This window comes from Rattus rattus, chromosome 6 (genome assembly GCF_011064425.1).
Source record: "Rattus rattus isolate New Zealand chromosome 6, Rrattus_CSIRO_v1, whole genome shotgun sequence".
Classification (NCBI taxonomy): Eukaryota; Metazoa; Chordata; class Mammalia; order Rodentia; family Muridae; genus Rattus; species Rattus rattus.
In genome coordinates, this window is record NC_046159.1 from 14,233,001 (window position 1) to 14,374,947 (window position 141,947).

At 47.1% G+C, this 141,947-nt stretch overlaps 3 protein-coding genes, 1 non-coding gene and 1 pseudogene across 5 annotated transcripts in view; 3 read left to right on the forward strand and 2 right to left on the reverse strand.

Moving 5' to 3' along the window:
- The first annotated feature begins 43,868 nt into the window (after positions 1-43,868).
- Positions 43,869-72,592, forward strand: Hebp1 (heme binding protein 1). The gene is made up of 4 exons (XM_032905529.1): positions 43,869-44,054; positions 53,719-53,857; positions 55,760-55,940; positions 72,045-72,592. The coding sequence occupies exons 1-4, from the start codon at positions 43,977-43,979 to the stop codon at positions 72,217-72,219; spliced, it is 573 nt and encodes a 190-aa protein (XP_032761420.1). The 5' UTR covers positions 43,869-43,976; the 3' UTR covers positions 72,220-72,592.
- On the reverse strand, positions 60,042-60,169 carry LOC116904717. The gene has a single exon (XR_004388411.1). It is a non-coding gene; the product is annotated as a small nucleolar RNA SNORA17 (small nucleolar RNA).
- Positions 72,593-87,987: 15,395 nt separating the features above from the next.
- LOC116903739 lies at positions 87,988-88,394 on the forward strand (annotated as a pseudogene).
- Positions 88,395-91,455: 3,061 nt separating this feature from the next.
- Positions 91,456-103,959, forward strand: Gprc5d (G protein-coupled receptor class C group 5 member D). 2 transcript variants are annotated; one of them, XM_032907332.1, is made up of 4 exons: positions 91,456-91,556; positions 92,880-93,817; positions 102,108-102,175; positions 103,651-103,959. In XM_032907332.1, exons 2-4 carry the CDS (start codon positions 92,923-92,925, stop codon positions 103,684-103,686), a joined length of 999 nt encoding a protein of 332 aa, XP_032763223.1. In that variant the 5' UTR covers positions 91,456-91,556; positions 92,880-92,922; the 3' UTR covers positions 103,687-103,959. The 2 variants fall into 2 exon arrangements, with proteins under 2 accessions (XP_032763223.1, XP_032763224.1); XM_032907333.1 differs by lacking the exons at positions 91,456-91,556; positions 102,108-102,175 and having other exon boundaries at positions 92,923-93,817; positions 103,651-103,731.
- Positions 103,960-127,551: 23,592 nt separating this feature from the next.
- The window catches only part of Gprc5a (G protein-coupled receptor class C group 5 member A), a 19,031-nt gene continuing 4,635 nt past the window's right edge, over positions 127,552-141,947 (reverse strand). The window contains exons 2-4 of the mRNA XM_032905530.1: positions 133,043-133,984; positions 128,731-128,789; positions 127,552-128,514 (exon numbers count right to left, since the gene is read on the reverse strand). Of these exons, the coding sequence (XP_032761421.1) occupies positions 128,428-128,514; positions 128,731-128,789; positions 133,043-133,973 (1,077 nt within the window). The 5' untranslated portion in view covers positions 133,974-133,984 and the 3' untranslated portion in view covers positions 127,552-128,427. The remainder of the gene's footprint in view (positions 128,515-128,730; positions 128,790-133,042; positions 133,985-141,947) is intronic.

Sequence of the window (141,947 nt, forward strand, 5' to 3'; positions counted from 1 at the left end):
ATATATACACATACATAGATGTATTCATTAGTTCATTTACTCATTTGTAGATTTGTTTATTTGTTTACTTATTTGTATATTGCGATCACGTAGTGCAGACTGGCACTGAGGTGGCCGTGTAGTTGAAACTGGCCGGCTCTCTTGAAATGAAAATGATGCCATCTCCTTGTTGCTTAGAGCACACAGCTCCTGTGACTCTTTCCCCCATCCTAAGTGCAGGCTGAGGCGTGCTGAGGCTCTGACCTGGGTGTCCTGACCTCAGTTCTTTTCCAGGTTTCTACGTCCACTCTACCTGCTGCTCCTGGCTTGCAAGGTCCCGCAAACAGAAGCTGACTGGTTTCTCACTCGCAGGCACCAAGAGTTCCGCATTTTAGTGCAGAAATCCTGAAACCATTACCTTGACCCTGGAGCTTCTTGGTTATCTAGTCATGGCCCCCCACCATCTGCTGAATGCTGATAAACCCCTTCTGTTCCACAAGAGTTGTCTGAGAGCAAACGTAAAAGTGCAAAGCTTTTAGCACCGCAAGTGATGTTTCATCACTAACCTGGTGTCCTTCTGGTTGATGTCTTATTGTTGTTATTTGAGACAGAGTCATACTATGTAGACCAGGCTGGCCTGGAACTCCCAGAGGTCAGTCTGCCTGCCTCTACCTCCCTAGTTCTGAGATTATAGACGTGTACCACAGCCCCTGGCACATGGCAGTTCACAACCTTCTGTAACTCCACCAGTGCCCTCTCTGGCTTCCTTGGGCACCAGTCACACACATGGTACACAGATAAACATGCAGGCAAAACACTCAGACATAAAAATAAATGAAACTTTTTACATAAAAGGAGTGACTCACCATACATCACAATTAATATTAACAACAGTGATAATAATTTTAGGCTTAATGACTTAAGTGTTAGTTCTTCCTAAACATTTATCTACCGTGTGTGTGTGTGTGTGTGTGTGTGTGTGTGTGTGTGTGTGTGTGTGTGTGTGTGTGTCTGTGAGTCTGGTATATGCATACTTTTGAAAACCCATTCTCTCCTTCCACTGGGCGGGTGTTGGGAATTGAACTCAGGTAGTCAGTGTTGACCCCAAGCACCACTAAGCCATGTCACTGGCCCCTTAATGTGCTAACGCTTTCAATGTTCTATAATTATTTGAACTGTCCACTGTGTACTTATATATAATAAATAAATAAATCTAAAAATATAAATAAATAAAAAATAATTAAAAACACATTCAGAGATATGAAGACTGATGTCAGTGACCCCAGAGCATGAGAAGGATATAGAAGGACAGGAAATCGAGCACACGGAGCAGGGAGGTGACCCTGAATAGCCAGGTTACACGGGGTAGCGAAAGGAGAAGGGCCCGTGCACTTCCCGTAGTGAAAAGATAAAAGAATATCCCTGTTCGTGTAGTCCAAATGAAGTCAAATTGTGCACATTTCGCTTTGAAAACTTCGCAACTGGGCACGGCGACACACCTATAAAGTCGGTACTCAGGAGGCTGTGGCAGCTTGGAGATCCAGTTCAGTGCCAGCCTGGGTTGTGTAAAGAGATACTATCTCAGTTTTTTTTTAAAAAAGGGATCCAGGGAGATGGTTCAGTGGTGAAGTGCTTGTTGGACAAGTATGACAACCTGAGTTCAGATCTTCAGCACCCCCATAAAAGCTAGGCTTGATGGCATGTTCCTGTAGTCCCAGCGCTTGGCTGGGGGACAGAAGAATTCTGGGGTTCTCTGTCCAGTCAGACTAGCAGAAACATTGAGTTTCAGATTCAGTGAGAGTGCTGGCTGGTTTCTGTCAACTTGACAGAGCTCCAGTCATCTGGGAAGAGGAGCCTCAATTGAGAAAGTGTCACCATCGGGCTGGCCGGTGGGCAAGCCCCTGGGCATTTTCTTGAATGATGACTGCTGTGAGAGCCCATTGTGGGCGGTGCCACTCCTGGGCTAGATCTCTGGACTCCACCTGTGTAGTCACACATATGCCCACACACACATGCCAGATGTGCAAGATGCCAAGAATCCGTGGCTCCTGGCTTTTATCCACTTTGTTTGCCTTGTCCCTTCAGATGCCTCCCTCTTGTCACATTTTCCCCATTTGAGTGTGAGAATTACAGCTCAGAATCAGGTCTCTCAAACGTAACTGGCCTTCCTCCCGCCCCCAGTTTGTTTTAGCATTTCTTTTTGGAAGGAGGAGTCTTCTGGGGACAGAATCCGGGCTGGTTCTTAATTCACTGAGTTTGAGTAACATGGGTCAACCCTCCTGCCTCTGCTTCCTGACTCTCCTCTCAACCTAAAGGTGGGGGGACCCTCAAAGCAGTCACCAAAGATATCAGGATCCTTGCCTCTGCCACAGACAGCACCTGTGAGCTTCTCACTCGTTAGCAGTAGACTGAATATCTTGGATGCCAAAACACCCACTGAGGTCATTACAGAAAGTTCAGATTCCCCGGGACTCCCTGGCTTCCGAACCTGGCTTGCCTCCAAGGAAAGTCAAAGAAAGGTGACTGAGAGAGGTGACCTGGAACAGCCTGTCACGCCTGACGGCCGCGCCTCCTCTGAATAGAAAATGTTGTTCTAGAAATCACAACTGAAGCCGCATTGATCCCAAGCGGGCACACATCTCAATCGTTTACAGAAGGAACCTGTTGGGGGGTTGGTCTGGCGCTACTATGTATTCAAGCTAAATTCTGTAGCCCAGGACAAGCAAATTCCCAGTACACCAAAGGTGGTTACAGGCAATTATTGGAGGGGAGAGAGGTGGGTAGGTTTTCAGTTATCTGGCAGGTAGGGACCTGGAGGGGGGGAGGGCAGACAGAGAGAGACACAGACACAGAGACACAGAGAAGGGAGGAAGAGGGAGAGTGAAGGAGGAGGAAGATAGACAGATAGAACAGGAGAGATAGAATAGGAGGTCTTCATTAAATATGATGAACCAGAAGCACATGCCCGAGGGAAATGGACAAAGAGGGCAGGCTGGTGGAGCAAGACGACACGACAGCAAGTACTTGGGGAGCTCAGCTGGGAAGTAACCATTCTAGCCATTAGAGAATTAGACTAGGGGTAATCCCCCAGTAATTGCACAAAAGCTAAATAAATAAATCATAGCTTGAGTTTCATTCATTTGTAAGCTAGACGGGGAATAGGTATAATTCAATTCATTTTACAGGAACCCACATTTGTCACCTCTTGTTGTCTTGGTGACACACCTGACACATCGATTTAAATCTCTTGAGTTTCCTGCACTTAATCAAAGGAAGGTCAAACCATGTTCTCTAATATTTGTTATTCAGTGGACACCATAGACACTTGTGTTGGTCCTGACTAGCCTCCTAGTGTGTCCCTGCCTTCCTCTGGGATCTAGGACCACTGAGTCCACCAACAGCTTCCAGCCATTGCTGTCAGTACGCTGGGACTGCCAGACTCTGCCTGCTCTCAGGGGTTAGTGCTGTAAAAATGTAGAAGCCCTGTGGTACGGCGGAAAGTGGAGAACACTGGCTCCCTCTTCCTAGGTTACATTTAACAGGAAATTGCATGCGCTATTCTGTCTGTTCTTCAAGGTCAAACAGAGTATTTTCATTAGCCCTTTCCAATTTTAGTGGGTGAGTCAACCAGGGAAAGCAATTGCCAGAACAAATAACCTCCAGGTTGCAGCAACGTTAGAGAATACAAATCCATCGCTAGTTAAGTCACAAAGTAAGGGGGCAGGGCAGGCAACACTGGGCTCTGTTCTCCCCTGTCATTTGGGGACCTGGGCTCCTTCTGTTTAATGCTTCTCCATCTTAGGGCCTTGGGGCCTCTTTAGGGTCATTGCATCCCAGCTCCTGCTGCCATCCTGGAAGAAAAGAAAGTGTGTTTGACACATTGATACATTGTGTTATGTTAAGAACCTCTCGTGTTTGCAGAATACAGGCTTGAAAGAAGGTGGCAGCACACGTCTCTAGTCCCAGTGCCTGAGAGTCTGGACCAAGGGCGTTGTGAGCATGAGGCCAGCCTGGGCTACGAAGTGAGGTACTGACCACGTTAGAGCAGTGTGGTGAGTAACTCAAATAAACAAACTAAATAAATAGAAACTTGAGAATAGAGAAAGATCCCAGGCCTTGTCCCTGAGCTGAGGTTGTCCTCCTGGCTTAGGAGCTTGCCACTTACCACCCTGTCTAAAATAAAGCTGTCCCTAAGGGCTGGAGAAATGTTTCAGCGGTCAAGAGCACCGGCTGCTCTTCCAGAGGACTAGGGTTCAATTCCCAGCACCCACATGGCCGCTCACAACTGTAACTCCCGTTCCAGAGGATCCGACGCCCTCACAAAGACAGATACCTATGCATATGAAATAAAAATAAATAAATTATTTTTAAAAATTATTACCTTAAAAAAATAAACCTGTCCCTAGAAGCAACTTCTTCCTCTGGTGAAAGTTTTCTGAAGGCCAAGGATGAGCTGATATCCTGGGGCTAAAGAGAAAGATTCAGGCTGGAATCAGGAACGGGGAGGAGACCTGAAAACAGAAGGAAAGAAAAGACCATAACCAAACAGTGGGGAGATGGAGAGAACCCCCAAAAGCAGCCCAGCCAAGAACATTTAGAGGTTAAATGCAAATGTCAAGAAACTGGAGAAATCAATCTTGCATCAGGAACTTGGAAAAAGGCTTTGGCCTGTGGCTTATTCACTTCTTTTAGGGAACTGAGTCAGACCCAGAATGGCACAACTGGAGAGGACAAACAGGTTCCTGTTTTCAGAGTGTCCTTTAATAAAGTACAAAGACTCATCAGCTCAGATTTATACACACCTAGATTTATCCAGACTCTCAAGTGCTTTCTAGTCCCTGAGATTTAAACAAAGGCTTCTTAAGTCCCTGGCTGGGACATCTGTATGAGAATAACAGCACAATTAAGGAAAGACCCACCCAATCCAACCGAGATCCACTCACACACGCGCACCTTACCATTCAGTGGGGCTTGTTCATCCGCCTGTGACACGCTTGAGGTTGGCGTGCAGGAGGTGACAGCTATCACTGGCGAACCCTTATCACCCATGAGAAAGCACACTGTGTAGGACCCATGTTAGTCTCGCAGCAGACCTCAACCACTTCATCAGCCTCAGAAAAACAATCAGGGAGCAGCCAAACTGGGACCTGAGTAGTTGTTTTCCTGATGATTTACGAGCAGGGAGATAGAGGTCATGACCCTCATCATTACTCCAAAAACAAAAACCCGTTAGGCCCATCTGTTCTCCCTGGTCTTTGCTTCTGGTCTCATCACTGTGTCTCCTCCAGCAGGACACATGTGGGTCCGTTCTGCCCTTGGGTTTTCTTTCCTGCCATCTTTCCTGCTATGAACGTTGACATGGGCTGGACTCACCTCCATCTCCTAGGCAACTCACCGTGGATGCGGTCACTCCATGCTGCAGAATACCCATACAATGTTCTTGACATTGTTCTTCCAGTATTAATCTATTTCACTGTCACAACAGCCCTACTGTGTAGGAGGTGCCCAACCTTTCAGTGAGGAACTAGAGGCTGACATTGTGTTATGTTAGGCTGCTCACCTGAAGATAGACTGATCCTGTGAAATAGAGATCGAATGGAGATTGTTCTGCTCTTTCTTTTTACCAGCAGCATCTTGCTGGAATGCTATGTAAACCAGGCTGCCCTTGAACTCACAGAGATCCACCTGCCTCTGCCTCCTGAGTGCTGGAATTAAAGATGTGTGCCACCATGACGCTATTCTGTCATTCCATCTCTGGCAAATGCATCACATAACAAATATGCTAACGTCTGTCCTGTGTCCTTGCCACCAGAGCTTAGAATCAACTTCAGAATCCGTAGCTCAGCTGTCCAGGGAAACACTATCTGTTCTGAGCCCTCTTCTGACCTCCCTGGACACACACATAGCATACACATAGACACCGAGACATGCATAAAGAATAATAATAATAAATATAAAAATATAAGGCTGGACATAGTGGCACGTGCCTGATCTCTGTGAGTTCAAGGTCAGCCTACTCTATACAAAGAGTTCTAAGACAGTCAGGGCTACATAGAGAGATCCTGTCTCAAAAATTAAATGGTGGTGCTGCGTGCCTTTAATTCCTGCACTTGGGAGGCAGAGGCAGGCAGATCTCTGAGTTCGAGACCTACTTGGGCTACAGAGTGAGTTGAGGGACAGTGGTGGCTACACAAAAAACCCCTATCTCTAGAAAACTAACAAATAAAAAAAAACTAACTAAACAAATAAAGAATTAATTAAATGGCCAGGGGTAACACATGCCCTTTTTCTCAGCACTTAGGAGGCAGAGGAAGGCAGAGATCTCTGAGTTCAAGAACACCTTAGTCTACATGGTGTGCTGGAGAACATCCTGGGCTATGTAGTAAGACCCTATCACAATTTTTTAAGTTATAGATGTATAGCATAAATAATATTTAAAGTCAAGTAAATAAACACCCAAAGTCTTCAATCCCAGCATACAAAGAAGGATAAGAATGCCTAATCTCATGGGGAAATGACTGATTGGAATACAGTCTCGGTAGAGTATATATAAAACTACTCTAGATGGACTGGTGCTGCGTGACTTTAATTTCCAGCACCTGGGAGACAGGGCCAGGAGGCTCTCTGTAAGCCCAAGGCCAGCCTGGTCTCTATAGCTAGTTCCAGGACGACCAGGACTAAGAGAGACCTTGTCTCAAACAACAACAACAAAAACCTTTCTCTGAAAAAAAAGTACGTTTATTAATTTATCTATTTTTATGACTTAACTTTGAACCATGAAGAGAGGTATAGAAACATGAGTGCACAGAAAACACAGCACTAACTGGGCGAGACCAAGGAGATGAGCCCAGCATGGCCGCTCTATTCAGTCCTTGGCCTCTGACTTGCAGCCTCCCTCATAGCCTCCCTTTGTGTGGAGCAGGATCACACTGGAAAAAGCTGCCTACCACAGTGTTACACAGAGAAGTTATTATCTCGGGCTCCCTATCCAGGAAGGTGAGGGAAGATTAGAGGGATATTTTTCCTATGGCCTGCCTTGGGCAAGAAGAAGTTTGACTTCTAGGATTCATGTTGGGAAAGAACAAAGACAGGAGGCAGGTTAGGGTGGGGAGAGCAGAGACAGCCTGGTTCTGAGGCTGCTTCTAAAGACCTCCAGCGTCTGTTCGTTCAAGTTCTCAGCAAGTCAAAGCACCACAGTCTGGAGATTCATTTTCTGACCTCCGACAGCATCAAAGCAGAACAAAGACGCGATCTCTTGGGGGTTGTTTTTGTTTGCTTGCTTTTAGATTTGTTTTTACACTATCTCACTATGGTAGCCCTGGCCGGCCTTAGCCTCCACTCCCACATCCCCGGAGCTTAAAGGCACAAACCACCGTACCTCGGGGATTTAACCCAGGGCTTTGTGCATCTAGATAAGCACTGTGACCAACTGAGCCACAACTCTAGCCTCAAGGCTACCTATTCTCAAATCATAACTTTAATAAAGGTTTGAGGGAGGAAATGGGTAATTAGTTTAAAATGGAATAAAAAATAACTTCTGGTGTGTGTGTGTGTGTGTGTGTGTGTGTGTGTGTGTTGAGTGTGTGTGTGTGTGTGTATGTGCACACATGCATGCACACACCCAGGCATGGGAATTACTAAAGTTTAAACCTAGGGTATTAGGTATGCCAAGCTTTACCACTGAGTTATATCCCCAATTGGCTTCCTTTATCTTAAACACAGTGTAATGCTTGAGCTGTCTACCTACGGAGCAAACCCCATGACTTCTCAGTGAGTCCCGGCTGGCAGGTTCAGACTGAAGCCTTCAAGGTGGAGCAGAAAGGCCTGTATTCTGGGCATTCCATTTCAGGCCATGCTTTGGGGTGTCCAACTTGAGATTTTCATGGTCCCTTCCAGTGCCTGAGAGCACTAGGTGTGTTGGCACCTTAGCAAACCGCAGCGAACTGTCCTTCCTCACAAAGCTTCTGGGTGACTCTTCCACTCCACCTCCACCCAACGGTCCACGCAGTGAATGTTCCACTTAAAATCAAACCGTTTGTGTGGAGGAAGCCTCACTGGAAAGTAATTCTCTGGTCTCTCATCCCCACACAGCCACCCTACCTCATTTCTACCCAGGTTCAGTGTTAGCCCTGGTGACTGGGATTTATGTACAGGTGTGGTTTTAAAAATACGGGAGCTTAAGAGTTGGATGGTAGCTCAGAAGTCTATGGATCTAATCCACAGGAAGTAGCAGTTGCTTCTGTATCCTGGCATTCCATCTCGTTGGGCTCCATTAGCTCTTGAGAGCTGACGCCATGTGGTTAGTGTCCACTGTCATAGTAGTAGTAGTTGTTTGTTTTCCCTTGCTGTGACAAAATATCGGACAGAAGAAACTTAAAGGGAGAGGCTGTTATGAAATTGTTGCTCTGGGGGTTGTTGCCTTTAAATATCTATTAGGAGTTTCTACCCCACTTCAATCATTTAATTCCCCCCCCCCAAAAAGACAAAGAAACCTTTAGATTTATAATAAGCTTGAAAGCACTAGAGCTGGACAGGTAGCAACCCTTAATGCTATTGTGTCTACTTGCCTGTAGTGGCCCCCGAGATAACACTTGCCATGTTCTGTGTGGGCCACTCCTACTCCATCAGGCCAGGCCTCAAGATCTACACTACCACATGCTGACTTCTACTTTCTCTCCTTCTTCTTCTCCTCCTCCTCCTCCTCCTCCTCCTCCTCCTCCTTCTTCTTCCTGGTGCCTCAGACCGCCCTCCAAACCCAAGAAGGTTTGATATGCCTCCCTGTCTTCTGCCTATCCCAGGCTGTAGGCACCTTTATTAGCCAATCAAGGATAACTTAGGAGCAAGATTTCACAACAAAATTTGGTGTGTGTGAGAATTCACTGGTCTTGGGGCAACCTGGTCTTGGGATACAGTGTTTAGCATTTACAAGAAGCTTTGTTTCACCCACAGTTTTTAAAGGGATACTGTCTTAGTCAGGGTTTCTATTCCTGTGCAAACATCATGACCAAGAAGCAAGTTGGGGAGGAAATGGTTTATTCAGCTTACTTCCACATTGCTGTTCATCACCAAAGGACATCAGGACTGGAACTCAAGCAGGTCAGGAAGCAGGAGCTGATGCAGAGGCCATGGAGGGATGTTACTTACTGGCTTGCTTCCCCTGGCTTGCTCAGCTTGCTCTCTTATAGAACCCAGGACCACCAGCCCAGGGATGGCACCACTCACAATGGGCTGGACCCTTCCTCCTTGATCTCTCATTGAGAAAATGCCTTACAGCTGGCTTTCATGGAGGCATTTCCTCAATGGAGTCTCCTTTCTCTGTGATAACTCCAGCTTGTGTCAAGTTGACACACAAAACCAGCCAGTACAGATACTAATCCATCATGGCCAAGAGGTTGGTGACAAGAGAATGGGGTAGCTGGTTATGGTGTACCCACAGTCAGGAAGCTAAGAGAGATGAAGGCTGGTTACCAGCTCACTTTCTCCTTCTTGCCTATGTCCACATCTGGGGCTCCAGTCTTACGGTAGTGTCACCACATCTAGGGTGGGTCTTTCCTCCTCAACTAAATGCCCCAGAGATACAGTCAAGGTCTGTCTCTTAGGCAACTATAAGACAGTCGAGTTGACCCTCAAGTCTAACCATCACACCCATTGTTGTACAACATTGTCCCCGTGCCACCCAGCGACGATGGCACTTTTTTGAAGGCATGGAAACAGGCCTAATCCCTAGCTCCCATGCCATTTCAGCCTGGAATTCTGACTCAAGATTCTTAATAAATTTTGCTTAAAGCTGTTTTCAAAATCTCAAAAATGCCGCCCCCCACATTCCACACACACACTTCCCTTCACCTCAAGTGCGCTCAATTTTCTCTTGTTGAACAATCTTTCCTTTGAGTCTTTCCTTGATTCTTCAGGAGTCAAGCCACACATCCCTGGAGATGTGGCTAGTGATGTAATGAGTGCAGAAGGATTTCCTCCCACCCCTGGGCTGTAAATAATGACTCTAGATATGGACTCTAAAGGTGGGCTGGGGAGATGACTCAACAAATTCAGATGCATGGTGATCAGGCCTGATGTTCAACCCACAGTCCTCTCCAACCTCCACAAGCACACCAGACACAGGCCAGTACCTGCTTCTGTGTACGCGCACAAACACAATATATTTTAAAAATAAATAGTATAAGGGAAATTCTGTATCTATAGTAGGGGCTTAAAGACCACAAACTACACCCCACACACATCTCATTTTTCTTTGCTTGAGGTGTGTATGTGTGTACACATGTAGCTCAGTCTGGCCCAGGATGACTTCCCAATAGTCCAGACTTTCCCTGACTGGAATTATAAGGATTTTTAAAAAGAGAACAGATCTGGAACCACTGGACGCCTCCCATCCCAGACACATCCTCCTTTCTCTTCCTCTGCCGCCTTCAAGGACACTGAGAGTTTGTTCCCTTTTGGAAGAGCAAAGACCCTTTGTGCTCTCCTAGACCAGCCCCCCAAAGAGGAAGCACCCCAGAAAAAGGTGCTGGGAGTTTGGCATGTATCTTAAGTAATCCCTTTCTAATTGCTGTTTTTCCCAAAACTGATTTATCTCTATTTTACGTGTATACGTGTTTGCCTGCTTGTGCGTCTATGTACCGTGTGTGTGTGTGTGTGTGTATGTGTGTATGTGTGTGTATGTGTGTATGTGTGTATATGTGTGTATATGTGTGTCTGTGTGTGTATGTGTGTGTATGTGTGTGTGTCTGTGTGTGTATGTGTGTGTATGTGTGTATGTGTATGTGTGTGTATATGTGTGTGTGTGTGTATGTGTGTGTGTATGTGTGTATGTGTGTGTATGTGTGTATGTGTGTGTATGTGTGTGTGTCTGTGTGTGTATGTGTGTGTGTGTGTGTGTGTGTGTGTGTGTGTGTGTGTGTGTGTGTGTGTGTGTGTGTGTGTGTGTGTGTGTGTGTGCACATGCCAGTAAACGACTCTGACACCCTGGAGCTGCAAACAGAAGGTTGTGCACTGCCATGGGGATGCTGGGAAACGGATCATCTCTCCAGCCATCAATTCTTCTTTCTTACTAATTATCCTTAATTTAACTCTGTCCACTTTATTTTTGATGTTCTGTTTTGCTTGTTTGCCTGACACAGGGTTCATTCTGTAGCCCAGACTGATACAGAACTCATTATACAGCCTAGGCTAGATCTCAAATTCTTATCAATCCTCCTGTCTCAGTCTCCCAAGTCCTTGAGTTACAGGTGTGAGTCACCCCTCTAGCTCCCATATCAGTCATTTGGGGGGGGGCAGTGGGGAGTTCACCACAGGGTTTTTTTCTGTAGCCCTGGCTGGCCTGGAACTCAAAGAGATCTGCCTGCCTCTTCCTCCTGAGTGCTGGGATTAAAGGCATGAGCCACCACCTCCAGGCCATCTTAATTGAACATATTGAATGTTTTTCTCTATCTCCTCATTGGAAGGGTCACGTATGGGAGTGTCTTTGCTTCTGTCACCAATGTCCCCTCTGTAAGTCCCTTACTGTATGTAGCTGTAGGTGGTTCTCTTTAGTGGACAGGTCAAAGTATAAACTAGAGACATTAAAAAGAAGGGGTGGGGGTTAGAGAAATGGCTCAGCAGTTCAGACCAGTGACTGTTCTTCCAGAGGACTGGGGTTCAATTCCCATCACCCACATGGCAGCTCACAACTGTCTGAAACTCTAGCTGCAAGGGATCTGACCCCTCACACAGGTATGCACGTGGGCAAAACACCGATGCACATAAAATAAAAATACATGAACTTTTAAAAAAGAAGGGGTATAGCAGGCATCAATGACTGATATCACTTACTTAGTTTATCTATTTGTTTTGAGTCGTGGTCTCACCAGGTAGCCCTGGCTGGTCTGGAACTCACTGTAGAGACCAAGTTGACCTCAGACTCAGAGAGACCCATTTGTCTCTGCTTCCCAAGTGCCAAGGTTAAAAGCGTATATTAGCATGCTCAGCTATTCTGATGATTGTGTTTTTTTTAATGAATAAAAAGTGCAGCTCATTTCAATTTTGTATGTGTGTACTTCTCAGTGAAGTAAAAAAAAAAAATAGTTAACCAGAAAAGCATTTGTACACATGCACACCGACATGTGGAAGAGTTCATTCCAGACTGTCAGTAGAACTAGACTGCCAAGACGGCAGCATGGCCACCCAAACGGAAATAGCCATTTATTTTGATGAATGATAAGAATACATTTTTTGGGGTTGGGGATTTAGCTCAGCGGTAGAGCACTTGCCTAGCGAGCTCAGGCCCCTGGGTTCAGTCCCCAGCTCCGAAAAAAAGAAAGAAAAAAAAAAGAATACTTTTTTTATGACAGAGTCTCATTGCGTAGCCCTGGCTGACCTAGAACTCACAGCAATCCACCTGCTTCTACCTCCCAAGTACTGAAATAAAAGGTGTGCTCTGCCATGTTCAGTCAGAATTAGCAAACCTTTTTTTTTTTTTTTTTTTTTAAGAGTTACAGCAGGACAGAGAAAGCATCTGAGTTTGGTGAGTCACATTTGTGAGCCCAGCATCAGGAGACAGAAGATTCAAGGCCAGCCTATGCTATCAGGGGTGGGTCTTTCTAAACAAACAAACAAACAAACAAACAAACAAACAAACAAAACAAAAATGTGTTAAAGACAGAGTTATTAGAGAGGAACTTTTTCTTTTAATTTTTTATTAGATATATTTCTTTACTTACATTTCAAATGTTATTCCTCTTCCCGGTTTCCTGTCCATAAGCCACTGTTCCCCCCCTCCCCCCTCCCCTATATGGGTATTCTCCCTATACATCCCCCTTACTGCTCCCCCCCATATTCCCCTGCACTGGGGGTCCAACCTTTGCAGGACCAAGGGCTTCCCATTCCACTGGTGTCCCAAGGCCATCCTCTGCTACCTATGCAGTTGGAGCCCTGGGTCAGTCCATGTATAGTCTTTCAGTAGTGGTTTAGTCCCTGGAAGCTCTATTTGGTTGGCATTGTTGTTTTATTTGGATGCAAGCTTCTTCAACTCTTGCAATCCTTCCTCTAATTCCCTGCAAGGGAGTCCTGTTCTCAGTTTGGTGGTTTGCTGCTAGCATTGACTTCTGTATTGGACATGCTCTGGATGTGTCTCTCAGGAGAGATCTATATCCAGACCCTTTCAGCATGCATTTTTTAGCTTCATCAATCTTATCTAGTTTTGGTTGCTGTATATATATGGGCCACTTGTGGGGCAGGCTCTGAATGGCCATTCCCTGAGTCGCTGCTCTAAACTTTGCTTCCATATCCCCTCCTATGGATATTTTTTCCCCTTTTAAGAAGGAGTGGGAGCATCCGCACTTTGGTCATTCTCCTACTTGAGCTTCCTGTGGTCTGTGGATTGTGTCTTGGGTAATGCGAGCTTTTTGGCTAATATCCACTTATCAATGAGTGCATACCAAGTGTGTTTTTCTGTGATTCAGTTACCTCACTCAGGATGATATTTTCTAGTTCCATCCATTTACCTATGAATTTCATGAAGTCATTGTTTTTGATAGCTGAGTAGTACTCCATTGTGTAGATGTACCACATTTTTTTAATCCATTCCTCTGTTGAAGGGCATCTGGGTTCTTCCCAGCTTCTGGCTATTATAAATAAGGCTGCTATGAACATAGTGGAGCACGTGTCTTTGTTATATGTTGGAGCATCTATTGGGTATATGCCCAAGAGAGGTATAGCTGGATCCTCAGGCAGTTCAATGTCCAATTTTCTGAGGAACCTCCAGACTGATTTCCAGAATGGTTGTACCAGTCTGCAATCCCACCAACAATGGAGGAGTGTTCCTCTTTCTCCACATCCTCGCCAGCATCTGCTGTCACCTGAGTTTTTTATCTTAGCCATTCTGACTGGTGTGAGGTGGAATCTCAGGGTTGTTTGATTTGCATTTCCCTTATGACTGAGGATGTTGAGCATTTCTTTAGGGGCTTTTTGGCCATTCGATAATCCTCAGCTGAGAATTCTTTGTTTAGCTCTGTACCCCATTTTTAATAGGGTTATTTGTCTTCCTGCGGTCTAACTTCTTGAGTTCTTTGTAAACGTTGGATATTAGCCCTCTATCAGATGTACGATTGGTAAAGATCTTTTCCCAATCTGTTGGTTGCCATTTTGTCCTAATGACAGTGTCTTTTGCCTTGAGAGAAACGTTTTTAAAAAGTATAGTCAATTTCTTTATTTCATGTGTATGAGTTCATTGTCGCTGTCTTCAGCCACACCAGAAGCGGGCATCAGATCCCATTACAGATGGTTGTGAGCCACCATGTGGTTGCTGGGAATTGAATTCAGGACCTCTGGGAGACGCTGGGGCTGGGCTCGGCTCATAATCAGTGCACAAACAGGAAAGCCTGGGTTTGGAGCCCACAGAAAAGCCAGGCACCGTGATATGCACTTCAAATCTCACCAGGGGCTAAGGTCAGGTGACCAAAACCTACCAGATTTAGAAGTTAATGAAAACAAGAGTAGCTAGCTAGTCTCAAGCTTTGACTCCTCCCACCTATCAAGCTCCCTGGCTATCAGCTTCCAAATTATATGTCCAGCCTGGGCTTCACCATTGGGTTCTAGGTTATTCTGAACTCCCTCCTCAGAATTTCCCCAGAACATTTCATAGACATCTGAAAACAAATGTGTCCATAGCTGGACTCCTGAAACGTCTTATCTGGGGAAACAATCTCACACAGTAGCCGGGCCTAGTACTCACTATGTAGCCCAGGCTATTTCCAAACTCACTTCAACCCTCCTGCCTTGGGATAATCCACAACACCCAGCCCAAGGAATGTTCTATTTTTTTCTTATTTTCTTTCCCCCTCCTCCTCATCCTCCTCTTCTTCCTCCTTCCCTCCTCCTCCTCTTCCTGCTCATCCTCCTTTCTTTTGAGATAGAGTTTCACTACATAACATAGGCTGGCCTACAACATACTATATAGAAAAGGCTAGCCTTAAACCCACAGCCATTTGCTAGCCTCTGTTCTCAAGTGTTAGGACCCAAAGCATCCATTACCACACTCAACAAAACATGTTCTTTCTGCAGCCTTCACAATTGCGGTGTGATGGATTGTTCCAGTCTCCTAGTTCCTTTCCAAATCTGTCAGCACACTCTATCACGACCCAGATGCATTCAGACAATGCTGAATTCAGAAAGGGTAGGAGGATGACCTCCAGGTCCCACCACAGAGTCAAATGGAAAAAGTCAAAGTGCAAATCACAATGCACAGTTGTCCAAGACGGGACCTCACTGCTGGGGAGAGACACCGAGACCACGGCAACTCTAACGAAGAGTGCATTCAATTGGGACTGGCTTACGGTTTCAGAGGTTTAGTCCATTACCATCGTGACAGGAAGCGTGGCAGCGTTCAGGCCAATGTGGTGCTGGTGAAGGATCTGAGAGTTCTACCTCTTGATGCACAGGCAGCAAGGAGAAATTGTGCCACACTGGGCATAGCTTGAGCAAAGGAGACTGCGAAGCCCACCCCCACAGTGACACACTTCCTCCAACAAGACCACACCTTCTTTTTTTCTCCATCTTTATTAACTTGGGTATTTCTTATTTACATTTCAAATGTTATTTCCTTTCCCCGTTTCCAGGCCAACATCCCCCTAACCCCTCCCCCTCCCCTTTTCTATGGGTGTTCCCCTCCCCATCCTGCCCCCATTATCGCCCTCCCCCACAAGAATCCTGTTCACTGGGGGGTCCAGCCTTGGCAGGACCAAGGGTTTCCCCTTCCACTGGTGCTCTTACTAGGCTATTCATTGCTACCTATGCAGTTGGAGCCCAGGGTCAGTCCATGTATAGTCTTTGGGTAGTGGCTTAGTTCCTGGAAGCTCTGGTTGGTTGGCATTGTTGTTCATATGGGGTCTCAAGCCCCTTCAAGGTCTTTCAGTCCTTTCCCAAAAGCAATCTACAGATTCAATGCAATCCCCATCAAAATTCCAATCCAATTCTTCATATAGCTAGACAGAACAATTTGCAAATTCATCTGGAATAACAAAAAACCCAGGATAGCTAAAACTATCCTCAACAATAAAAAGGACTTCCAGGGGAATCACTATCCCTGAACTCAAGCAGTATTACAGAGCAATAGTGATAAAAACTGCATGGTATTGGTACAGAGACAGGCAGATAGACCAGTGGAATAGAATTGAAGACCCAGAAATGAACCCACATACCTATGGTCACTTGATTTTTGACAAAAGAGCCAAAACCATCCAATGGAAAAAAGATAGCATTTTCAGCAAATGGTGCTGGTTCAACTGGAGGTCAGGATGTAGAAGAATGCAGATCAACCCATTCTTATCACCCTGTACAAAGCTTAAGTCCAAGTGGATCAAGGACCTCCACATCAAACCAGATACACTCAAACTAATAGAAGAAAAAGTGGGGAAGAATCTTGAACACATGGGCACTGGAGAAAATTTCCTGAACAAAACACCAATGGCTTATGCTCTAAGATCAAGAATTGACAAATGGGATCTCGTAAAACTGCAAAGCTTCTGTAAGGCAAAGGACACTGTTGTTAGGACAAAAACAGCAACCAACAAATTGGGAAAAGATCTTTACCAATCCTACAACAGATAGAGGGCTTATATCCAAAATATACAAAGAACTCACGAAGTTAGACTACAGGGAGACAAATAACCCTATTAAAATGGAGTTCAGAGCTAAACAAAGAATTCACAGCTGAGGAATGTCGAATGGCTGAGAAGCACCTAAAGAAATGTTCAACATCTTTAGTCATAAGGGAAATGCAAATCAAAACAACCCTGAGATTCCACCTCACACCAGTCAGAATGGCTAAGATAAAAAACTCTGGTGATAGCAGATGCTGGCAAGGATGTGGAGAAAGGGGAACACTCCTCCATTGTTGGTGGGATTGCAGACTGGTACAACCACTCTGGAAATCAGTCTGGGGGTTCCTCAGAAAATCGGACATTGCACTACCTGAGGACCCAGCTATTCCTCTCTTGGGCATATACCCAAAAATGCCCCAACATATAACAAAGACACATGCTCCACTATGTTCATAGCAGCCTTATTTATAATAGCCAGAAGCTGGAAAGAACCCAGATGCCCTTCAACAGAGGAATGGATTCAAAAAATGTGGTACATCTACACAATGGAGTACTACTCAGCTATCAAAAACAATGACTTTATGAAATTCATGGCAAATGGACGGAACTGGAAAATATCATCCTAAGTGAGGTAACCCAATCACAGAAAAACACACATTGTATGCACTCATTGATAAGTGCCTGGTAGCCTAAATGCTCGAATTACCCTAGCTGCACAGAACACATGAAACTCAAGAAGGATGACCAAAATGCGAATGCTTCACTCCTTCTTTAAAAAAGAAACAAGAATACCCTTGGGAGGGGACAGGGAAGCAAAGTTTAGAACAGAAACTGAAGGAATGCCCATTCAGAGCCTGCCCCACATGTGGCCCATACATATACAGCCACCAAACTAGATAAGATGGATGAAACAAAGAAGTGCAAGCTGACAGGAACCGGATGTAGATCTCTCCTGAGAGACACAGCCAGAATACAGCAAATACAGAGGCGAATGCTAGCAGCAAACCACTGAACTGAGAATGGGACCCCCGTTGAAGGAATCAGAGAAAGACCTCACCTTCTAATAGTAATAGTGCCACTCCCCAGGAACCAAGCATTCAAATACACAAGTCTGCAGGGACCGTTCCTATTCGAACCTCCACAATAATCATCTACCATTTAATAAGAAAGGCTAGGAACTTGAAACATCCATGCATAGTTCAAAAAGTTGATTAATGAATTGTAATGAAATGAAAGATTGCCCAACACTTTTCTTAAATTGCACACCAAAGCATGATGGTTGAGCATCATCGCAAGCTGACTGGATTTAGAAATCACCTGGGAGACACACCTCTTGGCGTGTCTGTGAGACAATTTCCGGACAATTTTAAATAAGATGGAAGATATACCCAGACTGTGACTGGCATCATCTCCATAGGACAGGTTCCCAAGAACCCAAAACAAAAGACAGAAAAAGAAGTGTGGAGAGTCCCAGTCACATGGCCCTGTCTGCAGGAATGCCACCATGCTGACTACATTCTCTTAAACCCTGAGCCAAAGAAATCCTTTCTTTAAGTTGCTTCTGATGTGCACTTTGTCACAGCAATAAGAAAAAAAAAAAAAAAAAAAAAAGCGAATGCAGAAGCATCCTCAGGAGAAAAGTTTTCTTTGGCCCTTGATGCTTCTTACCTACCAGTCTCTGCTGAGACAGCCCTGAAAAGTTCAAATTTCTCTTTCCCAAAGCAAGTCATAGAACCAGAATCCTCCCTGAAGTCAGCCAACCTCAAAATAGTTACATTCCCCCTGTCTTTCTGAATAAGAACTGACCATAAATAAACTCCCAGTCAGGGCATAGCTGTAGCTTCTGTTTGGCTTCCTGGGCTTGGCGATAGCCATCAAAGGAATTCAGATAGGACAGACACAGTGTGGTCAGTAGATTACTGCAAAGGAAAGAGGACCGCTCTCAGGGCAAGAGTGGCACTGGCTTTATGAAATTTATCAATTCTTAAGAACAGACGGCGTTTCCTGCTGTGCTTTTTCCTGTCCAAGTGATTGATGGGCTCGTTTGATTGATCTTTATGGAAGGAAGCACTGATACAGCATTGTCCGCTGACCAAAGCCTGTGACTGGATAACGATCTTGTAACATTTAGATAATTTTGTATTAGTGACCTTCCAGTCAGTTCAAAATATCCTGGGCCGCCCCTCCTCCCAGGACAGAGGCGTGGCTCGGGCCGCCCCTCCTCCCAGGACAGAGGCGTGGCTCAGGCCGACCCCCCCTCCCAGGACAGAGGCGTGACTTGGGCCGCCCCTCCTCCCAGGACAGAGGCGTGACTCAGAGCCGCCCCTCCTCCCAGGACAGAGGCGTGACTCAGAGCCGCCCCTCCTCCCAGGACAGAGGCGTGGCTCAGGCAGCCCCTCCTCCCAGGACAGAGGCGTGACTCAGAGTCCATCCTCTCCAGCAGCAGTGCTTTGGTAGGTTTTTGGTGGTTTCTCTTTTTTGAAACAAGTTTTCTCTTTGTAGCACCCCCGTGGCCAGTTGTCCTGGAACTCACTTGGTCGACCAGGCTGGCCTCAAACTCAGAGATGATTTGCCTCTGCCTCTCGAGTCTTATGTTGTTTGTTCTAGGTTTTACAAGCTGCCAATCATGAATGACCTCCAAGCCTGCTAATAATTAGGGACCAGTGAAATGGCTAAGAGGATAAAGGTGCTTTGCTGCCTCTGAAGACCTGAGTTTGATCCTAAGGTCCCAAATGATAACAAGAGAGAACTGATTCCTAAAAGCTGTCTGATCTCTACAAACTTGCCATGTTATATCCTATGTTCAGGCACACAAGCACACACAAGCACACAAGCACACACACACACACATGTGCTCACACACATACACACATGCACACACATACACACACACACACACTGACATAGACACATTCACACACCATCCCATGCACACACACACAGTTTTTTTTTAATTTTAAATAAGCTAGTTATGTAACACCATTTGTTTGATTTTAAGTTGTAAGACTCCCATTCCAGAAGTGACCCTGTCCCCCACAACCAGGAAGAAGAAATGCTGTTACTGAAGAGCCAAGAAGAATGTGACGCGCACATCCTTGCTGGGCACCTGCCCTCCATGCACTGCGTGAGCTCCTCACTCTGTGCTCAATCTCTGATCTACAAGTTTGCCCATGCCCCATCCAACCTAAGAGGAAAAATGGGTAAGTTACCTGGGTCTTTGGGTCTTAGGCCTAAAGGCTCCCATGTCAAATAAAATTACAGGTAATTAACTTTGTTATGATCTTTCTCATTAGTCTGTTACCTGTTTATTTTAACGGTAACAAATTTGAACATTCAGGGGGAAAAGTTGAAGTTCTATAGAGAAGGGAAGGGTAAGCATATGAGAACAAAACCAACATCATTTACTATGTTCTGTTTATACCACTGGACCTGTGAATACATGTAAGGCTTTTATAATTATAAGACAAAACCAAGCTGAGATGAGAAGACAGCAATCCCTCAAAGTTCAAAGCAAATGCCAAACATATCAAGGTGACAGCTTCACCACAAAGAGGAAATCAGTCTGAGGACTTCAAAACCCAGCAAAGCACTAGAGAGAGCGTCTATGCTCTTGCAGATGGCCAAGCTCAGTTCCCAGCAACCACACTGTGTGGCTTACAACTCTAGCTTAGGAGTGTCCTAAGCCCCTTCCACAGGTGCCTGCACTCACAGGTGCATGTGTGTGTGCACAGGCGCACACACACACACACACACACACACACACACACACACACACACAAATAATAAAAAAAAAAAAACATGGTTTGGAAAGACAGCTCAGAGGTTAAGAGCAAGTATTGTTCTTCCAGAGAACCTAAGTTTGATTTCTAAGACACATGTCATGGCTCACAACCTCCGGTAACTCAAGAGGAGCCAACACACACACACACACACACACACACACACACACACACACACACACACAGAGGGGGGGGGAGGGAGGGAGAGAGAAACTATTTAAAATATAAATTTTATCTTTTAAAAACTCAATGAGGGACTGGAGAGATGGCTCAGCTGTTTAGAGCACTGACTGCTCTTCCTGAGGTCCTGAGTTCAATTCCCAGCCCGCATGGTGGCTCACAACCATCTGTCATGAGATCTGATGCCCTCTTCTGGTGTGTCTGAAGAGAGGGACAGTGTAGTCACATATGTAAAATAAACAAATAAATCTATAACTCTTTTCTAAAAAAAAAAAAAACTCAATGATTTGCTTGTTCCTCTAATAAGATCTATTACTAGGCAAAATAGTATTTCAAAAATATCTTAGCCCGGTGTGATCGTTCAACCTGTAACCCTAGCTCTTTAAATGCTGAGATGGGCATGGGGGCAGGTTTCTATGTGCTCTAGGACAGCCTAGGTTACAGAGAAAAACCCCAACAAAAAGGAAACATCAAAGAATCTTGAATTATATCCGTGGACTGTATTGTTAACAATGGTCAACAATTATCAGTGTGCAAGGATAGAATAAAGTAAATACATCGTTGGAGTTGATGTTTTAAACTATTACGTATGCACACATACACAGACTTGAGCAGTAAGTACGTCAGTGAATAAAGAGACACAAATTGAAGAAGTTAGGTGAAAGAAAGGTTTGTCTGGTTTAGAAAGAGGAGTCCCAGGGAAGTATGGCAGTCCATACCTGTGATGCCATATTTGGGAGGTAGAGGCAGAAAGATCAGCAGTTCAGTGTGAGCCTTGGATGTGAAGCTCGGTCTCAAAAAGGAAAACAAGGAAGAAATAGGAGCGGTGACTCATGAAACGCCTTTTGGTTTGTATTAACCATCTCTCTGCAAGGATGCCTAGCATGACACCAACTAAGGAGCTACGAGGACCTCTAGGGACGACTTTCACTCTACCACATTTGCCTCTGGAGCCTCAGTGACTTCAGTTTCCTTGGTGAGCAGGAGGTCTGCTTGCCTAGTGGGGCTAGAAAACAAGGAAGACGCTAGAGCCTGAGATCAGGAAAAGCCGAGGAAGCAGTTTGAAGGGAGTCTTATGACAGAGATGGGGCATTCCACATAGGATTAGATGCAATAGACAGAGCCACTGTCATACAGTATACTAATGTTTTTTAACATTTATAATTATAGTTTTTAAAGACCCTCATCGATCGTCGTCTCAGAAGCTTGTATAAAATGACTGAGTCAGCCACACGTGCATCTAACCCCAGCATTCCTGATGCAGTCAGGAAGCACATGAGTTCCAGACCAGACTGGGCTACACTGCAAGATACTGTACAAAGAAGGGGAGACATGGAGAAGGGAGGGACAAAGAGACAGAGACAGACGGAGATAGAAGAGGGCTGGGGAAGGAAATCCCTTTTCTAAAAGCTGGAAATGTGAGCGTTAACATGCCTTGAGCAGTCTCTGACTAGGATTGTACAGGATTACGTTCACGATAAACCATCAGCAAACATCCCTTCCCTTGAAGCCAACAGTTCCTATGGGCATTCCATGGGACTTCCTGGGGATTCCTAACAGCTACCAGAAGCTTATGTGATGGCCATGAGGTAAGCTAGTAAGGTGTTTTTCTCAGATAACCCTGGGCATGGTGGTTCATACCCACCATCTCATCATCTGGGAGGCTGAGGCTAGCTCACTGCTGTGAGATCCAGGGCAGCCGGGGTAAAAGAGCAAGACTTAAAAAGAATCGAACAGAAAAGGTCTCATTTGTGATGACTAGAATGAAAAGTAGCAAGTGTGAAGACTATGACATTGGAGGTCTGCTTCCTAGATGTTAGATGTCTGGAAGAGAAAAAAAAGAACAATATAGACACATCTCTGAGTTTAAGACCAGTTTAAGAGCTTGTTCCAGGACAGCCAGAACTACCCAGAGATTCCCTGTCTTGAACTCCCTCAGCCCCTCAAGAAACAGGATGAGTAAGAACTGTGGAGACAGCTTAGAAGGAAAAGGGGGTTTTCTTCTCTCTTCCTCCAGCACCAACGAGATCCGGTGCCCCCTTCTGTTCTTCATGGGCATCTGCACAGGTAGCATACATGCACAATAATACAATAATAATGATAGGAAAAAGAAGAGGAGGAGGGGTAGAGGAGAAGGAGGAGGAGAAGGAAGAGGAGGAGGGAGAGAGAGAGAGAGAGAGAGAGAGAGAGAGAGAGAGAGAGAGAGAGAGAAAACAAATGAACTAGAAAGCAAATGGATAGGCTTAGGTTAAGCAGACAGCCTAAGGCACCGTGGGAATGTTACACTTTCCATGGTACATTTCTTTTTTTTTTAATATTTTTGAATATTTTTTCCATCTTTATTAACTTGAGTATTTCTTATTTACATTTCGATTGTTATTCCCTTTCCCGGTTTCAGGGCCAACATCCCCCAGCCCCTCCCCCTCCCCTTCTGTATGGGTGTTCCCCTCCCCATCCTCCCCCCATTATCTGCCTCCCCCCAACAATCATGTTCACTGGGGATTCAGTCTTGGCAGGACCAAGGGCTTCCCCTTCCACTGTGCTCTTACTAGGATATTCATTGCTACCTATGAGGTTGGAGCCCAGGGTCAGTCCATGTATAGTCTTTGGGTAGTGGCTTAGTTCCATGGTACATTTCAAATAGACTCCTATCCTTTCTAGCCACAGGGCAGAGTCTGCTGCAAAAGCAGTCCTGGGGTTTAATCACCAGCCTTTCAGAGTTTAAGATGTACCACAGGACAGCCCGACTGGTAGGAATGTACATCAAGGTCAAGAGCCTCCTGCTGTGGTAACAGTGAGATTCAGAGACCAAAGATGGGGACATTTAGGTGCATACACCTGGCAGCCTTGAACCATTAGGGCCCTCCACATCCTCCAAACTAACCAATGCTCCTCCCCCCCTCCTCCAGACTGACCAATGCTCCTCCCCCCATCCTCCAGACTGACCAATGCTCCTCCCTCCCCATCCTCTAGACTGACCAATGCTCCTCCCTCCCCATCCTCCAGACTGACCAATGCTCCTCCCCCCCTCCTCCAGACTGACCAATGCTCCTCCCTCCCCATCCTCCAGACTGACCAATGCTCCTCCCTCCTCCAGACTGACCAATGCTCCTCCCTCCCCATCCTCCAGACTGGCAACCACTCCTGTTGCCCTTGCAAACAGAGATCCACTTCTAGTTCATGGGAGAAACCAGAGTGGAAAGCACGGGGCAGGGCTTCACAAAGTGATGTTAGTCCTCTCCTCAAGATCTAGGCTACTCTTCCTAGCTAGCTCAAACTATGGTGGATTAGTCACTGTTCAAGCCTCTGTCCTATACATCTAACTTATCTCAAGCCCTAATCAATGTAATTGCCAGTCAATATTATCCAGACATTAAAAAGATTCAATTGTATCATTTCTGACAACACAAATGATCTTGGAAGACATTATGTTGTGTGCAATAGACCAGATATGGAGAGGCAAAATGTGCATGATCTGGTCAGATATGGACTCTTAAATAGTTGTCATGGAGAATAGAAGGGTGGTTGTTAGACATAGGGACTAAGAGGAGGGTCAGTGGGTTTAAAGTTACTGGTAAATAGGAAGGTAAATTTTGGAATACAAGACCACAGCTATAGTTAGAAAGTGGGAGAAATATGTTTTGGATTTTAGAGACAGAATCTTGAGATGAATCCCAACCCTAGGCAGACCTGGAACTCACTCTTGTAGGATGATGTCACTATGCAGATGAAGGCAGGTACAAGATAGAACGAGGCCTGTCATTGGATGAGAAGGAAGGATGGGCAGGAGAAAGGTTTTAGAGAGAGGTGGAGACTGGAGAGAGAGAAAAGCAGCAGAGAGAACATGGAGGTGGATGTTAAGATTCCTCTCTGCACATTTACAGGTTGTTATGAATATTCTTAAGGGGTGGATGTGTACAGGGCTTTGTATGTCTAGATGGGCAATTATATCTTATCTATTGGATTAGAGGTTATTGTGTTGTCTGTTCTTTCATGTGACAATTTAAATTTAAGAGAGTACGTATTGACTGGAGACACTGGGTCGCCACAGAATTGGGATGTATATTTCTGGCATGGTGGCAACCTGCCTTGGGAACTAGATGGGTAGAGAGATTGTTGCCAGGATCAGAGAGAAGCCATCGGCCGTGTGATATGGGATAGAGCAAAGCAGGTGAGAGGCTTTGCTGACTGAGATGAAGAGATCTACCAGATATCTTGGGGCACTGCTGTGCCAGACCTAGTGCGTGGTAAAAGACAGCTTTCATTTTTTATAATTTTACAGCAACAGGTGGCATCCAACGTGGGGCAAGAATCCACTAGCAATCCTAAGAGTTGAGAGGAAGTTTTGTTTTCTAAGTAAGAGGAGGCCAGTGCCATGTTGAGTCGCGTCATATCTCAAGTATGGGAACTTTAAACAAAGAAACGCAGAAGTAGCCTGGGCTGGCAGGCTGTAGGTCCCCTGCTATGATAAGTAGTAGCAACTCAGAGAGTTAGAGATTAAAAGCTGCTTTTTTAGAAAGTTGTTTAGAAAGTCTTTCAGGATATTCATATTCCTTCTAATGTGGGCTCCACGGGAATTTTGGGTTAAAATCCTAGTTAGACAAGCTGCTTCTTAATGCCAGGTATTATTAGAAGGTGATTAAGTTTGTTTTTAAGTAGAAGAGAGTACAGAGATTACCTGAATCACTGACTCCAAGTAGAGAATTGTGATATTTACAAGTTATTAAGGTTAAATAAAAATCTGAGGCAACAGGTAGAGAGCTTAACAGATCAATATATTTTGGGTATTAAGGTTAAATAAAAATCTGAAGTTCCGGGTAGAGAGCTTAACAGATCGATATATTTTGGGCTAAAGTCCTGGTTAGATAAATTGCTTACTTATTAATATTAGAATTGATAGAAGGTGTTTAATTTGTTTTATGAATTACCCCACTAAAGGCCATATGGCTTGTTGATGCCAGCTAGTGAGGGTTTGTGGTTATTTTTGATATTTACCACAACAGGAAGCTCAGATTCTCTTAACGTGGGCCCCATGGGAATTTTGGGTTAATTTTCTGATATGACAGATTAGAAAAGCCTATCAGGCTCATACACTATTGTTTAGATTACTTCCTTTTTAAAAATTGTTTAATCTTCATAATGAGTGTGACTTTGAGTTTAATGGTTATATTATTACACTGGGAGAGAGTGCAAGATACAATCTTTTATGGTTACAGACTAAGGATCACAGTATTTTGGGAGAAAGATTTTGTCTTTGTGTTTTTAAAAAGGGTGATTAGGCTCTGGAAACCTCAGAGAGTCATACTGATTAGATTTGATAGAGGGAGACCACCTGAAGAACTAAATTCAAGAGAATCAAACAAAAAGATATCTTGATACTAAAGGTATCTTGAGATTATATTTTCCAGAATATACCTGCTTGGATTCCTGATCTCAATGACTTTCCGCTGGGTCTGGTCAAGACAAGCACATTAGGCTGTTATAACATTGCTCCATTTTCCCTACCCCCCAAGTATGTCTCAACGCCCATGTACAGCTTGAAGAAGTTATGGAGGAGTCGTTGCCCCAATTCCCTGGACTTTGGGGGGGGGGTGCTGAAAGTGGTTATTCTAAAGTTGTTTTTATGAGGAATTTAAAATTGGTTGTAATTTAACAGGGAGGAACTAGCTAGATTGAGTTGTACAGTCATAATCTCATATGGTAACTAAGCTAAAATCATATCTTTACTTTAATATAGAATTTATTTGTTAAAAGAGTTTAAAAGTACAAGGTTTGGACCCATTCCTTCTATTGATGTCATTACAAACTTCTGAGTTGATTACACATGTGAGTTAAGGGCCAAATAGCAAATTCATGGCTCTAACTTTGTGAGAGTACTTTCAAGATAATATATTAAGATAGTTAAAGGACAACAGTCCAGATTACCTTATATAGATAGATGTTTTTCAAAAATGTCAAAAATTCACACAATATATGAGGTTTAAAGTTATTTATCTTTTGTTGAGACATATCTGCTCCTAACAGTTTCCCTTTGGTGGATTTAACAAAGAAATTGAGCATCCCTACCTCCAGGTGAGGTAGTACTTTGTGGCTAGGCAGCCACTAGGCAGAAACTGCCTATTTCATCTACAGACTAACACTGTCCAAAAAGGGACACACTATGCAGAATAGCCGTCGACTGATAATATTTGCCAAGCCAGAATTATCAGCCCTTCAAGATGTCTGCATTTCAAGAGTCTATCAGTTTGGCCAGAAGGCTGAAGACTTGCACTCACATGTTGCTAACAGAGGGCTGTGCTGGTGGAGATTTGTCTCTACAACCTCTCAGTTCTGGAAGCTGTGTTAGGTTTTCTATGTGTATAGATATTTGGTCACTCTCAGATCTCTGACAGGATTGAAGTCTCATAGCCTGTTAGTCTGTTTAACTTTGAAAATATATATTTAATTAGATAGTTACAAGCTAGCCAGAATATAACATAGCTTTTAAGCCTTCCTTAAGCTATAATGGATAACTAAATGTTCTGTTTAACTGATAAAATGTTGGACTGGGTGTTTTATGCTGTATATTTTATGCTTTTAATTACAAAATGATGATAGTTGTGCTCAGCTTATATTTAAGAGGAAAGTTTTTACTTTAATTAGACAAAAAGGGTGAAATGTAGGATGATGTCATTATGCAGGTGAAGGCAGGTACAAGGTAGAACGAGGCTTGTCATTGAGCAAGACGGAAGGATGGGCAAGAGAAAAGTTTTAGAGAGAGGAGGAGACTGGAGCAAAGAGAGAGAAGCAGCAGAGAGAACATGGAGGTGGATGTTAAGATTCCTCTCTGCACATTTACAGGTTGTTATGAATGTTCTTAAGGGGTGGATGTGTGTCTTACAGGGCTTTGTATGTCTAGGTGGGCGATTATATCTTATCAGTTGGATCAGAGGTTATTGTGTTGTGTGTCCTTTCATGTGGCGATTTAATTGAATTTAAGAGGGCGTGTGGTGGCTGGAGACACTGGGTCGCCACAGAATTGGGATGTGTATGTCTGGCATGGTGGCAACCTGCCTTGGGAACTAAATGGGTACAGAGATTGTTGCCAGGCTCAGAGAGAAGCCATCAGCAATGTAATATGGGATAGAGCAAAGCAGGTGAGAGACTTTGCTGACTGAGATGAAGAGATCTACTCGATATCTTGGGGCACTGCTGTGCCAGACCTAGTGCGGGATAAAAGACAGCTTTTATTTTTGTATAATTTTGCTGCAACATACTCTCCATGCTACCCCAAGTTCATGGCAATCCTCCTGTCTCTGCCTTGTAAGTACTAGAGATGAGCCACCATATCAGGCTTATTATACATTCCAAACCGATTAAAAGAAAGGATGTGCCATCTCCTCACAACCAATAAATGACAAAGGTCTGAGGAAACGGATGTGCTCCTTATCTCTTGTGATTATCACTGCTGTATTTATGTATGGGAAGAGTCCATTGCTGCTCTTCCCGAGGATCCACGTCAGGAGATTCACAACTGCCTGTTACCTCAGTGGCAGATGATCTAATACTCTCTTCTAACTTCTATGGACATCCACACACTTGTGGTGTACAAATGAAAACAGAATTTAACACACACAATAGAACAGTCCATTGTGTCCCCAAAATATGCGTGTTCATGACTCTTCTTGTCGCTGTGGCCAAATGAAGGGTTTGTTTTCACTCACGGTGGGCAGGCATGACTGCCAGAGCCAAGGTTCTGCTCACATCCACACTCAGGCAGCAGAGAAAGACAGATGCTGACTGACGTTCAGGGGGTTTCCTCCTCCTTCTCACTTCATTTACTCTAGATTCTCAGTCCTTGAGATGGCGCTGGCCACAGCCAGAGTGAGTCGTAGACCATTCTGGAAATTGCTCAGATGTGCCTAGACATATGTCTACTGGGTGATTCTAAATCCCACCAAACCGACAATGAAAATTAACTGCCACGATATGCATACTTATCGCATCAATTAAAAGTTATCTTAGGATTAGAAAGGTGGCTTAGCAGTTAATGGTTGCTCTTCCAGAATACCTGGGATTGGTTCCCAGCACCCACATGGTGGCTCACCACTATCCATAACTCCAGTTCCAGGGGATCTAACATCCTCTTTTGACCTCCAAGAGCACTCCTGAATGCACGTGATGCACATGCATGTGTGCAGGCAAAACTTACTCATACACATAAATAAATAAACCTAAAACTATTTTAAATATCTTTTTTTTAATTAACTTGAGTATTTCTTATTTACATCTCGAGTGTTATTCCCTTTCCGGTTTCGGGCAAACATCCCCTAATCCCTCCCCTCCCCTTCCTTATGGGTGTTCCCCCTCCCCATCCTCCCCCCCCCATTGCCGCCCTCCCCCGACAGTCTAGTTCACTGGGGGTTCAGTCTTAGCAGGACCCAGGGCTTCCCCCCTTCCACTGGTGCTCTTACTAGGATATTCATTGCTACCTATGAGGTCAGAGTCCAGGGTCAGTCCATGTATAGTCTTTAGGTAGTGGCTTAGTCCCTGGAAGCTCTGGTTGCTTGGCATTGTTGTACATATGGGGTCTCGAGCCCCTTCAAGCTCTTCCAGTTCTTTCTCTGATTCCTTCAACAGGGGTCTTTAAATATCTTTTAAAAACCTTAGACCTGGTTAATGTGGGTCAGAAGGAAGGAGTACGTGTGAAGAACTCAAGGACACTGGACTGAAGAGAGCCAGATATAAGATGAGCAGTTACTGATTTTCCTTGACTGAGCCTTAATGCCCTGATAAGGGCATCTGACACGAAGTTGAGATGGCCTGAGTACAGCGACAGTCTGCTGTATTCCAGAGTGGCAGGAACTGCCTAAGCAGTGCCAAGAAAGGAAAATGTAGCCAGGTATGTAGGCTTATGCCTCTAATCCCAATACTCAGGAACCAGAGGCAAGCGGCTCTGAGAGTTCCAGGCCATCTGGAGCTACACAGTGAGACCCTGTCTCAAAAGACAGGGAGGGAGGGAGAGGAGGGGGGAGGGAGGAAGGGAGGGAGGGAGGGAGGGAGGGAGAGGGCAGACAGGCAGGCTCCAGAAATTAAGACTGGACTACTATAGAGGTGCATAAGCCTATAATCCAACACTTAGGAGGCTAAGACAATGGGTCAAGGATTACAGGGAAACCCAGGCTACATAGTAGGATCCTGTCTTAAATTAAAAAACAAACAGACAAAAAACAGAGAGTCAGAGTGACTATAGTTAGTGTGATGCTGACCAAGCCTGAACAAGTCAAAGCTCGTTGGCCTACCGGGCCCTATGGTAATAACTAACAGATAATTGAGTCACCAGGAGCTTCACAGACAGCAACTCTTATCCTAGCTACTTGCTGTTAAGGGCTGTGAAATCCTCCGCCCCCAACGTACCTCAGCTCATGGAGCACTCCATACCCAGCTGAGGATGGCGTTTGGAGGTCGCGGAGCCATCAGAACGTGTGAGCCTTCGATGGCTGGAGCACGTCACTGGTAGTGGGCCTTGAAGGTTACACCTGCCTGTAGTTCTGGTCTGAGCTCTCTGCTTCCTGTCTACATCAAACTGTGAACAACCATCTTAGACACAGACTAAGCCACTCCCACCCCCACCATGAGGGACTGAAACCCCTTGAACTCTGCCCCCCTCAAATCAACTTCCCCTCCTTTTGGTTGTTTCTATTGGGCATTTCGGGCACAGCCACTGGGGAAGCAACCAGTAGGCTTCCTTAATACCATCAACAAAACTTGAAATCTAATCAGTGACAGCCAGGAAGCCACCAGGATGGGCAATTGCAATCCGACTTTCCAGATCAAGCCAGTTCCCAGACTCAGCTGACCAATAAAGCAGGAAGCCTCACCTTTGATAAGGATCAAGAATGTGTGTGTGTGTGTGTGTGTGTGTGTGTGTGTTTACACCATATATGTATACAAATGTGTACATCATATATACATATATGGTGTAATAACATGGCTATTCCTTCCCCAACAGGACCGGCTGTGCACCAAGAAAAGAGGAGTACCTAGCCCTCTTGTGGGTTATTGGACACCCATTGTGGGCTTGGATTGAGATACCAGACCACATGAAAAGCCATTGTACCTTCAAGTTATAAAATCCAGGAGCTACACAGACTCCCGGCCTACGGTCATCTCACAGCAACTTTATGTGCTACATTAACCCACCACTGTTTATCAAGCCCATGACCTGAGTGGTGAAGTAGGAAACGGAAGAACCTTCGGATCTGTCCCTTCACCCATTTTTGTTGAGAGACACTGTGGTAGGAAGGTCTAGAAGCCTTGAAATACCCTGCCTCCTCCTCTCAGATAGAGGAGAGATGCTCTCCCATCCACTGTTTCACTCCCCGCTGTGTCCAGCTACCTGTGGTCAGTCACTGCCCTCAAATGTTAAATGGAAAATTCGAAAAATGAACAATTCATAAATTTCAAACTATATGGCATTGGAGGTAGCGTGATGGAACCACATGTCCTGCTTCAGATACAAATGATCCCTGGACCCTATGCTCAATGGATCCCTGCTGTATGTGCTACCCTCCCAGTAGTAACTTAGTAACTGTCTCACCGAACCAGCTGCTGGGAAATTGTGATGCATGTGTCCAAATAACCTTTATTTTACTTAGTAGAATAAGCATAAGCATCAGAGCATAAGATGGTGGCAATTCAGGCAGGCCAACAATATGCTGTATTCTGTACAGTGCCTCTGTAAATAAAAACATAAAATTCTCCACTCAAGGAAAAGAAAATCATTTGCTGAATGTGCTCAAACCTACATTTGTATCGCTAATCTTGTTGTTTGTTGGGTAGGGGATGATGTGTATGGGGGGTTCATCATGCCCCAGGACATTGTGGAGATCTGAGGATAATTTCATGGAGATCTGAGGATAATTTTGTGGAGTTGGCTTCCAGGGATCAAACTCCGGTCACCAGGCTTGCACCACAAGCAGCATTACCCACTGACAATCTCTCTGACTCCTTTAGTGTTGCTCGTGTCTTTTTATGCCTAGTTTACAAATTAAACTCTATCACAGATGTACACGTGTCAGAAGACACGGGGCTTTTATAAGATTCCATGCTCCCTAGGGTTCCAGGGATTCACTGGGAGTTTTGGAACATATTCTTTGTGGATATGGAGTGTGGGGGAGCTACTATACCACACCTGGAAAGAATTAAAGTCACCTTCAAGAAGGGAAAGGATAGTAGGGCCATGGTTGTGTCCTCATCATAGTCTTCTTCCATTTGCCTATTTAACATTGAAAAAAAGCACGGTTAAAAAAAAAAACAAACAAAAGCAAACAAACTGTCTCTGGCTTTTGTGAAACTACGGTGAACATAAAGATGAAACAAGGCAGCAGTGCCCTGGGCTTGATGGGAACAGCTGTATGTGTGCACCCTTCCATGTATCTGTATGTGATGTGTGCATTTTAATGTGGACAACCGTGGGTGAATGTGGATGATACAGCACTCATTCACTCTCTCACCGCTGGGCTGTGCTAAGTAGCAGAATGTCGGGAATGTTGCATTAGGGAGCTGGGCCCTCACCCTGCCCAGACCCAAGCCAGATCAGGTGTATCTAGTGCTGAAGGACTACAAGGTCCCCCTTCAGGACCCCAGAGTGAGTCAGGGCACAGTGGCAGCATCCCTGAGTTGCAGTTTTAGCTTGAGAACATTGAAAGTCTGCTTAACCTACTTCAAATCTTACACAAAATCTGTGAGTATGTCAGGGGGTGGGGTGGGCTGGCCCTGATTTAGAACCACACATGGAAGGGAATCCTGGGAAACCGTCTATTTAGCTACTGTGTTGATTTTCTTGAACACAGCAGAAATTATCCTAGAGTTTAGCTTTTGAACTCCCTTGTGCAGATTTCGCAAACATTCTGGTTGTCGTTGCTGTGTGAGTCATCCCTCAAGTGAGTCTCATAAAGCTTCAGCCCTTTCTCTTATTCTCAGGGATCTTATGAATGAAGAATTCAGCCTAAGCACGGTGAAGACACCACTTCTCCCTATATTTCTAATTTTTTTACTATCCATCCATCCATTCACTGAAACGGAGTTTCACCTTGCAGCCATGTCTGGTCTGATACTATGTAGACCAAGATGGCCTCAAACTCACAGAGACCCCCTGCCTCACCTCCCTAGTGCTGGAATTAAAGGTGTATGCCACCATACCTGGCTGAGAAGAAAATTTCTCTGCTTGTCAATGTCACTGAAAAGATTTAATGGTTGAGGCTTTCCAAATGTTTGAAAGTCTTTTTTTTTTTTTTTTAAATTCTGAGACAGGGTCCCTACCTCCTACCTCCTAAGTACAGGGATTGTAGGCACAAACCATCACATCTGACTAAAGTAGGAAAGTTTGGGGTTTGTTATTGTTTCTCTCTCTCTCACTCTCTCTCTCTCTCTCTCTCTCTGATTTATGTATCCCAGGCTGGTACCTCCCAAGTGCTAAGATTATAAGTCCCAGCCATCATGCCAGGCAATTCTGTTTCTCTTTAAATTTTCTTTTAAATCATTTTATTTCATTATTATCCAAGTACCTTCGAAGAGGGAAGGTACAAGTTATCCTGTGAAAGATGAGCTTTGGGGAGCCCCTGCTGGGCTGGGCAGGGCTTTGGGGAGCCCCTGCTGGGCTGGGCTGGGCTTTGGAGACCCCCTGCTGGGCTAGACAACTCTTCATCTGCTTGTCTCAAAGTCTGAACTGCACTGGCTCACCTTTTCCCAGGGAAGGGAGTTTGGGGATTTGATCCACTATCTTGTACTACTAGGCAAATACTCTGTTACTGAGCTATGTTTCCAACCTCGCCTGGGATTAGCAAAACAGCATTTCCATATAGTCTCTCCATATGGTTTGAACTTCTTCAAATGTAGTAGCCTTAAGCCATGAGCCTTCTTCATGGAGTGTAACTGTGTCTGTTCACTCCAGATAGGGCACTGATCTAGTTTTCTATTGTTGCTGCTATCAAACACTCTGTCCAAAAGTACCTAAGGGGAATAAAGCGTATTCCTGACTTACTTATTCAGGTCACAATCCATCAAGGAAAGTCAGCAAGAACATGGAGGAATGCAGCTTGCTGGCTTCCATCTAGGCTCAAGCTTGGTTAACGGCTCATACAGACCACTTCCACCTGCCTAGGGAATGGTGCTGCCCACAGTGGGTTGTACTCTCCAACAATCAACATGCTAGATATTCCCCCATAGGCCAATTTGATCTGAATCCCACAATTGAGACTCCTTTCTCAAATAACCATATGCTCTGTCAAGTCGACAGTTAAAGTTATGCAGGAGAGCTGACATTCCTTCAAAAGAGGGAGGAAGTATTACTGATGGTCAAGGTCTGGGATGGGTGTTTCCAGGTTTTTTTGAGTTCTCACTGAAAGAATTGAAATAGAGGATCACGAAAAGTTGTAAAGGTAACAAGAAGACGTTATTGAAAACAGTGATAAAACAGGTCAGACACACTGTCAAGAGAGTTGGGGTCTCTGGTTATTTAAAGCTTCCTTTTATGAGGTCCAAAGAAGAAAGTTTGGTTGTTAGAGGCATAGTTTAGATGATTTGCTTTTTTTAAGATTCCTTTTTTATTTATGTGTATATTTATTTATTTCTGCGTGCCTGTGTGAGTTTATGTGCACCACATGAGTAGAAATCCATGGAGGTCACAGAGACCCTAGAACTGGAGTTACAGACAGTTGTAAACCATCTGATAGAGATGCTGGGGAACAAAGTTGGGTCCTCTGCAAGAGCAGTAAGCACTCTTGGCTACTGAGTCATCTCTCCAGGTGCAAAGACTTATTTTTAGTTATGTGTATGTGCAGAGCAGGCTGGAGCATTCGACCCCCTGGAGCCTGACTTACAGGCAGTTATGAATGCCCGATGTGGATGCTGGGAACTAAACAAGTCAGCCTAGGCTCTTAACTACCAAGCCATCTCTCTGGCTGATTTGCTATTTGAATTGATAGATTCAGTTGTATAATTATTTCCTCTAGCCTGGTAGTCATAACACTCACCCTTAATTAAAGCACTCAGAGGCAGAGGCAAATGCATCTCTGAATTCAAGACCAGCTTGCCCTCCAAGTAAGTTCCAGGACAGCCAGGGCTACACGGAGAAAGCCTGTCTTGATAGCCTCCCCCCAGTTTTCCTCTTCTGTGCATGTCCCTTCCCTAAACACTAAGTTTCACCAGATGCACACACAATTATAAGCATTTGATATATGGAGTATTCTCCCTAAAGGTTCACTTTGAAGACAAACTTTGATCGTTCTGTGCATGCACAGAAAGCCAGTTCAGGCTGGATAGGCCTTCCTACTCTCTTACCCGGCCTTAGCAGATGAGTGGAGCACGAATGAATGGAATCGAAGTTTTCTCACTGTAAAGGGGAAGATAACTGTAGTCCATTATTCAGAGTGAGATGTGTATGCACTAGGTGCAGGCTCCTAGGTTTCTAAGAACATTGTAAAGGGGTGTGAGCCTAGCCCAGACCTAGTGGAGCCCCAGCTTGCTAAGATTACCCACGCTTGTCACCAGACCCTTATCTGAGATTCCAACCACTGCCCTTTCCTGCACCTCAGCTACAGGGAGTAGCTGGATGCACATAGTGTGTGACTGTAAGGGGGGTGGGAGGTACCCTGCAGCTCTTCAGCGATGCATCTTTTATGAGTCATCTCCCATGCTGAGAGTAAGCTTTCCAGGGACACAGCTGCAGTGCAGCCATGCATACTCCTGAAAATAAGCTCAATAACTCCATCGTTTCCCATGCTAGACTCAATCCATCCCCTATCTGCGGTGAATGGATGTTTCTTTGTGTTTCCTGAGGAAAAGTCAAACGGCACACAGCACACACTACACATATCACATGTTACACACCACACATCATACAGCACACACACCACACATTATACATCACACACACACACACACACACACAAACACACACATACCACACATCATACAGCACACACACCACACATTATACATCACACACACACACACACAAACACACACACACCACACATTATACATCACACACACACACACAAACACACACACACCACACATCATACAGCACACACACCACACATTATACATCACACACACACACACACACACATACACACACACCACAGCACACACAACATACATCACATATCACACAGCACAAAACACATACCATACATACACAGCTCACAACAGGCATCCTTCAGTATATTTTTAATCTTTCTTTCTTTCTTTCTTTCTTTCTTTCTTTCTTTCTTGACATGCTTGTAGTCTTAGCACTAACCATGTACATCAGGCTGCCCCCAGTTTCACATCTGCCTTTGCTGCTCAAGTGCAAGGATTAAAGGTATGCACCACCAAATCTAGCTTACTTTGAAATGTGTGTTTTCATCCAGAAAACAGAAGATGGAAAAATAAAATTGAGTGGTAAAAGTGGAAGCTCAAAGTCACTCTCCAATACCTCACAGATTCATAAGTTTGAGGCCAGCCTAGACTATAGCAAATCCTGTCACAAAAAGCATTTAATTAATTAACTAACTATTTAATGCAAAACTTCAGTTGTCCTGTGGCCTCCACCCAGAGACTCTGATATTTTTAGCCTAGGAATCTGCATTAAATCCTCCCAAAAGATGCTAATGTCAGTGAATAGGTGGGATTTGGCACCTCCAGAGGGGGTCCTGAGTTCTTGTATCTCAGAAAAAAGAGTGGGCAGACACATGAATAGCAGTGAGCAAAGAGACTTCACTAAGAAAGGAAATAAACCTTGTTCTAGCATTCCAGTGGGGGGATTCGAATCATTGCTTCATTGTTTTAATTTAGAGAGAGAGACAGACACACACACACACACACACACACATACACACACACAGAGAAAGAGCGAGAGAGAGAGAGAGAGAGAGAGAGAGAGAGAGAGAGAGAGAGAGAGAGAGAATACAAACTCCAGACCAAAGCAAAGAAAGTTTATCACCTCAGTGGTCCTCGTACACTAAGGCTTGAGGCTTTTCTGTCATAAAGTGAAGGATTTGGGTCATTAGCATAGCATGGGTTTTAAACTTATATTTTACCGTGTGTGTGTGTGTGTGTGTGTGTGTGTGTGTGTGTGTGTGTAATAGAGGCACCAGTATACGTGCCACAGTGTCTGTCCCCTCTATTCCTTTTTGTCAAACTATAAACTAATGAATTTTGGTCTATCAATGTCTGCTTCCTGACTTCTTTGAAATTCAGGGAAACTGAGATGTTAGACTTTCTCAGTTAGGGTTTAACTGCTGTGAGCAGACACCATGACCCAGACAACTCTTATAAGGACAACATTTAATTGTGGCTGGCTTACAGGTTCAAAGATTCAGTCTATTATCATCAAGGTGGGAGCATGGCAGTGTCCAGGCAGGCATGGTGCAGGAGGAGCTAAGAGTTCAACATCTTTTTCCTAAGGCAACCAGGAGGAGACTGGCTTCCTCAGACAGCTAGGAGAAAGCTCTCTAAGCCCACCCCCACAGTGACACAACAAGGCCACACTTCCAAATAGTGCCGCTCCCTGGGCCAAACATATTCAAACCACCACATGGACTGATGAACCTAAGTACTCCATAAGAGTGCATCTGCACGGACCTCATCAGCTTTCCTGAGACAGGAGAGTAGGACAGAGGCCAGGAAGGGCTTATACAGAGGCTGCAAAATCACCATACAAGAAAAACCTGTTGGTAAGGAGGAAGGCTGAAACACACACACACACACACACACACACACACACACACACACACACACACACACACACATGGCCTTCACTGAGGCCAACAAGAACAGACTGGAGCCACACACCCCACAGTGTCTGGAGGGGGACTGTGTTCATTACAATACTAACCCCGTCCTGTGAAGATTTAAGACAATGAGAGGTGCAGAAAATGACCCTACATGTAGAACACATGTAACATAGTATACACAGGAAAACCCACATGATGCAAGGCCCCTCAGAAACTCATGCGATATAACATAGAAGTCAAAATCAAGTACTAAACAGCACAGTACTTGCTGTTTAGGCTCCTTAAAAAGAGTTCGTCCTGGGGTTGGGGATTTAGCTCAGTGGTAGAGCACTTGCCTAGCAAGTGCAAGGCCCTGGGTTCGGTCCCCAGCTCCAAAAAAAAAAAAAGAAAAGAAAAGAAAAGAAAAGAAAAGAAAAGAAAAGAAAAAAAAAACACACACACACACACACACACACACACACAAAGAGTTCACCCAACCTGCTTCCTGCTCCACAAAAGCACACCTTTCCGTAATAAACCCTCCCTGCTTCTGCCATTATCCATGTGGCTCTACCCAGCTTCCTGTTCCAGGACACAAGAAGCTGGAAGTCCCCTGGAGATGCCCATTGAATATTTGCTTATATCACACCCCTACTTCCTCATTTTTATGAATTGGCTTTTCTTTAAACCCACCTGTAGGAAACTGTAACAATGGGACAGAGTTCTCTAACTCAATCCTATTTAGGGAAAAGAGTGTATAAAATGGCACACCCCGAAAGGAAGTATGATATGATATGATATGATACATTGTATGTGACTGCACGTAAGAGTCAGAGTGAAACAATGAATGGGGGAACCTCACGGGGTCTGTCTGTTCACACCCTTCTTGGTCCTTTGTTGTAATAATTCTTTTCTTTTTTCTTTTTTTTTGGGGGGGAGGATGAATCAGAGACATGGTTGGAGACAAGCAATTCTCAATGGAAGAATAAAGGGGACAAGATCACAGAGGGCTGGCAGAGGGTTCAACAGGAAAGATGCTTGAAGCACAAACGAGGCCACCTGAATTCCATCCATGGTACGCACATAACGGAAGAGGGAGAGAACCGTCTCCACAAAGTTGTCCTCTGGTCTCCACATGTGCCCTGGGTCACACGTTTACACACCCTGCCACCCACACAACAATAAATAATTGTTTTTTTTTTTTTTTTAAAGTCAAGCTCAATCAACATCACCCTATAACTTAGCATTCTTTGCTCATTTTCTCTCCACAGAGGCTTAGCTTGGCTCTACTGTCCTCTGACTGCACGACCTAGATTGGTTTAGCATTTGGTTCCATTTGGTTTGTGGTAGGGTGCTGTGCTTTGCTGTGCTGTGCTGTGCTGAGATTAGCAGCGCAGTGCTGTGCTGTGCTGTGCTGTGCTGCGCTGAGCTGCGCTGAGCAGTACTGTGCTGAGCTGGGCTGTGCTGTGCTGTGCTGTGCTGTGCTGTGCTGTACTTTGCTTTGCTTTGCTTTGCTTTGCTTTGCTTTGCTTTGCCTTGTTTTTGAGAAAGAATCCCACCAGCTAACTCTGGCTCAGAACTCGTGATGTAAGTCGGTCTAGCCTTAGACTCACATCGATCTGTTTGCCTCTACCTCCTGAACTCTGGGATTAAAGGCATGTAGACATGTGACACCATTCCTGGGCTGGTTTGGGGTCGGGAAGTCCTCAATAAGTAGCTTTGGCTGACCTAGAACTTATAACAATCCTCCTGCCTCTGCCTCCTGAGTGTTAGGATTAGAGCAAGCCTAGCTTCCCTACGTGACGTTTTAGCAGGATCTGACCATGAAGGTCCAACTTCATCAGCAGAATTCTGATTTGTCCTGCTTCACACAGACATACTAATCCAGGCCTTACTTCACTCCGTCTCCAGATGTGCCGTCCAAGAAGCCTCCTGTTCTGAGCTGGTTCACATGCTCCAGATGGTCCCTCTCCTGCCCATCATGGATCATGGCTGACATCCCCATAGCAAAAGGGCAGCTTTACAGGAGAAGAGGCGTCACGAAATCACTTTGTCATAGTTTTGCATGACACAGGAGTTTTCAGGCGGAGGACCCAAAGACCCAAGAGACGTCATCCAACTTAATGCTCAAATTATACAAAGCAGGGTCAGCCCTGTAGATATAGAGCCGGACAAGCAAGTAGGAGCTGATGGAACAGACGGATTGGGGGACCCCAGGAGCCTGCCTTTTCAGACTCTTCTTGGTCCTTGGTTGTAGCAATTATTTTGGATGGAGGGGATGCAACAGGATTTTTATATATCCTGTTCTTTGTATAACTTGACTATCCTGGCACTCTCTGTAGTCCAGGCTGACCTTGAATTCACGGAGATCAAAGTGACTCTGCCTTCTGAATGCTGGGATTAAAGACACGCATCACCAGGGCCCGCTGAGGGACCCAGTCTTAGGTCTTGTGCAGAAAACCACAGCGCAGTGAGTTGCAGCAACTGCCACACATTTCCTATCCTTGGGCACTTAGCGTTTGCTCTTCCTCCTGTTCCTGAATGTTCCCTGAGCCTTGGGGAGGGGAGAGAGATAGCTGTCCCCCACAGAGCCAAGCCCTAGGCTTTCACCTTCAGAACATTGGCCAGTTACAGGCTTCTGCATCAACAGCAGCCTACAGCACTAAAAAGCTTATCCCAGGAAGGCTGGGCACAGCGCTAGTCAACAGGTACAGACATGAGTATTTAGAAGGCATGAAGATAAACTCTTACAGAATACCTGACATTTTCTGGGCCTCGTGGCTAGCTTTGAGGAGACAGAGTTCCAGTTTCTATGACTAGACTGGGGAAAGGCTTTCTGCTTTCTAAGGTTTGAGTCAGAAGAAGTATTAGAACCGATAGGACAGGAAAAGGTCAGAGGGGAACTTGACTGCTGGAGCTTTCTTTGCGGGCTACCATTTTCTTCACTCTCACCACATAAAACTCTCCCCCACCACTCCAGCTCCTGGTTTCCAGAACTCATGTCTCTCTCTCTAGGTAACATTCCTAAGCATCCGACGGGATACATTGTAACAATCTCTCTGATAACCGTAGACTTCTTTTTGTGATACTTTGCCCTCCAAATGCTTAGGTTAGTTTAAAGGGCAGCAAGCACGGCCCAGGAGCACCTTCATTATTTCAATCCTACTCTTCTACTTACTTTTCTGGATACAGACACAAAATGACAAACGAAAGCATGTTTTTAAAAAAAAAGGGGGGGGAAGGATTTGTTTTGACTCAGCATGAGGGTACATGGAGTCAGGGGCATGAAGCAGTTGGTCATATTGCATCCACTGTCCACAAGCAGACTTTGGCTCTGAGCCCTTTCTTCTCCCTTCCCCCACCCAAGGCATGGTGCCACTTAAGTTTAGAGCGTCTCTTCCTAACTCAGTTCATCCACTCTATCAACTGTAGAGACCTACCCAGAGGTTCTCTCCCATGGTTAGTCTTAATCCCATGAAGCTGTCACTCCACATTAGCTCTTAACCATAGCTTCCTTCCAGCTCCCAAACGTCCTCACGTTGTTCTTTTTTTTTTTTTTTCGAGCTGGGGACCGAACCCAGGGCCTTGCGCTTCCTAGGCAAGCGCTCTACCACTGAGCTAAATCCCCAACCCCCCTCACGTTATTCTTAACAGTTTAGTTTGTAAGAAGAGAAGACATAACTGTGAGGAGGAAAAAATATTTTTAGTTTTATTTATTTGTTTATCCTTTTGGATTTATTTGGTGTGTGTGTGTGTGTGTGTGTGTGTGTATGTATGTATGTATGTTCTCCTGTGTGTATATCTATATGTGTGCCCGGTGTCCCTGGCAGAGAAAAGAATGATGACTCTCCTAAAACTAGAGTTATGGATGAGTGTGACTTTGCATGTCGGTGCTGGAACCCAGCTCTCAGCAAGAGCAACTACTGAGCCATCTCTAGGCCAGTTAGTTAGTTAGTTAGTTAGTTAGTTAGTTAGTTAGCTAGCTAGCTAGTTAGTGAGTTCTTGAGACAGAGCTGCATTTCATAGTTTATGCTGATCCGAAACTTACTATAAGGCTTGACTATTCAGCAAATTTACTGCTTCAGTCTTCTAAGTGCTAGAATTTGAGGCATAAACTACCACCCTGAGATTTGAAAAAAATATTCTTAAAATCAACATAAGCCAGTCGTGGTGGCATATCCCTGTAATACCAACACTCAGAAGGCCGAAGCAGGAGAATGATAATTTGAGGCTAACCTGGGACACAGGGTGAGATTCTAGTTGAACAAACAAATGAAAGAAACAAAGCAACATGAAAATTTCCTACAAATTAAGTTACAATTTAACATACGCAGGTACATTTAACAGTCAATTGAATGTCATAGTTTTCCTTCTGTAATATTTTGTTTCTTCCTTGATGGTACAGAAAAACGGTGCCTCTTAATGGAAAGTGGCATTCTAGAGTCAAGAAAGTATGAAGGGATTGAATAGCTGCTTATATTAAGCCAATGAAGAAATCTGTAGTGGAGCTATGGAAAAGCCCCCTTCATAGGCTGTTAATAATGTGACCATCTCTTCCCACCAAACTTGAGGTCAGCGTTACGACCGTGGTTGATACTTTTGCCTAGCTCAGGCTCCACTTCCCTTTGTCAAGAAGGAGACACAGCAGCTACACACAATGGGCAATTCAGATCACAACGCAATTAGCAGCCAACTTAGGCCATTCCAGCCATCAGGTTCAAGGTACACGAACAAATGCCATACGAGAGGACATTAGAACAAAGAGGCACCTGTTCCAATGGTCACAGAGACACAGGGTTTGAAGTGGCATTTCAAAGACTCCAGATATGAAGGGATAAAAGAGGGCCCATTCCTGAGGGGTCAGGGGGTGAGGGGAGGATGTTATAGACCACAAGCTTTCATTGGTTTGAAAGACCTGTTTACTTTAATTCAGGTTTCCTCTTTTTCTCCCTCTGCCTTTGTCATTATATTGTTGTTATAATAATAATGTTATTATTAATTATATAATATGCATAATATTATATAAAATATTAACATATAGTATTATATTATTATTATGTTATTATTATTATTACTATCTTAGTTAATATGATAAAACACCATGAACAAAAGCAGCTCTGGGAGGAAAAGGTTGTTTGCTTGTTTACAATGCACCACACTTGGACACAGTGGACACACGTAAGTTCCATCACTTACAGCAGGAACCTGGAGATGGGAACTGAAGCAGGACCCATGGAGAAGTGCTATTTAGTGGCTTGCTCGTGTCTTCTTGCTCAACCTACTTTCTTAACAACGCAGGACCGGCAGCCAAGGGGCGACACCATCCACAGGGGGATGGGCCCTCCCTCGTTCATCAGTCATTAATGAAGACATTGCCTCACAGTCTTGCTGACAGGCAGTCTGATGCGGACGTGCTCTCAGTGGAGGTTCCTCTTCTCAAATAAGCTAGCTTGCGTCAAGTTGACCAGGATAGCACATAAAACAATGGCTTCAGTGTGGCATTTTATGTCTACCGTTTGCATGTCGCCGCACTTTGCTCCTATTCCTTATCTTCCTACCATCCCTTCCCACCTCTGTAAGACGGGTATGTGTACACACACATCCGTGATACTAGGGCTGTGTGATATGTGCAGATTACTAGTATCTAGTATCCTAATATCTGTGATACTAGGATATGTGACAGGTGTCTATCAGTGATACTGGAGTACAGATAATATTTATAAAGTGCTTGGCAAGAAACAGACACTCCAGAAAAAAAAAATGTGACAAAATCGGTTAGGTTATAAGGGGACTGAATGAGCCGTTGTTTGGCCAAGTAGTGTGAAACTTGTGATTAATAAATACACTGCTGGGACTGGAGGGATGGGACTGGAGGGATGGCTCAGCGGTTAAAGACGCACCCTGCCCTTACAGAGGATCCGAGTTCAGTTCCCAGCACCAACCTTTGGGACCTCCTGTGATACTAACTTCCAGCGAAATACAACTCACTTGTGCGCGCGCGCACACACACACACACACACACACACACACACACACACACACACACAAAACACAGAATTTATAGTGAAACCATTTTTAAATGCACTGCAGCGCTGGTTTTGGTGGTGCACACCTGTAATCCTCAGCTCGGAGGAAGCTGAGACAGGAAGACAGCAGGAGCTGTAAACAGTCACCCTGTTTAGACAGTGAATTCCAGGCCAGCCTGATCTATGCTGAGACGCTGCCCTCCAAACTAAAAGGACAAAGTTAAAAAAGAAAACAGTAAGAAACTGGTTCAGAGTGGCTTTTCCATCCCCTTAGAAGATGAAGCCAGGAGTGACAGTGATCACTCGCAAGCTCAGCACTCCAGAAGCTGAAGCAGAGGGATCCTCGGGCCAGCCTAGGCTGCATAGCAGGACCCTGTCACAAAATAACAGGCCTCTGAGCCAGGCTGTGAGGTAGGAAGAGAGTAAGGAAAGTATATGTGAAGTGAGTTGCTACAGGCTTGAACTGGCGCCTCACCCAGGAGTCTGGGCTCATGTGGGTGGAGTCTTGAGGACCCGGCCCAGGCCACGCCCGGTGTCGCCCAGTGGGCGGAGACCGCCCCAGCTCCGCCTCAGTTCCGCCCAAGTCGCCTGTCTACTCACGCGCTCACTGCCGCTCGCCCTGTGGACCTTGCTGCCACCGAGTGGTACGCTGGATCGTCCAGACCCCACGGCGTCACCATGCTGGGCATGATCAGGAACTCACTGTTCGGGAGCGTGGAGACGTGGCCTTGGCAGGTTCTAAGCACCGGGGGCAAGGTAGGCCGGCAGAGCTGTAGAGGACCTGAAGGAGGACTTCCCGGCTGTCCCCACCCTGGCCGGGGCTGGAGCTGGAGCCGTGGGGCTGTGGGTGGGACTGTGACCGAAACTGTATTCCGCCCGGGGCCGCCTTGTACTGCCGGGTACTTGCTCTGGGAAGGCGGGGAGAGCGGTCCGGCTCAACCAGACCACTGTCGCGGGAAAGGATCCATCTTGGCGAGTGGGGGACACCGCCTGTTGAGTGCATCCGTCATTTAAGCATTCCAAACTGTCTGAACTTTTTCCCCCTCTCGGGACAGAGACCCACTGTATCCCAGGCTAGCCTGGCGCTAGCTGTAAAACCCAAATTAACCTCGAATTCTGTCGCAATATTCCTCCTACCTCAGCCTTCCTGGAGCTGGGATTACAGGCGTGACCCACCACGCCTGGCTACATTCTGAACAATTCTGTTAGAGACTCACGGTTGCATAAACGACTGACCATCGTAGCAGGCAAAAACAAGACAACAAAACCCAAGAACAGAAGGAGTAGAAAGGGTGTGTGCAGCTGGCATAACTGCTAGGAAGCCGTGAGGGGCCCTCCAACCTGTCTTGGGCTGCGCAGCTCGGCTTGTGTGGGAGTTCCCAGTCAAGTGCGTGTGCAAAGGCTCAGAGCTGCACGGTCGCTTTGGATTTATACAATTGTTAGTGCTGGGTGCATGGAATGAGTGAGGGGACATAATCACCGTGCTCTCCCAAATTTGCAAGGGCACTGGAGTGGGCATCGGGACATCGGTCTGCTTTCATGAAAATTAGGCGTTTGGGTACTCAGGTATAATCTTAAAGGCACGTATTGTTATTCCTAAATTAGTATTTGATTATTGATTGATTGATATTGGGAATCAAACCTTGGGTACCAAGCCGAGCATTTTGTAACTGGTCTGCTCCCTCAGCCTGACATGTATTTTCTCTCAGGACAGTCTCTCTTTATAATGATTCTGGATAAAGGCCCGTGTTACCTAGGAGCCAAGTTCTGGAAGCTACTACCGTGTGAACCTCACTCAAAAGCCCACAGCTCAACTTTAGTCTAGACTCAGCCATCTAGAGGTCTGTCAAACCATCCATCCTGCCTTCACAAGAGTTTCCTCAGTTGTGCCTAGAGCGAGCAATTGAAACTCTGGTGACACGGGACACACATTCAAAGACAGATAACAAAAAGGAGCGAAACTGGCTGGTTAGATTGTATAGCCTGCTGGTAACTGGAGCATGTCAAAAGTTCAACTTCCCCAGGACGAGTGCTGCCAAACCTTTAAGGAACTCCAGATACCCAAGTTCTCTGTGAGAAATCCCCCAATTAAAGATTGCTTATTTTTTTAACAAATAACACTTCTTTTGTGTGCCAACTGTGTGGGCCACGTGACTTGAAATGAGGATTAAGAACCGATCAAACCAAATTGGCTATGGTGGCTCATATCTGCAATCCCAGAACTCAAGAGGTGGAGGCAGGAGGTTTGCCACAAGTTTGAGGCCGGACTGGGCTACATCATGAGTTCCGAGGTGGAGCTCTATAGCAACAGAGTGAGTGGATCTACCTCAGAGTTCTGCCCTTGAGGAGGTTAGGTTCCTGTAGCTAATGAGCAGATAAATACATACTGTGGGACTAGAGAGATGGGTCAGTGGCTAGGAGTGTGCACTGCTCTTGTAGAGGACATGAGTTCAGTTCCCAGCACCCACGTCAGGCAGCTCGTACTGAAGTGCTAGGTATCTGCTGAAAGACTTACAGTGTAGTTACCTCATCAAAACTTCAAAAGCGTTTATTAAGCCAAGTGTGGCCTTGCGTGTCTGCAATTCCAGCACTCAGAAGTGGAGGCAGGAGGATTGTTAAGTCAGTTACTTAACATCTCAGTTACCCTAACCCCCAGATTCTTCAACTGTAAAGGGAAACTAACACTGCCTCTGACAATTTATTAAATATTCAAAGACAAGTGTAAGCTTTGTTGTTTTTTTTTTCTTTACATACAGAGTTGGGCTGTTGCAATTTTAAGGGGATCCTCTATCTCTGAAAATTATCTGCTTTCTCCTCCTGGAAAGAGTCTGGGTCAGATACTGCCATCTACACCCCTGGCAGGTGGAAGGCACGCTGTGGGCCCCATGTCGGGCAGACTTCACACTACCATGTGCTCAAGACTGACTCCAGTCAAACCTTATCAGGCTCTTCACTGCTCAGGGAGGGAGGGACTAGGGAGCCCTCTGTACTTAGTCGGGTGGGTCTTGAGAACGCTTGGGACAGGCCCTGATAGGAATGGCTGATCTGGTTTGGTCCAACCTATGCAAATATATGTCCTGACCAACAGTCTGGGTTTGAGCCCTGTCTCCACCATCTTGTGACCTGGGTATGGCACTTAACCTCCCATTCCCCAGTACCTCTAAAAATGAAGACTGAAGCTTTAACCTCATGGGCTTGTTGGAGGCGCGTATGAATGACCGAGTTCACATGAAGTGTCTCAAGTAACAGCAATACAAAGAAAGTTCTCTCATGGGTTGGTAGTCTTGGCAGTTTCTTCTCACGAGAAAGCAGGCTTCTAAAAATCATCATGTGGACTAGAAGAAGCCTGAAGAAAATGACCATAAGAGAGCTTGAGCCCAGAGCAAGAGACATTCTCATAAGGCCTTTGGAGTTTGACCCTCACCCAGTTTGCACCGATTGTGAAATATTGGTGTTTGTGACCACAGGTCCAGATCCTCACCCAGGATCTGTTTGAGAGCCTTGGCTACTGGGAGGTGGGAGAGAGGAAGCTGCTGTTGTGCTCCATGGAACGAGAGAACTCTCTGGGGTGTTGAGAATCAGCAGTGTTCACACAGGTGGCTGGTTCCAGTTAGAGAACACATTCATATAGCGCTCTATACAGAACTGATGGTTTTCTAGACAGCATCCATTTTTCTTTCCTTTCTTCTCTCTCTCTTCCTGCCTTTCTGCTTTTGCTTTTTGTTTTTATGAAATGGGTCTCGTGTAGCTCAGATTGAAACCCTGATCCTCCCACCTCTACCCACTAGGTGCCGGGAGTGGCACACGCAACCACGCCTGACTTACATCCATATTCACTCATTCATTCGTTTCTTTTTCACTGGAGCTTTGACTTTGTGAGACGAGGTCTCGTGGAGCCCCAGGCTGAGCCTCCGAGTGCTGAGATTATAGACGTGTCCCACCACATCCAGTTAACGTTCATCCTCTACACTTAACTCTTCACAGTTGTCCCGTGGTTCGGATGGCAGGTGTGAGCACTGAGGCTGGGGACAAGTCGTACCCACGAGAGACCTGAGCGGGCTTTTCCCTGAGAGCCGTTATTAGCCAGGTTCTTATACCTGTAATAAGCAGTCACTATTGTGGTCCTTGTCAATAAATTAAATCTGCTTCACTCTGTGGGCCTTCTTTCCAAAAAGAAAGGGGGGGCGGGGAGAAAGTGTTTATAGAGCATCAACAACATGCCAGTCATGGTACTAGATACAGAGAGCAAGCTACCCCAGGAAATCTGTTTTAGATAGGCCCTCTCTGCGGGGGTGAATTCCAGATCAGAGGACCTGTCCCGTGAGTAGGACTCATCTAATGGCAGACAGGGGCAGAAATATCTTCCAGGCAGAGGAAGAAGCAGGAACGAGTGGGAACATCCTGGGCATTAAAGGAAACAGGAGCCTGAAATGGCTCAGACCTGTAATCTTAGCCCCCGTGAGTCTGAGGCAGGAGGATCACCATGAGTTTGAGGTTAGCCTGCAGGAGTACAGAGTGAGACCCTGTCCCAGGAGGGGAAGGAAAGAAATCTTGGTGTGACACAGATGTATGTGCTTTGGTTCAACTGGCATGCCCAGGAGAAGCTAGGTGACACTCAAATCATCTAGGTGACCTAAGGAGTCAGTGATGGGCTGAGAGACGACGGCTCAGCAGGTAAGAGCTCTTACTGCTTCTGCAGGGAACTCAAAGTTGATTCAAGACCTCCATGGCAGTTCACAACCTCCTATAACTAACTCCAGGTCTGGAAGCTCTGACACCTTCTGACCTCCAAGGGTACCTTCGCATATAGTGCACACACACACACACACACACACACACACACACACACACACACACAGAGGTGTAGGCATATAAGCACATAAAAGAAAATAAATTAGTACCATGAGAATTCAGCACTGAAGGTGATTAGACACTGGACCGCTGGACAAGGAGATCTATAAAGACGCTCTACGTGGACTTTCTCACCCACATCAACCCATTCCAGGCCTGTATACCCATTCCATTGGCATCCCCCTGCCAATGATATGTATTTATTCCTGTTTCTCGACCTCAGCTGCAAACTCTTCTGGCCAGCAGCCCCACGGGCCATTTGCTCACCCAACAGTGTCAGAGAAACAGACAGGCAAGGACCCCTTTCATTTATTTATATTTTATTTAGATAGAAGTATCTAGCCTTTGGAGTTTGAAGAGAGGCGAGGTTACTCAGGACCAAGAAGCTGGATGATAAGAGTTCAGCCTCAGGGTCGATGTTGACCTACAGACCCTTCCCTAACACCTCAGACATCCACACAAGCCTGTGATCGATCACCGAAATCAGTTGAATTAATTTAGGGTAGTGAAAACCAGCCAGGTCTCAGATCACCGTCACTGGGCTCAAGGCTATGAAAGCTAACTCCTACAATCCTGGGATTTCTGTTGATGTCTTTGCCTGCTCTCCTCTACTGCCACAGCCTTCCTGACAGTTCTGCTCCAACCACAGTGATCTGCTCACAATCCTCTCCACCACGGAATACTGTTCTTTAACAAAAAGTAATTGAGATTCTATTTAGTGTGTGTGTGTGTGTGTGTGTGTGTGTGTGTGTGTGTGTGTGTTACGCCTGGGTGCATGTCTGTGCACCATGAATGTGCATTGCTTGCAGACTGGAGTTAACAGGCCCTTGTAAGCTACCAGGTGGGTGCTGGAAACCCAATCTGGGTCCTCTGGAAGAGCACCCAAGCACTGAGCTGAGCAGAGCTAAGCTGAGCCATGCCTCTAGCCCCACCATACTGTTCTTGATGTCTCCGATAATCCCCTCTTCTAACCATCAGCATTTCGGTACATTTTAGAGTAACTTTGTAGCCAGAAGTAGTGTGCATTGTCTTTATTCCCAGCATTTCAGATACTGAGGCAGAGTTCCAACAGTTCAAAGGCAACCTGAGCTACATAGTGAGTTCCATTCCTGCCAGCCTGGGCTATTGAGAGATACCCTGCCTCAAAACAAAACAAAACAAAGGACAACTAAAAGAAAAAAGAACAAAAGAGAAAAAAGCTGAAGCTAAACAAATCATTTGTGATTTCATCCAGTACCTGGTGATTACTCCCATTTTATCCATCTGGAGTCTGGACTCTGCGGCATCTGCCAGAGGTTTGCAACAATGTTTTTTGTCAAAGAAGCAAACACTGAACGTCCAGGTGGATGATCTGGAAGCCCCTTTAAGTCCTGTGACCACCAGAACAGGAAAGCACACACGTAGACTCCCCTAAGCAGCCCTGTGCTGTGTCTCCCCACCGTCCTGGTGCACCGTACCCTCTCTGATGACTGCATCCTGTCCTCGACTTCCCTTTGCTAGATCCAGTCCTGATATCAGGAACGATGGCCTGAGCTGGGAAGATGGCACAGTCATCATCCTGTTGTTTGCCTTGCAAATGTGATGATCCATCCCTGAAGCCATGCAAAACAAATGAACAAACCAGGCTTGGTGGCACAGGCTTGAGATCCCAGACAAAGTCAGGAGGACCCTGGGGGTTCACCGCCACGCCTACCTATGCATGCTTATTGACTTCTAGAGGAATAAGAGAGACCCTGTCTCAACCAAGCGGCCTGTAGAGAGGACTCCGTGGTTGAAAGCAGTGGCTCTTCCTGGGGACCTGATTCAGTTCCTAGCATCCATGCATCCATATAACGGTCCACAGCACCCATAATTCCAGTTTAAGGGGATCTGATGTCCTAATCTGACCTCTGGGAGCCAGGGATGAACCTGGTGTACACACACACACACACACACACACACACACACACACGATGATGAAATAAAGAAAGCCCTTTAATATACATATATATGTGTATATATATGTTGCATGTATATGTATTGTACACATACATAATATTTATTATTCATATGGATATTCATACACATAAAGAATAAATCTTTAAAAGGTAGTTGGATTCCGATAAATAATATCCTGTTAAATTTTCCTCTTGTTTATACACAGACACACATACACACACACACGTCCATGACAGACAGAGAGAGAGAGAAAGAGAGAGAGAGAGAGAGAGAGAGAGAGAGAGAGAGAGAGAGAGAAAGGAGTCCTTTTGCACTATAGCACACGGCACAATGTTCAATACATAGCAGATCTTCAGTGCCTGTTGAAAGTCCAAAGAATCAGCTGTCTCTTTTCCAGTCAGTCTTTGCCATTAGCATCCCCATTTGTTACAGAAGTCAACTAAAAGAAATGAATTTCAGGGCTCCGTTTAGAGTTTGTTGCCAACACATAAATGCTCCACTTAACACGCACAGTGGCTAAAGAGGAGCGGAATGCTGGGTACATCCCACAATCCTGGAGTCCAACAAGATTACAGCAGAATTCTATTTCCCGTTTCGCCTTTTAGTAACTGGGTCTTCTTGGGTAATCCAGTCTGTCTGACTCTTCATTTCCTTTTGGGGAAATGCAGTTAAATGAACTTTAAAACCATTTGCAATTCTGAACCTCTGGTTCACAGTCGAGTTTCGAGAAGTTAAAAACATTACAAGTAGCAGAATCCCAGGGTGAGAGGGGTCACAAAGAAAGAAGTGTTGTGGAGCGGAACACCCAGATTTGCTATGAAAGGCAGTTTGGACATGTTAGTCTTTTTTTTTTTTTTTTTTTAAAGATTTATTTGTTTATATCAGGTGAGTACACTGTCACTGTCTTCAGACACACCAGAAGAGGGCATCAGATCCCATTACAGATGGTTGTGAGCCACCATGTGGTTGCTGGGAGTTGAACGAAGAGCAGTCAGTGCTCTTAACCGCTGAGCCATCTCTCCAGCCCTGGACCTGTCAGTCTTAAAGCGTCATAGAGGTCCTTAGTGTGATGGCCCAGAGTTAAATCTGTGTGACAACCCCTTGATTCTTAGTTTGATGCAATTCCCGTCTCAAAGAAAAGGGCTTCCCTTCTTTCTTTTATTATTTAACTATTTGACAATTTCATAATGTACATAATAAATTTTAGTCCTTTACATTTCCTGTTACCTCAGCCTTCGCCCCAAAGTGTCCCCTTGACTCCTGTGCGCCCCCAACTGACTGTGTGCGTATGTGTCTGTGTCTCTGTCTCCCCGTCTTTTTCTCTCTGTCTTTGTCTCTCTGTCTCTATCTCTCTCTGTGTGTCTGTGTGTCTTTGTCTCTGTCTATCTGTCTGTCTGTCTGTCTCTGTCTCTGTGTGCATATGTGTCTGTGTGTCTGTCTGTCTCTCCTCTCTCTCTGTCTCTGTCTTTCTGTGTGTGTGCCTGTGTGTGTGTGCCTGTGTGTCTGTCTGTGTGTCTGTCTGTCTCTGTATATATGTGTCTGTGTGTCTCTCTATCTGTCTCTCTCTCCTTTCTCTGTCTCTCTATCTCTCTCTGCCTTTCTGTGTCTGTGTCTGTGTGCCTGTGTGTCTCTCTGTCTGTCTCTGTGTACATGTGTATCTGTGTGTCTTTCTGTCTCTGTCTGTCTGTCTGTCTCCTCTCTGTGTCTCTCTCTGTCTTTCTGTGTGTGTGTGTGTTCCACTGAGTTTAAATAGGCTTTCCTGTGGTAGCATGGGAAGAGCACAGCTACACCCCTGAAGAAACCGATAACCTTCCCCCAGCCACCATGAACTGTCAGGGCATGAGAAATACTTACTTTTGAGACAGATCTCAGATAGCCCAGACTGTCCTTGAACTCCAATTTCTGTTCTTCCTGCCTCTCCTTCCCCATTGCTAAAGCTACAATAATGCACTACCACAGCCAGTTTATACAGTGCGGGGTATTGAACCCAGAGCTTTGTGAATATGAGGCAAGTGCCCCACCAGCGAGCTGCACCCTCAGCCCCTGAGTGGGAACTGACACATGAAATCGACCCCTGGAGTTTGCATTCAGTTCTCCTGGCTCTGGGTGTGGTGGTGCACATTTTAGTCCCAGCACCGGGAAGCAGAGGCTTGTGGGTCTCTGAGTTTGAGACCAGCCCAGTCTGGTCGCCACATAGCAAGTTTCAGGCCAGCCAGGGTTACATAGTGAGACCACTCCCTGCCCCTCCCAAAAAAGATAAAATTTCCCTGTCCTCTTTCTTACTACCCACCTTTGATATGTACTACAAAACAATAGGGATTGTTTTTTTGCATTCCAAATATGAAATTAGAGTATTAAACATACTTGTTCAAACTACAGAGACCACTCACAGCCCACAGCCCTCCCTAAATTCACATTTCCCCTCTTTGATCCCTGGGAGTCAAAGTTTCTCCCCAGTTGCTAATCTTCTGTGTAGAATGTTACAGGAAACCCTGCTTGATAATCTGGAGCCAGCCAGTTCCTCAGTCACGTGCCTCGTTTTCATAATCACCTAAGGAGAAATAGCCCTTAATCAAATAAACACCCGGTGAGCTTGATCCTATAAAACTGTGTGGTTTTGTTCTTGTCCACAAAGACTGTATTTTTCAACTCAAACTGTGTCCTGTCTCCAGACAGTAAAATCAACAGAGATTTACTCTTAGTGCATTGAGATAAAATTCTCTCAACCAGAAGAGGGGAGCCCTGAGGTGGAGCAGACTTGGGACCCATAACTCTACATCTCCCCCGAGCGCTGGTTTATGGGCAGATGCCCCCTCCCCCCATGTCCCCCTCCCCCCAAGTGTTGTCTTAGCTCCCTGGTCATCTTCCTGTTTTCTTCTTCTTTCCTTGCCTTTCCGCTGTGCTCCCAGCAACCTTATTTTCTAACCTTTCTAGGGATTTTCTTCATATCTGTTAACATATTTTTTAAAGCTTTATTTTTAAATTATGTGTTCATGTATAAGAATTGGGGTACCCTAGGATTCAGAGGCATTGGATCCCTTGGACCTGTAATTACAGAGTGTTCTGAGCTGCCCAACATGGGTGCTGGGAACTAAACTTGGGTCCTTTGCACGAGCACTGCATACTCATCTCTCCAACACCCAATACTTACTTTCTTCCTTCCTTCCTTCCTTCCTTCCTTTCTTTCTTTCTTTCTTTCTTTCTTTCTTTCTTTCTTTCTCTCTTTCTTTCTATTTAATCTCCAAAAGCTTTTCGATCTCTTGGGTGTTCCATTTTTATAGCGTTTCCAGTATCCTGGGGAGGTATAATAGCTTCTCTGTCTCCCTCAGAATATCAATTATAAGATTTGTTTGGTTCCTTGGTTGGCAGTGGTTTTGTGTTGAGACAGCATGTTATGTAGCCCAGGCTGGACTTCAACTTAGGTAGCTGAGGATAACCTTGAACTCCTGTTTTGTCTCCACTTCCCAAGTGCTACAGCTATAGCCATGCACTCTCCCTTCCTGTAAGACTTTTAAATTGCTTTTGATGGTCTAGATTTATAAAAAATCTTAGAGTCTATTTCTTACAGTGGGTTTCTCGATGTTGTGAGCTCCTTTGTTCTCACTCCCGGTGTCTCCTGCACCTCCTCCAGGAAGACGTCTCCTATGAGGAAAGAGCCTGCGAAGGGGGGAAGTTTGCTACTGTGGAAGTGACAGACAAGCCTGTGGATGAGGCTCTCCGGGAAGCAATGCCCAAGATCATGAAGTACGTGGGGGGCACCAATGACAAAGGTGAGCATTGCAGAGGGACAGGGCTCTGTGGCAACATCAGGGAGTTGCTCTGTGGCAACATCAGGGAGTTGCCACATCAGCTTCATTCCCTCTTCCAGTGTCACGTGACAGGAAGTTCCTGTTAGGAAGCTTTCCTGTTGCGGTCCCTCTGATGTCAGCCCAGCCTGCCTCTTGGGTTGAGATGTACATGTTCTCTGTTACTTACTTCTTCGTTCTTCTTTGCAAGTTCAGAGCCAGGTCTCGCTCTGGTTGTTTGTTTGTTTGTTTGTTTGTTTGTTTAACACTGCGGTGTTCACCGTGTCCTTGCATTGGGTGACCCACAGTAATCTGAATTCCATGCAAGGCATGGTTGTCATCTAACTAGGGACTGCTAGCACTGGGCTAGAAATCTGTCAGTCCTCAGACTGTGGGATGCAGGGTCCCAGTGAGTTGGGAGCTGGGGGCCTCAGACTCAGTTTTGGTGGTTGAAGATCTGTGAACTCTTAAACCATCCCTGGCTTTAGGACATGGCTGCCCATGGTGGCTGCCCTCTCTCCAGCCCCATTTTTAAAGTGGTTGGGCTGACGTTTCATGTAAAGTACACTGTGGGAGTGGAAGTTATAATTTTTTGAGACTGGGTCTTACATATCCCTGGCTGTCCTGGAACTCGCTATATAGACCAGGCTGGAGCCTCGAACTCTCCAAGATTCGCTTTCCTCTGTCTCCCGAGGACCCTTAAGCAGCTTTCTTAAGGGGACCTGTAGGATTCCTAAAAATTAGCCATGGGTTTAAAAAAAAAAATGAAACTAGAGATGTGGGGTTTAATTTTTGAGTATTTTCATGCTGGAACTTTGAAAGGTAATGAGGAATTATTTTTTAACCACGGTAATATTTTCTTGGAGCAAAGTAAGCAGGCTTTGGAAAGTAAGTTGACCTGTAAGAGGTTAAGAATAGTCTTATCTTTCTTAACTGTTAAAGCATTTCTTTGAGTGAAATATATATATATATAAAACATCATGACCCATTTCCTCCTCCTTTCTGGTTCACTCGTTGTCTCTTTAAAACGTCACGGTGCTGGGGTCAAACCCAGGGTCTTGGGTGTGCTAAGCAAGTGCTCTACCGCCGAGCTACGGCCCCAGCTCATGGAGTTTGAGTCAGGATCTTGCTGTGTAGCTCAGGCTGCTGGAGTTCACAATCCTTCCTCTTCCTCCCGAGAGCTGGCATTATATGCATAGGCCACTGCCACAGGGCATTTTCAAGGTCTTTCGGTATAAACCGAGTATCCCTACAATGGCATATTTTGTGTCTGCGGCTTGTTGCTCTGTAATTCCCCTCCTCGGTCAAGCATCCTCTTAAATTTAATTGCTCACAGCTATTCTGCAAGGCATTGTGCATCCCAATTCACTCAGACATACTCCCGTTTCCTACAGGGAATGTGGTATCACCCATACTCTTCCGTATTGTGGGCTTTTTCCCCTCAAAAATAAATGCAGGTCCTTGTGTATCTACATTCTTGCTGTGTGTCACCAAATAGTTTTCAGGTTTTGTTTTCTTCAAGCATGGGGGCTGGAGAGATGGCTCAGTGCCTAGGATCGATTACTGCTCTTGCAGAGGACCAGTGTTCAGTTCCCAGCACCCTCCTGGTGGCCCACAACCATCGGTAACCAACCCCAGCAGGGCATCCGCTGCCCTCCACAGATACATACATGAGCCAGGTGCACATAAGCACCTGAAGGCACACATACAAACATATAAAATGGATAAATGGTGCCACCATACCTCCAGGGACATTGCATGTCTAATTACATGTATTTACTGCCTGAAATAAATATTGCTCATTTTTAAAAAATTGCCACGCAAGAGAAATGAGATCCATGGCCCTCTAACTAACGCCTGCTTCCCTCTATGCTCTGGTGTCTTCAGGAGTCGGCATGGGCATGACAGTCCCTATCTCTTTCGCCGTGTTTCCCAACGAAGACGGCTCCCTGCAGAAGAAACTGAAAGTCTGGTTCCGGATTCCGAACCAATTTCAAGGCAGCCCACCGATGCCCAGTGACCAGAGCGTGAAGATCGAGGAGCGGGAGGGCATCACTGTCTATTCTACGTAAGGAGACGGTTCTTAGCATGTGCTGGTCTCAGCCATGCCTAGGATCTTCTTGGTGAATGTTGACATTGGCTTTTCACCATGGCTTAATTCAGTGAAGAAACGCTGAGTCGAGGCAGTAACTCACTTCAGTTTCTTCAGGTTGTAGAGCACATGCCTTTGTGGTTTGTCTGGATAAATGCCCTGGCCTGTAGCCATATTGATATGTAGAAAGAGTCACCTCGGCCTAAGCTCTAGATGAACGCCTGCATTAGCCACAGCAGGGTCTTAGAAAAATCACAGGCTGTGTGTGTGTGTGTGTGTGTGTGTGTGTGTGTGTGTGTATAATATACATGTCAGTACTAAATATGTCAATAATGTATATGTCAATATTGACAAGAGTGTGCGTGTTTGTATGTAAAATATATGTCAGTACTATATATGACAATAATGTATATAATATTGACAAGAGTGTGTGTGTATAATATATGTTAATACTATATATGTCAATAATGTATATGTCAATAATAATATTGACAATGTATGTGAATGATATATATATATGTCAGTACTATATATGTCAATAATATTGATGTGTGTGTGTGTGTGTGTGTGTGTGTGATAGTTTGGGGCCATGGACACATAGGGGTATGATAACTGGGGAATAGAGGATTTACACACCAGACTTCCTTTCATAAAGAAGGGTAGAGGGTGTTTGTCAGAGCTGAACAGCCAGCCGCCTGCTTGTTCCTGGCCTGTGGTCCTCTGAGCAAAGGACACACACCGGCCCTCCTGTCCTCTGTTTCCGTGTCAGGCCTTCTTCACACTCACATTCCTTCTCTACAGAGAGCGGTAGGTGGGAACTGTTGCCTGCTCTTGCCTGCTTGGCCATGCCTTGTTTTCTTGTGGTGGGAATTAAACCCAGCGCCCTGTGCATACCGAGCTTGTATTCTACTGCTGTTTGTGTACCAAGCGCTATCCATGGAACTCTATCCATGGAGCTCTGCGGGGCTCTGGCCCGGCCGGGGTAGCCAAAGAGTTACATTCTCCAAAAGGGACAGAGGAGTGGGATTGAGGCCCGGCTAGCTAAGCGGGCTGGCGTGGGCAGCTGGGAGCCGAGGCCCGGAAGTGACCTCAAGCAGCTTCCGGAGAGAACGCTCTTCCCCAAAAGGTGTTACAGCTCTTAAATGACAGAAGCTCTCAGACAATCCTTGATGAAGCAATTCTCACACCTTTATTCCTTCTGGAGATATATATATATATGGGATGGGGTCTGACAGCAAATGCTTTCTATCGGCTTGGTCTGAGATGTTAGGGATACCTCATCTGTCTGTGGAAGGGCTGGGGGCACCATGGTCTGGTGATCCCTGTTTCAGTTGGGAGCAGTGAAACGCCTCCTGTCCTCAGGTATGAGGTGCAGGGTTTTCTGACCCTGCTCAGCCTGACCAAGTTTCCTGGCACGGCCCACGGCCCCATGTTCTACCCATGTTCTCCCACCCACAGCCTGGTGCACGCTTTCCCCGCTTTGGTTCCTAGTCTGCCCTCAGAAGTCAAGTCTCTTCTGAATAGTTGGTGACTCCCCGTTTGTCAAAATCCCACGGTATAACAGGCACCTAACCGGGTCCACAGTAGTAACCACGGGTTAGGGGTTGGGTGCTGCTCAAGCCCAATTTCATGAAAATTAACTATATGAATGATCTTGCACCGCACGGTCTCTGTGCACTGAAAGCCCCCACCCCACCCAAATGTGGCTGGGAGGCTTCTCTATTTTAATTCCTCCTGGGGGGGAGGGGCGACACTTTGTTCCCCAGAGCTAGCTTAGAATCATTCCTTAGAAAGCTACTGTGGTGAGAGCTTGCCTGCTGTGGGCATTCTTTGGCTGGGTGAACAGAGCCGCCCGGAGGACAGAGAGGGTACTGCAACTGTACTGCTGACATGGACGCCCCCTCCCCCAAGTCCTGTTCTTTCTATGCCAGCCCTCATTCGGACTTCTCAGCCTCTGTGCAGAGGCTTCTGAATCAGCAGTAAGGCGGGTAGGTAGGTAACTGAGGACCCAGGAGGCAACGTTTAAGGAAGCACTTACTCCTACCGTCACCCAAGTGCAGGGTGAGCGCTGAGAGTAAGAGCCTCCTTAGATCGAACACTCTGGGTGTCTGCTGGTCTCTCTGTCAGTCCCCGGATCCATCTTGCCCACTCTCCTTCCTGCTCTCTGAGAGGTGGCGAGTGGTAAACTTCTGTTATATAATATGGTTCTCAGCTCGGCTGTGTAATAGCAAGATAACAGATAACGCTTCATAAATTAGTGAGCCCCTCTCTTTTGTAAAAAAATGTTTTATTGGTTCTTTGTGAATTTCACATCATGCACTCCAATGCCACTCATCTCCCCTGCCCCTCATACCTGTTGCCTCTTGCAACCTCCCCCACAACAGAGGAAAAGTCTCATTGTGGAAGCTGTCATGCGTCACAGTATGTCCTACGGTATTACCTTTTGTCCACAATTCTTTGCTTGGAAATGTTCATGCAATGAGTTGTTGGTCTGGCATGAGACCTCTGACTGCTCACTGGGGCTCCTCTTAGATATCTTGTTGTTGCCCTGTGTCATGGAGATCCTGTAGTTTTGGATGTGTAGGACCCTTCGTGATCCCCAGCAGTTCATCAATGGGGTAGATGTTGAGGTAGGCCAATTCAAAGCCCTGGATCTGGGCCTGAGAGGTATCTGAGCTTGTCAGCTCACCGGCTCTCCCACTCTCATACCTTGGGGCCTGCTGCCCAGCTGAGGCGCAGGGCCTGCTGTCCTCGGTATTGCAGCTGGTGAGGGACATGACCAGTTCTCCCCGTCTTGTGACCCCTTAGACAGTGAGGAGGAGGGTGTCTCTCCCTCATCTGCACTGCCGCCCACTAGACAATAGACAGGGCTGATTCTCCCACACTCCAGGGCCAGCTCACCCACAACTCCCACATAAAGAGCTAACTCTTCTGTGCTGCCCAGGCAAGGTGCAGAGCCTGTTCTCCCAGGTACTGTAGCAGGTACCGTGCCTCTGGCAAGGGCAAGGTGGGGGTCAGCTCTCTCACACTCACACTCTCAGGGCCAGCTTGCCCACATCCCCACCACCAGGGTCAGCTCTACTGTGCTGCCCGGGTGAGGTACAGGGCTTGCTCCCCCAAGTCCTGCAGCTGGTGGGGGCAGGGCCAACTCTCCTCCCTAGAGCCAGCTCTCCTGCATGCCATAGGTGGTGAGGGGGAAGGGGAGAGGAGGATGTCTCTCCCTCATCCGTGCCACTGCATGGGAGATGAGTGGTCCTGTTAGGTCTCCAAACACTTGTTTGTATCCTCAGGGTGGCTCCTAGGCAACCCCCGCAATGTGCAGGGGCTACTTTCTGGAGTATGCAGCTGTCTAGGGGTGGGGTCAGTTCTCCTGCTCTCATGGCCCAGGGCCAGCTCTCTAATGACGACAGGTGAGGGGTGGGGCCAGTTCTGCACAGCCCTCAGATATCAGCATGTCCCCAGGCCACAGCCTAGACCAGGGATGTCTGCCTGGCCTTTGGTGGTAACAGACCCCGCTGCTGCAAAACCACAGGCCCCGATGTGGACCCCAGCGGTGGCATAGGCCAGAACCCCACCGTGGTCCCACAAGGCATCATCAGCTACTCACATTGGGCTGCTCCTCTCCACCCTCCGGTCTCCAGCTCTCCTCTCGTCATTGTGTCCACATCCTCCTGTCTCTCTTTCTCTTCCACTTCTCCACCACTTACTTGCACCTCTTGGTGGTACCCAGGGTCTTTGAGTGTCTGGAGTTGTTTCGGGGGCACTGTATCCTGCTTGTGCACTATGGCACCACGCAGGGGTCATCTCGGGCGTGATATGCGCCCTCCCCCTCCCCCAGGCCTGTGTGGCATCTCGGGCTAGCTCCCTGTCTAGGCCCCACGGCTCTGATCTGGTGGTCATCTTGAGCTACCTCTTCACCCCACCCCCATGCGGGCATCTGTCTCGGGCTCACTTCTGCCAGGAGCCCTCAGTCCCAGGCAGGGTTCTTCTAGTCTCCTACTTGCTCTCCGTCCCAAGAGCCATCGGGGCTTTTGTAGTGCCAGACTGGTGGTCATCTCAGGCTTGCTTTTTTCAGGGCTTGTTAGGCTGCTAATCATTCAGATGTTCACAGGTCAGAGCACTGAGGGTAGACATAGCCTCTCTCCTCTCTGCCACCTACTGGTGCAAATGACAACAGCCACACCTCCAGGGCTTCTAGGGGCAGAGTTAATAAGCCTCTTTAAGAGTTAGTTTTCCCCATTGGTTAAGCATACCTTAATCACACATCTTGGGGTTCTTGTGAAAGGCCACCTATTAGTACTTTCTAAAGCACTATTTCCACATTTCTTAATGTGTGACCTGTCATTCTTTATCTTGTAATTATCTGAAGATTGACACAATTGAATCGGTTCACTCCTCATGCCAGCCCCACTTTTCTTTTATCCTTTGGTCCAGCCCTGCCCCAGTAGCCAGGTCTATTCTAAGTGTCTGGTGGGTGACTCCCCATTTGTTGAAATCACACTGTGCGACAGGTGCCCAGCCGTGTACAGAGGGGGACAGGCATCCTCAGTAGCATTAGCCACAGTTGCAGATGGGGCTACTCTCTAACCGTTTGCTCACCCAGACTCAGAATAGTGAGTGGCTGCCGCACTGGTGGCCTTTCTGTTGCTGTGGAGAAATACCACGACCAGAAGTGACTTGTGGAGGGAAGAGTTTATTTCGTCTTACGGTTGCAGAGGGAGAGTCCATCATGGTGGGTGACACAGGGCAGCAAGAGGCCAGAGCTAGAAGCTGAGCGATCACAACTTCAACAGAAAACACAACAGAGAGTGGAGCGCAGATGGGGCAAGACTTTAAACTCTTAGAGCCCACATCCAGTGACGCCCTCCTCCAGTGAAGCTGCATAATTTCCCCAAACAGCACCATCACTGGGGATCAAGGGTTCAAATACCGATGGGGTGCATTTTGTACCCAGACCACTGTTGCGGTAAAAAAATAGAAATGGTTCTGCAGCTACAGGTACCTGAGCGTTCCCACTCCACGCAGATCTGCGGGAGCCGCCCACTCCAGCTGTCTCTCTGCCAGCTGCTTTCTCACACTGTTCCCGGGTTGTTACCACGCCTGACACACATTCCGAGGGCCATTCTAGCATAGCACCACGCCATGCTGGTCCCAGGCATTCTATAGCCGCCCCCTCCAGGCTGTCTCTCTGCTGGCTGGGAACTTTGCTCACATCCCCTGTGGCCTGGTAAAATCAAAGTTCTAGAAACTTGTAATTTATCAATCAGATTTATATGTTAAATTCTCAATCCGCAATACATCCACACAATAAATTCACTGCCAATGAATTACGATAGAAACCTCGCGCCTAGACAATTGACCTAGACCACCTGGATGTGGATCGTCCTGCTCTGTCGTCTCCATCTTCATTCTGTCGCTCCTCCTCCTCTCTCCTTCCTAGACTCTCCCCACCTACCCTTCCTTCTCATCCAATGATAGGCTTCGCCTTATCCTGGCCCCGCCCTGCTGCATAACGACGTCATCGTACAGTCCACCACAGTACAATTCCTGCTGTCTCTAAAAATGTTTGTGTGCTTAAGGCAGGGTCTCATAATGTATTCCAAACTGACCTCACTCAAGTTCACCATCCCCCTGCCTATCCCCAAGGGCCGGGATTTGAGGCGTAGATAACCATGCTTGACTCCCCCATTATCTTACAGTTCCTTTTTAAGGTTTATGTGAGTTCATGCATCCTTTGCAAAGTCCACTGATTATTTTTTTTTAATTGTGTGTGCCTGATATGTGCGCATGAAGTGGGCATGCTTGTTCTGCACATGCGTGTGGAGGTCAGAGAACAACTTTTGGCAGTCAGTTTTCTACTTCATCGCAGGCTCTGGGGATGAAACTCGGGTCGTTAGGTTTATATAGCAAGCACTTTTACCTGCTGAGCCATCTCGTTGGCTTTGGTCAGTCCGTTTTTAAGCCTTTTCCGTCCGGAATTCCGCACACCGCAGAGCGCGTTCATTTGTTCTCGTGGTTGGTAGATCACTGGCCCCGTGGTTTCCCAAAGCCTCGACCTTACTCCTGGCGTTTGTGGGTCACGTTAACGTGTCCCCTTGGCCCTGTGCTGCCTGTAGACTGGTACTTGGTACTAGAGATGCAGTCAGGCTGAGGCTTTTGAGTTTGGAGCAAGACTCTTCCCTGGGTGTTTAGCCCGTTAGACTCCTGTGTCTCTAGGTGCTGAGGCCTGGTAGGGGCTCCTGGGTCTGCTAAGCTCTGCTCCTGTGGAGTTGGTTGGTAAGCTGAGGATGTTCCTGCTTATGTGCATTGTCGTTTATCAGCTGGCATACTTCAACACAAGTCTCCCCTCTTCTCTCATTTTTATGAAGGGGGGGAGAGAGAGAGAGAGAGAGAGAGAGAGAGAGAGAGAGAGAGAGAGAGAGAGAGAGAGCGCACAGGAGGCATGGCTTTCAGCTTCTCCTCCTTTCATAGTTTTTAGGATGATTGATTTCTTTCCTTGGCGTCTTCCAAAAGCCGTGATCTTCCTCTCTGGTTTGTTTTGCTTTGCTTTGTTTTTGTTTGGTTGGTTGCTTGGTTTTGGTGTTTTGATTTCTGTTTTTTTGTTTTTTTGGGTTTTTTTTGTTGTTGTTGTTGTTGTTTTGGGTTTTTTGCTTTGTTTTGTTTTTTTTACCATCAACAGAAACGCGACTTTAAACATGCTGGCTGCACCGCACGGATTCCCACTTGTCCTTTGGGTTTTTCTTGTTGTTTTTATCTTGTTTTGTTCCCCCGTTTTTCTTTCTTGGCCTTAAGAAAATCTATTTATGTAGCGTGGATATGAATACAGGTGTGGGCATGCGGTGAGGAGGGCGTGAAGGCCAGAGGACAGCTTGGGGGTTGGGCCTCGGTGCTCTCTTTGCTGGAGACACACTCTCTGTTGCTTGTCCGCTGAATGGCAAGCTAGCTGGGTGTGCAAGCCCCCTGGGATTGATTCTCCGGGCTCCACTTCCTGTCACCCCCAGGAGCACTGACGTGCAGATGCTTTTGCTATGTGTCTGGCTGATACTGTGGGTGCTCCAGGTTCAAACTCAGGAAGGCATGCACGCACTTTTACTTTTGCACTCAGCCGTTTCCCCCGCCCTTCCCTCCCTTTGTGAGACAGGATCTCAGGATCCTACCCTGGCCTCGAACTCTCCGTGTAGCCAGGGAGGACCTTGAACTTCTGGTCCCCATCCCCCCACCCTCCAAGTCCTGGGGTTACAGGTGAGCACTGCTGTGCCAGAATCTGAGGTTTTTATTCTCTCGGATGCTCAGATTGTCTCGTTTGGAGCCGGTAGGAGCCATGTTGGTTTCTCTTCACCCATTGACGCACCTCAGGCTCACTTTGACATCTTCCTTCCTTTTAAATGCATCTCAACATTTCCTGCTCTCGAGCCAGAGTTAACCACTCCTCTAAGACCTACCTGGTTCTTTACTGTTGAAAAGGACACCTAGACAAAGAAAGGGTAGATTAGGACCAGTGTGGTACAAGCATTAGCCACACAAACCTGCTAACCTAAGTTCAGTTCCCAGAACCCACCTAAAAACACAGATGCAGTGCCATGCTTCTGCGCTCTCAGCACCCCTATGATGAGATGGAGTAGAGACGGGAGAATCATCTGGAAGCCCTGGTCCAGCTAGCCTGGGGTATGCAGTGAAGTAGCATGAGCAAGAGACTCCTGCCTCAACAACATGGAAGGAGAGTCGTCTTCTGACCTTCACGTGTGCACCATGGCACATGCAAGCACGCGCACACACACATACACAACATACATGTGCACATTAATAAATAAATATTAACGGATCGATTAAGGGGCTAGAGAGACGGGTCAGTGGATAACATTGCTTGCCTTGTAAGCCGGAGGACCCGAGTTTGGATCCCCAGCATCTATGTGAAGAAGAAAAGGCCAGGTGCAGCAGTACACCTGGCTGACCCCAGCGCTCAGGAAGCAGAGACAGGAAGATGGGTGCTTACTGGCCAGCCAGTCTAGCAAAATCAGTGAGCTCCAGGTATATGAGAGAGACATCGCCAAAAGTAAGATGGAGAGAAATAAGGAAGATACCACCGTTAACCTCTGGTCTTCCCACATACGCGCATGCACACCAGTATATACACACATCCAGGAGCATACAAGGAACATATATACACACTACGCCTAATACTTAAAATGAATCCATGGAAGAAAGGGAGGGAGGGAGGGGGAGAGGGAACAGAGGAACAGTTCTAGAAATCTAAACACACAAAGGCAGCGCACATCTATAATCCTAGCACATGGGGGACTAGACTAGAAAGATTTTGAATTTGAGGCTAGCCTTGGGCACAGAGTGAAACCTTGACATGAACAAACCAAACCAAAATGTAAAGGAACCAAACGCTGCATTAATTTAACCTTGCTTCTCCGTGCGTGAATGTTTTATAAATGAGCAAACCATCCTGTTACCATAAGCTTATTCCCGGGTTGGCCACACGGTGTCACCACAAGTCAAATGTGCACTTAACAGCAGTTGGATCCTGTGTGTTACTCTGGCTTAACGGAAAACAAGGTTGGTAAGAGAAGGGAGCAGTATTTCAAGGAATACAGTGAGAATGTTTGATGACCAGATTCTCTTTCTACAGTCTTGTAAGGAGGCGCCCACCAAGAGATTGTACCCTCATTACAGGGTGCAGGACTGTTTAGAGAAATAAAATGCCTTAGGCAAAAAAGATAGTACTAGATAAATAGGTCTTGTTGTTGTTGTTGTTATTTTAAGTCTTAGTTTGAAACAGGGCCTTACCATGTAGCCCTCGATAGTCTGAAACTCACTGTGTAGACCAGGCTGATCTGGAATTTATAAGAGATCTGCTGGGATTAAAAGTATGCACCACTGTATAAGTATATATATACATATAAATACACACACACACACACACACACACACACACACATTTATGTGGTGTACATGTCGGGGTCAGAATTCGACTTTAAGGAAATGGTTCTTTCTCTCTTCCCATCATGTGAGGTCTGGGGATTTGAACTCAGGTGCTCTGGCTTGGCAGCAAGCACCTTTACCCCTATCTGGATTCGTTTGGGAATAGAATTTCCCTTACACTAAGACTCAAGGTGATCTTCCAGATTTCTGTCCTCCCTTCACCGAGGTGAGAACTCAGCCCCCACAACTGGATTCTCAGCAGAGTCTGACAGTAATAGGAGAGACTGGGTGATTTAAGTGAGACCATCGCCATTTTAATGACATGTTTGGGGAAGGAACAGTTGGAGCCAGCGGTGGTGACTCGTGCTGGTAACACCACCAAGGAGGCAGAGGCAGGAGGTCCGCCATGACTCTGAAGCCAGCTAGGGCTTCATATAGTAAGCCCATCGTAAGTTTATCAGTCCAGCCTAGGCTACAGAGTGAGACACTATCCCCAAAAAGAAAAAAAGGAAAGACTAGAAGGTGCACGGTCCAGGGGCGTGGCTCAGTGACCAAGGGCTTACTGCGCATGTACAGGGCTCTCAAGCAACCCAAACAATGAAGAATAGAGAGGGAGCCGGAAGCCAGGGGTTTGCCAGTTCACTCAGAGGCCCTGACGGTCAGATTGATGGCGTATGACTCATACAGTTTCCATGTCTGTAAGACAGAGATAACCATCCTAGTTTGTCATGAGGATAAGATAGGATCACATATGTAAATGCCCACGCATCGCCAGTTATGTCGTGGCTCCATCTGCCCATACAGTCTCAGTGTGTCTGACCTGACCGTTAACGCTGATGGCCAGGACACCACCGAGCAGAAGTTGTCTACCCTCTTGCAGCTCCGGCCTGGGCTCTGTGCTCAAGAATGTTCCATCCAGTCAGTACTTGCACTTGCTCAGTCCGCATCGGTGAAATTCCCTCCTCCCCGTGGAACGGAGATGGGCGGTTGCTACTCTTCTTGTGAGGGGCACAGCGGCTGCATACACAGCTGGTTAGTTTTCTCAGCTTGGCACAACCTAGAGTCACCTGGTGTCTTAGTTAGGGCTACTGTCGCTGAGATGAAACACCATGACTGAAACCAAGGTGGGGAGGAAAGGGTTTGTTTGTCTTAAACTTCTACATCGTAGTCCATCACTGAAGGAAGTCAGGACAGGAACTCAAACAAGGCAGGAACCTGGAGATAGGAACTGATGCACAGGTGAATGGGTGCTGCTTACTGGCTTACTCTCCATGGCTTGCCCAGCCTGCTTTCTTATAGAACCCAGGACCACCAGCCCAGGTAGCCTCACCCACAATGGGCAGGGTCTTCTCCTGTCAAGCACTAATTAATAAAAAACCCTACAGGCTTTCTCCTCTCCAATAGCCCTTGCTAGCGTCAAGTTGACCTAAAATTAGCCAGCACACCCGGGAAAAGGGGTCCTCAATTGAGAAATTACATCCATTGCACGGGCCTGGAGGTAGGTCTTCAGCATTTTCTTGATTAATGATTGATATGCAACAAACAGCACAGCCCACTGTGAGAGGTGCAGACCCTGGGCTGGTTGGTGCTGGGTGCTACAGGAAAGCACACTGAGCAAGCCATGGGGTTGGGGAGGTGGGAGGGAGTTCCTCTGTAGCAGTGGTTCTCAATCTGTGGGTCGCAACCCCTTTGGGGATTGAATGACCCTTTCACAGAGATCACAAATCAGATGCCCTGCATATCAGGTACTTACACTGTGATTCATAACAGTAGCAAAACTACAGTTCTGGAGTAGCAGTGAAGATTTTGTGGTGGAGGGTCACCACAGCGTGAGGGGCAGCATTAGAGGGTCCCGGCACTGGGAAGGTTGAGAGCCAGTGGCTTCTGCTTTAGTTCTCACCTCCTGGCTCAAATCCTGACTTCCTATAGTGAGGGACTGTGCCGTGGGAGTGTAGGCCAAGGAAACCCATCTGGTCTTCTAAGCTGCTCTCGGTCAGTGTTTTGTCACAGTAAGAGAAGGAGAAGACATTAGGACAACCGCTATCTCTGTAAACTGGTATCATCTATTGTTAAGGTTTTAGACAGCATTAGACGGTCAATCTCTGAGTCGTTTTTCCCCCTCCCTCACTGGCAGCACCACAGACTCACTGAAAGGTAACGTGTGTGCATGCTGGCCTCCTTGACTGACTGAAAGTTTGACTGTCCTAAGTGTCCTAGTCTTTCTAGTCTACCTCTTTTTTTTTTTCCTGGACTCGCGTGCGTGCGTGCGTGCGTGCGTGCGTGCGTGCGTGCGTATATACGCATACATCTTTTGCTTCCATGGTAACCGCGGTCGTTCTTCTGACCTTGGGTGAGATAAAATACAGTGCCCTGGAGGATGGCTTCTTTGAAGACGAGGAGTTACAAACTTATTAACAGGCTTGCGAAAACAGTTTAAGCACTTTATTTCCTTTTGGGAGCTCGAAGCACTTTACAAGCATTCCTTGGTGCTCACTCAGGCATGCCAGTGAATTTGCAGAGCTGTGGACACCGAGCTGTCATCCCGAGTGTGCCGAGTGGAGGCCGAGACTGGTAGGAGTGAGGTGATGGTCGGTGATGGAGGCTGAGTCAGCCAGGGCTGGGCCTCCTTCCTACAAGGGGCTGTAGTCCTGGGAGGACTTGGCTGTCTAGCTTGTTTGCCTTTCGTGATTAGGGTCAGAGTGAGTTGGTAAAATGAGCAGAGAAGACAGCACACGCCCGTATTTCTATGGCCCTCCCGGCCTTGTTTGTTTTCTGGTAGTTTCTATGGCGAAGCAATAGGGAGATTTTATTTTTATTACAAGATCATATACTGCCCAGGAATAAATGCAGGGTTTTTCAGGAGTGAACTTTATAAATTCTTGAGTGATGACATTCCCTTTGTCACTCTCTACTGGGTCTCCACTCCCAAGAGGCCTTTGATAGGTCTTCCTGAGGGACGTTGTAGGACCCCTGAGAGCAACCTTTCCTCTTTCTGAGGAACAGAATTGCTCCTCACTGACCAGAGCCAGTACCCCTTGAGTGCAAACACTTGTGTCTCCACAACCGGCTCCCTTGTTTTCTCAGTGAGTATCTCTGATTCCACTTCTTTGCCGGTCTAAGATTTTCGCAGTGTGTATTAGCTTCCTTGACACAATAACAAAATACTCAACAAAAAATAACTTAAGGTAGAAAAGGTTTCACCTTTGGCTCAGTGTGAGAAGGAATAACGCTCGTTGAGACAGAGAAGGCTGGAGGCAGGAGTGTGAGGCCACTGGTCACACTACGTCCACCGTCTGTCAAGCGGAGGGTAGAGGGTGTCGGGGGCACTGAAGCTCACCTTGCTTCGTTTCTTCCCTTTGTACTCAGCCCAGGCCCCCAGTCTGTGCGATGGTGCTGCCATGTTCATTCCTTCCCCAGTTAAACCTCCCGGAGAACATTCTTGCAGGCACACCCTGAGGTATGTGCCCTAGGTGATTCCAAATCCAGCCAAGCTGACAAAAATTACCTGTCGTATGGTACCAGACGGATATTCAGGTACTACGTGAGGTTGTTGAGATGGCCCAGCTGGTGATGGTGCTGGCTGATCTGAGTGTAAGCCCCGGGATCCACATGGAGAAAAGAAACAACCCATACAATCTGTACTCTGTCCCCACAGACAGCGGCACCATGCTGTGCACACATGCACACACCCACTGAATGAATGAGTGAATGAATGAATGATTGTAACAAAAACTTAAAAAGTAACTGTCACACGTTAGATATTTCATCTATCTGCTTGTCCCAGCATGGGTCTGTGTGGCAAAAATCCTAAGAAATTTGTGTCTGTACCAAATACAACAAACATTTTTCAAAACACTTGGGGGCAATTGGCGCATGTGTGTGTGTGTGTTTCTTCTGTGTGTGTGCATGTGTGTGTGTATGTTTCTGTGTGTGTGTATGTTTCTCTCTGTGTGTGTTTCTGTGTGTGTGTATGTATGTTTCTCTGTGTGTTTCTGTGTGTGTATGTGTGTTTGTGTGTGTGTTTGTGTGTGTATATGTTTCTGTGTGTGTATATGTGTGTGTTTCTGTTGTGTGTGTGTGTGTTTCTGTGTTGTGTGTATGTGTGTTTGTATGTGTGTGTGTGATTCTGTGTGTGTGTGTTTGTATGTGTGTGTATGTGTGTGTTTCTGTGTGTGTGTGTTTCTGTGTGTGTGTGTTTCTGCGTGTGTGTGTGTTTCTGTGTATATGTATGTGTGTCTCTGTGTGTATGTGTTTCTGCGTGTGTATGTATGTGTGTTTCTGTGTGTATGTGTGTTTCTTCGTGTGTATGTCTTTCTGTGTGTGTGTGTTTCTGTGTGTGTATGTTTCTGTGTGTGTGTGTGTGTGTGCATGAGCACACGTGTGTGTGTGCCATGGTGAGCATACGGATATCAGAGTACAGTTCACCAGAGTCTGTTCTCTCTCTGGCCATGTGGATCCTGCTCATCAGCCTGCTTAGCCATTCCATGGCCCCACAAACTTTTTCTTCATCATTATCCCCTCCCCCAAAAAATACATTTTAACAGCTACTTACACAGCGTTTACATTGCATGAGATATGGTCTGTAATTCAAAAATTATTTAAGGGCCTGAGAGGGGCCAGCACTCAGTGGGTGAAAGTGCTTACTGTGCAACCCTGAAGACCTGAGTTTTACCCCTGAGACCCACTGTGGAAGAGAAAACTGACGCCCAAAATTTGCTCTCTTGCTTCCATCTATGCTATAGCATACAGAGGTCTTCCCTCACAGATCATACAGAGAGAGAGAGACAGGGAAAGACAGAGACAGAGACAGAGAGACAAACTGAGAGAGACAAAGAGGCAGACAGAGAGAGAGAGAGAGACAAACTGAGAGAGACAAAGAGAGAGAGAGAGACAAACTGAGAGAGACAAAGAGACAGATAGAGACAGAGACAGACAGAAACAGAGAGAGAGACAAAGAGGCAGAGAGAGAGACAAAGAGGCAGAGAGAGACAGAGAGACAAACTGAGAGAGACAAAGAGACAGACAGAAACAGAGACAGGGAGACAGAGAGAGACAAAGAGGCAGACAGAGAGAGAGAGAGAGAGACAGAGACAGAGACAGAGACAGAAGAGAGAGAATAAGAAATAAAGTATCTGGGGTTGGGGATTTAGCTCAGTGGTAGAGCGCTTGCCTAGGAAGTGCAAGGCCCTGGGTTCGGTCCCCCCCCCAAAAAAAAAAAAGTATCTGAGAGGACCGCACGGAGTACATGAGACTTTTGCATTAGTGACTTGAGCAGCTACAGATCTTAGTACCTGCGCAGGACCTTGAATAATCACTTTACAGACGCCAAGGGACAGTGGTAATAGTGGTTCCTACTGTGCGACAAGCACTACACTGGGCAGCCGGCAGTCTTTTCTCCCTTAATTTCCCCAGCAGCCTCTCAAGCAGCCATTATCATCCTTGCTTAGCCAAGGACTCAAGCATTCAAGATACTAAAGGGTTTGACCTTGCCCGTGAGCTGGAAGGTGGGGCTAGGATTGTAGCTTACATTCAATTTGCCTCCACTTAACTACAATACTTCTGGACCTTTTCAAAATCAGTCCTTTGGTAGTGTTTAAGACTTTGTTTTCCATTTAATCAATTACATCTCTGTATGTGTCTGTGTGTGTCTGTGCCTTCGGAAACCAGCAGAGGGCGCTGGATCCCCTGAAGCTGGAGTCGTGGGCAGTTGTGAGCTGCCTGACGTGGGTGCTGGGAACCGAACTCAGGTCCTCTGTAGGATCTACAGGTGCTCTTAACCTCTGAGCCATCTCTCCAGCACACACAAAATCAGTAATTGAGAGATCGAGAATTATTCATTTCATGGAACAATCTCATATCACGGCATAATGAGCAGAGTCTGTGGGAAACCTTCTACCCTTGTTCCCATACCAGTATCCTCTGTACTTCACACAGGTGACTCCCAGACACAGACTTTACACTACTCCAATGTCTTGCAGGCCATCATTGCTAGAAAAGCCCTTGAAACTTATCCTCTGTCTGCTGATCCCATTTCCTCCTTGGTGAAGCTCACTGAAACAGAGCTCAGCCATCTTCTCTACCTTCTACTCTCCCTCTTCTCTTCTCCTTCTCAGTTTACTTGAAGAACCAAGCTGCATTCATTTGAAATTGGCTTCATCTCCCTCCCTGTTTTTGGCTGCTGTTTGGACATCAGAATGAGCAGTCCCTCACAGACGAAGTCCTGGGTGACCCTGTAATCAACAGGCTGAATGCTTGCTGAGCGTGACTAACCGCTCGTAAAAGAGCCAAGCATGATTCAAAGAACTCCACCAAAACTAATGTATCATTTGGCCCCATGTTGGCCTGGTCCAAAGTCAGAGTTTTGAGTCACAAAGCTCATTATCAATGCGGGTGTATTTGACTCTAATAAAGAGGTTAGTGTAGGCCGGATGTAGAGTGGTTTATTTTAGACTGGATGCAGAATGAGTTTTGCTGTGGACGCAGTTATATAAGAAAGGGGCTAATCTGGGAAGGAGCGGCTTCTCTACCTCCCATTTCTGACATCACGATAAATAACCCACCTTGTGAGGAATCTCTTTACTTCCTGGAAAAAGAAAGGTTTTATGATTTCACAGCGGAGGGGGGGGTGATTAGAAGAGGTTTCCTCGTCAGGTAAGCGTGTGAAGCTTGCACGGAGCCCCTCCCGAGACATCCCTGGGTGCCAGCCCTGGTCAGCTCTGATCTAATGAAGCCACCTGGTGTCCCTGTTAGGATGTGCTCAGTCATGACAGCTGTCCTGTTTCAGAAGACACACAGCTGCCACCCCCACCTTGACAGCTCCACCCAGCTCTCCGAGGTGTCTGTCCTTCCTGCTGATGTCAGGCAGAGTGGCAGCTGAGGCAGCAGAGGGAGCCAGAGAGCTCATAGTTGGCTTCTGAGCGCTGCTGCCTTTCATTCCCGAGTTACATGTTCTGTCTCGGTAGTGCATACAACACCCATAGCACGAGGAAGAAGGGCTACATATTACATATTTACAGATGGGCTGGAGTGGACCCCCTCCTCTCACCTCTCCGACGTGCTTGCCTTAGCCATGGCTATGTCTTCCCTCTAAAAGACTTGCCTTCTGTGCAAGGCCATGCCCTTTCTTACCAGCCCTTGCTCTTCTGTCTTTAGGCAGTTCGGTGGTTATGCCAAAGAAGCCGACTATGTTGCTCACGCCACCCAGCTACGTACCACCCTGGAGGGCACACCAGCCACCTACCAGGGTGACGTCTACTACTGCGCCGGGTATGACCCTCCCATGAAGCCCTATGGACGTCGTAATGAGGTCTGGCTAGTGAAGGCGTGAGTCACGGGCTGAACTGAGAACATCGTGGAAGAGCGCCACTGTGTCCCCTGACTTGGGATCAAGAAGGGGCAGTACTTCTTCAGTTCCAGCTTTCCTTCAAAATCCCTCGCTGCCGGTTTTCTGAAGTAAGCGAAGACTGGCAGCATTGTTCTCGAGTTAGAATGTTCTGCGTCAGATCAGGAAAAAAAAAATGCCAAGCAGCATTTCCTCAGCCATCTATCTGGGTCACTGAAAACTGATCTTTTTAAAATTATCAATTTTGTATTTTTGTTAGTGAGGAAATATGTGATTTATGCATGAGCTTTCGTCTGTGATTCTTTTAAGGACTTTGTCTAGAAAGAAACCAAAAATATAAATCTTTGACTTATGCAGTGGAGACAGTTCTAAGTTATTTCCCAGCTCTATAGTCCTTTAAGAAATACTTATTTTTACGTGTTTGCGTGTGCGTGTGCGTGCGTGTGTGTGTGTGTGTGTGTGTGTTTGCTCATGTGTGGGTAAGCTCCCTCAGAGTCCATAAGAAGACCCAAATTCACCATGGAGCTGGGGTTACAGGAGATTGGGAGCCGCCAGACTTGAGTGACTGAGAACTGAACCAGGTCCTCTGGAAAAGCAGCAACCACGCTTAACCACTGAGCCAATCCTCCAGCCCCAAGACTGACAGTCTTAACAGAGTGCCGTTGACGATGTTCACTGTATTTCGAGATCTGGAGTCTGCAGAATATTCTCCAAGCATCCCATGGAAAGAGGCGGAGCTCTGGACCTGGACGCCTGGCTGTCTCTGAGCTGAGGATTTACCAGAGCTTCCAGACAGCACATCTGCGAACAACAGCAGAGGATCGGGTTCGCAGCTGCGGTCGGTCCACAGGGGTTTGCAGACGTTACGAAAGCAGATGGAGAAGAAAGCTCACACTCCCCCCACACAACCAACCCCGAGGGCAGGAAATCTCACCAGGAGGATTTATTCAGACCGATGAGATCAGAAAAGGCGAGGCTCCAGTTTCCTTAACTGAATGAGAGACAGGAATTGAAAGAAAAGATGAAGAGTTTCGCCTACAGAGAAGGGGGCGGGAGCTGTGAGTGGGAAGTGGGGAAAGGAGCTAAACTGGAACGCGTTGCAGGTAGCAAGGCAGGGGACTTAAGGGGTCACGAGGTGCACCAGGATCAGCCCCATCAACAGCCTTAAATTAGACAACTATAAAGATCTCCCAGAGGAAACTCAGGAGACCGCCTGTCCGTGTTTGGGTTACTATGGGAACAGCAAGAGCTCACTCTGCATGATGCTTAGTGGGGGGGAAGAAAGGCTCTGGAGAAGGAGGAGGAGAAACAGTACCTGATGAAGTGTCGGTGGGGGACTTCCGGGGTCGCTTCTGAGTTACAGCCTCCGCTGCTTCTGAAGACCACCCTTGGCCGCCTGGTGCACTGCGCACGCGCGTGCTGTGAAACTCACTGACCATGGGGACTCTGAATGGAGGGGCCGTGTCATGACTCTCACACAGATGAGGAGGTGAGACTATGCCCAAACTTTCACAATGAACTCAAGTCTAAGAGAAGGGTAGTGCAGGTCATGCCAGGCACTTTGGGGTGTGTGTGTGTGTGTGTGTGTGTGTGTGTGTGTGTGTGTGTGTGTGTGTGTGTGTGTACACAAAGAGGCCTAAAGAAGGTGTTAGAATGACTGCCTTTTTATGTGGATGCTGGGATCCAAACCCAAGTCCCCATGATTGAGCAGCAAGCCCTCTTCACTGCTAAGCCATCTCTCCAGTCCCAGTTTGGATTTTGTCCTAAAAAAGAAAAATTAAAAATACTTGTGTAGCATTAATTGGCAACATGGCCCCATCGTGTTTTAAGAGGAAACGTCTGTCCACAGTGCAGAATATACAGGGGGGGGTGTGGCTGAGTCAGGAAGACCAGCCTCGATGTCTACCCCTTGCGTGGTACAACTGAAAGTCCATTTCTGACCTGTGAAGCCCTGTGTGATTCCTCCTCTTCTCCAGCTGCCCAGCCTTTCTAATCTCCTCCTCACCCCAGAACAGCCACAGAACGCCTTGTCACCTCTTCCAAAGGCTGGATCTCACCATCCCATTGACCCCTACCTTTTCAAAAGGGCCTGGAATGCCTGTCTCTAAATAACCCCGCCTCCTTCCCGGATACATCGTTTAGGAATACAGTGAGTAGTAGAAGGGATGAAGCTTTCTCTTCTTAAACGGCAAGAAATATACAAGTAGGTTGAATAGCAGATGCTATCGTCTCGGGGCTGCAAGGTAGCCACGGCAGATCCTGCTGTCAGGGCCTTGCTCAAGGCAGGGAAGGACCAAGGAGAGGAAGCGGCACCTGCAACATCCTTAGCCCCATTGTGTGAGAAAACAAAAGTGTTTTCCAGAGGTCCCCAAGCAGAGTGGCACCAACTGACTAGGTCAACAAAAGCTGCAAGTTGTGTTTGCAACTTGGAAAATGTATACAATTTGGAAAGTGTATACAACTTGGGAAGTGTGTACCTCTAACTGGGAAAGTCAGAGGCCCAGGAGAAAGGATCCAGAATGGCCTTAGCAGGACAATCAGCTGTGATTCCAACATGGAGTGGGGTGAGTGGGTATGCGTGCCTATTGGCAAGTGAGAGAAGGGAGGAGAGAGTGATTGAGATGGGTGAGGCCAGGTTGGCTAAGATGTGCAGATTTTCTCTCCTCCACCCCCAGTGCCTGCTGTTCCCTGTCTTTCCTCCCTCCCCTGCAAAAGCCAGAACTGGGGAGCACAGCCACCAGAGAGGCAAGGAGAATGGATTTCAGCCACCCGCTCACCCTACACACACTGAAGACCCAGGGACAACTAGATGACAGTGACAGAGTTCACTGGATATGAGGGACAAGAGCTGAGAAAGCAAAATAAATTCGCCCCTGTTCTATATTTAATAATGCAAGGTTGCTGGCATGCATGGTGGTACACGCTTTCACGTTGGAGGCAAGAGGAGTGAGAGTCCAGAGCCAGCCTTGGCTACATAGAGTTTGAGTCTAGCCTGTGCAACATGAGAATGGCTACATAGAGTTTGAGTCTAGCCTGTGCAACATGAGAACCTATATCAAGCTGGAGGAAGACAGACAAAACAGGCTGGGCATGGCGGCACACGGTTATAAGGCCAAGGCAGGAGATTGCCACAAGTTCAAGGCCCTGCCTGGATCGCGTGTTGAGTTCCAACCTGAGCTAAAAGTGAGATACTCTGGGGCAGGGAGACAAGATTGGTGGGCACGTAGAGAGCCGTGGTGAGATCCACGCTGGAGCCCTTGACCGACGGGGTTCAGGAAAGGTTGGGGATTCTGCCGCAGTCACCTTGCCCATTGGAGCAGGAAGCTATCCAGCTGCTTGGGGAAAGAGCTGGGCTGAGGCCTTCATTGAACCAGGCCACAGATCTCCGAAAAGGGCAAACCAGGTTCCAAGTTCAGCAGTGGGTCCTTGCAGATGCAAACTTCCCTACTTCCTCCTCTGCCAGTGTGGGCCTGTGGAGCTCAGAACAGACTGGACACCCCACACTCCTGGAGGCTGTGCTGATGCTCCTGCCCCAACACCTGTGAGGAGAGCCCGGCTGCTGTCATAGATCTGGCGCCCAGTGACAAGGAGAAGGGCCTGCAGACCCTGATACGGAACCATTATGAATCCCTTCTCCCCCTCCCAAAAAAAGGGCATTTGCTGTTGTTGCAACCTGGGAGACGGCACCGAGTGGCAACACTCTCCTCAAGAAGGGAACGCTCGACCTCCGATCCTCATAGAGACCACTCCAGGCTGAGAATTGTCTATGCCTGAACCCAGCCTGCAGGCCTTGCCTTGGCAAGAGCCAGACCTGGACACCAGCCTTGGGTTCAGGAAGTTGGCAGAGAGACTTTGCTGACCCTGACAGAGTCCTCCTTCCATGATTTGTGAAATAATTGATGGGAGATGGGGGCGGGGGGCGGGGAGCAGTCATTGTCAATTTTCGATCTAAAGGTTTTGTACTCATAAAAAAAAAGGTGAGATGCTGTCTCTCAAAAAGAAAATAAGGAAGGAAGGAAGCCAAAAGGGAGGGAGAAAGAGGAAAGGGAGACCACACGCACCGGCTCGCCCATTGCCAATCTACAAATGAAGACGCTCCCATCTGTCGCCCTGCCCACTCTCACCGGTGTCATTGCCAAAACAGAAGTTTATTTTTAAAAGCCTCCGGCCTCATCTCACCTCTCTCCTTGGGGGTGGGGGGTGGGGGTGGAGGCTGGATTAGAGCACGGGGCCCTGGAAAACAGTGAACAGGAGAGTTTGGGTGTCGATGACTGACCCTCTTGTAGGCTGAGTGCTGGGGGTCACAAGGGTCACGGCTTGAGGCCACAGCCTCCCTGAGCTGTTCACAGACACGCTCAGCCATTTCCCAGAACACCCCCTTCCTGGGCCCTTAGTATCCCCCATGTTGTGCAAGCTCTGTCCAGTAAGATTAGTTCTGGATGCCCTGTGGCCCATGACAGTGTCCTGGGGTCATAGGATGATTGCAGCTACAAACCCAGGGGAACCCCCGGTGAGTTAGTCATAGCTTGTTTAAGGAAGATCTCCCTAATTTACACTTGGCTTCCCACTCTTGAGTAATGTTCTTTGATCTTGGGCACAGTAATTACGGTTTCACGGCATGCCACGTTGACAGGTTTGTATCTGGTGGAATGCCATAGGTTTGGCCTTTGAGTTCATGTCCTATGCCGGCACTAGGCTTTTCCTGTTTTTGTTTCTATAGCAACATCGTTCTGTACCAACCAATGAGTACACATGGAGGGACCCATGGCTCCAGCTACATATGTAGCAGAGGATGGCATTGTCCAGCATCATTAGGATGAGAAGCCCTTGGCCCTGTGAAGGCTCATTTCCCCAGTGTAGGGGAATGCTAGGGCGGTGAGGTGGGAGTGGGTGGATGGGAGCGGGAGCATCCTCATAGAAGCAGGGGAGGAGAGAGGGGGAATGGGAGAGGGAGGAAAGGGGGTAACATTTGAAATGTAAAGACATAAAATATCCAAGAAAAATAAAATTGAAAAAAAAAAAAGGAAGAAGAAGAAGAATCTGGGAAAAGGCCCAAGTAGTAGCCACAAACACAGCCAAGCTAGCAAGGTAGAAATGACACAGTGTCCTGTGAGTGGGGCAAGAATTGGTGTTGGTTGTGATGAGTTTCACAGAACCCAACTGTAAGACTGTCTTGTCTCTGCAGTGAATAAGCTACACCTTCACGAAAAAAATCACCTCATGGAGCTGGAGAGATTGCTCAGTGGTTAAGAGCGCTTGCTGCTCTTGCAGAGAGGACCGGGGTTCCGATCCCAGCACCCACAGTAGGCAGCTCACAACCTCATGTAAATCTACCTCCATGGGAACTAAAGTCCTCGTCTGGCCTCTGTGGGCGTTCTCATATACATATACAGACAAGCATGGACACACAGAGACAAGTAGATCTTCTTTTCAAATTCAGCTTGTGACTAGACTCAGGCCCAGCGTGGTGTCTCTCCCTCTCTCCTGGGCCCCTTATTCTCCAAGAGTAGCAGGGTAGCCAGGGGTTCCTCTAACGTGCTCCCACAGGGCCTCCTGCCCAACTTGACTCACTCCGCTCTCGATGCTGGAATCTACTATCCGTCTCTACCTGCCCAAGGTCCAGCTTTTGCATCTTCCGTTTTCCCTGATTCCTCCAGTACTAGCTGCTTCCCCTAGGAATTCTAAACTTGATTGGTAGAGCAATGCATAGCATTTGTGAAGCCTTGGATTTTATCCCCATTGTTACACAGACTGGGCATGGCGGTCCACACCTGTAATCCAGCACTGAGGGGGTGGAGGCAGGGAAATCAGGAGTTCAAGGTTATCCTCAGCTACATAGAGAGTTTGAGTATAGCCTGGAATATCTATCACACACACATTCACACACACTCACACACACACACTCACACACACAAACTCATAGAGAGAGAGAGAGAGAGACAGAGACAGAGACAGAGACAGAGAGAGACAGAGAGAGACAGAGAGAGACAGAGAGAGGCAGAGGCAGAGGCAGAGGCAGAGGCAGAGAGACAGACAGGGAGAGAGAGAGAGTCTTGTGCACAGTACATAATTTTATTAATTATCAATTGGACTTTTTAAAAGAACTACTACCAGGTGATGCCAACAATCAGGAGGCTACCGGGCCAAGTTGGGCTACATATCAAGACCATGTTTCAAAAACACAAAACAAGGGGCTAGAGAGAGAGTTCAACCGTTAAAAGCATTTGTGGCTCTTGCAGAGGACCCGGGTTTGGTCCTCAGAACCTACATGGTGGTCCACAACTGTCAGTAACTCTAATTCTAGATGCCCTCTTCTTGACCTTTAAGGGTACCAGGCACATACGTGGTGCAAACATATACACACGGGCAAAACCTCCATACACATAAAATCAATGAATATCAGGGTTTTTTTTTTTTTAAGAAAAACAAAATGAGCTATTGGTAGCTAAAACTTATGGAGGGGCATTCGCTGTGTCCTCGATCCTTGCTCATTAAATAAGTGACCTGATTTTACGCAGCAGGAAAGCCACGGACACTGTTCTCTGCATTCCATTTACAGATCCACCGGGAGGTTCAATAAGATGCCCTAGGCTAGCCCTGTACGAGGATTTGTGCAGCACTGGAGAGGCAGGAAGATCTCATCTTCAGTCACAGAACAAGGTCGAGGCCAGCTGGATATGGCTGAGTCGTCATTCAGAAGCCTGATCTCGAACCAACGGAGGGTCTGTCAGCATGACTGCTGTCCACAGCGGGAGAGGGAGGAAAGACCAGGCAGTCAGACCACTGCTGGGAATCAATGCTGCTTCCGGGTGCTCGGGTTCAGAGTTGTCCGTCTACATCCAAGGCGCACCCCCTAGGGACACAGGGTTTATAAGGCGGACACTGACCCACAGAGTAAATTATACAGGAGGATTAGCCCGCCTTTCATCACACTCACCGGCGGGCACACGCCCTGCCTCATTCACCTGTTCTCGCCTATCCAGAGCTGTGCTGCCAAGTGGCTAGGAGTGTGAACCTGGCAGTCCGTCTGGCAGGAGGCAAACTCTGCCTCTGCCATCCATATGGTGTTGGGCACTCCAAACTGTTTGTTTGAGACAGGGTCTCCTGTAGCCAACATTTACCTGATTACTAGAATCGAAATGCTGGACATCAGCCTGGGAAGAGACAATTGGCTAGACACTCCCAGAAGGCATTCATCTCCCCCACGTCGTCGCTATAATCAGAAATCAGCTTTCCTTAAGGCTGCAAGGCTCCCTCACCTGGCAAAGTCCCCCCCGGGCTGCTCTACCTCATCCTCCCCGCGGCCCCCATCCTCTAGCCCCACCCCATCCCATCTCCTCTAAAAGCCTCTTGGGTAAAACGGAGAAACAGTGGGGAACACAGCAGACCTTCAGGACCAAATACCCATGGGGGGGTGGGGGGTGGTGAGGAACAGCCTGGACCCTCTACTGGATCACAAACTCGTGGTGCGGCTGTGGCTCCACCCACATGACTAACCAGGGGTGGGACCTTGTGGAACTGGCCAATCCCCTGTTGATATGCTTCTCCACTCTGCTGTACTTAAGTCCGTACAGGCTTTTGGTGTGGCTTTTATGTTTTGTTTTATTGGGTTGTTTGTTTGTGTTTTACTTAGGGTTTTTACTGCTATCAACAGACCCCATCACCAAGGCAACTCTTTTTTTTTTTTCCCCCGGGGCTGGGGACCGGGGCTGGGGACCGAACCCAGGACCTTGCGCTTCCTAGGCAAGCGCTCTACCACTGAGCCAAATCCCCAACCCCACCAAGGCAACTCTTATAAGGACAGCATTTAATTGGGGCTGGCTGACAGGTTCAGAGGGTCAGTCCATTATCAAGGCAGGAACATGGCAGCATCCAGGAAGGCATGGTGCAGGAGGAGCCGAGAGATTTGCATCTTCATCTGAAGGCAACTAAGTGAAGACTGGCTTCCAGGCAGCTAGAACAAGGGTCTTAAAGCCCACACCCCACAGTGACGCCACACCTACTCCAACAGGGCCACACCTAATAGTGCCACTCCCTGGGCCAAGCATATTCAAGCTCACGATTTATTTGTTTGTTTGTTTGTTTGGTTGGTTGGTTGGTTGGTTGGTTTGGTTTGGTTTTTTTAAGTTTGGTTCTATGGTTTGGCCTAAAATAGTCTGAATTTTTCCTCATCATTTATTTGTCTCACAAACTTTTATTCAGCCCTTCCAGTGCACCAAGCACAGCTCTCGGTGATCAGATACATCAACAAACAAAACAAACCCTGGCACAGGAGGTGCGGAGGAAACCTGCATGGGGCGCACTGGGTTATATTTTAGGAAGTACTAAGTGTTCCTAGCAAAATTAAAAAGTGGAGCAGAGGAAGAGAGGGTGTGGCTTTCCGGTTTGTGAAGAGGGTGGTACGTAAGTCTTACTCATGAGGTCAGCTGAGACCTCGTAGAAAAGAGTGCAGGATGGTAGCGAATCAGCTGGACAGATGGACAGATGGACAGGTGGAAATAAACTAAATACTGAGGAACCATCCGGTGCAAAGGCCTGGGAGTAAGATGAACCTTGGTGACTAAGGGCTGGGAGGGGCTCCACAGGGAGTAGAGGGGAACACAGGCCAGGGAAGATCATGTAAGGACCAAGAAGAGGTTCTATAGGGACTGAGGCTGCTGTAAAGCATTTGGGTGTTCTCTGATGGAAAACAGATCCATTCCAGGATTCCAGCACAGGGTGAAGTGATTTTAGTCAACCCGGGAACGCCTCTGCTGCTGAATCAGGGTCCACGATAACAGGACTAAGCCAGGAACTGCGAACACAGGACTGAGAGCCAGTGACCAGCTGGCGTCCTTTACAGCAAAACAAATGAGGAGTGTTTGTCACTTGAACCAGTTAAAGTGACAAGAGTATGCTTATAGTTTGAAGACTGACACAGCGGGATGTCCTGGTGAACTAGACATTTTATACGAAAGAAGAGAAAGACATCAGGAAGGCTGAGATTCTGTTAATTTAACATTATTTGTTTGTTTGTTTGTTTATTGAGAGAGACAGACAGACACACACAGAGAAGGGGAGGGAGAGGAAAAAGGAGAGGAGAGGGAAGATGGGAGGGGAGAGGGGAGGGGAGAGGGAGAGAGAGAGAGAGAGAGAGAGAGAGAGAGAGAGAGAGAGAGAGAGAGAGAAACATGCCATGGCTCACATGTGAAAAACTTGTGAGAGTTGCTTCTCTCCTTCCACCACATGAGTTCCACAGATCATTCAGTCGTCAGGAATAGCAGCAAGCACTTTTGCCTTCTGAGCCATCATCGTTCCAGCCCCAAAGGTTTCGTTTGTTTGTTTGTTTGTTGTTTTTGGTAGGGTCCCACTATGTTGTCCAGGTTGGTCTTGAACTCCTGGAGTCAAGCAATCCTCCTGTGTTAGCCTCTCCAGTAGCTAGAAGTATAGATGCCAACCGCCATGCTTGACTTGACTCTTAAGAGTTATTATGTCCGCAACTCTAAGTGTGGCTTTCCTGTCACCTGAGGCACAAGAGGCTCCTGGTGGAGCAGGCTTGGGGTGTTGGGACCCCATACTTTCTTCCATCCCCAGCAGGAGTCATCTACATGATGTTGATAAATCGTCCTATGATTTTTCAGTCACTGAGAAACTGGCCCTGGAACTGGGATCTCCCTCGCCTGCTTCAGTCTGAAATATATTTATGTCCCGTGTCCTCCAAAATCCTTGCCCTGGACCAAGCTGGCCCCTGATTACTGTAACAGGGGACAAAACACATGGAGACCTCTCAATAGTGAAAGCACCTCACCCTTGAGAACAATAGAAGGCAAATTGTTCATTTTTTATTATTAAATATTTTATTTACTTACATTCCAAATGCCACTCCCCCTCCTCATCCCCCTCTCAGAGTTCTTCCCCTGCCCCCCCACTTCCCTTAGCATCTGAGAGGTGTTACCTCACCACACACACACACACACACACACACACACACACACACACACACACACACACGGTATCCCCCTTCCCTGGGGCATCAAGTCTCTACAGGATTAGGCACATCCTCCCCCACTGAGGCAGACAAAACAGCCCTCTGTTACACATGTGCCATTGCCCTTGGACCAGCCCATGGATGCTCTTTGATTGGTGGTTTAGTCTCTGGGAGCTCCCAGGGGTCCAGATTAGTTGACAACGTTGGTCTTCCTATGGGGTTCAGTTCCTTCAATCCTTCCCCTAACTCTTCCATAGGGGTCTCTGACCTCCATCAATGATTGACTGTATCTGCATCTGTCTCAGTCAGCTGCTGGGTAGAGCCTCTCAGAGGACAGCCACGCTGTCCTTCTAACTGAGATTACTACCGTTTGTCCTGTATTATAAAAATGCCTACAGTGGGGGGCCAGATGGGGTTGGAAACCTCTGCTGTGTCCAGGTCTCTGGCCTGGCTCTCTTGGTGGCAATATGCTAGCAGGTTCCCCCAGGCATTTTGTCCTGAGTGCTGATGCCAGATTTGGTGATGCTCTCCTCTCCTTCTCCCTACTGTTCTCTGTTACGGAGAAGTCTCCCCGGAAGGAGCAGCACCCTTATCCATCCAGAAGTTTCGACAGAGAATTTCATCACTGTTTCACCCACAGATGCAAGCTAAGGGAGGAGGGGCTTAGGCCAGGTCACAGATTGGGAGCACGGTGTGCAAGCATGGCGGCAGGAACGTGAGGCAGTTGCCGCATGGAGCCTACAGGCAGGAAGCAAAGAAAGAGGAACTCCGGTGCACCACTCACTTTCTCCCTTCCTACTAAGCCCAGAACCTCACTCAGCCTGCGGGATGGTGCCAGCCACGTTCCAGGTGGGTTGTCTCTACTTGGTTAGCCCTCGATAGAAATGCCGTCAATGACATCAGAGGTGTGTCTCCCAGGTAATTTCAAATTCAGTCAAGTTGGTAGCAAAGATTCCCCCTTCGAGGTTTATCAAATTTATGAAGGTTTATTAAGTTTATTAAACAAATCTATCAAGCAATGATAAATTTGCCAGACAATGCACTTCTCGTCCTTAAGTGATTCACAGCTCTAACATAAAATGGGAGTTTAGCCACCATCTTTATAGGGCACAGAAATCCTGCCCTGATTGCAAACTTATTTCAGCGGGATACCTGAAAACAGGGTCAGATGTGACATTGTTCAGCCTTTAAAAGTGCACCCAAGGTTGAAAATCCAAAATTCCACCCTAGTAGATTGTTATGCTTGTCAGCCACAGGGATTTGCTAGTGATGGTTTTAATGCTGGGAATTTTTCATTGATATTAATCTAAACATACTTCATTGGAAAGATTCAGTGAAGTCACTTCCTGCCCTCCAAGTTTAATTCAATTATTCACTTGGAATTCTGAAAAGAAAATGGACATTCGATTCAGATGTTCTTATTTCTTCTGAAAAAAAAAATAATAACCACTGAGATCCTGAAAGAAAAATAAGTTACAACAATATAAACAATATATATAATTATTTCATTCACATTGACTCTCTGTCCCATTCTGTGTGTTGCAACAGTTAGGGAAGACACAGAAGCTATAATCTTAACATTTACGAGGACATCTCTAACACTTCAGAGCACACGCCCTTTCGGGAAACGCTGGTGCTGGTGGGTCCATCCGTTTCCATAGGGAAAAAAGCCTCTGGCTTTGGCAAAGCTGTTTTAGAACTCTGTAGACATGAAAGTTAGCACCACAGCCAAGCAGGGAGTTCCCTCGTATTGACGTGAACATGAACTCAGCTCAGAGACTCAACTGGACAGAGAGAGCAGGACCATAATTTCCCAGGAGGCTTTGCTTTGGTGACAGCAGGCTGGGCTCAGCTGGCACTGTTGACCAGAGAACCTAAATGTGGACCTCAGTGTGTGTAGCCGCTGTATCCTGGGAGAGAGCATTTGGTGACCGAGTAATCCAAGATGCTTTACAGATGCTGTAAATCTTCCGCCTCGCCTGGGGATTCAGGCTTATCACTCCCTACTGTATTTAGTGACTATGGGCAAATCCTTAAGGCTGACCTAGATTTAAGGGGACAACTGGAAGCCCCCTCTTAGCAAGCAGAATGTCAGATAACCGGAGCCATCTTGAAAACTGTCCTGTCTCCTGAAAGTCTTAAATGTGCTTGGAATATTAAAATATAGCATTGTTTATCTCTGTGATTTTATACAAATACCAGCTAAATATGCATTTTATGCATGTCCAAACACGTTTATCAAGTAAAATAATTTTGTTTTATGTGTCTTTGGGAGTTTTGTCCAATTGGTTGATTGGTTTGGTTTGGTTTGGTTTGGTTTGGTTTGGTTTGGTTTGGTTTGGTTTGGTTTGGTTTGGTTTTTCTCTTGTGAAAAGCCAAAATGAGACTGTATGGTGAGAGGATATGGCTAGGTCCAACATCCAAACAGATCTTTTGAGACAGGGAGGCTAGCCTGAAATTCATTGTGTTGCCCAGGCTAGCCTTGAACTCACACCAATTCTTCTGACTCCTAAATGCTGAGATTACATTGTGAGCCACTATGCCCTGCTGACATAGCTTGCGCACATATATGTGTGCATATGTGTGTGTATGTGCGTGTGCATGTGTGTGCATATGTGTGTATGTATGTGTGTGTGTGTGCGCGCACATGCATGTTTATGTGTACATGGTTCAGGATGCCACAGAGGCCAGGCCAGGGCGTTCTCCATGATTGAGAACTGCTTGCTGTGTGCTCTGGGAACTGAGATCGAGTCTACTGCAAGATCAGTGTGCACCCTTAACCACTGAGCCATCTCTCTAGCAAAAAAACATTCGCTCTTAATTCTGAGTTTATGTGGTGTGGGTGTCACCCTGATTCTTACTGTTTTTCTTGTGAAAAGCAGAAATCAGACCACGTGGTGAGAGGATATGGCCGGCTCCAACATCAGAACCAAAAGTTCCTGCACGTTTTGTGTGCTGGTGCCTCATCTGATTCCAATACATCAGTAAAATCTGTCTTAACATCAGAGCCTAACTATGAATTAACAGTGGCTCTCAGTCGTGTTTTAAAGTGCCTTACTTCTTGTTGATTTCTACAGTTCCTGTGTGTGTGTGTGTGTGTGTGTGTGTTTGTGTTACTTTAAATATACAGTCTCTAATGAGGTTTTTAAACTAGGAGATTATAAGTAACGTGAATGTAAGATGTGAATAAGACACATTTAAACAAAGCAATACGTTTAAAGATTGTTCTTGTTATTCACGTCTGGTCTAAGAGTCTGTGCAAAACTGCATCCTCTGTACTTGTTGGCCTTTGACCTCGGGCTCCACACCAGGCTAAGTGTATAGAGAACATTGCTTCATTCAAACCAAAGACAATGCAAACTTGATGACTGATTGCCTAATTCATCAGCAGATCTATCATTTTATCATCAAAAGCCCTGTGCACCACTTCATACATCAGAGATGAAGAAAAAACAAAAACACTACCAGCTGTGTAACCCCAGTATACAGCCTGGCAGATGATAGAAGACTTTTGCATTAATAGAAATTGACAGGGTAGAAATTAGTAATAAGTCTGGGGGTGCTTCCTTTGGAAATGTGGGATATTCACTGATGGGATATCATGCCATCACAGTGTGTTTTCTTATTTTGAAGATTTTACCCTTCCTTTTATATGAATCTTATTATACCTAATGTTATCTGTCGTTTTTGTTATGGCCGGCACAGTTCATAAGATTGCATTTAAATAATTTCTGCTACTAAGTCCTTTATCAACATCCCCTTTCAGAAGGTCACTTCGGTAAAATTAAATTTTTACGAGTCAACGTTTTACTCAGTAGGGTCGGCCTCTTCCTCCTGGGTGTAGCGGTTGGCCGTGAACACCGGCAGATTTTTCATATCATCTTCTCCCTGCTGATAACAAAGCGACCAGAGAGGGGGCTGTGCTGGAGACGGGGCTCGGCTTTTACAAGTGTTTGCTGCTCCTGCACAGGACTGGAGTTTGGTTCCTAGCACCCATGCCAGGCAGCTTCCAACTCCAGCTCCAGAGAATTCACCGCCCTCTCCTGGCTTCTGAGAACATGTGTGTGTGTGTGTACACACACAAATACATACATACATACATACATACATACATACATACATACATACATACATGCTTCTTTTAAAAAACAAACCTAACTCATTATGAAGATGTTGCTAAGGCAACTGAAAGACTGTAATCGTCAAAAGCCAGAGAGAGAACTTAAGAATAGCTGTCTCCTCCTTTTGGTAAGATTTTAAATATGTATCTAGAAAAACGTATGCTATGCTTATACTCATGCCTCCAAGGTCAGAAAAGGCTAAAGTTACAGGAAGTTGTGAACCATCTAACATGGGTGCTGGGAACTGAACCTGTGTCCAGGAAGAGCCACCAGTGACCGTGATGGCTAAGCCATCTCTCCATCCCCTAACTTTTCACAAAGAAACCTGACAGCCAGGTCTCATGACCTACACTTAAAATCCTAGCACTTTGGAGGCTGAGGCAGGAGGATCCAGAGTGAAGCCGGATCCCAGCTACAAAGCAAGACCCTGCTCTCAAAATAAAATAGAAATGAATAGCTTTTAAAATACTGCGGCATTCACGAATGAGACGCAGCTGGTTGTTAACAGTTTGTAAGTCCAGACTAGTTGCCATGGTCCTTCAAAACTTCAGTACACACAGTTATAACTGTGCAGTATGCACACACTGAGAGAATTTGGTATAGGCTTATAGATTATTATATGAGAAATATCAGAATGAGACGCCTAGGGACAACTGCATAATTTCAGTGTGAACTGCATAGAACCAGATGTCAGCATCCCTTTACGAGAGCACCAGAGCCACCCCTTTAGAAGTCATCACACTGAACTCTTGCAGACAGGGGACCCAACTGGTGCTCCTCTGTAGAACTGGGGAAGCTGGCTGATTCGAGGCACTAGCAGTAAACTGACGAGGTTCTCAAGAACCTGTCTGTGGAGGAGACTGTGGGAAACTAGATCATGCTTGAGTAATGACTTAAAGATACACACACATGCATCATGGTCCACCCCATTTCACTGGCCAAACACGAATCCAAAGACAAGGGCACTAAGAATTTCAAGATGGTGACCACAGAGCATCAAATAAATGCTAGGCATGGGGGGCTGGGGAGTAGGGGCTTTTCATCTATAACGTACCAGTTGTACCTTGTGGGTATCAACAAACTAAAGAACAAACAGTGCTTTCTTGGCCAATCTGTCCCTGTCACAGCCTATCCTTCTGCGACCAATCATAGACTCAGTAGGACTAGGAGCTCGTGGTTTATTCTCACACTCTGGTTCTTTTTTCTTTCCTCTAGTCATGATCCACAAGTCCTATCTAAAGACTTGAGTCTTAGCCAGGCAGCGGTGACACATGCTTTTAATCCCAGCACTCGGGAAGCAGAGGCAGGTAGATCTCTGGGTTTGATGCCAGCCTGGTCTACGGAGTGAGTTTCGGGAGCTACACAGAGAAACCCTATCTTGAAGAAAACAAAAACAACACCAAAAAAGACTACAGTGAGAAATAACTGGGAGTGCCCAAGTGAAAACCACAACTCTTATCTTCATGGCAATGAGAGAGAGTTTATTCAGGAGCCATTTTGAGTGCTTGTGACCCAGGAGCCCAGATTTAGGTTTCCCTAGATGTTCCAGTGTGGAAGCAGTTTCATGAAGTTTTTATAGTTTTATAGGACAAAGAAAGTCATAAATCGAGACAAGTTTAGAATTCATTGGTAGGGCTGCTTCCTCTTTTACCAAGACCCATCAACATGAGCTGCGTTTGAACCAAAACTGTGAAGAAGGTGGCCCGGGTCATCATCGAGAAGTACTACATGAGCCTGGGTAATGACGTGCACACCCACAAGCGTGTGTGCAGAGAGATCAGCATCATTCTCAGCAAAGAAAACTTCGGAGCAAGATAGCTGCTGTGTATGCATCTGATGAAGAGGATTCAGAGAGGTCCTGTGAGAGGCATCTCTGTCAAGCTGCAGGAGGAAGAGAGAGAGGGGAGAGATAATTGTGTTCCTGAGGTCTCAGCCCTAGATCAGGAGATCATTGAGGCAGACCCTGACACCAAGAAAATGCTGTAGCTTCTGGACTTTGCTGTCTGTCTAACCTCCAGGTCACTCAGCCAGCGGTTGGGATGAATTTCAAAACACCACGTGGAGCTGATTAACCCGTTATGCCATATTTTCAATAAACCTGAAGACAAGTTTTAAAAAGAAAATTCATCGGTAGGTATGGGGAAATCAATAGGAAAGCTTTCCTGTAGGCCCAAGATGCCACCTGAGCTTTCCGGTGGTGGACGTCAGTTGGTGGGAGTTAGCGGTCTGCTAAATTAATACATTCCAAAAGATATTATCTATAAGTTACTAGATGTTAGCTCTGACACACAGGTAGGCAAGGAATGGCCATTCCTTAGAGCTAGAACTAGCCCAAGATAGACCTCTGGACTTGCAACATTCCAATCTCTGCACAGTCCTGAAGTTCTAAATCAGTCAGCCAGAATCTGCCATACACCTCCTTTTCAGGAGCTTTAGTTCACACACCCTGGCTGTCTCCTCTGACAACCATGCCTCGTGTCCCTGCCTTCCTCTGTCTAGACCTCTGCTTCCTTATTCTTTAGCTCTTCTGTCACAGTGGTGGCTACCTCACCCTGAATGAGAGGTAAGACCAGGTGAGTACTCACAACCCCCCCCTCCAAGTCTCTTCCTGGAAAAGAGCTATTTCTGGCAGAAGGTGCTTGGCCTCTTGACTGTTGTATCTCCATTTTTAATGGACTGGCTGTAATCGATGTATTTTGGTTCTTCAAAGCCATATCTCAGCCATCTGCTCTGATGGTATTAACACACAGAAGCCAAAAGAAACAAAAGAGGCATGAGTAATCTGGATGGGTGTCGGCAAAATGGGCCCTCATATCCTCCAGGCCTGACAACAGACGGGCCCTCCTTCTATCACCATAGATTTTTTTTTTTAAACAACGATAATTAATACTTAGGCCAGGTCCTTTTATCTAAGGTGCTCAAAGGGCTTTGTGGTCATTAACCCATTAGTTTACCTGCCTCAAAGCTACCCCAAGGTCAGGAGGCCTCTCCATACAACAAAGAGAGAGGCCATGACTAACTGGCAGGAGGGTGGGGAGGTAGAGGTCACCTATGTAGTTCACCTGGAAAAATTCAATGGAGACATCTCCCGAGTCTGTGGCAGAATCTCATTCTCAGGAGCTGCTGAGTGGATTCTCAGGGATCCATCCGATCCTCTGCAGGGCCCCCTTTCCCTTCCTACAAGATTTAGCCTTACAGTTACAGGGCGGGCAACACTGCTGGTCCAAGCAAATGAATCTTCCTTGGAGACTCTTCTCTCAGCAGAGAAAATGGCATCTTTTGTATCAAGGAGACTTGTGAGACAGAAACATTCCAGCATGAACCTGTCGAGGGCTAGCTATGGGTCTGATGTCTTCATAGGCAGTTTTCATTGCAGAGTGTATGCTGGAAGCCACACCGTGAAAAAGAATCTTCTCAGAGACATTAGACCCGCCCACTTCATCAAACCATGCACCTGACAGGTGCTCCACATGGGACCAGATGCTATGGCGAAAACCCTGATACACAAGCAGCTTTGAACCTAATCAAGGAAGTGAGGTTCACGCAGATAAGGGAGGTTCATACTGATGGGTTCACAGATTTTTAATGGTTGGTTGGTTGGTTGGTTGGTTGGTTGGTTAGTTGGTTGGTTGGTTAGTTGGTTTGTTGGTTGGTTGGTTGATTGGTTGGTTGGTTGGTTGGTTCGTTGGTTGGTTGGTTGGTTCGTTGGTTGGTTGGTTGATTGGTTGGTTGGTTGGTTGGTTGGTTGGTTGATTGGTTGGTTGGTTGGTTGGTTAGTTGGTTGGTTGGTTGGTTAGTTGGTTGGTTGGTTGGTTGGTTTTCTTAAGACAAGGTTTTTCTGTGTAGCCCTCGCTGTCCTAGAACTCACGCTGTAGACCAAGCTAACAGTAAACACAGAGATCCTCCTGTCTCTGCCTCTCAAGTGCTAGGGATTAAAGGGATACACCATAGCTTGGCTCATGTTGACACATTTCTTATTCATTGTTAGTCATTTATTTTCATTTATTATTTACTCCCATAGTTTTTTGACAAATAAACTCATAAACTGGGACCCGAAGGTTAGGATTTCTTTCATTTTGAATAGAATGTATGTTTAGGTACTGTAGAGTTTGGTAGAAGAGAATCAGTGGGGGCTGGAATGAGCCAGACAGGCAAGAAGAGTCTAGGAGCCATGGTGAGCCAGACCTCAGAGGTAGAGAAAGAGCTTGGGGAAGAAACAAGGTGCGTGGAAATAAAGGTGAAGGGTCATTCAAAACAGGCACTGAGCAGGTGAGTCTTCTTTTTGAGGCTCTGAAAAAAGTCAATTTGTCTAAGCCTTGCAGTCTGGAGCCCTGGGTGCAATGGTTGGGTGGAAAGGGTAGAGTCAGGCCACAGGGCATCTCAACACCAAACCCGGTGGGGTCTTCAGGTTGAAAATGGGAAGAGTCACAGAGGAAACTGGAGGGGAAGGGGGTCGCTTTGTAGGCTTTGCCTATGTCAGCATAGGAAAGCATGAGTATGTTATCTCGGTGTCGACTGGTGGAATCGTAGGAATTCCCTCATTTCCGAACCTATTAATTCCCAGATGCAATGAGACCCACGGCAAGTGTGTTAATGGGGATGGAGGGGATAAAGATAACAGCCAAAGCCCTGGCAGATAGTAAGAATGGTTGGTCCAGGAAAGAGCCTACTCAGTCAGAGAGGGCGGCCAGGGCCTCAGGAGTGATTGTCCAAAGACAAGGAAAGAACAGAGAAAAAGGATTCCATCTGATTCCACAGTTTTATCCACCATCATCTACGTGAAGGCCAAGGAAGGTAAAATTGCACTTCTATACGCCTCGGAGAAAGCCCGGACACTTCGTTGAATGAAAGCTCCTCAGACTCTTAGGATTAAGATCAGAGTCTGGGGGAAGCCCCTGCAACAGACCTTAAGCACACTGGGATAGAGTGTAAGGAGATTTCCCTAAGGTCACACCTCTCTGGGGCCAAGGCACCTCTGGTCAGCAGTAAATAAAAAATAATTGTTCTCACCAAAGAAATCTGGGTTAAAAAGTTGCCATGAAACTGGACTAGGTGTGTCTTTCTGTCCTTCCGGTTCTTTTTATAGACACTTCTGGGACCTGAGTGAGGTCCTGCAGGTCCTTCCGCCCATTTGAGGAGAGATTAAAGCACCTGAAGTTGTCTCCTCCTTACTCATTTGCAGTCACAGCTTCCACACCAGCACAGCTCAGAGGCTTCCGGAGTAGACTCGGGAGGTAAGTCAGTCCAGGGCCCTTGGTGTTAGCCGAGACCCGGGATGACCACTCCTGCCCATGAATTTGGAATGGCTAAAGGAGACTAAGGCTAGGAGTATTCAAACGCAATGGGGTATTATATGTTTGTTTATTTTGCTGCTGTTGTTTTTTTGTTTGTTTGTTTGTTTGTTTTTTACCAGAATTGATATGGGGTTATTTTTCTAGGCTACCTCAGATAAGGAATTTTAGTGCTAAATATCTGTAAAAGTTACTAGAAGGTAGGAGGCATTTTGTATACTCTTTTGGTGAACAAATGACAGGTGTTTAATAATGGCCCTTTGCATTTGATTGACTTGAATTAAAATGAAAGAAGAGAGAGTCATGAAAATTACTGGGGAATATGGCTCGCCTGCCTGCTTTATTTTTTTAATTGGTTATTTATTTATTTATGTTTCAAATGTCAACCCCTACCCGGTTTCCCCTCTGAAAACCTCCTATCCCATCCCCCTCCCCCATAACCTCCTATCCCCTCCCCCTCCCCCATGACCTCCTATCCCATCCCCCTCCCCATGACTCCCCCATGATCTCCTATCCCATCCCACTCCCCCATGACCTCCTATCCCATCCCCCTCCTCCATGACCACCCATACCTCTATGAGGGTGCTCCCCCACCCACCACCCCATTCCTGCCTCACTGCTTTAGCAGCCCCTTACTCTGGGGTATCAAGCCTCCACAAGACCAAGGGTCTCCCTTCCCATTGATGCCAGATAAGGCCATCCTCTGCTATGTATGTAGCTGGAGCAAGGGGTCACCTGACTGCTTTAAACAGAGCATCCGTGTTTAAGATAATCCAGTCAAGAATGCATTGATTTTCTGGAGGCAGATACAGCTCGAATCCCACCCATCAGATAAGACTATTCTGTTCGCCTTCAAATGGCCTTTGGGAATTATGATATGAGAATAGACGAATTATCAAGAATTCCCAAGTGAAGACCATTCTGGTTTTGAACTGCAGAGTATGGAACTGAGTTAATTTTGAAGAGTTTAGGTCAGCCTTCTTGTTTCCTCCCTTGGTACCCTGTGATACCAAGTAATACACTTGGGGTTAATGGGCGATGGCATTCCTGCCTTTGTAGACTCTATTTGTAGCCAGCAGATCTTTATCCCACCCAGAAAGACTGGTGTTTAGGTAAGTGCGGATAGTCTAACTCTCCAATATCTGGGTGACTGTTCCCTAAAGCCATTCCCTGCACATGCTCAGGTGTCTTCATTTGGAGAATGCCAATCGGCATTCTCGTGGGTGGATACGAAGTCACTCGTTCTCTTCACCTTTTTCCTCACAGGAGACCAGACGTCCATTCTCGTGAGGTCTACCTATAAGTCACCATGTATGAGGACTGCGTGAAGTCCACAGAAGACTATTACCTCTTCTGTGACAATGAGGGGCCGTGGGCCATTGTTCTGGAGTCCCTGGCAGTGATTGGCATAGTGGTTACGATATTGCTACTCCTGGCCTTTCTTTTCCTCATGCGGAGGGTGCAGGACTGCAGCCAGTGGAACGTGCTTCCCACCCAGTTCCTCTTCCTGCTGGCCGTGCTTGGGCTCTTTGCGCTTACTTTTGCTTTCATCATCCAGCTCAACCAGCAAACTGCCCCTGTCCGCTACTTCCTCTTCGGGGTTCTCTTCGCTATCTGCTTCTCCTGCCTCCTGGCTCACGCCTCCAACCTGGTGAAGCTGGTCCGGGGTAGAGTCTCCTTCTGCTGGACAACAATTCTGTTCATCGCTATCGGGGTCAGCCTGCTGCAGACCATCATTGCGATAGAGTACGTGACCCTCATCATGACCAGAGGCTTGATGTTCGAGCACATGACGCCGTACCAGCTCAACGTGGACTTTGTCTGCCTCCTGATCTACGTCCTCTTCCTGATGGCCCTCACGTTCTTCGTCTCCAAGGCCACCTTCTGCGGCCCGTGTGAGAACTGGAAACAGCACGGAAGGCTCATCTTTGCCACCGTGCTTGTCTCCATCATCATCTGGGTGGTGTGGATCTCCATGCTAATGAGAGGCAACCCTCAGCTCCAGCGCCAGCCCCAATGGGATGATGCGGTCATCTGCATTGGCCTGGTCACCAACGCTTGGGTCTTCCTGCTGCTCTACATCATCCCCGAGATGAGCATCCTCTACAGATCATGTAGGCAGGAGTGTCCTCCTCAAGGCAACGTCTGCCAAGTCCCCGTCTACCAACGCAGCTTCAGGATGGAGAACCAGGAACCCACCAGAGGTACATGGCAGAGGGCCTGGGGCAGGGAGGGAACTAGATAGGTAGCAAGAACCTAGAGGGATCGCAAAGGCAAAGGCCAGATTTTGGGTGAGTCATGTCAAGTATAGAGACAAAGCCTTCTAGAACCAAAGGGAAACTATATCCTCCAAAACATAGGCTTTATTTGGAACGAACAGGACCAAAGAAATGGAAGGTTTTCGAGGAAAAGGTGTGACTGTTGCTGGAAGCTTGGCCAAAGACACCATCCACTCTAAAAGGAGTAACTAAGCTAGCAAGGTGGCACACAGAGGGAAGGATATAATAAGATCAGGTGTTCAAAGTCATTCTTGGTGACACAGAGTTTGAGACCAGCCTGAGCTACATGAGCGTCTCAAAAACATCAATAACGTAAACAACCAGAATAAAATGAGTTAACCAACCCAAGATTAGGCAAGGATCGGGTCATGCTAAGTTCAGACCTGTTGTTTATCAAAGCTCCAATGTAGTCCCTGGCAAAAGTGACTGACATTTTAAAAGTTTAAGTCTGAAAAGTTAACCTGTCCAGGTAAAATGTAAAACTCATTTGTGGGAACCATCGCTCTTGAGAGTCACGGAGCTCAACAACTTCCGGGTTTCTATTTTACAAACTATTCGCTATTTCACACACAAAAAAAATTAATAATCTTACAAGGTTCTGTTACAAAACAGCGACCAGGGGGTTGGGGATTTGGCTCAGTGGTAGAGTGCTTGCCTAGGAAACGCAAGGCCCTGGGTTCGGTCCCCAGCTCCGGAAAAAAAAAAAAAAAAAAAAAAAAAAAATTAAAAAAAAAAAAAAAAAACAGCGACCAGAAAGACCATTTAATCTGAATTCTAAGTAAGAGCTCAGATGCGTGATCATTAGTAGATGGGAAACAACTGCTTATGTGACATTCTCTTGATTATTTGAGGTCACATGTTTATCCATATATAAAACCGAGCCACCTGTCTCTGTTTTGTTAGGGGTTGACACTCTCCATGATACCAAAGATGCTTGGTCCCCATCAACCTGGGGGAAGTGGTGGCTAATTTCAGCTCTCTGGAACTGTGTCAAAGCTCTTTAATTGCTCTTAGGAAACATCTGACATCATTCAGAGCTCAGCGGCATAGCTTTACATCAGTTTGGGTGCCTTAATAGACAACTGATTTCCCCCACTTTCTCTCTGTTGTGTAACAAAGACGCTATTTTATCTATTATATGGGACACATAATGTTTGACGGGCTCAAAGGCGTTTATCGTAAGCTTTCCTTTCAAGTATGTGACTTTCTGAGCTGCTATCGACAGCTAATTACACATTCAAATTAAATCCTGTCCAGATAAATGCATCTATTAGTTCCTTTCAGTTCAGTTGATGGACAGTGGAAATTGACACCATACATCCTTCCTACAAAATTAGGCATCGCTGTGGCTGCTTCCGGTCAGGTCCTTGAGGTTTATGGGGGATTTGAGAGTCTGCCATTCCTTAAACTTCCTTCCATAGGTCCCGCTTGAAGATTGGATGAAAGGTGCTGGTTTCTTTATTGTTGCTGTTGTTGTTGTTGTTGTTGTTGTTGCTGTTGTTGTTGTTGTTGCTGTTGCTGTTGTCGCTGCTGCTATTGTTGCTGCTGCTGTTGTTGCTGTTGTAAAATCCCAAAAAACAAAATCCCTGAGACAGAAAAGTTCTTACAGTACCATATCATCCCAAAGCTCACTTAGAATAACCCTGATCCTAAGTCCCCCCAAATGTTAGGCATGTGTTTAAAGTTGTAGGGAGGGCGCCACTCTGTCTCCAACAAACACATTTCAAGCATTGCCAGGAGTGGAACAACAAACTCCTAAGCCCAGTACTTGGGAGGCTGAGAAGAGACAGCCAGTACAAAGACTGAGGCCAGCCCATGCTGTGAGATGAATTCCTGGCCACATGGAGGACATAGTAAGATGGTCTCAAGAACGAAGTGTTAGGAGGGAGAAGCCTCAGAGCTTGCAGAAGTATTTGATAATTAATTTGGTCAGAACTAAACTATTATCCAATCAAGATTAGAAAAATCCAATTCCTCAGATGGGTGATGGTGGTGAAGGTGGTGATGGTGGTGATGGTGGTGATGGGGATGGTGGTGATGGTGGTGATGGTGGTGAAGGTGGTGATGGTGGTGAAGGTGGTGATGGTGGTGGTGGTGATGGTGGTGATGGTGGTGGTGGTGATTGTGGTGATGGTGGTGATGGTGGTGATGGTGGTGATGGTGGTGATGGTGGTGGTCGTGGTGGTGGTGATGGTGGTGATGGTGGTGATGGTGATGCACACCTTTAATCCCAGCACTTGGGAGCCAGGAGGAAACCAGATCTCTGAGTTCAAGGACAGTCAAAATAATAATAATAATAATAATAATAATAATAATAATAATGATAACAGAAAGAGAGAGAGAGGAAGAAAGAGAAGGAAGGACGGAAGGAAGGAAAGAAGAAAAAAAGAGAAGAACTCCATTTTAAGCAGGAAATGGTCTGCTGATAGTAGTCATCACCGGAGTCATTTGTGGGGGAAGAAATGAAGAGTGTAGTTCCGTAAAATTGCAAATTGCCCTCCAAGAGAGGGTAAAGTCACCTGAACATTCAGGCCTGAGACTAGATCAGAACTTAAGTCACCTGGGAAAACGCGCTTATCAGAACACGAAGCGAGTAATTCAGGTGCACTAGAAGGCGTAGGGTGCTAGCAGGAGCCAGCACCTTGGGAAATGGCCAGCGTCATCCTGTGAAAGCAGCTAGAAGGCAGGCTCGCTGGCCGCGGACGGTGTTTATTGAAGTAACAATCACGGTCGAACTAAACAGATGTGTGGCGAGAGAGAGGAGCCACGACCTCGTTCTCAGCCTCGTCTGTCTCCGCCACTGACACGGGTCTGTGATCCACTAATGAGACATGTGGGGCACTTGGGGAGGCTCTGTGGAAAACCACAGGGATGATTAAAGGGTTTTAGCGTCAGACGTGTGTGGAAAGGTTAGGACAGTAAAACTGAGCTGGTAGTTTTAAGTTTTATGCGCCTTTCTCATAGCCGATCCAAGCTCTGTCTGTCTCAGCGCGATCCTAAAACATGGCATTTTGTTAGGTCCGTGAGGCACACGGTGGCCCCGTGACTCTTCTGACTCACGCTGTTTGCAACCGTGGCTTCATCGGCAGGGTTATTTGATTTGCCGCTGGGCTTATAAAGCCAGGATTAGGCAGCTGAGAGAAAAGGAAGTCGGGGGTGGTTAGCCAGAGAGTCTCACATGTGTGAAGACATCTCCGTGGGAGGCAGCTGTCCTGCCACTTCACATCTCCAACTAAAAACGGGCTACAGTGAACTTGAACCAAAGGATGAAGGATTGACTTTAAATGGAAAAATAAGAGATGGCAAAGGATTTGCTGATCATTCAGGGGGATTAAAGAGTCCATCCAGTTCCTGGAAGGCTTTGGAAAGATCATGCTTTAAAATCGCACTCGAGTAGCTTATGGGCCTAATTCTAGAACAGGACAATATCTGGATACAAATGCAATCAGTCGTGTGCTACAGGGCAGAGCGCGGGGAAGCTTTATCTATATTGTAAATGTGTTCCCAAGAGCTCTCCACTGGGCTGCATAAATAGCTCAGTTGGTGAAGTGCTTATTTCGTGGGCGGGAAGACCTGAATGTGATGACCTTGGAAAACAAAAACAAAAAACCAAACAACCAGATGTGACGTCACACAAAGCACGTGTCCTAGAATTGGGAGGACCACAGTTCAGATCCCCAGCAGCCACAGAAACGCCAGCCAGACACGGCGGCCTTCAAATGCCAGCCTTCAGCAGGCAGAGACAGACAAGAGATCCCTGGAGCAAGGTGGCTACATAGATTAGCCAAATTGGAAATTCTGGGTTAAAGAGAATCCTTACCTCGGTGCATAAGGTGCGGCGTGATCTAAGAGGTACTCACTGTCGGCCTCTCACCCCTGCATATGTGTGCATGCAAACACACCATAACATGTACAAATTACCATGGTCAAGGTTGACCTCAGGACTCCACACACATACACATGTGCATGAACACATACTTGAACACACACACACACACACACACACACACACACACACACACACACACACACACACGGCTATCTATTGATAGAGTTTTTAAGCCACTGGCTTAAATAAGACTCTTTTTATTTTTTCACTTGTTTTGATTTTTTTTTTGAGGCAGGGTCCCATATAGCTCAGGATAGCCTTGACCTCCTGACCCTCCTACCTCTGTCTCCCCCGTGATTGAACTCCACTCATATAGCCCATACTCAGCTTCACGTGGGCCACAAACATATCTACATATTCTCACAACATTTGATTAAAATTTCCCAAGCTCAACATACTGTTAGGCACTGGGAACACTATCGCAAAGATACCCAAGAATAGTGCTGAAGAACGTGTGTATATAAATGAAGTAATTAAAATGTAAAATATGAGTGAAGAAGCCATTTATAAATTATGTTTGCGCTTAATTAACTCATTTGTATGTATCTGGGATGACAGCGTCCTAACATACGCCTCTTTAATTTGATTGGTCGGTGGGCTACGTTGTTTTCTAGTTGAAGTTGGTGAACTTGGGAATAATTGTGCTCCTCGGTGATAGCTAATCCTCCCAGATCAACAGAGCAGTTGTTCACACTGAGGGCTTGCAGAGATCGTGAACACAGTAGAATGTCAGGCACAGCTCTCGTCTTCACACAGGGCTGCTCCCCCTGCAGCAATCACCAGCTTTGTCCATTGTAGACTCCATAGAATATCGCTCACCTCAAGCTTGCGGACAGCAAGACCCCCGTCTTCAAAGGAATCTGGGCAGTTTTCTCCCAGTGCTTGGAGGATACGCACAAGCCTAGAGTGATTATTTTCAAAGGTATTGGAACAAAGTTAAGCAATGACTGAACAGAGTAAAAATGACTCGAGGAATATTAAAGTAAGCAAGACACAAGAAAGACAGTCCTGCAAACATTAGACCCTTTGGGCTTCCCTAGAAATACCAACTTGTGTTGGTTATAGTCCTTTTATAACTCTGTATTTTGTTGTTTGTTGTTTTCAATTTTTTTTATTTATTTCTATAGTGTGCGTGCATTTGGACGTGTGCCTGTGTGGTGCGTGTGTGTGTGTGTGTGTGTGTGTGTGTGTGTGTGTGTGTGTGTGTATGTGTGTGTGTGTGTGTGTAACTTTCAGGAGGTGGTTTCTCTCCTTCCGCAGAGGAATCTGGGGACCGAATCCAGGTCGTGGCAGCAGTTGGGAACAGAAAAGAGCTTCCCAGAAGCTTGGGAGTCTAGCAGACAGGGGCAAATAGGGGAAAGCCAGTGAATGCGTTCTAACTTAGAGTTTGGTAAGAGAAAGAAATTCTGGCCTCCTGTTACACAGTAAGGTGTACTGTGTGTCGTCCAGTTTGTTTTTAATCTAGAATAAAAAATTAAATTTTTTTCACCATAAATAATTGATTCAGGGGGCTGGAGAGATGGCTCAGTGGTTAAGAACACTGACTGTTCTTCCAGAGGTCCTGAGTTCAATTCCCAGCAACCACATGGTGGCTCACAACCATCTGAAATGGGATCTGATGCCCTCTTTCTGGTGTGTCTGAAGACAGTATACTCATGCACATAAAATAAATAAATCTTAAAAAAAAAGAATTGGCTAAAGAAATATATATGTTTTCCTAGATTTGAACAATATAGATAGATAGATAGATAGATAGATAGATAGATAGATAGATAGATAGATAGATAGATAGATGTATTTTGGGATTTAACAAGCAAAATTGAACAAACAAATATATATAATTTGCTTGTATATAATGTATACATATAAATTATATGTATGCACATATATATACATATATATTATATATATATATATATATAAACATTACATGGTTCTCCTCAATGTACAACTTAAAATGCATTTAGGAACTGGTGAGATAAGTAAGTGGGTAAAAACACTTGCTGCTAAGCCTGACCACTTGAGCTCATTCCCGAGAACCTGCTTGATAAAAGGAGAGAAGCAACCCCACGTCCTCTGGCGTCCACCCTCGTGCTGCAGCACCTGCTCACATGGGCCTCCGCCCAACACAGGGAATAGTAATGAAAACATTCAACAAATGACAAAAGAGCCCGGATAAGGCTTAAGGGTAGAGTGCTTGCCTAGCATACAGAGGGAACAGATATTTAACACAGCACTGTTTCACAATAAAACAACAACAACAAAAACTATTCCACTCTTTAAATAGTTGTAGGCGGGAGCTGGAGAGATGGCTCAGCTCTTAAGAGCAAACATTGTTCTTGCAGAGGACTGAGCTTCGGTTCCCAGCACCCACATCAAATGACGCGAAAGCACCTGTGACTCAAACCAGAGGCTCGACGATGCTCTCCCCACCCCACCCCACCCCCGCCTCAGCACACGCCTGCATCTGTGTGCATGTGCACGCAAGTGCATAACATTAATTTTAAAAAATCTCCTTTTAAAAAGAGTTATAGACCAGGAAGAGACGAGAGAGAGAGAGAGAGAGAGAGAGAGAGAGAGAGAGAGAGAGAGAGGAGAGGGAGGGGGGGGGAGAGGGAGGGGGAGGGAGGGAGAGGGAGAGGGGGAGGGAGAGGGAGAGAGAACGAGAACTGTGGCCAATAACTAGAAATGAATAGATAGATTGGGCTCTTGTTGTTTTTGACCCAGTCTGGTGGGAATGTAAGGATGAAATTACTTACTAAGTGAATGAGTGTGAAGGAGTCACAAAGGTCAAACCAAGGACTCACCCAGTCTTCCTACATTGAAGTAAAGACGTGCATTCCCTACATTATAGGATCCAACCCCTCTAGAAAATGTCAGTAGGCAGAAGCTGTCAGGGTCAGTCGTAACTATGCCACCATCAATAACATACAAAGTATAACTCGCACACTCTTTCCTGTATGTCCCAACCTAAGAGCTTGGCACAGACATTGACCGTTTGCATCCTCAAGAAGCTACAGAACAGACCTGCTGTCACGAGCATCAAGATCTTCCTTTTCATTTCCATCAGGAAGCGACATGAAGGAAAGGTTGAAGACTTGACACACAGGGAGAGAGGACAGGGGTTAAACAAAGAAGAGGGGGGTGGGTAATACAGATGGGGGACCAAGCTGACCTCCTCTAGGGTCTAACCTCCCAGCACTGCACCCTAAAGTGTGGCCACTAATGACGCCGCTGCACCTGTGACCACCCAAACACGAACATGTATGAAACAGGTGCTTGGCCAGAGACACAGAGCAGTTCCTGCCTTCATAGAGGTCACTGCCTGTTGAGAAGTCTGTTGCTCAACAAATGACTGTGTATAGTTATTCTGTGACAATATAATATTCTCTAAGGCTCTCTCTCTCTCTCTCTCTCTCTCTCTCTCTGTGTGTGTGTGTGTGTGTGTGTGTGTGTCTGTGTCTGTGTCTGTCACGTACATCCCTTAGGTGCCCATTTTTGTGGTACTGGGAATCAAACTCATTGCCTTCCAATGTTAGGCAAACTCTGAAAATAATTTTTATTATTTATATTATCCAGTTTTAAGATTTGGATCCAATCAATCTGTGTGTGTAATATACACTGTTGTGAACCAAACACTCAAGAGGCTGAGGCATGAAGGTCAGCATAACTCTGAGGCCAGTCTAGATTACACAGGAAATTCTAAACCAACCTGGGCTACAGAGCAGGTCCCTTCTCAAAGATCAATAATGAAGATGAATCCAATCCTGTAGAGAAGTCAGCCTTCGGGCGCTGTTGAGAGTATAGCTTAGTGGTCACTGTTAATGCCAAGGTAGTGGCCATTCCATCCCAGGGCCGTGCCCTTTTTTCTGAAAAAATTAAAGATGGTTCTCCTACCTTTGCAGTTACTGCATGCCCATATGCTTCTCCTAAATATATAAGCTCTATCCTTATACAACCCTCCTCATAAGTGTTATAAAAAAAAGGGTTCTTTTAAATCAAAAATTTCAAGTGCTGGATACAGTGGTGCGCTCCTGCAATCTCAGTATTTGAGGGCTGGAAGGAGTATCAGGAGTTCAAAGTTAGCCTCAGCGATGTAGTGAGTTTGAAGACAGCCCAGGCCACAGGGCACCTTGTCTCAAAAATACCAGATGAGGGATTGAATGGATGGATGAGTGAACAAACCCATTGGGTTCTTTCTTTTAATAGCTGCGACAACCAAGTAGCTTTTAAAGCCACAAGAGCCTCTCTGCAAGCCACTGAGCCTCCTCACAGTCCCGGTGACTCTCCAGCACTAACACAGCCCTTCCCTCCTTTGGCTTTCAGCCCGAGACAGTGATGGAGCTCAGGAGGATGTAGCACTAACTGCACATGGTACTCCCATTCAGCTGCAGGTAAATGTGCTCCTCTCACTCACTTAGGAGAACACGGCAAGCACTCTCCCCTTTGTCTTCTGGCTCTATGTTCAATGACCATTCTGACCCAAGGGAGGACAGGCAGGGCAGGCCTGAGCCACACAAGGATGGCATAGGAGAGGCCCCTTTGAGCCTAGTTCAAACCCACTGAGTCTCCATCCCCTCTACCTCACTGTGTCTTCCTAGGAAAGACCAAGTCATACAGAAAGTCTGTATGATACTGAGGAAGCTGGTTAACCTTCGCACCAGTGTCAATGGAAGACTGCAAATACGAGTGAATGTTGAGTCTGTTTTCAGTGTCGGCGATCTAAATCCATCCCCTGCATCCTCGACTTCCCCTGTGAATCATTGTCTACCCCTAACAGCCCAGGCCATCCTCAGAACACGGCTGGGTCTCGTCACCATCTGGAAGCCCAGATGGATGAACCAATTTTAATCCTTTGAGGCAAAAGCAGAGGGAGTGCTCCTGAGTAGATTGGACGTCACACATCATGCTGGACACGTTGAGCTGTGATGGCTCAAACACAGTCAGATCCGGAAAGCCCAAAAATACCACATTGGGGAAAACCTCTTTCTTTGTGGGGATCAGAAATCTCAGAGTAAAAGTCGCTCTTCAGTTACTCGTTCACTGAACTTTATGAGACAACTGGTTAAGCTCTGCCCTCCCATCTATAACTGAGAATTTGTGTCACCCTGAATGGCACTTAGACCAGGACATAGCCACCTGTCATTTTCTGTAATTAACTCTGGCAGAGGAGAGTTGAGGGATAAGAAACTTTTGCACAATGAAAAAAAATTTTAGCCATTCCTGCAAACAGTTAAAAAGTTTCTTGGATGCATTTCAAATTCCAGGAATCAGTTATGGCTTTGCCCCTCCTTCCCCCTCCCCCAAAGTCTAATGACAATGACCAACAGTGGAACATGATATAAATAGGTTTGTGTGACAGTTCCCAGTATCGACTTTACACAGCCTAGAATCATCTGGGAAATGCACCTCAAGAAAGGATAGTTTGGCTCATGGCCATATCTGTAGAGGGGTGTATTAATTACTTAATGTAGTGTGCAAAGATCCAGCCCACTGTGGGCAGTGCCACTCCCTAGGCAGGAGGTCCTGGATCATATAAGAGGAGAACTAGAACTGAGCACAAGTTAACAAGCAATGAACATGCATTCATTTTTCTCTGCCTTTAACCTTGGGTATGATTCGACCAGTTGTTATAAGTTCCTGTCTCCTTGACCTCAACCTGGAATAAGCTAAAATAAACCTTTTGTCACCTGAGTTGGTTTTCGTGAGGATATTTATCACAGTTACAACAGGAATGAAACTAGAACAATTTGGTAGGTTTGTTTCTTTGTTTCTTTTTGTTTGTTTAGCTAACAAATAATTAAATGATAGTGAAATGACAATATTTGGCTCACAAAGTTGCTAACAACATCCCATCCTTCCTTTGCAGACTGTTGATCCCAGCCAGGAGTATCTCATCCCATGAGCTACACTAACCCCACAACAAGATGCAGGATTATAAAGCTACCTGGAACAGCATAGAGACAACCTTGAAGACCGTCCTGCTCAGCACAGCCCCGAAGGGCCCAGGAGAGCACTGGACGCGCTGTCAATGAAACATCCGTCCTGTCCCCTTCCTCTCTCCTGTCCCTTCCTCTCTCCTGTCCCTTCCTCTGTTTCCTTGCCCTTTTCACTCTTCTGGACCCAGCCTCTGAAGACTGTCATGTCCTGCACAATTACAATCTTGTTGTCACCCTACTTACTGTGTCTTCTGCATTTATTTAACTATATACTATATAACTACTTAGCTATATATGTCTGCATATTTATATATATATGTATGTCTGCATATATATGTAACATATATATATATATATTCATCCCAAGATATGATATTCTACTTGTCTGTATGTAAAGTATGTTGTACAGTGTCTGTGGAGGCCAGAAGATGTCAGATCCCTTGGACCTGGACATACAGACAGTTTGCAACCACCTGAGGTGCACAGAACTAAGCCCTGGTCCCCTGCCAAAGCAGCACGTGCTCTTAGCTACCGAGTCCCTCCAGCCATCACCCCTACCACTTCTTTGTAACAGGATTTCTTGTTTTCTGAGGTTTGCTTGTTTGTTTTGCTGGTATTTGCACATGCATGCGAGTGTGTGTGTGTGTGTGTGTGTGTGTGTGTGTGTGTGTGTGTGTGTGATATCTATGCCATGATGTGCTTGTAGAGGTCAGAGGGCAACCTCCGGTGTCACCTGTTGCTTCTATTTTCTTTGAGACAAAGTCCCTTTGGCTGTTTGCTGCTGTGTAGACCAAGCTATCTGGCCCTTTCTCCTGTATGTGCCTCTTGCCTCCCGGGAGAAGCACACTAGGGTTCCAGACACATGAGCTAGCGTGTCCAGCTTTTATGTGAGTTCTGGGCATTGGAATGCACATCCTGATGCTTACACATAAATACTTAACCACTGAGTCATCTTCCCAGCCCTGTTCACTTGGGTTTTGGGGCCAGGGTCTTGTGATGTAGATCAAGAAAACTTCAACTTCATGATGTTCTTCCTCTCTCTGCTGCCAGAGCATTTCCTCCAGTTTGGGAGGGACCTAGCATTGCACACTTATGGCCCACTTTCTTTTTTTTTTTTTTTCTTTTTTTCGGAGCTGGGGACCGAACCCAGGGCCTTGCGCTTGCTAGGCAAGCGCTCTACCACTGAGCTAAATCCCCAACCCCATTATGGCCCACTTTCTAGGCACAGACAGTCTGTCATCAGACATAGGGGTTACTTCCTATGAATAACTCTCTAGATAGCTACAAGAATATCTTAAATCCTTCACTTTTAGCTGTATCTTCGAAAGTGAGATCACTGGGCCATATGCAAATTTCATTCCTAAGTATTACATTATTAATTTTTTTTTCTTTTTTACATTATTAAATTTTAATATATTTATTCAGGGTGCCCAATGCGTGGCATGCTTGTGGGAGTCAGTTCTCCCTTTCCCCTCTGTGGGGCCCGAGATCAAACTCAGGTCATCTGGCTTGGCTCCAGGTCCCTTGACCCACTGAGTCATCTTGCTGGCTGCATCCTGGATTGTTTTGAAGAGGCGTTCTATTTGCTTTTTATCTCTACACCATTCTCCATCTGTCGGAAATGGAGAGAGTCTCTATGGCTGCACCTCCCTGACGGTGCTTGTTATTTTCTGGGCGGCTTTGTATTCACGGTGGCATCCTAGTGGGTGGCAAGCGTTTGGTCATCTTTCATAAAGAAACCTTTGAGAGCCTGAGGAGACAGTGCAGGGGAAGAGCACATGGCCAGCATGCACGAAGACCTGGAGACAATCCCTGGCGATGTCAAAACAATCTAAAAGGAAAAAGGAAGCCGGGACGGAGAGAGGAAGAGAAGAGAGGGAGGGAGGGGGAGAGAGGGAGGGAGAGAGGGGGGAAGATGGACAGATGGAGGGAGGGAGGGAGAGAGAGAGGGAGGGAAGGAGAGAGGGAGGAAAGGGGGAAGAGCAGGCAGAGGTGGGAGCGATGATTCAGCAGGTGAAGACATTTGCCACCAAGCCAGATGACTTCAATTCCCCCCAGGGACCCACACAGTGGAAGGAAAAAAAGGAACTGTACACACTTACTGGAGTGGGGCATTACAACCATTTACCCCACACACATGTACACACAAATAAATAAATGTACTTTCTATTAAAGGGAGCTGGGGTTGGAATTTGAACATAGGGAGTTCCAGCCAGGGCTACACAGTGGGACCCTGGCTCAAGGAAGAGAAGAAGGAAGGAAGGGAGACAGGGAAGGGGCAGGAAGGGGGATCCAATTCTGATGGACCTAGAATCATCTATAAAATATAGAATCCTCAGCGACAGCATATCCATGCCGGAGCACTCCATGGACCTCCCACAGTATTGCCACACTGGGGCAGCTAGAGCTAATGTGGCAGCAGACAGACCTGCGTTCGCGTGCCATTAACAGCTGATGCTCATAAAGCGCATCAAGCTTGGGCCATGAAAGGCAGTCTGCCACCTCGCCTTGGTGTCTTTGATGAGCGGGTGCCTTTTACTAATTGTCGTGCCTTTGTGTCTAACACCAGCTCCTCCCAGTGGTTTCATCTGCCCTCGGTTTCTTAGATGTTTCAGGCGCAACAGGACTGAAGTCAGAGATGTGTGACCCAGCCAGCTCGGTTAGTCCACAGGGTCTCAAGGGAGGAGGGCGAATGGATAAGAAAAAGACAATTAGACAATGAAGCTGGTTTATTTTTTTCCAGTCTGCTTTTATATCATTCTAGGTACAAACAGAGAATATGGTCAGTCCTAGGGCATAAACAGAGTAGGTAAGGAACAAACAATGTGTAGACAGGGAAGGTAAGAAATAAACAGAGCATAGACAAAGGCCCCATGATTCCTGTACTCAGTCTTACCAAGACCCATCAAGACACAAAGAACGCATTCCTCAGCTGTGTTCCTCAGAATGTTTGGTGCTAGGGAGCAAACCATGCTGTATGTTGGCTCTTAAAGGGGCTTTCTGGTTTGCACATGCGAGCTAACACACACACACACACACACACAGCCTACTTGGCTACTTCCAAGTCCTAGCAAAATGTCCAATTCCTGCCTGCCTGTGCCTACTTCGATGTTCTGACTCAATGTCTAATTCCTGCCAAATTTCTAGAAGTGGCCCCAAGAGCTCTCCACAGATGTGCACCCAAAGTATCTCCGGGGATCTAATGTAGTCCCTAACCTTGAAGAACAGAAAGCTGAAGTCAAGACATGGGATGACTACTCAGTAGTCAAGAGTAGCAGCCATCTTTCCTACCCCCTAGGCCGGTCCTTCCCCTTTAGAAGGACTCTCCGTGCCTCCCTATCTGGATGAGCACCGTAGGTGTGTCCCTGAGAGCCAGATGACTTCGGACCTGTGATGTGATGGCACAGTGAAAAGTAATGAAGGTCGTGTGTGTGTGTGTGTGTGTGTGTGTGTGTGTGTGTTCTCCCTCGAGTGCACAAACCAGAGAGCCCCTTTAAGGGCCAACATACAGCACAGTTTGCTCCCTAGCAACAAACATATTCTGAGCATCGTTGAGGAACTGGAAATAGTTGCAGGAGTCAAGCCAAGACACGGCAGACAGCACTGCTTCAGCAGGGCCTGCGTTCTTGTGGAATAAATGACACAGCAGAGGTAATTCCAGGGACATGGAGAAAAGGGCCTTACCCAGGATAATATGTCTCGCCAGTGGCCGAACAAAGTGTGCGTGTGTGTGTGTGTGTGTGTGTGTGTGTGTGTGTGTGTGTAAAATTATGGAGCATTTGGGATGGGGGCGTGCATGAGCTTACCTGCATGTTCCAGGACATGCATAGAAGTTAGAGGACAACTTTCAGGAGTCCATTCTCATTCTCTCCCCCAACCCCGATTATGTAGGGAGAGTAGTGGGGCTGGAGAGATGGCTCAGTGCTTAGGAGTGCACAGATGACCCGGATTAGGTTCCCAGTATCCGCCTCAGCTCACAAACACATGTAACTCCAGCTCCAAGGGGATCCCACCCCTCCGGCCTCTGTGGGTACCTTCATTCACACACATAAGCAAAACTAAGTTTCTTTAACTCCTTTTCTTGAAGCAGTTTAAAGCAGCCTAATGGGCCAGCACAATTTTCAGCTCTGGTTTCTCAGGAAGAGTCCTGTTTACCGCTTTTCTCAAAGATAGAGTATTAAAAATTAAGTTGTGCTTTATACGAGAGCCCTCAGCACTGACATAGTCAAAGGACATCTGAGTAGTTCTCTCAGGGGTGGCGGTGTAAAGCTGCTGGATCGCTCCAAACAGAACAGCATGCAACTGATGATGGGGTGGCTCTAAGGCTCATGGTGCTTGCTGCCAAGCTCACAACCCGAGTTCAACCCCCAGACCTCACATGGTAGAAGGAGAAAACCAACTCCCACTAAGTATTCTTTGACTTCAAATGTGCGCGGCGGGACACACGCAGGTGCACATGTGTGTGCAAAACAAATAAAGCACAGAGATATGTTTTAAACCAGCATTTGAATATCCTTCATGGAATTGACACCTTTAGTACCTTAAGTGTCTGCAGGCCCGTGTGACTGGATCACTAGGCACGCAAATGGGAATTGACTTTCTTTTCTCTACCTTATTTCCTTTTAAATGTTTTTGTTTATTCTTTGACAATTCTGTACACGTATATGACGTATCGCTAACACGGGCCATTCCCTTCTCTTCTTTCCACTCCGACTGTGTTTGTTCTTCTCCTGCTTTTATTTCTTTTCTTGTTCAATTCCCACTGAACTTTATTGGTGATGTTTGCCTGAGTGTGGGTGTAGAGTCAAGTACTGGAGCAAGAGCAACTTAGCAGTAGACACACCCATGGAGAAAAGTGACTGTCCTTTCTCCAGGAGCCATTAACTACCGATAGCTCCTCGCTAGGCATAAGGCCTCACCTCCCCATCCATGCTCGACTCTTGACCCTTTGTAGGTCCTGAACAGCTCCACACAACCGCTGAGAGTTCATGCATGAACAGCCATGTTATGTCCAGAAGTCAGGATTCCCTCGCGCCCCTCCCTTCCTCAGCTCTCGCGTTAATCTCCATCGATGTTCCCTGATGAGGTAACACGTTTCTCCCAAATTATCTCTTGACTCCAAAGACACTGAACTTTTTCCGGACCTTGCCGCCAAGTTAGTACTAGGCCATGAGGTCATCAAGACTATGTACTTAATCTGCTGCCCTACTATGTACTTAACCTGCTGCCCTACTGGGTACACAGCCTGTTTAAGTTTGACGTGCCTTAAGAAACACTCTAACCAACCTTACCCTGCCTTGGATTTCCCATGCAATCGACTTTAAAGACAAGAGCACAACTATAGCCTACAATAACTCATCGGTATTCTTCTACGCCACGGACCCAGAATAATGCATATGCCCCTCTATTGTGTCATCATGTGGTGACAGCAGCCAACAGATGGAAAGTAACCCTAGATAACAAATGCCCCTAAGTCCTGGAAGTGACGTGCAGACGTAGGTTGATATTGTCTGTTTGCAGTTCTGAGTGCTATTCTGGATCAATGCCGGTCAGCTCTTCCCCTGGAAAACTCTGGTAACATTTCTGTAAAGAATCCCTCTGGAGGCCCCAGGAAGTTTAGAGGTCTGGTGCGGTGGGTGGCGTGGGGACGTTCTTGTGGGGGGGGAGTATGGGGAGGGGGCATGGGGAAGGAGGTATAGGATGTGGAACCCTCAGGGGGTGGACTGGGAGAGGAATAAAATCTGGAGTGTAAACATTAATTAATTAATTAATTAATTAATTAAAAAGAATCCCTCATACCTCTCCTATACCGGGGTTTCTGAACCGTTTAATAAGTATAAAACAAAGCCCTCCATTAGGGAAAGGCACAGGTATAAGCACAGAGACAGATGTAGACAATAGTACAGCAGACAGACAGACGGACGGGCAAGCTCCAGACAGACCGGCAACCATGAGATCCCGACAGATGGAAGGCACAAGAAGAGAAGTGGAGAATTCAAACTCTCCCACTCTTCAGAGACCGAATTCATCCAAGACCATGTTTTCATTTCTTAATTAAACATCCACCCATGTTGGTAACTTCTCTGCGGTTTCCTTAGTGCGTTAAGCAATGTTCCCTGAGCCTGATGAGGACAGAACTTCACGAGAGTTCTGCCACTGGTTAGACCCACTCCTTAAAGGCCTTGCAAGTGCACTCTGCAAACCCCGGATGCCTCTAAAGATTGTGCAGTGCTTAGAACCTAAGCTATGTGGTTCATATCTGTAACCCCAGCCCTCGGTGAGGCGGAGACAGAAAACCAGAAGCTCAAGGGTAGCCTTAGCTACACAGTGAGTTCACGGTTAGCCTGGGCTACATGAGACACCATCTCAAAAAGCTCACAAAATAATTTAAGCCATTTTACTACCCCGTTAAAGTTCCAGTTGTTTTGGAGATTAGGGAAGTGAGCCATCAACAGTGGTGATAGCATCTGTATCCAAAGGCCATAAAATCTCGTGGTGACGTCTCTGCCTGTAGGTGTATAGGTTCTATGGAACCTTTGTTTCATTTTAGAGATAGAGTAGATCAAGCTATTAAAACCATCAGCATGATGGTAGCTCGACTGCCTCGAGCAGAGACTCACCAAGGAGTGGCAATAGAAGGTTCCAGATACAAAACAATAGGAAAAGCAGGTCTTGGGCTGGGGAGTTAGAGAGACAGCTCAGGAGGTAAGAGTGTTTGCTGCACAAGCATGGGTTCAGAGCCCAGAACCCAGATGACAAGCATGACACAAACAAAGGACCTCTAGATCCAAGGGAGCCAGCACTCTCTTCTGGCCGCTATGTATGGACAGGGGCACCCGCCCACACTCGTGCATACACTCACTAAGATGCACACACACACACACACACACACACACACACACACACAATAAAGCACATCTGTAAAACATCCCCCCAAAAAAAAACAAGACTACAAATCCCTCATCGGCCAGTTCGCACACTACTGCCAGGCTTCATAAACCCGTAAGAGGGACCCAGAGGGTTACAGGCACGCACAGGCTGGAAACCGGAGTCTGATTGGTTCTCTTACACAAGAGCCAAGCCACAAATGCCTGCTTTTATTGAAATTTGACATGTTGTTCATTATGGACTCTTTTTTCGGTGATTATAACTTTTAAAATACACCACCAAATATTTCTCTCAGTGCCTGGTTTTTTTGTGTCACAGGCCCTTGAGTCCTTGGCTGAGGCATGTGCTTTCTATCCCAGCACACTTGGCTTCCTCAGAAGAGTGTGGTCAGGGTGCCCAGGGACCTCTGGCTTTGAGCGTGTGACTTGGGAAACTTAGTGCTGTCTCTGGTCTGGCCCCATGCAGCCCAGTTACATCAGAATCCCAGGGAGTGGAGCCCAAAGTATGTTTGAAAATCTTTCCAGGTTATTCTGTTCTGCTAAACTATGAACCATTGCCTTACAGAGATATTTAGGGTCGGGCAGTGGTGCGCCCCTTTAACCCCAGCCCTCGGGAGGCAGAGACAGGCAGATCTGTGTGAGGTCGAGGCCAGCCTGGTCTACAGATCAAGTTCCAGGACAGTCAGGGCTACACAGAGAAACCCTGTCTCAAAAAACCAGGGAAGAGAGGGAGAGGGAAGGGAAGGGACTGGGGGAGGGAGAGAGATTGACTGGGAGAGATTGAGAGATAGATAGATAGATAGATAGATAGATAGATAGATAGATAGATAGATAGATAGATAGATAGAGGATCCTGTGTAAGGGATGAGAGACAGAAGACATCAGGGTCTTGGCTTGGTCATCAAACTCTATGGTGGCTCTTCTTTCTGAAGAGGAGGAGTTAGGTGTGGTAGTGGGGATAACTCCTGTAATTCCCTAAATGTAGAAGGCTGAGACAGGAGGATTGCTGTGTGTTCTAAGCCAGCCTGGGCTACATCACAAATTCTGGGATACCATAAAAACAACAACACAAAGGAAAGGGGACATAGCATCTGTGATTCTAACACCCTGAAAAATCTGAGGCAGGAGGATCGCTACAAGTTTAAGACCAGCATGAGCTACAAAGTAAGACGTCTTTAAAAAACAAATAAAAATATTAAAAGGAGGTGTGCTCAGGAGGATGAACGGGTTTGGAGATGGGAGGACAGCTAGTGGATTCAGCTTTGTCAGGTTCTGTCTGGGAAAGGCAGTGCAGCTAAGCAGGTGGACACATGACCGTGAGGTTCCCATCGATCCGGAGGGTCAGAACCGGTGTGCTGTACGTGTGCGGGTCAGAGGATTGCTTTCAAATGTCAGTTTTCCTTTCCACTGCAGGATCCAGGGATTGACTTGAGTCATCAGACTTGCATGCCAATCACTTCTATCCACTGAGCCATCTCTCTGACCCAGCATATTAATTTTTTTAATTGACATACACTACCAAGTGTGCAGGCGGAGGCAGGAGAGTCAGGGACTCGAGGTCATCTTCAGCTACCCAGAGAACTGGAACCCAGTGTAGGCCACATGAGATCCTGCCTCAAACAAAAGAAAACAACCAACCCAAACCAAGGAGCGACAAGAAGGTGCGTAGTAACCTGGTACTGATGCGTTACAGTGTGGCAGTTCTGTCTGTGCATACATACATGATGACCAGATGGGCATAGTGGCATCTCACAGCAGGCATTCAAAGACTCTGTGTTTACTCAAGTCCCCGTTGGTTTCTCAGACTGTTAAGAGCATACGTGGGGGGCGATATGGTCAGTGTCCGGTGGGTCCAGTGTCTGCAGCTTAGTTTCCACCCCAGGGAGTCATCTTTTTTCTTCAGATTTCAGATGTGGTCTTCTGGGGTTCTCCTTGGAAATAGCGCTTTCCCAAGTGCAATAAAAGCAAAGCCTTTGGAAACAAACCAGGGCGATTTGACCAGAGAACTGAAGAATTTCCGCTCCTCCCCCAAGCCCCAGGCTTGAGAATTGCTTTTATCATGTTGGACCTATGTCCTTGTTTACAAGAAAAAAGCAAAAACAAAAAACAGCTGGCTGATCAGCTGAAGCCATGGAAATCACTTGAGGGCTAATTAGCATTCGTAGCACCGAAGCAGACAGGAGGAACTCCTGAGTGCTCTGCTCTTGGAGTAATACCAACAAAGTTCAATCTGTCAGTCTGTGTGTGTGTGTGTGTGTGTGTGTGTGTGTGTGTGTGTGTGTGTGTGTGTGTGTGTGTGTGTGTGTGTGTGTGTGTGTGTAAACAAACTCTGCCCGGGCATGGTGATACATTCTTTAATCCCAGCACTCAGGAGGCAAAAGGCAGGTGGATGGATATCTGTGAGTTCAAGGCCAACCTGGTCACACAGAGAAACCTTTAATCCTTGAACTGGTGAAGCTGAGGCAGGAGGATTGCCGTGAGTTTTAGAACAGTCTGAATTTACATGGTTCATTCTAGACCAGTGTGAACTGCAGAGTGAGATCCTGCCTGCGACTTGAATGTGAAATGTTCCACACACGCTTGGTTCCTGTCTAGGGGCGACATTTTGGAAGAGTGCGTAACACTTAGGAGGTAAAGCCTCCTGGTGTATTACAGTTCAACTCACTGATAAATCAGCCTTCCTGCCTCCATCTTGGGCTTAACAGCCCTTGTATAGTAAAGACAACCTAGGTTCACTCCTTTTTAGGTTAAATCTGTTTCTCAGGGATGGGGCTATGCCCCCCACCAGAATCTTAACTACAAATGCTCCTGTACCGCCTGTTCCAGGAGCCGCCACCAGACCTTTGTTTCAAAAGGTTGCTATGAGCAGCTCGCTCTGGCCTGTTGTTGCTACCATCTCGCAACAATATCTTTGCTTCAGAAGATTGCTACAACCAACTGGGTATGCTTATGCTCTTCTTTTGTGAACCCCACTCCTGAACTATAAAAGCCTTATCTTCCCCGTGTCCCGTGGTGATCCCTTGAACCCTGTCTTTGGAGAGACAGACAGCCCCTGTACACAGATACAGCTTGCTTTAATTAATTTGGCCATGATTTGGGGGTCTTTCTGTAGTATGAACACCACCCACTTTCACAGACAAAACTCTGGGAATTGTAACTTAGTATTGTCCCAAAATTCTACTGAGTCAAACTTCATCCTAACATACTTTCTCTTGATGACTTTGCCAGGTCGCTGGTTTCAGAGCTCTTCCTGCTGCTGAACAGCTGGCACCCCCACCCTCACCCCCATGCCGCCCACTTCCCCCCCCAACCCCCATCTCCACTCCCACGGTCGGCCCTGGACAGTCTTAGGCCCCTCCTCCCTCAGCAAATGAGGTCAAACTAGATCCCTACTCTAGCATCCCAGCCTTCATGGGCCTGTGAAGATGATTAAACTCCTGCTACACAAATTCAGCCCACAGCCCTTTTGTATTTTGCTTCCTGACATAAATCATAGGGTTTCTTTTTATGCAATTAGTCACCCTCAAAGAAGCATGGAGTGGCCTTTTATCCTATTTTATTTTATGTGTGTTGTTTTAGTTTAGGTTTCTATCGCTGCGCTGAAACAGCACGGCCAAGACAGTTTGGGGAGGAAACTGGGGAGGAGGTCTATTTCAGCTTATATTTCCAGGTGACAGTCAATCCCCGAGGGAAATCAAGGCAGGAACTCAAACAGGGCAGGAACCTGGAGGCAGAAACTGATGCAGAGGCCACAGAGGGCTGCTGACTTGCTCATCATAGCTTCTTAGCCTGCTTTCTTCTAGAACCCAAGATTATCAGCCCAGGATGGCCCACCTACAACAGGCTGGGACCTCCCCCACCAAGCACTAATTAAGAAAATACCCTATACGCGTGCCTACAGGCTGATCTTATGGAGGAATTTTCTCAGTTTAAGTTCCCTTCTTTCAAATGACTTCAGTTTGTGTCAAGTTGACATAGAACTATCATATGTGTGTGTGTTTTGCCCCAGTGCATGCTTGCTTGTTACATGTGTGCCTGGTATCCATGAAAGGTATCAGATACCCTGGAACTGGAGTTGCAGATGGTTCTGAGCTGCATGTGGGTGCTGGAAATCAATCCTAAGTCCTCTGGAAGAGCAGCCAAATGCTCTTTACTGCTGAACCATCTCTACTGGCCCCATGAAACAGCACTCTGTACTTCGAAAATGGTATTTTCTAGGGACAGACTGATAGCTCAGAGGGTAAAGTTACTGGACCCCAAGCCTGACAGACAGAACTTGATCCTTGTAATCCACCTGGTGAAAGGGAGATCTGATTCCTGAAAGTTGTTCTCTGACCTGCACATGTGTACTATGGTGCATATAGTACACCATACACACACACACACACACACACACACACACACACACACACACACACACACACACACACACAGGAACATACACAAAATAAAAAGATAATAGAACCAGACAACCCCTTTATGAACAACTAGGGAAATCTGGAAAAACCCTCCAGCTGAATCTGCTGTTAGCTCCTTGAATTCAGTTGACTTTAATCATCAGGACTTGAACCACAGCAATCACGCAGCTGAGCAGTAGAATGTCGGTCTCCCACCAGCTATGCTGTATGTGATGCCTCTGACACATGAATCATGACGGTGACAGTCAGTTACCTTGGTTGCCTTTCAAGGACTCAAAACTACTTTTGTTGAAAACATTGGCTCTTCCCTTTGGGCTGAGAGAGTGTGGGCCAAGAATATCACCATATTGTTGCTTCTCCCCTCCCTATCCCCTCCCTTCCTCCTCCTCCTCCTCCTCCTCCTCCTCCTCCCTCCTCCTCCTCCTCCTCCCTGCTGCTGCTGCTGCTGCTTCTTCTTCTTCTTCTTCTTCTTCTTCTTCTTCTTCTTCTTCTTCTTCTTCTTCTTCTTCTTCTTCTTCTTCTTCTTCTTCTTCTTCTTCTTCTTCTTCCCTCCTCCTCCTCTTTCTTTTCCTCCTTCTTCAGACAGCATTTCAATGTGTAGCCTTGTCTGACCTGGAATTGGGGAGCTTAAACTCAAAGAAAGCTGCCCTCCTGTACCTTCCCAATGCTGGGATCCAAGGTCCGCACCTCCACAGTCACCTACACTGCCATGCTCGGAGCAGGCATTCTGTAAAGAGCTGTAAAGACTGGACACGTCCATGCAGGCTGCTTCACCTCTGACTTTCACCACACCTCAGGCCACTCATGACCACACACGAAAATAAATAAAGTAATCAAAATGTTTTAAATTATAAAGTGAATGACATTTGACATGGACATGCATGCATATGCAGACACATACACATGCGTACACACATGCATGCACACACATCAAATTATAGCCGTGAGGAATCTAATACTCATGAAATCCTCCTGCCTCTGCCTCTAGAATCCTGTGGTCACAGGCATGAGCCTCCATTCCTGGCTCGCCCTGCTTCTTTGTCGTGTAAACACGCCCAATTCTCTCCTGCACAGGTGGATCTGAGACCCATCTTCACACACACAGCCACTTTGTGAATAAGTTGGCCTCTTAAAAGATGACTTATTTTATATGTATGAGTGTGTGAATATATGTGCATCACATGTATGCCTGGTGTCCAAGGAGACAAGAAGAAGGTGTCAGATCCCCTGGAACCCGAGGTCCAGGTAGTTATGAGCCTCCATGTGGGTGCTGGGAAACAAACCTGGGTCCTCTGGGCTTTAACGGCTGAGCCATCCCTCTAATCCCCGAATAAACTTTCTCCTTTGAAAAACCCATTATTTGTTTTAATTGGCATAGGTGAAGATGGGTCTGGTTTGGTGGCATGGTATTTAGCTTCAAATATGAGAAACAGTGGGGCTGGAGAGATGGCTCAGTGGTTAAGAACACTGACTGCTCTTCCAGAGATCCTGAGTTCAATTCCCAGCAACCACATGGTGGCTCGCAAGCATCTGTAATTGGGTCTGATGCCCTCTTCTGGTGTGCATGAAGATAGCAACAGTGTACTCATATATAAAATAAGTAAATCTTGGAGAGAGAGAGAGAGAGAGAGAGAGAGAGAGAGAGAGAGAGAGAGAAATAATGCCAGGCATATAGCAGTGCATGCACATTGAAAACCTTGAAAACCCATGCACTCAGAGTGTTGAAACAAAAGGCCTTTGAGCTTCAGGCCAGTCTGGGCTGGGTAATGTTTGTGTCTTAGGTGATCTGGATCCTGTTAGTTTAATTAGATATTATCCATCCTAACAGGCCAGACCTGCAAACTCTAAGAGCTCTGAGACCTTTTTTTTTTTTTTCTCTTCCTTTTTCTTTTTTTTTTTCGGAGCTGGGGACCAAACCCAGGGCCTTGCGCTTCCTAAGCAAGTGCTCTACCACTGAGCTAAATCCCCAACCCCAACTCTGAGACCTTTTGAATCTCCCTAGTCTGTCATTACCAAACACAGAACCCCACGACAGCCCCACCATAGCATCGCTCAACTTGAACACCCCTGGCTAGCAAGAGAGAAGCTCAACTTCACAGGAAGCTGCTTTAGACTTAGCCTCCCGAACACGGTTAGCCACGGGGTACCTGCTCTGCAGAGATCGTCGGGAAGCAGCACACTGCTGTCAATCCCAGATCCGAGCTGGCCCACCTACCCTGACTGCCAGCCCCACTGCCTGGCAGCTTCGCCTTGGTGGACATAACTCAGTCTCCTGGTGTTTCAGGCCTGTGTGTGGGGGTGGGGGTGCCCAGAGCATTCCCGCATATTCATTTACACAACTACTGTGCATTAAGCAGAGCCTGTGTGAATAAGCACACAGCACACAGCAAGCGTTGTCTGTGAGGACGGCGGCGTGCCCACGGCATTCTCTCCTCTCCTCTCCGATCCACTGTTTCCCGCCCCATCTGCCATGCTGTGCACCCTGGAATTCTAAAAACAGCCCCCACATGCAAATGAGATGCAAATCAGTGGAGATGCAAATCAGTGGTGTAGGGTAATGGCCACGCCCCCAGTCAGAGGGACCAGCATATACCTTGGCCTAGACTTCCCAATGGTACCAGGAGTGCTCAGGTCACACAGTCTCCGCACTGGCTCAAAGACATCTAAAACCATTAGGGTTGGGGTTTTGTTTTTTTGTTTTTTTAACCAATGTTTTTCTAACATATGTTTATGTAACTATTGGAGACCATGAATACATTTACATATATTAAACTGACATCTAACTTTGTTGCAATGTGTCAGTGCTCTGATTTTATTTTTTTTTTTCCAGCATGTTGTCATGTTGGCAATGTGATACATGTTTTATTTTGGGCCGAGTGATTGATAAGACATTAGTCAAGCGCCTTCACAGACAATCCATGAGAGACCAGCCCCTCCCCCTTGCTTTCTCACATGGATGCTGTGTTGTGTGTGTGCACCTGAACCTGTGTGACACAGACACATGTGAGGGTCAGGGGACAGCTTGCTGGAGTCAGGTCTCTCCTTCCACCACGTGTGTTCTGGAGATTTAACTTGGGGCGTGAAGTTTAACAGCAAGCACCTTTACCTGCTGAGCCATCTCACTGGCCCTCAAATGTTTAACTGTTTCATTTTTCCCCCTGACAGGGTTTCTCTGTCCTGGCTGTCCTGGAGCTCACTCTGTAGGGCAGGCTGGCCTTGAACCCTAGTGCTGGGATTAAAGTCATGGGCACCACACCCAGCCACTATTAACTTTTAACTCTGCCTTATCCTCACCTTTATCTCTGTCTTACAGACATCATACTAAGATCAACATGTGCCTGTTCTATTCAGTTTCTTGTGAGAAAAAAAAAACCCTCTAGAATCATCCTTTCTTCTCCTGGAGTATTTTATTTATTTATCTATTTTGGCAATGGTCACCTTGGTAGAAGAAAAACCCAGGATTTCCATCCTATGTGGTTTCTTTTTTTATTTTCACTTTATTTCGTGTGAGGGTATTTGGGGGTATATGGTAGAAGGCATGTATAGGTATGTAGCATGTGTATGCGGTACCCAAGGAGACCAGAGAGATTATGGGATCCCCTGAAACTGGAATTAACAGATAATTGTGAGCCATTGTGTGAGTGTTGGGAAACCCAGGTCCTCTAGAAGATCAACCAATGCTCTTACCCTCTGAGCCATTTCTCCAGCCCCCTTCCTATGTGTTTTTATCTTGCTTCTTCATGGTCCATGATGCCAGTTGATGTTGTCAGTAACAAAGTCAGGCTGACAGGATAGAAGAAGATTATTCTGCCATTTTCCTCAGTCTTTGAGCTGCACATCAAATCTGGGGCCAATCGCTCCATGTTTGCTTAGTATGCCCATGAGACTGACCAGGCTCTCAGCTCTGCTCATCGGTGACCAGATTAACCAGTCTTCAGTCAGAAGCTGGACGATGGCTTCCAGTGTGTCCTGGTAAGGCCCCGCCACTGCTGATGCTCAGAAAGCACAAGCCCAGAGCATTCGTGGGAACCATGGCAACCCAGAAAGATGGCAGCACTCCACAGTCCTCCCTTCCTAGCAAGGGAAGGGTTGCATAGCTTTATGTAGGCGGGGGGATAGGGTCCTGCTCAAACACTGTCTCTGAGCTCACGCACAACCACCCTGAGTCACCAGAGTGGTGCTTTGACAAATCCGCAGAACCAGTACATCACCGTATGGAGGAGACCAGAGAGGGAAGCAGCTGGGAGCAAGGGGGGTTGGTTGCATGTGCGGTAATGGATCCCATTAAAGCGTTGTCTCCTCCCTGTCCCTGTCCCTGTCCCTGTCCCTGTCCCTCTCCCTCTCCCTCTCCCTCTCCCTCTCCCTTTCCCTCTCCTCCTCCTCTCTCTGGATATCCTGGAACTTACTCTGTAGAACAAGCTGATCTTGAACTCAGAGATCTGCTTGTCTCTGCCTCCCAAGTGCTGGGATTAAAGGAGTGAGCCACCACCACCTGGCATGTGTCGCTCTCCTAAGGGACACTTAAGACCCCATGGATGGACGTATACTTACAATCCCTGCATTCAAGATGCTGAGGCAGGAGGATCATGAGTTCCAATCCAGTGTGGGCTACACAGAGGTTTCCAGATCAGCCTGGGTTACATAGGATAACCTTGTCAATAAATAAGAAAGTTCCCAAGGACAGGCGAATTTCCCCAAAAGGAGACATAACTTCCCAAGGAGAAAGAACCAGTACTGGGCGTTGGCTTACACACCACAGGGGCTTCAGGCCTATGGGACCTTTGTCTCCCTTTGTCTCCCAGCCTGCAGCTTGAGGAGAAGCTTTTCTCCTTGCTTGGAGCGCCCTCAGCTGACAGCTGACTCAAGTCTGGGAGACAGAGATGGATGATAAATCAAAAACGGGTGGTGCCCACCAGTGCCTCTCTGTGGCTTCCCATGCCAGGTGGGGAGAGACCAGGAGAGAGGCCAGGAGAGGGCTCCTGGTTAGGAGAAGGAAAATCAGAGGAATCCTGAAAATATGGGCGATCATACTCGGGTTTTGATTCTTTGATCAAATGCTCCCTTTAAAAACAGTTCTAGAATCGATCAGGGATTGACAGTAGAGAGAGCCAGCTATCCGATCCTTACCATATCTGCTCCGTCAGGTTTCCCTGAGGCTACAGAGACACCAACCCGACAGTCTCTGTGACCTCCGTAAACTATGGAGTTTTAGGTCCAGAGATGTTCCTCTCCAAGGAATCAGCAACTCTGTAGGCATTTGGGGAGTTGCAGGGTCAGGCACTAGTGACTTGCTACTCAATCCCAACCATCGATGGGACATCAGCAGAAGCCAGGGAGGGCAGAGCATTCTCTGCCCTGAATACAATGAGTTCTAGAGCCAGACATGCTGGTGCAGGCCTGTAAGCCTGTAACAGGAGTCCTGAGAGTGAAAGGCCAGCCTGGGATACATCAGAAAAACTCTGCCTCACAACTGGCTTGGCAAGTAAGTGTGTTTGCTCTTCAAGTCTGAGAACCTGTGTTCAAATACCCAAACCCAAGTAAAACACTGTGGCTACACATGAACCTGAAACCCCTGCCTTGTCATGGAAGGCGTGAGAGGGACAGGAAGCTCGCCGGGGCTTGCTAGCCTAGCTCTAACTACAGCGAGAGGCCCTGTCTCCAAGAAATACAGTAGAGAGTGATGGAGCGGGAACACTCAGTGTCTCCTTCTAACCTCCATACGTGCATACAGGCATAGGCGCGCACACACACACACACACACACACACACACACACACACACACACACACACACGCACTCCAAAAGCAAGCCAGGCATGGTAATATACACCTGTGGTCCTAGTTCTTGGGAGATGGAGGTAGAAAACTCAGGGGTTCAAGGACAACCTTGCCTACAAAGTGACTTTGAGGCTAGCACAAGCTATGTAAGATCCTATGTGAGAGAGAGGGAGAGAGGGAGAGGGACAGAGGAAGAGGGGGGAGGGGGGGGGGGGGGGGGGGGGGAGAGGGGGGGGGGGGGGAGGGGAGACAGGGAGACAGGGAGAGAGGGAGACAGGGAGAGAGGGAGACAGGGAGAGAGGGAGAGAGGGAGACAGGGAGAGAGGGAGACAGAGGAGAGAGGGAGAGAGGGAGACAGGGAGAGAGGGAGAGAGGGAGACAGGGAGAGAGGGAGAGAGGGGAGAGGGAGAGAGGGAGAGAGGGAGGGAGACAGGGAGAGAGAGGAGAGAGAGAGGGAGACAGGGAGACAGAGAGACAGAGAGAGGGAGAGAGGGAGACAGGGAGAGAGGGAGAGGCAGGGAGACAGGGAGACAGGGAGACAGGGAGAGAGGGGGAGGGAGAGGGGGACAGGGAGAGGGAGACAGGGAGACAGAGAGACAGGGAGAGAGGGAGGGAGGGAGGAGGGAGAGAGGGAGAGAGGGAGACAGGGAGACAGGGAGACACGGAAACAAAGAGCCAAGGAACCAGGGAACCAGGGAACCAGGGAGGCAGGCAGCCAGAGAGACGGGAGGGAGACAGGGAGAGAGAGAGCAGGGAGACAGGGAGACAGGGAGACAGGGAGACAGGGAGAGAGGGAGAGAGGGAGAGAGGGAGACAGGGAGAGAGGGAGAGGGAGAGGGAGAGAGAGGGAGAGAGGAGAGAGAGAGAGAGGGAGAGAGAGAGAGAGAGGGAGAGAGGGAGAGAGAGAGAGGGAGAGAGGGAGACAGGGAGAGAGGGAGAGAGGAGAGAGAGAGAGAGAGAGGGAGACAGGGAGACAGGAGAGACAGGGAGGGAGAGAGGGAGAGAGGGAGACAGGGAGAGACAGGGAGACAGGGAGACAGGGAGACAGGGAGACAGGGAGACAGGGAGACAGAGAGACAGAGAGCTAGGGAGACAGGGAGACAGGGAGACAGAGGGGATAGGGAGACAGGGAGACAGGGAGAGGGAGAGAGGGAGACAGGGAGAGAGGGAGACAGGGAGAGAGGGAGACAGGGGAGACAGGGGAGACAGGGAGAGGGGAGACAGGGAGACAGGGGAGAGGGAGACAGGGAGAGAGGGAGACAGGAGAGAGGGAGAGAGGGGAGAGGGAGAGGGGACAGGGAGAGGGAGACAGGGAGAGAGGGAGAGGGAGAGAGGGGAGACAGGGAGAGAGGGAGACAGGGAGAGAGGGAGACAGGGAGAGAGGGAGACAGGGAGACAGGGAGACAGGGAGAGAGGGAGACAGGGAGACAGGGAGACAGAGAGAGAGGGAGACAGGGAGGACAGGGGAGGGGAGAGAGGGAGACAGGGAGAGAGGGAGAGAGAGAGACAGAGACAGGGAGACAGGGAGACAGAGAGACAGGGAGACAGGGAGACAGGGAGACAGGGAGACAGGGAGACAGGGAGACAGGAGACAGAGAGACAGGGAGACAGGGAGACAGGGAGAGAGACAGGGAGAGAGGGAGACAGGGAGACAGGGAGACAGGGAGACAGGGAGACAGGGAGACAGGGAGACAGGGAGACAGGGAGACAGGGAGGAGGGAGACAGGGAGACAGGGAGACAGGGAGAGGGAGACAGGGAGACAGGGAGCCAGGGAGACAGAGAGCTATGGAGACAGGGAGACAGGGAGACAGGGAGACAGGGAGACAGGGAGACAGGGAGCCAGGGAGACAGGGAGACAGGGAGACAGGGAGGGAGAGAGACAGGGAGAGAGGGGGAGAGAAGGGGAGAAGAGGGGGGGGGGGAGGGGGGGGGGGGGGGAGGGAGGGGGGAGGAGGAAGGGGGAAGGGGAGGGGGGGGGGGGGGAGGGGGAGGGGGAGAGAGAGAGAGGGGGGAGAGGGGAGAGAGAGGGAGAGACAGGGGGGGGGGGGGGGGGGGGAGGGGGAGAGAGGGGGACAGGGAGAGAGGGAGAGGGGAGAGAGAGGGAGAGAGGGAGACAGGGAGAGAGGGGAGAGGGAGAGAGGGAGAGAGGGAGAGAGAGAGATAGGGAGGGAGGGAGAGGGGGAGAGGGGAGAGAGGGAGACAGGGAGAGAGGGAGAGAGGGAGACAGGGAGAGAGAGAGAGAGGGAGAGAGGGAGACAGGGAGACAGGGAGAGAGAGGGAGACAGGGAGACAGGGAGACAGGGAGACAGGGAGACAGGGAGACAGGGAGACAGGGAGACAGGGAGACAGGGAGACAGGGAGACAGGGAGACAGGGAGACAGGGAGACAGGGAGAGAGGGAGACAGGGAGACAGGGAGACAGGGAGACAGGGAGACAGGGAGACAGGGAGACAGGGAGAGAGGGAGACAGGGAGAGAGGGAGGAGAGAGGGAGACAGGGAGACAGGGAGACAGGGAGACAGGGAGACAGGGAGACAGGGAGACAGGGAGACAGGGAGACAGGGAGACAGGGAGACAGGGAGACAGGGAGACAGGGAGACAGGGAGACAGGGAGACAGGGAGACAGGGAGACAGGGAGACAGGGAGACAGGGAGACAGGGAGACAGGGAGACAGGGAGACAGGGAGACAGGGAGACAGGGAGACAGGGAGACAGGGAGACAGGGAGAGAGGGAGACAGGGAGAGAGGGAGAGAGGGAGAGGGAGAAGAATGACTCAAGAGCTAAAAACACTTGCTATTCTCACAGAAGACCTGAGTTCAGTTCCCAGCATTCACAAGGCAATACAACTGGTTGTAACTTCACTTCTAAAGGATTGGACCGCTTCGTCCCGAGGACACCAGGCATACATGTGGTACACATACATGTGGTACACATACATAGATAAAAAGCACTCTTAAAATAAACCTTTTTTTATTTAAAAGAAACAAGCAAACACACACACACACACACACACACAAACGTGTGTTCCTGCACACCCACACAGGAACCCACACTAAATTAAGTAACTGATTAAAAATTTTAACACACAATGACAGCAATCTGTAAGTTAAAGGTCAATTTCCCAGGTGCTCAGAGGTCAACAGTTAAGAATTTGTGAAGCAACAATTCTGTTTGAAGCTGAGGCTGAGCTTGGGACATCAGTGCCATAAAAACCCTGGTAGCAACAGAAGGAAGCAGTCAGGAAAGCAAAAGGCCCAAAGGGGCATTCAGTGCTCAGCAGCAGGAAACCTAGAACGGAAGGAAACGCAAAGCGTGTGGGAGGACGGAGCGGGGACTGCTGGATTCTCCGAGGCCAGCTTGTACTTTTTGTTTTGGCACACTTTTCCTGACCGAAAGCCAATGTTCTCACCACATAAGCACCAGGTGACATTAATAAGATCAGTCTATGAGACATTACCTGGAAGGATGCCAGGTTTCGTGCAAATGGGCTGGGGAACCTTGCAGAACATCACAAAAATAAGAGCAAAGGAGACCGGAAGTGGCTTTAACGGTTAGGGGAAGAGGCAGCTCTAAGGCATGCCTCTCTCAGTCCTGCTCATAGTCTACCTGCTTGGTGTGGTCAACCAGAACCGGGCCTTGGCGATGGGATTCTGTAGTTCGGCTTCTCAGAGTTGAACGCTGGGGTTTTTCTGCCATCTAGTGGAGAAACCGGGTATGGTAACTTTGGTTCAGAAAGGCGGGAGAAGGCTATTGGGCTTGCTCATTGGTTCCTTACTAGCCATTTAGTTCAAAGACATAGCACTTTGCCTCCAGACATCAATCAACCGACACTAACCAAGGGCTAGCCTGGACTAAGTCTTCACATTCTACTTTCCTATGGGCGGAGACAGAGACTGAAGTCCTCTTCAGCGGAAACTCTAGCCCTCGAGAGGTCTTCCTCGACGCAAAGAGCTTATATATGAACAGAAGTGACAATGGACCACGGGGACCGACCAGTGGTCCACAGAGGCGGCCTTCTGTTACCAGAAAGGGCATGCACTCAGAATATTTTGACCGTCTTTCCACTTGAGAGACCACTTTATCTCTTAGACAAAGAACTCCAGGGACGGAGATGGTGCCATTCCCGGGTCCTCTCAGTGTCTCAACAGCCGTGGGGATAGAAACCCTGGCAAGGCTCCTCCCCTAATGACAAAATGGACCCAGAGCATTCTATGCCCTTCAAGAGAGGTGGGGGCAGAATGGCCATACCAGCCTGGGCTTCATAGAGTTGTAAGCCACCCGAGGCTACGTGAGACTTTTATCCCAGCATTCAGGAGGTGGAGGGAGGTGGAGGCAGGCATGCTCAAACCCGTCGAGTTTGAGGCCCCCATACAGAGCTAAACAGTATCCCAAAACGGGAGGAGTGGATAGCAGGTCTTAAGTCACCTTATCCAGAGGTATTCCGATACCTTCCAATGAAGAACGTTAAGACCTAAGAGGCAGGAAGGAGTGGACATGATGGCCTTAATTCCCACACTTAGCAGACTGAGGCAAGATTGCCACAAGCTAATTCAAGCTACATAGTGAACTCCAAGTCATCTTGGGCTGCTGATGGAGACCGTGCCTCAGAGTCTCAGAGAGAGGGGCTGGGGGATACATAAGCCTTACAGGGTGTCTGAGTCTGTGTCTGTGTCTGTGTCTGTCTGTGTCTCTGTCTGACTGTCTCTCTCTCTCTCTCTCTCTCTCTCTCTCTCTCTCTCTCTCCCTCTCACGCATGCACATGCAGGCGTGCGCATGCGCGCGCGCGTACACACACACACACACACACACACACATACACACACACACACACACACACACGTCTAACTGCAGTCCTGCTAGGCACACCAACCCCATACAAACTCGGACCCAATCCAGAAAGCTTCAGGTAGCTATGTGCTTGGTCTATCCTGGTGGACGATGCGCCAAGAGGCCTGGAGGTCCAGAAGCGTCTCCCATGCCTCACCTGTGTATCTCATCATCTGATCCTTTATAACGAATGCAGAAATGCTTCCCCGACTCCCAGGAGCCACTTGAGCAAGTTAATCCTGAACGGGAAAAGGTGAGAACCCCAGTTCATAGCAGATAAGTGAGAACCACAGATCAAACACCCAGTGACCAGACTAACAAGCAAAATGGGGGTGATCGGTTTTGAGTTCTGGGTTCTCTCAATCTGTGGGATGTGATATTGTCTCCAGGTAGATGGTGTAAGAATTGAGTTAAATTCCAGGTCACTTCACTGGCGTCCACTGTGATATTGCAAGCTCAATGGTAGAGAGGAAGCCCCACACCTTTTGAATTCAGAGCTGCTCTGTGTTGATTTTTGTGTTGTGAGATTTAAAAAGTAAATATACATTTAGTGAGGAGTCTAAGCTGGGTCTTAAAATCGTGGCAGTTCCCCTACCTCAGCTTCCAGAGTATTAAATTACAGGTGTAGCCACCATGCCTGTCTAAGAACATCTCTATATGAAGTGGTTTGAATAGGAATGGCCCCCAAAGACTCATGTGTTTGAATGTTTGGCCATAGGGCTACTGGGAGGTGTGACCCTGTTGCAGTAAACGTAGCCTTGTTGGAGGAAGTGCATCACTGTGGGGTGGGCTTTGAAGTCATCTATGCTCACACTACCAGACCATCTCCTGCCACGTTCGGATGGAGATATAAAACTCTCAGCTCGTTCTCCAGCACCATGTCTGCCTGCACAATGCCGTGATGACGATGGACTGAACCTCTGAAACTGTAAGCCAGCCCCAATTAAATGTTTGCCTTTATAAGAGTTGCCTTGGTGACAGCATTCTTCACTCCTCATAGCAGTGAAACCCTAACTAAGACTATCTGTATGTGTGTGTGTGTGTTTATTCACATGTGGGGGTCCATACATGGCATAATCTGTGTGTGGAAATCAGAGGGTAACCTGTGGAAGTCAGTCCTCTCCTTCGACCAGGTAGGTTCCAGTGTTTGAACTCAACTCAGCAGGCCTGGCTGCAAGTGTTATTACCCCCTGAGCCGTTTGGCCAGCCCAGGAATATGTATTTATTGAGCATTTACTTCATGACAGATATAGGAAAACCATAGTTTTTTTTTCCCTCACAACAAACCCCATTGGGTTATTGCTTCTTGAGAAAGACTAGGCGAGCCTAGGACTCACATGCTTCAGGAATTGGCTCTCACTCCACCATGTGGATCCCGGAGAGTGAATCCAGATTCTCACCAGCTCTGTCATCCCAGTCTTCCGTCAGTAAAAAAACAAAACAGGCAAATGCCAGTGCAAGCTGCCAATCTTTATGAGCTATCAGTACCTGAGCAATAAATACCCAAACTTCCTCATGACCTTAACTCGATTTTCTGTTGTTTTGATTGTTTTTATTGTTGTTGTTGAGACTGACCTCAGAAATCATGGCAATCCTCCTGCCTCAGCCTCCCATATGCTGGGATTACAGGTAAGCCATGCTGCCAATTCTCTGACCCAGTCCCATTCTGTAGACCAGGCTAGCCTCAAACTCACAGAAATCTATCCGTCTCTTAAAGAGCAAGCTCCTAACTAAGATAATGTTTGCATGTTGTGCCGTGGCTAAGTATGAGGATCCTAGTTTCTCCATAGCAGAGAGATTCCTAATCCCCTGCCCCACAAGTTTGGGAAAGTTATTCCCTGCCCTCCCCATGGCATGTGCAAACTCATACCCACAAAATCTTTAAAGTATATTAATTTTTTAAGAAAATAAATAAATACAATGTAAATTTAAAAAATAGTTGCGATCACATCTTTATTGCATACCCGGGTGAATAACTTATCACATAACAAATGCATCCCACCCCAAGAATAGACACTTACAGAGGTCAGGGTGAACGGATTACTTTAGATAAGGAGCAGCGGTTGGGGAGGAGCAAGTGCCAGGAATTTATGGCCAGAACAAAGCCCAAATTCTCCTGGCTGGAAAAAACTGACCTTGTCTACTACAGTGATGTCCGGAAGAGCTTCTGGCAAAGGACACAGAGGTCTGGGGTTGGCAGCAAGTTTGGAGGTGAGATGAGATGAAAATATGGCCCTTATAAGTCGGTGTCGGTGTCGACACCGCGAGGCCGTCGTGGGGCAGTGCACTGAGGGTAGACACGTGACCTTTAGCTGCTCCTCCTCGGGCAAGGAAGGGGCGGGGGGGGGAGGGCAATGGCCAGATTAGCTTCCAGTGTGGACTGAGATGGACAAGGGGGAGACCCAGACCTTTTTGGATTTATCCAAATCTTCAGTTCTGCTTGGTGCCGAGCAAATCCTCACAGAGCCCATCCTGGGTTAGACGAATTGGCTTCCAAGGATGACCAAACAGTGAGTGGTTTGCACATACTCCTGGGAGAGGTAAGAGCCTCACCCTGAGTTGCCAAGACTCCCTCCTCCCAGAAGTATCCTTGGAATGGGGCAAATGAAACCCCGGAGCGAGCTCTGCGAAGACAGTCTGTAAGGCTTAGCCGCCCCCGGGCAAGACAGCGGAGTGCTGGGCAGGTTGCAAGCCTCTCTGTACAGTTAGTTTCCCTAGGATGCCCTAGGTTCAGTTCACATATGCAGGACTGCTGGCTGGACCCGCTGCCTGACTCTGGTTGTCCCACTCTTCCCACAGTTAGCTGTCCCCTTTGCGTCCTTCGTAGTCATTGTACGGACTGGCCGGAGTATGGGCTCTCGGGATAGAGAAATCCTTTTGGCGATTCTATAAGGGAAGCCATCGTATGGTTAAAGCTTCTACAGCTATCTCAATGAGCCTTCAATGCCCTTCCCGAAAGACCTCCCTCTCGCTCAGTCTTCCGTGAGCCTGTGTGCCACCCCAAGCCCAGAGTATAGTAAAGAAGGCGTGCCGTCCCTTCATGGTGGCCACTTGGGGGTGGGGGGTGGGGGTGCAGTACGAGGAATGACAAAGGCCACTTACCTGCATCTGAAAATGGGTGGAATAAGGCGCATAGAGTGTGTCCCCCATCTCCTCAAGACCTGAAACAGAGAGAGAGGAGAAACTGAGACACCAAGACCCATCTGCACTTTCCTCGATGTATCACTGTAGTATCTAACAGTTGGTCCCACCCGGCCTCAGCAGTTAAAATTTCTTGCAAGGAGAGACCATGACTTTCAGCCCCAAACTAGGCATGGTCACATCCTGGAACCACGGGACTTACTCTTTTCCTAAACTAGGAAGAGTTTATGAGCAACTGTAGTCTATGTCTTTGTGGGGGAAATCATAGAAATTTTAAACTTGAGCTTGCTTTAAAGCAACCTGTTTCTTTCCTGACAAATTTGCCTGCCCTTGTACTCTTACTGAACGTTTCTTTGTTTAAGACAGTGTGAGGACACACGTGTGATTCCAGTACCTGGGAGGTAGAGGCAGGAGGATGAGGAGTTCACGGCCATCCTCCACTACATAGTGAGTTCCCACCCAACCTGGGTTCTATGAGACCTTGTCTCCAAAAAGCAAAATAGGTGTGGTCAAGGTGGGTCAGTGGGAAAAGGCACTTGCCACCCAGCCTGATGTCCTGAGTTCCATCTCAGGACCCACATGGAGACAACAGGCTTCTGAAACTGGTCCTCTGACCTCACATACGTGTGTGTTGTGACCCACACACCATTGTAAATAAATAAGCAATAATAAAAATGTGTACTACAAATAAGTAAACAAAGATAGTATTAAGAACATGAGATTTGCCCTGACTTGAAGAAATACAGCAAATACATAAATGGCTCCTGAATGAGGCAAAAGCTAACAAGAACATCTCGGTCCTACAAGCTCACACGGAGGAGCCATTCCTAAGACAGAATGGGGAATGCTGGACTCTGAAGCAGACAGGCAGAAGGCCACATCAGGCAAGCGGCTGCTAAGAGGCCACATCAGGCAAGCGGCTGCACCTTGGCAGTCACAGAGGTTGGTAGCCAGTGGTGACTTGGTTTTGTCTGAGAGGCTCGTGTTCTGAAAGGCCTCACTACTTCTGCAGAGCCAACATAACAGGAGCCAGTGACAAACAGCAGTAGACAGTGACTAGAAGTCCACCTGAGAAAGGAACAACCAGGGGCCCAAAACATGAAAGGCAAGCCAGGCACACATCTTCGATCTTAGCACTCCAAAGACAAAAGCCGAGGATTGGCATCATTTGGAGGCCAGTCTGGTCTTCACAGCAAGTTCTAGGACAGCCAGGATGACTTATCGAGACCCAGTCTCAAAAACAATCAAACAAAAACCACAAATAGAAAAACAGGAACAAAAAGGGAGCATTAGGGCTTAGGGACGACAACAGAAGTACTGGGTAAGGCCCTGGGAGACTGTCCAGGAGACTGAGGCCCTGGGAAGTATAGTGGGATGTTATTTCCAGCTCTCCACACCTCCCCCAACCCCAAACTCAAGCTTTAAGAGCACAGCCTGGGGCTAGGAATGTTTTCAGTGGTAAAGAGCTTGCCTGCCATGTATGAAACCCTGGGTTCCATCCCCAGCCAAACCACACATGTGCACACACGCACACATGCACGCACACACACAGTCAACAACTGTACAAGCTTTTAACCAAGTCTGGCAGTGTATGTGACCTCAGCACTCTGAAGAAAGAGGCAGGGACATCGACACAAGTTGAAGGCCCACCTGGTCCATAGAGTTAGACCCTTTCTCAAAGCAGAAACAGCAGAGCCAAGACCTCTTTATCAGTGAATCCAGGAACCCAGACTTGAAGATCCCTCCAGCCTGAGCCGGCAGCCACTTCCCTTCCTGAGATTAGACTCAAAGATCTGCATAACCTGGAGCTGAGCAATAGATCCCCACAGGTCAGGGCAGTTTCTACTCTCAGCTTAGCCTCGTTTCCTTCTGAAGAGATCACTATGGCCCCTGGCTCCTCATCACTTGCTCCCATATCACACGCGATCTTTCTCCTCCCACACAGAGACATAGTGGAAGGTAGCTGTTCTTTCTACGTCAGAACCTCGTGGAGTTTACAAAGGCACCTGCCAGCGTGTGTTAAGGGGGCGTCCTTCTCCTCCGCCCTCTGTGAACGCTGAAGGGAATCAGAGCTTGGGTCTACACATTCCAAGTCCACAAAGCCTCTTCCGTTCTGCCAGGAATGCCTTCAAAAAATTATATGTGTGTATGGGTGGGTGGGTGGGTGGATGGATGGATGGATGGATGGATGGATGGATGGATGGATGGATGGATGTGCACATACATGTTAGTGCCCACAGAAGCCAGAAGAGGACATCAGATCCCCCTGGAGCCAAGGTTACAGGTGATTGTAAGCTGCTCAATATGAGTGCTTGGATTAGAATTCAGGTCCTCTAGAAGTACAGTACATGCTCTTTTTTAAAAAAAAGATTGATTGATTGATTATAAGTACACTGTAACTGTCTTCAGATACACCAGAAGAGGGCATCAGACCTCATTACAGATGGTTGTAAACCACCATGCGGTTGCTGGGAATTGAACTCAGGACCTCTGAAGAGCAGTCTGTTTCCTTACCACCGAGCCATCTCTCCAGCTCCAGGAATATCTCTCATATACCCATACACAGAGCCCAGCCCCACCCACGCACCATTGGGGGGTTTTTCCTCTCCTTCATCCCACCTTATTCTGGATCAGTCTACGTGCGGTTGTGTAGAAAGTACTAGATGAAGACTTTGAGAGACAGGCTTTCAGTTCTACTAAACTATAACGGGTTGTATGGGGAGCTACAATTAGGAGATCGTCTAGAGTCCTGGAGGAGACTTTTGAACAGTACTGAGGCTGAAGGACCATGGGGACTTCTGAAATCAGACTCAGTGCATCTTGCATTGGGATTTATGGTCATGAGCCCACAGGGCCAGGGAATGAAGTGCCATGGTTTGCATGAGAAGTGATCCCCACAGGCCCAGATGTATGAATACTTGGTCTGTAGTTGGTGAAACTATCTGGGGGGTTTAGGGGGGCAGCCTTGTCAGAGGGAGCACGTCATTGGTGCGGGCTTTGAGTGGTTAGAGCCTCGCCCCCACTTCCAGTTTGCTTCCTCTCGTATTTTGAAGATATATGCTCCCCATTTCCCTGGAATGATGGAAGCAAAAGCCAAAATGGTTTGCTTTGGGCCACAGTGTTTGGTCACAGCAATAGAAAGGTAACGAATACGGGAGTTGGTTTGCTCAAGATCAGAATCTGTAAATATCCTATGAGCACCTTAGTGAGTGTTTTGCCTTCATGAGTGTAAATGCCCTGCATGCGTGTCTGGTGCTCACAGAGGCTGGAAGAGAGTGCCAGACTCCTGGAGTTGGAGTTACTGATGGTTGTGAGAGGCCATGTGCATGCTGGGAAACCAACCTGGTCCTCTGCAAGAGCAGCAAGTGCTCTCAACCAGTGAGCCATCTCTCCAGCCCCTGTTTTGGTGTTTTTTGTTTGTTTGTTTGTTTGTTTTGTTTTGTGGGTTTTTTTTTTGAGACAGGGTCCCCTGTAGCCCAGGACGACAGTGAATTTCTGATCCTCTTGACAACCCCCTCCCAAGGACTCATGGTAGGCGTGAGCCTCCAACGTTCTCAGGGTTGTATCAAATGATTCTTCCTCCAGCTCTGTCTGTCTTTTCTCAGTTTTTGCTTCTGCATTTGGGAGTGTTCTGCTGTTTGTTTGTTTCCCCTCCTGTCTCTAGTTCCCTTTTCCATTACTGGGGTTATAAGGTGGCTCCAGGGGCCTTGGATGGGATTGTAGTACGATGAAGACCAAGACTGGGAGACATTAGGGCAGCTAGGAAATAGCCTTTCGCTGTAAATGGACTTGCTGGTGTAATTCCTAGAAAATTATAGCTTTTACAGCTGGGAATGGTTTTGTGTTTTGAGACCACCTCGTGCACCCCAGGCTGGCCTTGAAATCTACTTTTAGCCAAAAACGACTTTGAACTTCTGATCCTCCTGCCTCTACCTCCCAAGCGCTGGGCTTACAAGTGTGTGCCACCATACCCACTTTAAGGGGTACTTGAGGGTCTCTCTGGTTTTTCATGCGCATTTAAACGAGTGCTACACAGACCCACATCCCCAGCCCAGAAGGGTTTTGGTGCTCTGAGAGACAGATTTCTACATAACCCAGGCTGATCTTAAACGCATGATCCTCCTGTCTCCAAAGCGCTACAATTAGAGGTGTGTGTGCGTGTGTGTGTGCACGCGCGCGCGCAAACATTTGCATATTTGCTCACATGTGCCTGCACCACCAGGCCCAACTTCTCCCCCCGCCCATCTTTACACCAAGGCCTCTTCAATCATACCTTGGGTGATTTCCTCTTGGGAGTAAGCTCTGTTCTCCACACCATAGCTCTGCTTCATGAGTTGAGGTTTACAGAAAGCATCTTCAACTGGGTAATCGGTGGAGCTCCGTTGCCTCGGAAGCTGTCGAAACTCGGGCAAGATATAAAACACCAGGAAAACCCAGCCATTGGCCACCAAGGCTGTGCTGAGAATGGTGTCATCCCATTTCGGGTCAATGTCGGGAATCAGGAGCAGGATGATCCAGGCCACCCAGATGGCGATGGAGAGGAACGAGGTGAGGCATATGTGGATCCCGTGTCTCTTCCAGCCAGAGAAGGATCCACAGAAAACCAAGAGGGATGCGACGAAGGTCAGCACCATCAAGAAGAGCACGTAAATGAGTAGCATGACGAAGTCCTCATTGCGCCGAGGGGCAGGCAGCTGGGAAAAGACATTGACGTTGGTCCTGTTCATGGTGAGGACCAGGAATTCAATGGCGATGACGTCCTGAACCAGGCTGAAGCCCACCGCCAGGCTGAGGATCACAAGCCACGACAGGGGCTTTCTCCCTCGGACCAGCTTGATCAAATTAAATGCATGGGCCAAGAGGCAAGAGAAGCAGAGGGCGAAGAGGACGCCGAAGAGGAAGAAGCGTGTGGGCCCTGTGGCCCCATCCAGCTTGATGATGAAGGCGAAGGTGAGGCCAAAGACCCCTAGCACTCCCAGGAGGAAGAGGAACTGGGTGGGAAGCATCTTTCTTTTGCTGGAGTCCTGCACTTTGCAGATGAGGAAAACGAGCGCAAACATGAGAGCCACCGTAGCCACAGCCCCGACTGCGGCCAGTGTTTCCAGGGCGATGCCCCAACCTTCCGCCAGGTCACAAAGTCTGTAGTACCTGGAATCCAGGTCTGAGCGGCAACCGCTGGGGGCAGCAGCTATAGGAGTAGTCATTCTGGTTGGTCCTGCATTTAAAAAGAAAGAAAATTAGGGACCAAGCAAGCCTCTGAGTCAGAGGGCAGAAATAAGATTGTGTTTAGTGAGTCTTTTTTTTTAAAGATTTATTTATTATATACACTGTAGCTGTCTTCAGACACACCAGAAGAGGGCATGAGATTTCCTTACAGATGATTGTGAACCACCACGTGGTTGCTGAGATTTGAACTCAAGACCGCTGGAAGAGCAGTCAGTGCTCTTTTTTTTTTTTTTTTTTTCCGGAGCTGGGGACCAAACCCAGGGCCTTGCGCTTCCTAGGCAAGCGCTCTACCACTGAGCTAAATCCCCAACCCCGCAGTCAGTGCTCTTAACCACTGAGCCCCTGTGTTTAGTGAGTCTTACTTTTAAACTTGCTACATTAAAACTAACGGAGGGGAGGGACTCAGGTGTCTCTCATCTCTAGGAGTCTACAGGTTGCTGGGGAGGGAGAGCCTTTTTCTTCTGTGGTATAGCCACTGGTAAGCACTCATGCTTCTTCTGTATATAACCCTAATTAAACTCATAGGTCCCATCCCCCAACTTATCACACATACACACACACACACACACACACACACTAGAACTGTATGTACACTGAGTTACAATAACCATTTAGCTCTGTCTTTTTCATTTTTAATGAGACTTGGTAGAAGTAGGAAGATCAGGAGTTCAAGGCCAGCCTCTGCTACATATTGAATTAGAAGCTATCCTGTACTACCACTATGGATGGCTCAAAAAACCAAACAGCAAAAAGAAAGTCACTTAATCAGACTGTGGCATTTCAATGGCACCTTTGAGTGTTTTAGGAGATTGGATAAGGTCATTATCATAGAGACCCCATAATTGAATCCTGGTTTCTTTATAACAGAGAGAAAGACCCAAAAAGATAACTGTGCAACCACAGGCTTACTGCTTCCTGTCATGTGATACCTTGTCATGTGATACCTTGTGGTACCTCAAGACTTTGCCAGCAAAACGGTCATCCCCAGATGCTACCCCTAACTCGGTCCCTAAGAATACGCTTTCTTCTCTATCTAACATTACCTAGCCTCAACTATCTCACTACAGCAATGAGAAAGAACACCAATAGATTCCCTGAGTCCCGCTGTGTGCCAATCACAAGAACTGGGGACGTTACTGAGTAGTAGAACTCTTGCTTAGCATGCAAAATGGCCTAGGTCCAATTCCCAGTAAAACACACACACACACACACACACACACACACACACACACACACACACACACACACACACACCCTGTCTTATCTAGGGGCAAAAGGACAAGGCAAGAGACACAGGTCTGACATTCATCTCATCCCTACCCTTAATTCATCACCAGAGTCTCTATTGGAAAAGGTTCTGTTTTTCCACGTTCCCTGACCCTCCTTGTAAACAGCCACTCACTGCCCCTCAAGGTTCTGCTGTCTGTTGTCAAGCAGCTGTCAATCATAATTACCTGAGGTTTAGGAAGGACTCTGAACCCAACGGTGCTAAACCTTGACCGAGATCAGTGACCATTGGCCTAAAAGACAGTTGCAGCCCTGAACAAAGGGACACAGGGCTTAGGTCCCTAGCTTCTTTGTGTGTGCAGGAGTGTGTCCTGCTTGGCACCTCCCAGCTCCCAAGACCAGTGTTCAATAAGGGCAGTTAGTTGGCAGTGTGTGTTTTAAATATCAAGCATCCGTCTAGTTAATTGTGTGTGTGTGTGTGTGTTTGTTCATGTATGTGCATGTGTGTGTATGTATGTGTGTGCATGTGTATATGTGTATGTGTCTGTGTGTATCTGTGTGTCTGTGTGTATGTATGTGTGTGCATGTGTATGTGTGTCTGTGTGTGTATGTATGTGTATCTGTGTGTGTCTGTGTGTGTCTGTGTCTATGTGTGTATGTATGTGTATCTGTGTGTGTATGTATGTGTATCTGTGTGTGTCTCTGTGTGTGTCTGTGTGTATGTGTGTATGTGTGTGTATGTATGTGTGTATGTATTTGTCTGTATGTGTATCTGTGTGTGTCTGTGTGTATGTGTGTGTATGTGTGTCTGTGTGTGTATCTGTGTATCTGTGTGTGTGTCTATGTGTGTATGTATGTGTGTATGTGTATGTATGTATGTGTGTATGTGTGTGTATATGTGTATCTGTGTGTGTCTGTGTGTGTCTATGTTCATGTATGTGCATGTGTGTGTATGTATGTGTGTGCATGTGTTTGTGTGTGTGTGTGTGTATGCATGTGTATGTGTTAAACCTCATACATGCTAGGTATATGCCCTACCCCCAACCCTACAAATAACCTTTCAGAAAACCTTTATGCTTTGTTTATTTGATTGTTTTTAATGACCCAATGTGTTTCATTAGGGCTGCTTATAGAAACATGGTGTGGTTATTGAAGAAAATGCCTACTACCACCCCCTTATCCCTCCCCAGCCCTACCAACCAGTAAACCACAAATCCTCAGAGAGGAGTGGAGCTTCAGGAACTCCCCCCTTTCATAACAGGGTGATGACAAGCCCTGACTTGGTTTTTTGAGCCAGGGGTTCCTGAAGCCCAGACTAGCATCAAACTCCATCTTCCTAACTCTCTCTCCCAAACCCTGGGATCACAGGCCCGAGCCACCCCAACCAGCAAATAGTCTGAGGACTTTGTACGTGGGTGACTAATTTTTTGGGAAATTACCAATGTAATTCACCTATGAGCCCTCCTCCACCCTCTCCCCAGCTGACTGGGATTGATCAACAAGCCTAAAAATGTCTTAAGTACTTTGAATTTAGTCATAGGGAAACAAAACTCGCTAAGAAGCAAGGACACATGGAAAAGCTAGCTGCCGTGGGAACAGAATGTGGTCCTGAGGAGAGAAGGATCCCAGGAAAGTGCTGGAACCCAGGTTCTTAGCTTCGTTGCTTTCTTGTTGGTTGGTTGATTGGTTTCACACTTATTTGTTTGTTAACTTGCTTATCATGGAGCAAGGAGGCCATGTGTATAAAAACATGAACGTTAGAGGACTTACAGGAGTCAGCTCTCTCCTTCCACCATGCAGGTCCCAGAATCGAATTCATAGTTAGGCTTAGCCGCAAACACCTTTACCCACCGAGCCATCTCCCCAGCCCAGCCTAGGTGTCTTTTGAGATAGGGTCTTACTGTAGCTGAGGCTGACCTAGTCTCCTGGCTATCCTCCTGCCTCAGCCTCCTGAGTGCTTGGCTTACAAGCCTGAGACTGCAGGACAGGAAATTACTTGGAGCCGCCTTAAATCCTTTTGGAATGAGTCAGGGCAAGAGAGGAAGGTGGACCAGGCACACCTACAATTGCAGGGTGGGAGGTTCCTGCTGACTCAACCCCAAGTCCTCTGTTCACCTTCACATACAGAGTGGTTTGAGTACAAAATGTTCCCTGTGGGCTCACTCATGTGTTTGCACACTTGGTCTCCAGCTGCGGGCCACCCTTTGGTGGGGCCTGCCTGTAAAACTGGGCCACTGAGCTTGTAGATCTCTTAGCCTAGCCCAACTTCCTGTCCACTCTGCTTCCTGTTGGTAGAAGCAATGTGACCAACTACTCATGAACTCCTGTCACTGGACCTTCTCCACGGTGAAGGGCTGCAGCCCCTCAAACGGTCAACATAAGCAACCCTTGCTCCCTCTTGACAGGTCTCTGGTCACAGCAATCAGAAAGGTAACTGGGATCAGTGGGTTCCAGGTACACAGCGTGTGGACCAAGTCACTAACTTCTCTGAACCTGATTTCTCTTCTATGAAACACAGGAGCTGGTGATGCAGGGGGTTGAGCCCTCAGGCAGCTTCTCTGCTCGCCCACGGGGCAGCTCCCTGCAGACAGCTTCCACATCTGTGTCCCCGCCCCATCTTCTTTCCCACCCCACCTCCTGCCACTCCAGTATGGATCCTAAACATCTAACCAATCCAAAACTGTCGTAGGGATGAGGTCAGGGTGGAGATGGCCTAGGAGCTTAGGGACAAAGTCAAACTCCGTGACGAGTGCTGGTCCCAGGCCTGGCCTTGGCGTGTGGCACTGACTAGGACAAATGGCAGCATCTGAGGAGCCCCTGGCTTCCATCCTCCATTCCCAGACTCCTCTTCAGCACCATAGTGGTGGGGCTCACAGGCTTAGCCCCGGAAACTGCCTCAACATGGCCCTGGCTAGCGGAGCTCATAAGGGAACTTATTGGGGAGCTAAGACAGCTCAAAGCTGAGTCTGTCTTCCTCCTCCTGAGAGTCCCATCACTGTGTCCTCAGAATTGAGCACAGTGCCCTCCTCTGAAGATGGCCCTGGGGGTGACATCAGCATCTTCACTCTCTCTCTAAAGTCAGTCAGTAGTAACGATAGTCGCAATATCGTGAGGAATTAACAGGGTCGACTGCCACACGCTGGGTCAATGCCGAGTGTCTATGCCTCACACACATTCTCCCCTTTCTGTATTCTTATACATTATCTCACCTAATACTCTAAAATATATTTATAGGTTAATTAAGAGGAGGTGAAGATAAGGCCCAGTGGATAAGGTATTTTCCACGTAAGTATGAAGACCCGCGTTTGAGTCCCCAGAATCCACTGTCCCAAAGGACAGTGAGTCCCTGTCACCCCAGGGCTTCTACAGTGAGTGGGTCCCAGGCATCTGCGAGGCAGGAGAATCTATGGAGATTCCAGTCTGACATAAGCAATGATAAACAGACCCTGCCTCACAGAAAGTGGAAGGCAGGATCAACACCCGGGGACGTCATCGGACCCCATCCTGAAGAGCATGGGCACCACTAACACATGCACACTTTGATTTAGTGATGAACCTACATGTCCAGTGCCACAGAGGAAAGATATATCCATAATTCTATACTTCAGCTGGGCTTGGAGGCCCACGCCTGTAATCCCAGCTGCATGCAAGAGGACCACAAGTTTGAGGTCTGCCTGGACTACATAGCAAATTTAAGGTCAAGGAAACTTAGTGAGATCCTGTGTTAAAAAAAAAATTAATTATAAACTGGGTGATGGTGGCCCATACCTTTAATCTCAGCACTCGAGAGGTAGAAGCAGGAGGATCTCTGTGAGTTTGAGGCTAGCCTGGTCTACAGAACAGGGCTACACAGAGAAACTATCTCGAAAAATGAAAATAATAATGATGATAAATTAAGTTAAGAGATAATTCTAAAAATTGAATTACATACATGGAGGGAGGTTTGGAAGAGAACTGGGTAAGGACAAAGTATGAGGCCAGATATGATGGTGGTGGCTTTCAGACCAGCAGGAGGCAGAGAGGCAGTCAGATCTCTGAGTTCAAGTCAAGCCTGGGCTACATAAATGAGAGCCTTTCTAAACAGGGAAAAAAAAAACCAACAAAGTCTGACATAGGTGTGTGAAAAGTCCCACACAAATACACGATGAGAAATAATGAAAGACATCTATCCTAAAGTACATAGATTTCCTTTGAGAGGGCCGAGGATGGGAGAGCGCTTTCTTAGCAAACATCCTTGATTCGTCTCCTCTTGGCCACCAGAGCCTTCCACCTTACCCGGCTTCTCACAGACTCTCCACCTGCGACCCCTGTGAAAGGGTCGCTCCCCTCCCCCACAGGTTGAGCACCGATGCTCTCCGCCGTCATAGAGTTGAGCTCTGACTGTCGAGATGTCTCCAGAAGAAGCATCCCTTCAGGCAGTCAGTGTTGCTCATCAACAAGCACCAAGGGCACAAAACCCACAGACCCCAAAGTGTGGCAGCCGCCCTTGGAGAGCCAACAGTGGATCAGGTGACTGACCAGCCGTCCAGTGAGCAGTCAGGAAGTGTGGAGAATGTGCACTTGGGCAGCCGTGACCTCCTACCGGGATGAGGGGACGAAGGTGTGGCAAGAGCTGGGAGAAGAGGTGTGAGAGATGAGCAGAGGTGTGAGGTTGTTACAGAGGTAGGAGAGAGGGGCCCTGGGGATGAGCAGAGGTCAGGCCAATTCCTAAACTCTCATGGGCAACTCTCGGTCGCCATTGTCACAGGACTGGAGGTAGAGACATGTAGGACGAGAAGCTGTGTAGGAATAAGAGCCCAAATACTAGCAAACTCTTACTGAGCCATGCGAAGTTTCATTGAATCCTCCTAGCACCGCTTTAATGTCTGTTTTTAAACAGGGTCTCACTGTAGCCCAGGCTGGCCTTGGACTCACTGTGTAGCTGAAGATAACCTTGAACATCTTGATCTTCAAGTGACAAGACCACAGATGGGAGGCGCTATCTGGTGTTTTATCACTCCCTTTGACAGCTGAGAAAACTGGGGCAAAAAGAATTCAAATTATTTGTCCATGTCTATGTGGTTTTTTTTAAAATGGGGTATTGACATATGTAAATTATCCAAGTGTCTGCTTTCATTTCTTTTAAGCAAAAATTTTTAAATGTGATGTGCGTGTGTATGTGTGTGAGTGTGTGTGAGTGCATGTGAGTGTTGTATGAGTGTGTTTGAGTGTGTGTGTGAATGTGTGCATGTGTGAATGTGTGTGTGTAGTGTATGTGTGTAGTGTGTGTGTGAACATGTGTGAGTGTATGTGTGTGTGTGTGTGTGGTGTAGTTTGTGTGTGTGTGTGTGTGTGTGTGTGTGTGTGAGTGTGTGAGTGTGTGTGCGAGTGCGTATGAGTGTTGTATGAGTGTGTTTGAGTGTGTGTGAGTGTGTCAGTGTGTGAGAGTGTGTGTGTGTGTGTGAGTATGTGAGTATGTGTGTGTCAGTGTGTCAGAGTGGGGGGGTGTCAAAAGAGGGTATCTATGGGATCCCCTGGAACTGGAGTCACAGTGACCTCATTGCCTTCTGGGGCTTGAGTTCAGGTCCTCTGGAAGAACAAGCGCTCATATCAGCTGATCCATCTCTCCAGCTCCTTTCTTTCTCTTCTTTCCTTTTTTTTTCTTTTCTTTTTCTTTTGGTTTTTCAAGACAGGGTTTCTCTGTGTAGCTCTGGTTGTCTTTTTTTTTAAGATTTATTTATTTATTATATTATAAGTACACTGCAGCTGTCTTCAGACACACCAGAAGAGGGGAATCGGATCTCTTTACAGATGGTTGTGAGCCACCATGTGGTTGCTGGGAATTGAACTCAGGACCTCTGGAAGAGCAGTCAGTGCTCTTAATCACTGAGCCATCTCTCCAGCCCAGCTCTGGTTGTCTTGATTCGATCTGTAGACCAGGCTAGCCTAGAACTCAGAGATCCGCCCGCCTCTGCCTTTCAAGTACTGAGATTAAGACATGTGCCGCCGCCACCAGGCCTTCCTTTCTGTTTTTTTTAAACACAGGGTCTGAATATGTACCTAAGTTAGACTGACCTCAAACTCACAATCCTCAGGCGTCTATCTCTGGAGTGCCAGGATTCCCGGTATACACTACCACACCCGGCATTCCGAGAGTGTTTGCTATATGAATAGGAATTTGGGGTTGTTCAGGGCCTTCTCATACAAAATCACGCTTTATCTCACATACACAAATTACTCTCCTAGCCAGAAAGGCACCCCCCCACCCCCACCTCCACCTCCTGCTCACAATACTGATGTATTTCTTCAAAGCTTGGGCCCAACTTAACCTCTACTGGGAACTTGTATTGCGTTATGGTTAATCCCAGCTCACTTTAAACGCATAGGTCACTTCCTCACCAGATAGTGAGGTCCTCGTTTCCTGTGTAGTGTCTGTATGCTAACACCAATGCTAACCAGCTGCTCAGCTAGCCAGCTCCACGATCGAATCTCCTGTCTGATGGCCTTTCTCTGTGTGTTCTGCTCAGTGGCTCTGAGCGAGTATTTTAGACTAGACTGACTGCTGAATGCTTCCTCAAGTGTGAGTAATGGTGATTTATTTATTTGAGAGAGAGTCTCATCTTTGTGTCGGCAGGGCCAGCTTCAAACTCCTGACGCCGTCTCCCAGGTAATGGGCTCTCACCCGTGAGCTCCCACACCCAGCTGAAGGAGTAAGAGATCTTAAGGTGAATCTGTGCACATTTTTC

Excerpts from the sequence above, each read along its gene's own strand:
- Hebp1 (XM_032905529.1), top strand. The coding sequence starts at position 43,977 with ATGCTGGGCATGATCAGGAACTCACTGTTCGGGAGCGTGGAGACGTGG. Across the intron at positions 44,055-53,718 it reads TTCTAAGCACCGGGGGCAAG|GAAGACGTCTCCTATGAGGA; the intron begins GTAGGCCGGCAG and ends CACCTCCTCCAG. Across the intron at positions 55,941-72,044 it reads GGCATCACTGTCTATTCTAC|GCAGTTCGGTGGTTATGCCA; the intron begins GTAAGGAGACGG and ends TTCTGTCTTTAG.
- Gprc5d (XM_032907332.1), top strand. The coding sequence starts at position 92,923 with ATGTATGAGGACTGCGTGAAGTCCACAGAAGACTATTACCTCTTCTGT. Across the intron at positions 93,818-102,107 it reads GAACCAGGAACCCACCAGAG|CCCGAGACAGTGATGGAGCT; the intron begins GTACATGGCAGA and ends TTTGGCTTTCAG. Across the intron at positions 102,176-103,650 it reads GTACTCCCATTCAGCTGCAG|ACTGTTGATCCCAGCCAGGA; the intron begins GTAAATGTGCTC and ends CTTCCTTTGCAG.